This window comes from Astyanax mexicanus, chromosome 5 (assembly GCF_023375975.1).
Source record: "Astyanax mexicanus isolate ESR-SI-001 chromosome 5, AstMex3_surface, whole genome shotgun sequence".
Lineage (NCBI taxonomy): Eukaryota > Metazoa > Chordata > Actinopteri > Characiformes > Acestrorhamphidae > Astyanax > Astyanax mexicanus.
Window position 1 is genome coordinate 43,336,732 of NC_064412.1, and position 119,858 is coordinate 43,456,589.

Here is a 119,858-nt window from a genome sequence, read left to right on the forward strand (position 1 = left end):
TTGGTGTTGTTGGTCATACTGGTTATCTAAACAGATACAGGACTACAGTCTGTAACGAGTTGTCCCCCTGTCACAGGGGGACGTAGGGCCCTCGCATATCAGCGCAAATCGTACCGGGCCAAACCGAGAAACCGGTGAAAATTTGACCCATATGTGATTTCTCATGAAATGTACAGTTATATTGTAGCGGCCAATTTTTTTTTTGAGTTTTTGAGCATTCCCGTAATGTAAACTCTGTATTGAATGCTAGGTGGCGCTTTAGAGCCAATGAAATACGTATATATGAAATCTCAATTTCAGATCAAAGGAGAGCGTAAGTCAAGCAGTCCTGTAAAGTTTTGATCCATTGCAACCTCCCCAAACACTTACCAACACCAAGATGTGTTTACTTCCTGTTTTAATGGGGTATCTCAAGCAATTCACCTGTCCACCACTTCGTCCTCGTTTAAGATATCTACTATTCCTTCGCAATTTATCCTCAGGTATGTTAGTAGTTTATTGCTGATAAATATCAAGAGTATTCGACAAGTTCCCTAGGAGCAGTTTGACAAAGTATGCAAAAAAATTGTGTAAAATGCAATTATTTCAAAATGGCCGACTTCCTGTTGGGCGGAGTCAGTCCTACCAATACTAAAAACGTGTCTAATGATGTCTCTTGTGTTTTTGCCAAGTTTCAGAAATTTTCAATTATCTGTGTTCTGACCGTGTCATTGTTTCACTTTGGTTTAGTGTTGCGTCTCTAGTAAATCAATTGTCCGCCATTCCGACACCGTTTTAGCGATCAACTAATCCTTTGGCAGTTTTCATCAAATATGTCTGTTGTTCATTTACAGCGAAATAAGAGTTAATCTGATAAAGACTTTAGGAGCAGTTTAAATGAGTTTGTGAAAAATGTGTAAAAATATTACAAATTCCAATATGGCCGACTTCCTGTTGGGCGGAGCTATACAAGCCAATTGCAAATATGTGCAGGGTCACACTATCTACACTCCTAACAAAATTTGAGAAGATTAGACAAAATTTGACACATTCACAGCTAATTTATTTACCGAACAAATTAGGGGGCGCTGTAGAGTCTGCTAGCTACACATGAAAAAATTATTACAATATTTGTAAAGTGTTTCTAGGTCTTATGGAATCTGACCATTTTCAAGAGTTTTTGACCATCCTCGTAATGTCAAATATGCATTGAAACCTAGGTGGCGCTATAGAGCCAATGAAATATGTATATATGAAATTTCAATTTCAGATCAAAGGACCACGTAAATCAAGCAGGCCTGTAAAGTTTCGTAAGTTTTCATCCATTTTAACCTCCTCAAACACCTACCAGCACCAGAATGTATTCACTTCCTGTTTTAATGGGGCATCTGAAGCAATTCAACTGTCCGCCATTTAGTCCACGTTTAAGATATCGACTATTCCTTTGCAATTTATCATTAGGGGTGTTAGTAGTTTATTGCTGACAAATATCAAGCGTATTCGACAAGTTCCCTAGGAGGAGTTCGACAAAGTATGCAAAAAATGTGTGTAAAATGCACATTTTTCAAAATGGCCGACTTCCTGTTGGGCGGAGTCAATCATATCAACACTGAAAATGTGTGTAATGATGTCTTTTATGTTTTTGCCAAGTTTCATGAATTTCCAAGCAGCTGTGTTCTGACCATGCTAATGTTTCTATTTGGTTTAGTGTTGTGTCTCCATTAAATCAACTGCCCGCCATTACGTCATCGTTTCAGCTATCGACTATTCCTTCGCAATTTATCACCATGTATGTCTGGAGCCTATCCAAGCCCAATTTAGAGATAATCTGACAAAGAATCTAGGAGGAGTTTGAATGAGTTTGTGAAAAATGTGTAAAACTTCCACAAATTTCAATATGGCTGACTTCCTGTTGGGCGGAGCTAATACAAGCCAATAGGTAATATGTGCGGGATGATAATTTCTATGTTGTTGCCAAAAATCGAGAATATTGGAGAAATTTTGAGACAGCTACAGCTAATTTAATGGCCTAAACAAAATAGGGGGCGCTATAGAGTCCTCTAGCTACACATGAGAAAAACAACAGAATATTTCTAAATCATTTCAAAGACTAATTGAATCTGCCAATTATCAAGAGGCTGAGAGCTTTTCATTAATGTGATATAAAATAGGTGGCGCTAGAGAGCTGACGAAACACGAATTTACAAATTTCCAACTTACGGTCAAAGTTTGGCCTAAGCCAAATAGCTCTGTAAAATATTAGGAGTTTTCAAACATTTTAACCCCTCCGAAACCCAGCGGGAAACTTTTTATTTTGCAACTTCCTGTCAAAATGGCTGACTTCCTGTTGGGCGGAGTCAAATAAAACCAAGTGATCCTTGTTCTTTATGAGGAGGTCAATGAGCATACCAAAGTTGGTGCACATTGGACAAACTTCATCCCGGCTACTGCCGACGTTTGGTGGCGCTATGGAGCTCCTGAACTACGCCCATGCCCATGCTCTATGGAACTTTTAAATTTTCGCCTGCGCCTTCGGTGCTCGGGCCCTAATTACAGAACTACACAGTGTCCCAAGTGATCAGTGGAGCTGATAGCATGGCTAATGTAGAAGAGAAAGAGGTGATCATGTTCTGTCTGATTGGTGTATGTGCAGCAGTGTGATGGTACTCGGTGGGAAACAGCGGCATCTGGTGGAGAGAGGGTGCTGTGGGTGGGTGGGTACATTGGCAAAACTCATCTTCTACGTCACAGTCCTGCGACGGCAGGTCACGCTGCTCGTGTGAGTGAAGCCGGCTGGGTTAAAATGTCTGTTTATCACGACGAGGTGGAAATAGAGGATTTCGAGTTTGACGAGGAAACGGAGACCTACTACTTCCCGTGTCCGTGTGGAGACAGATTCGCCATCACCAAGGTAAGTGTTTACACAGGGGGCATGAGCAGTCTGGAGCTAGTTAAACTGCTTATTGGGCTACTGCCCGAGTTATTATCTATCATCCAGAGCAGCCTAGAAATACACACACCTATATATATAATAGAAAGCCCAGTTATTAGAGTAGTTACTATTATGGGTTGTTTTATCAGGTCAAAACTATAGCTGAGGTCCATTCAGAAAGCAGCTGCCCAGGTAACTTAATCATTGCCTTCAAATTCAGCTCTCTATTACGTCATCACGTCCATAGACATGTATGTGTGTGTGTATATATATATATATATATATATATATATATATATATATATATATATATATATATATATATATATATATATATAGGTAATTCTCCATTTGGAGTGGGAATTCAAGTGGATACATTTAAAAAAAAATCTATTTCATTTGTCCCAGAAAAACCTTAAAATGTCTGTTAACAACTCCATTTACCAAATATGCAAAAGGAGAGCTTAATTTCAAATAGATTTGAATATAAATATTAATATATAAATATAAATATTTAATTAATATTAAATAAATATATTTAACATAAAATGCAAATTCTTGGTCAATTTGTCACTGGTGTTATCCCATCTTGAAGAATTAATTTTGTCCTCATTTTATTTATTTTAATTGAAATTACAATGTGGCTAAATGTAACTTAACATGTTACCAAAGTATGTTTTTACACAAGCACTGAAAATAACAAAAATATACCTTTCTTTCCATATACTTAAATGCATCTTCCTTTACTATTAAAATAATAATAATAATAATAATACATTTTTGTCCAATAACCATGAAAATTTAACTACTGATATAAGAATGAATGATTTCAACATTTCATGCAGGATACTTTTAATATAAAAAAAAGTCGTGAAAAAGGCCAAACACCACAAGGTTACACATCTGTAACACCAGTGAAAATGGAGGATTTTGTGAAAAGCCTGCCTCATTGACAGTCAAGAGACCATGTGTAACTACTTAAATCAATGAAATAAAAGACATATGGCAATATATTTGATAAAAAAATATTTTTTCACCAATAATTAAAAATGAGCAAGTAAGGACTCACCTTCTCATGTCTTGAGATGCTTATTCTTTGATAACCCGTGACCCAGGGAAAGTTTAACAGAGCTAACAATATCTGATAACACCTGATAACACCAGTGGCCAAAATCTTTGTGACAAAAGTATTTTCAAAATAAAATGCATTTTTTATGTAGTATGATGTTAATCATGCATATAGTAAATCTGGATCTGTGTTGTGAAATCTCAAAAGTTAAAACTTTTTAAAATATTTCTTTACACTAAAAATGTTTGCTCAAGTATTGAAAATTGGTTATGTGATGAGCTATTGTACATATATAAAGCGCCTTTTGAAATGTGATTTAAAAAGCAAAATCAAAGAGATCATAAGGAAAATGTGGTTTTAATCTTAGGTTACCTGTAAAAATGTATATACTGACTCTTGAAATTATTCCTAATATTTTAGGCTTTTTTTTTTTTTTTTTTTTTTTTTACCCTCCAACCTTTGTGACATGGTTTCCCACTCCAAAGATTATGTGTGAGAGAGAGAGTATGTATGTATGTATGTACATGTAAATATAAAATAAATTAATCTAAACATTTAATTAATGTACCATACCATATGTCTGTCTTTTTTGTTAAAGAGCATAATACAAAGTATTTCAGCATGAAAGCACATATTTGTAATGTGTGACAGCCCTGTATCATTACTACATCTCTGCCGCTTGTAACAAACCAAACTGTGTAAAAATAGGTAGAGTTGTGATTACTATACACTGTTAAAAAAGGAAAAAGAGGGAACACTAAAATAACACATCCTAGATCTCAATGAATAATCTTTATTTATTGCATAGTGGAATGCATTGAGAATAAAATTACTTAAAAATGATCAATGTAAATCAAAATTATCCCATGGAGGTCTGGATGTGGAATCATACTCAAAATCAAAGTGAAAAATCAAATGATTGGCTGATCTAACTTCAGTGGAAATTCTTCAAGACAAGTTAAAATGAGGCTCAGTAGTGTGCTGGCTCCACGTGCCTGTATGACCTCCCTACAACACCTGGGCTGCTCCTGATGAGGCGGTGGATGTTCTCCTGAAGAATCTCCTCCCAGACCTGGATTAAAGCATCAGTCGACTCCTGGACAGTCTGTGGTGCAGTGTGATGTTGGTGAATGGAAAGAGACAGGATGTTCCAGATGTGCTGGATTAGATTCAGGTCTGGGGAACGGGTGGGTCAGTCCATAGCATCAATGCCTTCATCATGCAAGAACTGCTGACACACTTCAGCCACCTGCAGGATAATCAGGAGGAACCCAGGACCCACTGCACCAGCATATGGTCTCACAATGGGTCTAAGGATCTCATCACGGTACCTAACGGCAGTCAGGGTACCTCTGGCGAGCACATGGAGGTCTGTGCCTCCCCACACCATTACTGACCTACTGCCAAATCTGTCATGCTGGAGGATGTTGCAGGCAGCAGAATGTTCCCCACGGCATCTCCAGACACACTGCCTCATACTACCTCTATGGTGAGAGAACTGACAAAATGCAAAAGTGACCAAAACATCAGCCAAAAAGGATAAGAACAGAGAAAGGTCTGGGGTCACCACCTGCAGAACCACTCCTTTATATCTTTATATCCTTATTGTCTCTCATTTCTACCTGTTGTCTCTTCCATTTGCACAACAGCAGGTGAAACTGATTCACAATCAGTGTTGCTTCCTAACAGTACAGGTTGATTTCACAGAAGTGTGATTGACTGGGAGTTACATTGTGTTGTTTTTGAGCAGTGTAGGTGTGTGAAACACCTTCCTCAGTACATATAAATGCACTGGGGGCTAGGGATTGCGGCGGCAGGCTATTCGGCGTCTGTATAAATGTTTATTATCATGTCTAGCGTGTTGTGCTTGTGGGCTCTGTTTACAAATTTGAGTTATTAACCACTTACCTCAGGATAAATCTCAAATCAGCGGCGGCTAATGTGCAACAAGTTACTAATCTAAATATTACAAATCAACTTAAACATTCTTGATATATTTTAATTTATACACTTTACATCACTTTATACTCAGAGCATGGCCAGTTTTATTTATTTATTTATTTCTGATTAGTTGCTTTGTAGAAATGCATGAGTAATGTAACCATAATATAATAAATATTTTGTACGAAAAAACTAAATCATCAAACTAAGCTGTTTCACACAATAGTACATTCATACACAGTCAGCTAGTTTATTTTAATTTTAGTTGCATAAAACAAAAACATAACACGTTTAATAAATGTCTTATTTATTTGCAAATTAAAGTAAGAAATTTACCCATATCCACTAGTTCAGATGTGAAACTATAATAAACATAGTGACAATAAAAAGAAAACGAGCAAAATTAATAATGTTAAGAGAGAAAACTTTGTTACATTTAAAGGAAATCATGCCTCCAGCCGCTCCTGGCCTGGTAATCTCGTTAATACCTGTGGACAAAATAATCTGAATTAGTTACAGTGAGAACACAGTCATAACTCCACTATTCCACTATTTACACATTAAATCACTGAATTACAGGTTAATCTACAGTTATTCCATCTAACAGGGTTTAGCTTAGCTACAAGCAGGGTTTCTCCTTGCATGATAGCAGGGGTTAGCTTAGCATTTAGGAATACATGCTGCCTTCTAAATTGGGGTAAAATAAGGGTGCTGCCCACGAAGGATTATATGCTGCCTTCTAAATGGGACAGTCCTTTTCTCGGGAGCGCGGGCATGCTGCCTAAAAATGCTGCTCAGCTAGGCAGCTGCCTTCAGAATAGAACACACTTAAGTATGCACTCTGATTGGAATTCTACCTTTAGGCTTCTTTTGTTTTGACGTGTTTTGGTTTTTATGCACACATCCATTACTCTTTATATTTAGATACTTGAGTTTTAATTGTAGTGGAGTTACAGTTAGAAGGGACGTCCGAAGCACATACAAAAGTGACTTCATTTAATGACTATTTTACTGTCTGACACAGCTCCCTTTTCTGCAGCTCTAGCTCTGTACAGCTCACTGGGCTCTGCAGAAATAATGTCCCGTATTTACACAATTAAACTTTACAAAGATAAACTTTTAACCACAGTTCAACACACAAGCAGCTGCACATTACTCTCTCTCTATATCTCTCTCTCTCTCTCTCTCTCTCTCTCACTACTCTGGTTTTTGATTAGAAGGCAACTGAATCAATCACCTTACACCAACTAATAAGATATAGCAACAAAAATTTGTTAATTTAAAAAAAAAAAAAAAAACGAAATAACAGGCAAATATAACCAGGCTACAAAATATTTTATGTTAAACGTGGGGGGGTCCGAGTGAATAATTATATAATGTGAATGGGATTAAATGGTGGCAACACCTATTGTACACAGAAGAATATTTAAGTGCAGTAAAAAAAAAAAAAATTATTAGTTTTCTGTCCACCACTGGCTAAACAAAGTCTGCAAATGAAGCTGCTTTTCTGACATCTTGGTGTTAAAACTTTTCTCCCTTATTTAGGTTATATAGCTAACCTCACTCACGAGCTGCTGTAGTAGATATGTGAATAAACAAGCTGTACCTGTCAGTCTGTTTGTCTGTTTAACCTCCTCCTCATACTGTCTGTGTTCTTGCAGGAGGATTTGGAAAATGGTGAAGAGGTGGCCACCTGTCCGAGCTGCTCATTAATAGTTAAAGTAATTTACGACAAGGCAAGTTAACATTCAGTTGTTAGTAATATCAAACATAATCATTCAGGCTGTTGGCATCAAGAACATGTATTTATACAGTGAGTAATAGGCTTGTTCAGTATATTGTAAAAGTGGATATAGTTTAAGCTATATTCTAAAAGATATAAATAATGACTATATCTTTGTATTACACTTGACACTCAGGTTAGCTTGTGCTAATTATGACTTTGAAACATCGTATTTTAAAGGAGCACAGAACACAGATTCACTGTTCCACAGCCCAGTGCTGGAGTCTTTATAGCTAGTGCAATATTGTTTTATTACTCAGTACATCAGTATCCATGACTGGAAAAAATGGATTAAGCTGGAAAATATGATTGCTGTGTAATCTGAAGTAGGGGTGTGCCATATCGTAGCATGAAATGTTTGGACAAACTTTCTTTATTTGTATTATTTTCTAAAATGAGAATGTCCTCAAGAAGCCACTGAGAGAATGCATAGAGTCTGCAAAGTTAGCATTAAAGCAAAAGGTGCTACTTTGAAGAATCTAAATTATAGAAAATAAACTCCATATTGTGTGGAAATATCTATTTTGTTTTGCTATTTACTATATTTGCTTTATTTGCAGTTTATGTACATACACTAAATATGCTGCACTTCAGTTTTGTGGTAGATTTTTGTTGTTGCCTTATTTTGTTACCTTATTATATATTTTTTATACAAAATCTTGGTAAATTCTTGGTAAGTAACTATTCACCAAATAGACAAATAGATTATATTTGTTTGGTTGGTTGCAGTAGTAGTTTTGAAACTAATAAATAAAATAATATTGCATTTACAAAAATAGCCTGAAATATTGTGATCTTATTTTATATCAGTCAGCCCTAGTCTGAAGGCTTAAAAATAAAATAGTCAAAACAAATGAAGATCTTAATTCATCCTCTCAGGTTATGATAGTGAAGAGGCACAGTATTCTGATAATGACCTGCACCCTGTGTTTAAAATGTTTTTCTGCTTTACATTTACAGGAGCAGTTTATGTGCGGGGAAGTCATCGATGCTCCAACTGCATCAGAAACCAAACTGGAGGTGGCCTAGAGATGATGGATCAGCAGATATAAACTGGTCCAGGTGGTAGAGACTGTTTGGGTCTCTTGGACCTGATGCCCTCAGCTCCACTACAAAATGACGCTACTAACTAACTGTATTTGTAGAACTACAGTGTGGGGAGATACGACACTTCCAATCTCTCCGTTCTCTCGCTTTTCAAGACATTTACAATGGCAGTGTTTTTGCACATGGACAGTCAGTTAATGTTGCTAATGTTAAAAAGTTATTTATTTTAATGTAGATGCTCAGTGAAAATATATTTTATATAAATACGTTTCATTTTACAATAAATGCTGCAAAATTCGAAGCGGTGTTAGTTATGTCTTTGATGCAATTCCAGCACTTCCATCAGGGGGTGCTGCTGAATCATCAGAAGGGTAGCATATCTCTGCAGGCGCACACCACGCACACTGTTCACATACAAATTATTACACACAAACGGGTTTGGCGAGTAACAAACCACACCTCCCTGGTGGAGACGGTTATAAAAAGCTGAAATAACACACTGACATAATACACTGATATAAACTTCTGCTCCCAGTAGAAAGGATTTCTGTGACACCCAGTTAGTGACACTCACTCAGTTCAGCAAAGTTATTGGGACAACTAGTGTAGGTAAAAGACATGAAGGTTACTGCAGAGGTTATTAACAAAACCACTTTGTGAACGGACAATAAGTACAATAGACACTAAATGCACTATATACAAATGTGTACACACATAAACCTGTTACCATCAGAATGGATGTTAACCAGCCAGTCATACAGCAGCTTAGCCCTACCTACTGCATTGGGGGGACAAAAAAATCAGAAAACTGAAGTAAGACATGGGATCATTTGTTCAGCTCTCTTGTAAGTAGGGTGTTCTTTTCCCTACATGGGAAAAAATACAGGGGTTGGACAATGAAATGCAAAGGTTCAATTAGCAGGGTAAAAGCACAGTTTTGCACAAAAAATTGCAATGCACACAACATTATGGGGGACATACAAGAGTTCAAAAGAGGACACATTGTTGGTGCACGTCTTCCTGGTGCATCTGTGACCAGCAAGTCTTTGTGATTCATCAAGTGCCATGGTATCCAGGGTAATGTCAGCATACCACCAAGAAGGACCAACCACATCCAACAGGATTAACTGTGGATGCAAGAGGAAGCTGTCTGAAAGGGATGTTCGGGTGCTAACCCGGATTGTATCCAAAAAACATAAAACCACGGCTGCCCAAATCACGGCAGAACTCAACTGTCTGTCAGGACAATAAATTATTGTGGTCTAAAACCAGGTGTTTCAGTTTCATTGTCCAACCCCTGTAAGTATTTGATACACTGATTTTGCACATTTTCCCACCTACAAAGAATTAAGAGACAGAATATAAAATAAGTAAGTATTTGATCAAATTTAAGATTTGGTACACTCCTTATTTACACTGGCTGTGTGTTTCAGGTCATTGTCATGCTGGAAAACCCAGCCATGATCCATTTTCAGTGCTCTTACTGAAGGTAGGGACCTCTCCCCTTTGCAGAAAAGCACCCCAAAGTATGAAGTCCCCCCCCCCCATGCTTTACAGTTGGGATGGGGTTCATGGAGTTTTACTGATCGTTCTTCTGCCTCCAAGCAAATCCACAGAGTAAAAAATGTTGGTGTCATCTGACCCAATGACCTTCTTTTATACCTCCTCTGGATCATTCGGACGATCATTGGGAACTTCGAACAGGCCCTGCAGCAGTTGATTGTCTTGCTTGCGTAGCAGTACAATGAATTCAAAACGCTACAGAAATATTTTGTTAATTCATGTAAGAAAAATGCATCCGAACTGATTGAATGGTCCTTCATTAAGCAGCAAGAAAATGACCGAAGACACACTGCCAAAACTAAATTTTTTACAGTTGGAAAAAAATTGCCCGTGGTGGTCAAGAGGTTTGAATGGAAGACAATGATCCTGTGATGCAAGATAAAAAGTAATTTCTTAAAGTGGCATGGGCACATAACTAAATAACAGAATTCTTGCTGGTTGGTAGGGGGTCAAAAACGTATTTCACTTATTCAAATACAAATTAATTTTAACCTATATTTATGTTTTTTTATTTTTTTGTAAGACAGTTTATTTAACAAAACCAAAAAGACCAAATATTTTATCACCATAAATCCTGGGACAATTTATTTAAAACAGTTATCATAACAAGCCTACTTTGATAATATATGAAATATAAATGTTCATCAATTTTAAGAAAGATGCATAATTTATGATTTACAATTTTGGTTTAAAAGGGTTAGGATATTGATGTCTTACTCTACTGGACTTTTATTACAATTTATCTATTAGAAATTATTAGTTGGCCATAAAAACTATATTATAGATTGTTCGGTCTGAAAAAAAAAAAAAAAAAACGGTGTGAAACCCGATGCTAAAATACACCTTTTTCCCCAGTAAGAATACACTATCTACTGTACTTCTGCTTGACCAGTATACACTGTTCCTATAACCACTGGCAAACAATGATGGAATCCCCACTCTTACAGTTCTTTAGATTGTTTTATTTTGTAGATTGTTTTTAGACATGCCAGAAAACTATATTTCTTTAAAATTCAAATCTTCTGTATTTTGAGAGTAAAAAAAAAAGAAATAAATATATTTGTTGTAGGGTTGTAAAGGTTTTAAAAGGGACACATTATAGCATCAAGATAGAAAACTGTCTTAAAAACTGAAAATACGCAACAAAATAAGTCAAAAACAATTGGGGGGGTATGAGACTCAGTGTCTGTGACTGAACTGAAATAAAAGGGATTCACAAAAATGGGGTTGAAAATTATCTTCAGTAATGAATCACGAGTCTGCATTGGGCAAGATGCTGTAACTTTTGTTTGATGCCATTCCAATCAGATTTATAAAGGTGACTGCGAGAAGAAAACATTAATTTACATAATTATTGATTATTTGGGCTTGGATCTCAGTCATTACATTTTCAATACATTTAAATTTTGACTTTTTTGAGATGATAATAAGATGATGCATCTTGCCATAGGGCAAAGGACTTAAAAAACTTTCATTCAAAAAAGACTTATAATGTCAATGGCATGGCCTAAAAAGACCGGATCTTAATTCAGCTGAATAACTGATGGAAATTGAAGTAATTGACAAGGCTCCACCCTGCAAAGCTGATCTGATAACAACAACTGGAATTGGATTGATGAATACTGTTTGTCATTAGTTAAATCCAGGCTTCAGCTGTTACATAAGCCGTAAGTGGTGAAACAAACACTATCTCTGTGATTTATTTTTTCCTACAAATTTAAACAATTAAAATAACTTCATCCAAGTGTTGGGTTTTCATCCCCTTTTTGCTCCTATTCACTTCCTTTCATCTTTGTCCATATCCAAGGCCTTTATTCACAGCATTTTGGCATTTGATTATCACAGTACTTTTGTGCGATTAGATATTAATCTAAAGGTGATCATCTTTAGGAATCAATAAACAAAATTAATCTGGAGTTTGTGTGCCCAGAATTATTTCAAAGGAAAAAAAATGTATTCAAATATATGATTTTATATACACCATTATATCAGAATATTATGACCACCTCATTTCTCCACTTATTGTCCATCTTATCAGCTCCACTGTTTATACAGGACACTTTGTAGTTATATAATTACAGAATGTAGCATATTATCTGTTTATAATATCTGTTTACCTGCATATGTTATTTTCTTCCTTTCATCCTTTTCTTTAATAGTCAGAACTTCACAGGACTACCAGAGAACAGCTATTATTTGGATGGAGAGTCATGAGGTTTACAATGCTGGACTGTAAATAACCCACCAACCAGAAATAGTGCGCCCACTGATAAAGGACTAAGACTATGTTCACATTACCAGGCTGAAGTGACTTAAATCTGATTTTTTTGCTCATTGTGGCTCAGATCTGATTTTTTCATGGCTGTGTGGATGTGCCAAATCCAATTTTATCAAATGAGATTTGAGTTACTTTCATATATGGTCCTAAATCAGATAAGTATCCGATCCACAGACATGCAACATGAATGTGAACGGTCAAATCAGAATTCCAGCATCTTTTAACTTTTACGCTACCTGCTTCTCTCTTGTACCCACAACCAATCTCTTGGTGCAGCTGTGCAGCTATAGCTGCAAAAACAGCAAAAGCAAGCGGCCTGGCCTTTTTTCACCTCCTCGACCTGAGCATGTACTTCAGACCAGCTGTTCACTCTCCACTCCAGCAAAAGATGCTCCACATATGAGCTGCTAATGCATCCATTCCCCTTTATAAAGCTACGAGTCATCTCTCAAATATGACGTTTTTTGTTGTTGGTGGAGAATGTGATGTTTATACACATATCAATGTGCGCATGTGAGGCGTTTCAGAGACAGATTTGTTCACATTACACACAGATGCAGTTCACTTACATTTGTGAATGTGAACCATCAGAATAGCCAAATCCGATCTGAGCAAAAAATCGGATTTGAGAAATATGGATTGTAATGGGAAGGTATCTTAACAGAGCACTCAAACTGTGCAGCAACAGATGAGCTTCTGTCTCTGACACTGTGTTTAAAAACTCCAGCAGCACTGCTGCTGCATCTGATCCACTCATACCAGCACAACACAAACTAACACACCACCACCATACCAGAGTCACTGCAGGTCATCCAGGTCATGTTTGGCAATATGGAACATTTAGCATGGTTGGGTTGATTACAATTGTAAACTGAACCATCAAACTAAAAAATAAACCTGTTTAACCAGCTTGGTGGCCAATCAGATTGGTTACAGTGGTCAACCAACATGGTCAAGCTTGGTCATACTGGTAAATTACGATCTTCCTGTGTCAGGTTGACTCCAGCTAAACCTTTAAACTCAAAGAAAACACACACACACACACACTGGTCAAACTCTATACTAGTCTGCCGTGCTGAAGTGACCACACTGTTTATTCAGAATGGAAAACTAAATCCCAGTATTCCCACTAACTTGGACACTGGGCGTTAGTGGAGAGCAGTCGTGCTTAGCTGACGTCACTCCACAGCCCTCCGGCGCGCGGGGCTGAGCGGCCGTAGCGGCGGGAGGTAAAGCGGAGGCGAGCGGACTCCCACGGCCTGTGAGCGGCAGCAGGGGCGACTTCAGCCGGGGTTTCTAGTATAAACTTTGGTACCGGGATTCCCAAAAGGACCAGAACGTGTTTTCTACCTCCACCCGCTGTCCTGTCTGCTCCAGGCGACCTGCAGGGTGAGCGCCGCCGGTCCGGAATGAACGCTATCCGGCTGGGTTTGTGAAGTTCCCGGCGCGGAGCTCCGTGTGGCGGCTTGCCGGGTGGGAGTAGGCGCTGCTGGGAGGCTGCTGTTTGCGCGGCTCGCTCAAACTCACGGTCTCCAGAGAGAGAGAAAGAGAGAGAGGGTAATTCTATCTTAAAACTTCATTATAACTAAAATCGTAGTAAATTTGAAGTAATCTGTTTTTATTCTGCTTTTGGCTGGGTTTTGTTCGCTAGCTGTCCATGCGGTTGTATAGACGCTGGGCTCGCAGCGAGGCTTTGTGTGTGAGTGTGTGTGAGAGAGACACGGCGCGGGGAGGTTAGCTCCGCTAGCTAACCTCAGTACAACAATGATGTTCACTGTACAAGGGCTGACCGGTAAAATTCATAGGAAAAATACATCCTTTATGGTCCGAAACATCTTCTAACAATGTTTTTTCACCTTCAGAACAAACACTGACCCTACATTTCCTCTATTCTCACAGACTCTCCTGTTAAACAGGGTTTATCAGCGCTGCTAGCTGTCTCCCATTCCCCTCACAATAATAACAATAACATCAGTGCCGTAAGATTTACACAAGATTAATGCTGTCGGTACATCACACGACTCTGAAAAAATCCTTTTTTTACAGACCAAAGTCTGACTCCCTCTCACATCTAAAGACAAGTCACAGACTTTTTACTCACAGGCTAATATTTTACAAAGACTGAGGGTCACTAACTGCAAGACTGCAATTGGATTTTTTATGAGATTATTTTCCATCAAGCTTCTGGTGGAGTTTACATACAATACATATTACTTATTAAGTTACAAATAATGTGTATATCAATACTGTGATTTATCAGGGACAACTTTTGTCCCCATCAACAGTTTACCTTCTGTCACACTGTTAGTTCTTGACATTTTTTTATGGAATACATTGTGTTTAACTCTGCCTGTAAGCTTCTAAGCTTCTTTTCCCCCTTTTTTGCTACAACCTTGTAGGCCTATAGCAAAGAATCGCAGTTTCACTGATACACATTTGCCTTTGTTTTAGAAATAATTAATGCAATAAAGAACATCATTATTGCAAAATATTTTTTTATTAAACTTGTTTGTATTAAAACACTGCGCAATAAGACAAAGTAGTGCAAAATAAAAAAAACTTTAAATGTAATGACTTTAAAGTGCTACCTGTGTTTAAAAACTGAACATATTAAAGTAAGAACCATATAAGGCATATCTACTGCAAAATGTGTTCTTTTTTTTTAATTGTTTGTAAACAGTTAAGTAATATATTCTTGCCTTGCGGCTTCCTGTGGCTCTCCTAATGGTTGTTGACATTGTTTACGTCACTATTTGCATGAGCCAAGTCTCAAGACTTACGATAATATTAAATACAGTTAAATTGATCTGAACCTGGATGAGAAAAAGACTGTCTAAAACTTTCAATCCTAACCACCTTACACTGAACGATTGATATGATGCAACTACAACTCGACTCTAGCAAGACTTGTGATTTTATCCCAACTCTGGACATTTGTCTGTGACAATGAAATCGCTTGAAAATCAATAGGTGTAAGGTTGACATAAGAGACTTTACAGGTTGAGTAAGTGTAGCTAAAAAAGTGAGGCTGATGTTTAAGCCTAAAACGACACAAGCAATACAATACCTAACTCAGTTTTTACTGGTAAAAGTTACATTATAGATTCTTAAAAACTGCTAATCAAATACTTTTCCATACTTAGTTGCTGGAATGATTTTTTTATGTATAATGTCCTAGAAATTATGATAACCAATATTAGTCATTTTAAAACCACTTAAATGTAAATCCGCCATGCCATGATGCAAATCATTACCAATTTGTGTAATAATGCCCAATAATGGAGTAAAAATAATGATATGTTGTAGATATTTGATTAAAATTTGAACAAGTGAGAATTTGCTAAGGATTTACTGAAATATTGATTTGAATAATCTCTGTTGCAGATCATTCCATGCATCCTGAAAATGAACATTTTTGTATCAGCATGACATGTATGAAATAATTTGCATAATGTACCATTGCATGTCCTGCGATGTGACTAATGCGCTTGCACACATTGCAGTGGCGATTCTAAAACGGAATATTGTGCAGCCCTACTATCCTAGCCCTGTACAGCTTGTATCTTTCAGCTGTAGAGCAGTCAGTTTGTGAAGAGTTAGTTAACTGATAAGGAGGAACGTGATACGTAAAGTTGAAATGGGGAGTGTGGGACTTCTAATGTATAAAACAAATGCACTGCAATCATTCATTAATTTGTGTAAACTATTTAGTCTTTTTATTTATTCTGAACATGTTAAGTGTGTTTTAGTTGCCATGTATTCTGAACAACTGCATGCAGTAATTGGCAGTGCTGACTGGAGGTGGGCAATATGGTGCCAGTTTTCTTTTTTTAATTGTTAACTGTTGGATTCTTATTGTGTAATGTTTTATGAATGGAGCACTTTATTCCATACTTATTTTGCTGTGTGTATCCACATACACACACTCTTTGCCACTTTGAAGACGTCTACAGACCCTGTGATTCCATTAGCATCTCTAGGCTTAGCAAGCAGGATGGGCATGTAACCGGCTTAACATGTGTGGCTAATGCATATTTTATTAACTGTCTGGGAAAATGTAGCATCTCAATATTTCATTGGGGTTATATGCCTCATCAGTGCCAGGAAAAAAGAATGAAACCCCCTAAAAATAGTTGCTGCTAAAAGTTTCTGTGAGGGGTACAAATTGTTTTCTGTCACTGAATATCAAATGACTCCACTGTCTCTTCAAAGTATGCCCTTTTTACACCTAGTCAGATCGTGTGACTAGTACAGATTTGTATCCTGAGAAGACAAATATTGTTTACACTGCTATAAGATAACCCTTTATTAATCATACATACATTCATTCATACATACATACATTCATACAAGATACAATATAAAAAATAAAAAAATTGTATAAATATTGATGACTAAGTGATATTGCAGTGATATTGCACACTATTTACATTAGTAAATAAATACCAAATTAATAGTTAATAATTTGTAATATGCACATAGTGATGATGAACAGATTATGCTATACATGGTGAAGTGAGGTATTGCAAATAGTATAGGTCTAGAGCAGTAATTTTTTTACACATAGTCATAAATAGTAAACTACTGTCTACTGAGAGCACGCAGAAGGCAGATTACTTTTTTTTTTTCCATCAGTGAGTGATTTGTTGAATGTAGGGTGTAGATGATATATAGATCTCATGGGTAGGGCTGCGGGATTTATTCAGCCATTGGAGTGCTGTCATCAAGGATACCAGGAGGATGCCAGGAATATCAGGCATTACTCAGAAGCTACTCAGTATGTCTAACACTCAGCATGTTAAGATGCACATTAACAGCCTGTAGCTTTCAGATGGATGGGCCATAAATTTACCTACAGTATCAGCACATTTTCCGTAGATAGATGTATTTGTATCTATGTATAATGACACTTTCATTTGAAACTCTTTTTATTTATAAATTAAAGTCTCTAAATGCCTAACAGAGGTGGTAAGAATAGGGCGAGTAGTATGTATCTGGTTGAGCTTTTTCCCTTCTGGTTGTTTTTGTAAGTGTCAGCAAAGATTGCATTACATCTGCAGGACTGTGGGGTATATCAGGAACATGGCTCAAACTAAAATAATTTAAAAGCTGTGACAGTAACAATGTAAGCTAGATCCTTGACTTAACAAGTGAATATTGCTCTCTATATTAGATAGGGTTGTGCAATATGACTATTTTGCAGATATTATGAAAAATTTAGACTGCTAATGTAAACTACCTTGTTTGTTCCAAACCAGTAGTAAGTTTAGAAGGTCCAGCAAACCATGGTCCAGACCAAAGCACCAAATTTTGTTCCAACCACAGAGGTGGCCTCGTTCTGAATTAACTGGAATCATCATCCAGTATGTTTGAAGTGTGAAACAGTTTTTTAATTGGTTTGAACTTTTAGAGCAAATACAGGCAGTTGAGGCAGTCTATCGTTACCCATCAGTCCCCAAACAATCAACTCTCTTTGGTGTACTGGTGCGTCATGCAGCAGTATAATTACAAACGTTTACGCTGGGATTTCTGTATCTACTGTAACTGTACATTAATCCATATTTATAAACAGAAATAAAAGGAAACTGAAGGGAATTTATGCTGTTTTTGGTGCAGGATGTGCCTTAACGTCTGGTAGAGATAAAGTTCAGCACCTGGAAAGGCAACCCCCTAAACTAACAGCATCCTACAAACCAATCAGTGTTAAGTATTGCGGGACTCCACCCACATAGGTGGTGATTACAGGTGTTCTTAGTGCGCTCAATCATTAACTGCAATGCTAAAACTAGACTAACCAGACTAAATAGAGTATACAAAGTAACACATGAACATTTGGTTCAGACTTTTAGATGTGAAAACAGCCAAACAAATCATTGCATGTTGTTTGGCCATCAAAACCAATGACAAACCAATTATATTAAAATTAAATCAGAAATGTCCTTCATGTTGTCAAATTTGCTAACAGTTTTGGAAGATGTATTAAGGTGTCTTCCTAATTTGACTTTGTAACAAATGTTGTTTGAAAGGAAACTGGTTCTGTTGGTTCTGTTTTAGCCATTATTGAGATGTGATGTGAAGTTCAGAGCGAGTTAATAGAGAAGTTCGAAGATGAATGGATTTGGGGTGTAGTGAAACATAAGTACAAACTTTTGTTGAATATCCCTCCTCCATTCACTCCAAATGCAGCACAGTTAGCCGATGCTTCCAACAGGATTTCAATGCTAGCGATAGCAGCATAGTGTTGCTAATGCAAAGAAGTCAGTTTTGTTACACCTTTAAAGGGATAATTCGGTATTTTTGACATGAGTCTGTATGGCATCATCATAACCAGTGTCGTGCATCCACACTGACTTACCCCCCACAGCGTCCTGTGAGCCGAGTTCTTGTCCAGTTTAGGTCAAAGCGAAAGTAGTCCGGCATGTTTGCTGGGGTCAGGAAAATAACTCCTTTTTCTTCCCAAAGCAGTACGTGTTCAAAAGAGTGATTTATTTACATCACAAAAAACTAACCCTGCAAAAGTCACGCCTCGTAAATCACTTGGGTCCTACTTTCTCTCATTTCGTATCAGTGCGCGTCATTCTGACAGCGAGCTGCGCACGCGTCCACTTGTTCTGTGTTTTGGCAGTGCTTAGCAGCTGTGTTCAGACTAGCAACGCAAACGAGCTAACTTTAGGGAGAAGTCTATTGGCTTTTATAAGCTTTGTAAACACATATATGTGTACAAAGTGTGTGTTAAAATGGTGCGGACTTGTGACTATCCAGGCTGTAGCAACAAAGATGTGGCTGATTCTCCGCAGAGTTTTCATCGTTTTCCTGTGACTGATGTTGCTCTGAGGAAACTTTGGGTACTAGCGCTGGGCATCCATGTGGACACAAAAGTGGAAAAAATAAAAAAGCTTCGTGTTTGCAGTGCGCACTTCAGCGATGATGACTTTTTATCCACATGTCCTGGACAACGACAGATGAAGAAACGGATTCTGAAGAAATCTGCTGTCCCTGCACCCCAGGTAAATAAAACTGTAGCCTACCAATGTTCTCTACAGCATTCGCTCATAGCGTAAAAAAAGTTCTCAACACACCAGCATTCAGGAGTGCAGGGAAGTCACTGTTGTTTGTGATGCAAGCAGCTGCCCCGCTGACATCCTCATCAATGGATAGGTCTTGCATCTCGGGCATAACTAAGTCCCACTCGTGGCAACAGTAGCATTCCACCTCGGTCTGCATTATTTCGCACTTGAAACAAGTGCACCAGGATTTGTCGGCCACCCTGGGTATCGCAGCTCCAGCAGTGGCTCCAGTTTCATCTTCCACCACTTCTCTGTCCACCCTCTCTCTTTCTGCCCGATCTAATTCCATTTGGCGAAGTTCAACATCTGTATACTCTGGTTCATAAAGATATCCCCGTGGCTCTGAGCGGTGATCAATGTTTTCCTCGTCACTCTCGTAGTCAGATATGTTCTCGAGGCGAGAAGTAAACAAAGCGACCCAAACACGTAGGCTAGCTGTCAGGTTGCAGCGCTGCGCGCATTGATATGGAACGAGAGAAAGTAGGACCCAAGTGATTTACGAGGCGTGACTTTTGCAGGGTTAGTTTTTTGTGATGTAAATAAATCACTCTTTTGAACACGTACTGCTTTGGGAAGAAAAAGGAGTTATTTTCCTGACCCCAGCAAACATGCCGGACTACTTTCGCTTTGACCTAAACTGGACAAGAACTCGGCTCACAGGACGCTGTGGGGGGTAAGTCAGTGTGGATGCACGACACTGGTTATGATGATGCCATACAGACTCATGTCAAAAATACCGAACTATCCCTTTAACAAGCTCAAAGTATCTCCACACTTCACTTTGAGCTGGTAACAAACTTGTTTTTGCAAAACGGAACAGAGCTCATTCCACATTGATGGAAATTGGCTATGTAAGTGAATAAAGGACCTGTACACAGTAAAAGGCTTGCATCAGTACAACAGGCCTTCATAGTAAACTTCAACATGAGGGAGGACGAGTTCTGCTGCTGCTGTTGTTACAAATAGCTGACTTCTAGCTTGTGATGCTGCAGCTGTTGGGCCCCTCCAGGGTTGCAGTCTTCCAGTAATATTTCTTAAGGGTTCACTTACCTGGTTTCTGGCCCACTTTCTGTGCAAAAGAAGACCACTTACTTGTATCTTCTGCACATTATTGTCGTCTGAGACTGTCTAAGTGGGCATCTTATGAGAAGGAGGTCAGCAATTAGACTGTCTGGACCTGAAATGAGCTGTCACTCAAAGTGCTGTTTTTCTTGCCAGGCAGCAGAGCTTCTAATTCTAAACGAGGCAATTAATTTGAGTGCTCGGTCCCATGAGTCCCTGTTGTTCACTTTGGTTTTCTTTAGGCTAGAGAGTTGCTCGTTGTTTGGGAAGGCATTAGTGTAGGCAACAATCTGCATGTACACACATCGGCCATACAATTTTTAATGTACTAAAGCCACGTGAATTAAGACAAGTTTTTGCCATCTGTGCACTGTAATTGGGGGTCAACATTGAATAGCTCTAAAAGTTTCAGTTTATCTACCTGCTTTCTGCTCATTTTTCTGCTGTTTAATCTCCTCCTCCATGCAAGCACTCATCATCGAGAGAGTAGTTATAGCTTGGTTCTTTGTGGAGATAAACGTACCTAGACAAACTTTATAAACTGCTAGATAAAGGGATGTCAAAATGCGTATGCCATTCTCCAGCCGTTCAGATGGGATATTCATTCAGGTTTTCTACAACCTGCAGTTTAACCTTATCCACCTGTTTAATCGGTTGGTCTGTCTTCAAACAGCTAATCACATGTCACAGACAGAGTGCAGTAAAGATGCAGTACGCATTATGATGCATTATGCGTTTGTCATCTCCTTTCCTCATAATGGGGATTTTTGTTCCAATTTGATGTATTGGGCAATTGAACAAAGCTGTGAATCTCATCGCAGGATACTCATTAGATCTGAGTGTGCTCAGCACTGCGGCTCCCTTTTCAGCTCCTGTAATGAGGCAGCTGATGTCTTCATTAACTTACATTATGAATCACAATGACTAATGCCTAGTATGAGAATTTGCTGATTCCAGAGCTGCCATTTCCTCTGTTATTTTTGACATTCTGTTGTGCTACAGTAGAATTCACAGCCGCTGTGTGAATCACACAGTAGCAGCCAAGCTAAAGAAGTAAAGCTAAATGAGTATATTGCAGTGCTTTTCAGCACCTATAGAATGTGACTGATTATCAGGGGAAAGCACATGCTGAACCACATCTGTATGTTCTGTTCTGATTTTTGTTAGAAAGAGACACATATACATTCATCATCAAAAAATACTTCCAACCCAAAAGGAAGTGTGGGATTGCAGTGCTATTCAGAAGGAATAGTGGTGTAAGAAAATATCGATACACTTGAATATCGCGATATTACGTTTCGCGATACTGTATCGATTCTCAAAAATGCTGTATTGATTTTTTTATTAAGTGTGTTTTTATTATAACTCCCGGCAGCTAGATGTCAGACAGTAGTTACTTTTGTGTTGTTTATTCACCCGGCCACGAGGTAGCAGTGCTGTGATCTATCTTGATCCATTCGGTGCCTCCAGTACACTGCAAGTAAGTACAGCGCTGCATTAGCATTAGCACCCCGCTGGTGATGGCAGAATCTAAACGCGTTAGGCCGGCTCCTGGGGTGTACAGAGCTGAAGTGTGGGCTCATTTTGGCTTCCACAATAAAGAAGGCAGGGTGTTTAAAACTGTTGCAAAAGGTGGCATGATATTGGATGCTACAGGACCTGTTATTAAGTCTAATGGCGCTCCCACCGTTCTGATTGTTTAAAAATTAAACTTTTTCCACTTAGATTAAATTAGGTTGTATAAGGTTTTTTTAAAGGATTGTGATATATCGCATCGTGAGCCCTGTATCGTGATACGTATCGTATCGCCAGGTTGGTGCCAATACACAGCCCTAAGAAGGAATATATAAAGTTACCAGAAACAATAAATTATTATAAAAAAATTGTCTGTGTAAAGGCACCGTGGTCAACACCAAGATGAGGGTGGTGTCAAGATGTGGAGTGCTATTTCGTAGTATACCAGATTACCTTTGTTCTTCATTGCATACACTTTTACAGCCCAACCTTACGTTAAAATGCACTCACCTGCTATTCCAACAGGCCAATGCTTGTCCACATGCTGTTAATGTCTCAAGAGCTTACCTCCACCCCTACTGTAAAATCTGCAGGAGCTGTGTGAAAATATTCAAGCTGCATGGACTCTATTAGGATCCTCCACAACTCCATGCTGAGATGTCTGGCATGTTGCATTACACATGCATTATACACTACTTCTATATGTAATATTGTAAACATTTATTGTGCAGTTATTTTTTGCTGATGTAATTACCATTTATAAAGTCAAGTCAAGAAGTCAAGAGGCTTTTATTGTCATCACATCTGAGTTCAGGTACACAGTGTAATGAAATTAAGTTCCTTTGGAATCATGGTGCAACATGGAACAACAATACAATAGACAAACAAAGTGCAAAAGTGTAACCATAGTACAACATAAAACTATAACACTACAATAAATACAAAAGACGAGACCGTGTAACAGACAGGACAGTGCAGTATTGATACGGTACAATGAAATGTGCATAGTGAGAATAAGGTGCAGAGATATGTAACTAGGGATGCACCGATACCACTTTTTCCTTACCAATACCGATACCAGTTTTTCTGGTATCTGCTGATACCGATACCAACTGTCTTATCCTGAATAAGATATAATAACCTAATTGGCTGCTCCGCAGTTTCCTTTTTTTAAAGATCTGTGAAGATGATTGGCTGCAGTAGATAATGATTGACAAGGAGCTCCTGTTGTCGACTTAAAATTATTCAGTTAACCATGTAATGATCAAAATATGGTAAAAAAAAACAGGAAAATTTTTAGGTGCTTTTTAGATATATTTTTAGGTGCATACAGATATATGTGCAGTGTTCCTTTAAGAGCCCCCTCTTCAGATATTAATTATGATATCTGGCCCGCCGGCCAGGGCATGTTATGAGGTTAAGACTGTTACTCAGGCAAGTATTAATTATTTAGATGGTTATTTAGGTAGCTGTATTGTGTAAACTGAGTTGTAAACTTACTAACCAGGAGATGGTGGAAGGCAGTAATCTTGCTCCATAGCGCTAGCGTTCGGCTCGGTTAGCAGGTAAGTCAGGTTTACCCTGCTATTCTTTACTCCCGCCAACCAAACCCGGAAATGGGATCGGCCGATACCGATACTATATGTGAGTGCCAGTATCGGCGTTGATACCGATACAGTATCGGTGCCACCGTATATGTAACATACTGTAACATGTAGAACAAATATTGAGGTAGAGAGTTATAAAAAATTGCAAGTAAGAGTACCATGTCTCTGGAAGGCATCTACTATCATTCCTGTGTCCAAAAAAACACGCCCCTCTGAACTGAATCATTATCGACCAGTAACACTGACCTATGAACACTAACCAGTAATTGTGAAAAGGCTGGAAAATTTGGTGCTGAATTGTGTTCTTTCAGCTGTTGGCTGTATCCCCACCAGTTTGCCTATAGGGCTAAATGGCTAAGAGAGGATGCTGTGGCATTCCTCCTCCACTAGGTTTGTGCCGATGGATGATATCATCGTCCATCGTCATTTATGACCCAACATGGCGATGGATGGTAACCATCGCGATGCCACGCCCACTTTTTTGTTTTTCCAGAAACATGCACTGACGTTCTTTAGGTCTCCTTCACCTAAAACTTTAGCAGGGATTGTACGGAAAAAGATCAAATCAGGTATATAACGTATATACACTGCTCAAAAAAATAAAGGGAACACTCAAATAACACATCCTAGATCTGAATGAATGAAATATTCTCATTGAATACTTTGTTCTGTACAAAGTTGAATGTGCTGACAACAAAATCACACAAAAATCATCAATGGAAATCAAATTTATTAACCAATGGAGGCCTGGATTTGGAGCCACACACAAAATTAAAGTGAAAAAACACACTACAGGCTGATACAACTTTAATGTAATGTCCTTAAAACAAGTCAAAATGAGGCTCAGTATTGTGTGTGTATGACCTCCCTACAACGCCTGGGCATGCTCCTGATGAGGTGGCGGATGGTCTCCTGAGGGATCTCCTCCCAGACCTGGACTAAAGCATCCGCCAACTCCTGGACAGTCTGTGGTGCAATGTGACGTTGGTGGATGGAGCGAGACATGATGTCCCAGATGTGCTCAATCGGATTCAGGTCTGGGGAACGGGCGGGCCAGTCCATAGCTTCAATGCCTTCATCTTGCAGGAACTGCTGACACACTCCAGCCACATGAGGTCTAGCATTGTCCTGCATTAGGAGGAACCCAGGGCCAACCGCACCAGCATATGGTCTCACAAGGGGTCTGAGGATCTCATCTCGGTACCTAATGGCAGTCAGGCCACCTCTGGTGAGCACATGGAGGGCTGTGCGGCCCTCCAAAGAAATGCCACCCCACTGCCAAACCAGTCATGCTGAAGGATGTTGCAGGCAGCAGACAGCTCTCCACGGCGTCTCCAGACTCTGTCACGTCTGTCATGTGCTCAGTGTGAACCTGCTTTCATCTGTGAAGAGCACATGGCGCCAGTGGCGAATTTGCCAATCCTGGTGTTCTCTGGCAAATGCCAAGCGTACTGCACGGTGTTGGGCTGTGAGCACAACCCCCATCTGTGGACGTCGGGCCCTCATACCATCCTCATGGAGTCGGTTTCTAACCGTTTGTGCAGACACATGCACATTTGTGGCCTGCTGGAGGTCATTTTGCAGGGCTCTGGCAGTGCTCCTCCTGTTCCTTCTTGCACAAAGGCGGAGGTAGCGGTCCTGCTGCTGGGTTGTTGCCCTCCTACGGCCTCCTCCGCGTCTCCTGGTGTACTGGCCTGTCCCCTGGTAGCGCCTCCAGCCTCTGGACACTACGCTGACAGACACAGCAAACCTTCTTGCCACAGCTCGCATTGATGTGCCATCCTGGATGAGCTGCACTACCTGAGCCACTTGTGTGGGTTGTAGAGTCCGTCTCATGCTACCACGAGTGTGAAAGCACCACCAACATTCAAAACTGACCAAAACATCAGCCAGACAGCATAGGTTCTGAGAAGTGGTCTGTGGTCCCCACCTGCAGAACCACTCCTTTATTGAGTGTGTCTTGCTAATTGCCAATAATTTCCACCTGTTGTCTATTCCATTTGCACAACAGCAGGTGAAATTGATTGTCAATCAGTGTTGCTTCCTAAGTGGACAGTTTAATTTCACAGAAGTTTGATTTACTTGGAGTTATATTGTGTTATTTGAGTGTTCCCTTTATTTTTTTGAGCAGTGTAGTTAGGGATGTTATAGAGTTAGGGATGAAAATTAAAATAGCCTACTGCTACAAATATGCCTAATTGGCATATTATTATATTATTTATTATTATTCTATTATTATTCTATTATTATTTATATCTAGGTTACAGCTTGTCTTTGTTTTTTTCCACATGTCTGTATTAATTTTAAACATTTCATGTTATTCCCGCAAATAGAATAAGCCTCCTCGTTGTGCGTCAGGAAACTTACTCATTGTCAGCCAGTGTTGGGTATATTACTTTGAAAAAGTAATTAGTTATAGTTACTAGTTACTTCTCCAAGAGTTACTAACGAAGTTACCCCACTAAAAAAGTAACTAGTTACCAGTAAAAGTAACTATTGATTTACTTTTTTACTCGCCCCCTAAATAATGTACAAAAGAAAATAAATTATGTAATGTCTATTATTATTACAAAAATAACAAACGAAAATAAACCCAAAAAACGAATTTCAAAACATAGAAACTAAAAACGTTAAAATGGTATTAATATAACATAATATAAAATAACAGCTGGATCAAACAGTTTAGCGTCAGTCATAAGGAACTCGCACGTCAGTATAAGGAAAGCGCGTGAGGCATTGCGATAAAAAAAAAAAAAAAGTTTTAATAAATAAGGTCCTATCAAGTGTAGTTAAATGGTATTAAATTCACATATTGATTGATATTTAATCAAGAGAAATCAGGCAAAATGTGCTGCGCTGAACTCTCTCTCTCTCTTTCTTTCACTCTCTTTCGCAGCGCGGAGCTGAATTCAGCGCGAGGCTTTAATAATGTAACAACTCAGTTTAGTTAAATAAATTAAGATGAGTGAGGACCTGTAAATTTAATTAAATATTGTCAAATATAAAGGATAGGTTGAGGAGCTGTTTCAATTATTTGAAACTGAAACTAACTGAAAGTGATATTATTCTGCGCACTAATAGATAGCTTTTGATTGTGTTTTAAATGAGTTTTTATTTTATATTTATTATTTTTTATTCATTTTAATTATTTTTAGCATTTTATTGGCCAAACCCCTACTGCACTGTTCGCAGGACAGTTACAATTGAGGGAGATGTGGAGGTGTTCACTGTATTAAAGTACCTTGGAGTCAATCTGGACAATTAAATCAGTTTCATCCAGGATGTAATGGACCTTTACTAGCAATGCCAGCAAATACTTTGTCATCAGGAAACTAAGATCAATCCATGTTGCACTTTTATTGTTCTTTCTCTTCTACAGAAACATAATTGAGCCTATTATGCTGTAATGTTTAACATGTTTGGTTACAAAGTTAAAAATGTCATATTTTGTCTCCTCCTAAAGTACAAATCTCAGCTGTCGTTTCAGCTTTCATGCTGTCCGATATTCTGATCTGATGGCATACGCTATGACAGTTATAAATCATGGTCTGTGTCAGAAAGCACTGGCATTTTTCTTTAAGGCCAGAACATACCTTTTTGTTTTATTCCTGAGACAGGAAGCAGCTACTTCATTCTTTTAGCATTATATTTTTTCTTCATGCACAAAATCGTAGAGCAGCTGAACACATTTGGAGAGCGCTGACTGTTCCATGAACTGGCAGATGTCCATGATTGGCCCGCACCACTGTGGATCAGTGAGAGGAAGTAAGGCATCTTTCCCACCCAGAGTTCAGCAGAGCCAACTGTTCTCCCTGGGACTGCAGCCCGTGGATGATTATGGGACCAGCCAGCTGTGAGCTTGATCCCCAGCAATGAACAGCAAATTTCTGAGATTTTGAGTCTGAATGCTCAGAGGGGGGAACTATGAGTCTGTAGTATTGTGATAAAGCATCACAATATTCTCTTCTGAATATATATTATAATAAAACATTGTTTCACTACTTCTGCAGCATTATACACCTGCCTATATCAGTCAGTAAGATGATGATGTGTTTGCTCTACTTACTCTGCTTTTGTTGGTGGATAATCTGCAGTGTCCTGGTTTGCGTGGGTAGCTGTGTTTGAAAGTTCTGCTGTGTTGCTGTGCTAATAGCTGCTCACTCTGTTGGCTGAATAATGCACTCTGGAGAGGGTGATCCTGTTAGTATGTTAAAACTTTTATTTTTAAACATTTAATTTTTTCCTCTACAAGACACGCTAGTCTTACACATTCTACACACATTTAAATCAATTGAACAAGGACCCGCAGCTTCCTGTGACCAAGGAGTCTGTACAATGAGCCTTGCTCATAGCTGCTGAAATCTGCAGATACCAGTACATTGACAATTGATCTTTCCATCTCAAATCAAGTCCCATTTTTTTATTTCTATTTTCTAGAATAGACCCGAAGAAAACAAAATACCTAAAATGATCCCTGCCAACAATTTTTTTTTTTTTTTACTTTTCAAAACAGATATCTGGACCTTCATGGTGCATGAGGATGTTGTACAAAGTACTGGGTTGTTGCTCAGTATGGGAGAAGAACATTGTGCTTTGGACCCCTGGTCCGCTTCGTCCGGTTGTTAATGTAACCTTTCCCCCGCTTTGCTTCCTCTTCCTGTGCGAGATCCAGTGTCCAGTCCCGGTGGGTGCGCTCAGGCTCGGCTCTGTGTGAGAGCTTCACTCCGGCTGATGAATGTTTGATGCCGTCTCTGCTAAGAGCGACAGACTGCTGATAGATTGTTCTGAGCTCCAGCGGGAACCTGTGTAGCTGAGGAGCACAATGAATTGAAGTGATTTGTGTTAATTTCAGTGAGGTTAATGAGGTCAATGAGCATGTTTATACTTATTTATACTAATTTATATTTATACTTAAGGTTGGGTGGTGTCCTATTTTTAAACTGGCATTAAGTTTTAAAATATTATGTTCTGCTTTTGTATTTGCAAGAATTTAGTGATGCAATCGTACAATCACATAACTACAGGGTTTATCAATAGTTATTTAAAATGTACTGTACTGTACTGTATTTTACAGACTATAAGCTAGTTCTTAGTGCAGCTAGCAGCTAATGCTAAAACTGCTTTCAGTCTCGGTGCTGGAGAAACTGAAACTTCTGTACAACTTTCACCGGATTATAAGACGCACTGGCGATTTTTGGGAATATTAAAGGATTTAAAGTGTGCCTTATAGTCTGAGAAATACGGTACTCAGTATTGTAAAACAAAATAACATTACCCTTACCAACAGAATCCCTCCAAAAATAGTAGATAGACAAATAGTTTACCAGAGCTAAATCTTTGCTACTCTGTATCTAGCCTTGCAGTTTAGGGTACAAGCTTTCTATGGAGAAGGTGCAGCTGGCCAGTATCAAGCCAGAAACAGTGATGAAACCATCACTATCCAGTCGCAACTCTTGCAGTAGATGGTGAAATTCTCTGTACTGCCAACATGCTTGTAGAAGTGGATGATCCCACACCAAGTGGTGAAAACGATGGCATTTCCATTGCACACATACCTCTCTATAACCCACACCTGACATTAGCCCTCTCCCTCTCTGGCATTAGGTTGCTGAATGCTACATTCATTAAAAGAGGTGTCCACAAATGTTTGGACATGTAAGTTAAAGGGTTTTTTTTTCATATGTGATGTATATAGTCCATCAGAATGACCACATCCTTGTTTCTATTCCAATTTTTCGTCTTATCAGCTCTACTGAACATATAGAACACTTTATAGTTTGCTTGTAGATACAAATATTTTTAACATTCCATTTTTTTTAGGTTTTATATTTAATCCCACAGCACAGACCTTCTGCTGGCTTTAGTATCACAACCTCTAGTGATGTGCATGCTTATTCATTCTAAATGATATTAGTTATCTGATGCTTTGTGTAATTGCCAGTATCTGCACTGATACAGTATCACTATGTGAAATTTCACACTTTATTACCTTTTTAAATTTAAAAATTGTAAAATAAATTTCCAGATCCCCTGCAGTGTTCTGTAAATTGTGTTGTACTGGTAAAATCTGTAATTTAGCACTGGTATCACTTCTGTCATTTTGGCTAATATGGCTCACCACAGATGCTTCTAGAAGTTACTGATCAGCAGATATTTGTGGATGTGGTGCGCTGTGAATGCTCTGATCCAGTCAGTAGTGTCTCTGACCCTGTAATGCAGATGTCCAAACCAAGGCATCAGATTTTCCCCGAGGCGCCGGCTCAGCCCACTTCTGCCAACACTGCCCTCACTTGGCCCGTGCCCTCTGCCACCTGCCACAGCCAGCCAAGATAGAGACAGTACACACACACACACACACACACACAAACAAACACTATGCAGGGCTCACTGTCAGTCTGATATGTCCAGTGTCACAGTCTGAGTGGGGTGGTCTCTGAAGTCCCATAGTTAAAACCTCATGTTTTTCAACATTAACACTGATCATATATACCCCTCTCACATACTCCCATTCAGAACCTGTTTCTGCATTAGCTATAGCTCCACATTATCTATTATGTGCCCATCCCATTTTCACATTCATAACTCAGTACCTGTTCCTACATTAGCTATAGCTCCACATTAATTCTCTGTACTGTTTTGTTCTGTTAATTGTTTGTTGTTTGTTATTTGTTTGTACTGAGCGGGTCGACCCGAGTGGGATGGGTTCCTCTGACTGAGTCTTGGTTCCTTCCAAGGTTTCTTCCTCTTAAAGTAAGGGAGTTTTTCCTTGCCACTGTGTCACCCCAATAATTAGCACCACTGTGGTGCTGCTCATAAGAGGCGTGGACCTGTTTTCTCTGTAAAGCTGCTTTGTGATATTTGTTGTAAAAAGCGCTATATAAATAAATTTACATTTAATACTTTTGAGTGTTTGCCTTGCAGTGAGCAATTACAGGCGCTCTGCAGATTCATAAAGTCTTAAGAAGTCTTTCAAGAAAAAAAGCCACAGATGTGTCTTAAAATTTTTAAATCCATCTTATTTTTGTACATTAACTTTTGCAATTTCAGATTTGCTTGTGCAAAACTGTTATTTTGCACAAACAGAAATTACACTGTAATGTCTGAAAATGTATGGTATTGTGTGCTTTTTGTTGTGAAAGTGGTCGGAATTTTGTCTGAGTGGAAATGAATAGTCTTAGTCTTAAATTTCCCTTACCTGCAGATACCATTAATTAACATAATCTGTCAATAGTCATAGTCCTATTTGTCACATAAATTGTCATACAGAGAACATCAAGTTGCCAAATGCTTTAATGGCTGCTTTGCTTTTGAGCACAGACAGCCTGTGAGAAAATACTCATCCACAGAGAGATAAGACTATTGTTGGGATGGCCGAGGTTCTTTCCAGTAAGTGCTGTGCGATATGACGATAAATATCGTGGGGACGATCGAAAAGTGTCTATTGTGCTGCTTACCTTCTATGGTCCCTATCGTTTCTACAGTAATTTAATCTATTATTCATGCAAATATATAAAGATGAAATGTATTGGCGTGGTCACTTTGCATAAAACCAGTTTATATAAGTGGTAATAAAGTAATCTTCGCAAAAATGACGCTGCTTTACGTTATTTGACGGAAACGCGTGGGACATGCTGTTTTGTGACATGCTTTATGTTACTAAACTCATGAGAGCTGAACAGTGGAGACGCATTGCTCTTTTGAAAAAATTAGCTACTGCATCTACCTCATCAGTTTTTATTTGATACATATATATTGCTGCACTAAAAGGTAGTAATTCTCATTTGTGAAAGTTGGGTTTAATGTCACTTTGAAATAAAGTAGTATTATTTTATCATATTTTTTGAAGAATAACTGAAAACATACTTAAATGTGGTATATCAATATATATATATTTATCGTGATATAAAAAAAATTCCATATCGTGATATTTGATTTTTCCCATATCGCCCAGCACTATTTCCAATGTTTAAGATCTCATGTGTGCATATTTTCATGACCTCTTGTTCTAAATATCTGTAGGAGAGCACGGTGTAGAATGCAGCGGCTGTTTTTCTGTTTAACGGGTGGCTGATAGGATCCCTGTGTTTCTGAATAACGAGCTGCTCTCATGTAAAATGCTGCTGTGTTTATGATGCTGGGGCACTGACCGTCCTGTCGCTGTGCCAGCTCTCACAACAGACATCAAACAATTCTGGGCTGCTTTCATTCTGCAGCTTAGTTAGTATTAGAATAATTACAAATGAGGGATTGTTTTGATGCTTTTCTCCATTATGTCTGAGTGTTAGATCAGATTCTTACACTCTGTCAACAGTCTGTTTTCACGCCCGGCACATGCATTGGTAAAATAGCACTAGACTTCAGTAATATATTAACGACGATGGGCGTGGTGGTCTGGAAGTGACGTGTGTTCAGGTAAATTTCTGGCGTGTTTCTATCTCTGTGGCGTACAATAGAGCTGTGCGACTGAACGAGTTAAACCAGAACTGGATCACTGCTCCCCATAAACACAACACCACATACCATCACCTCTTTACCACAGCAAATAAATACCTCCCCCAGAGCCTTTAGCAATCAACTATAAAATCAAATATACTTTACAAATGTGCACAGGAACTATAACTTATTATTAGTTATATTTATTTCTGATATTTATAAGGATTTATATTTATGATCAGTACATAAATGGCAGCACGGTGGCTTAGTGGTTAGCACGTTTGCCTTTCAGCACTGGGGTCTTGGGTTCAAGTCCCTATTTGGGTGGAGTTCCCATGTTCTCCCCGTGTCTGCGTGGGTCTCCTCCAGGGACTCTGGATTCCTCCCACAATCAAAATCATGGAGATCTGGTAAATTGAATACTCTAAATTGATCTGGTAAATGAATTACTCTTAATTGATCTGATGTGTGTGTAAGTGTGCGTGTAAATGTATGTATGACTGTGCCCAGATATGGATTGGCACTCTATCCTGGGTAAATGCTGTAGTGCCCGATGCAGTCCCCCAGGTGGACGGTTGTTTCCGGTTGAGAGTACGCTGTGCGCTATTGGCTGCCGCTTCTCACCGGTGTGTGTATGAATGTTGATGTATAATGTGCTTGTGTGTAAAACCTGTAAATTGTAAAGCGTCCTTGGGTTTCTAGAAAGACGCTATATAAGTTGAACTTCATCATTCATCAGTACATGGACTTAATAACTCTAGCTTAATATAGCAGATATAGGCATTCTGCTGTTTGAAAATTTGAGAGATTCTCTCCCAAATCCTGCAATTTTGTAAATAATAAATGAAAAGAGAAAAACACTGACTGAACATAAATTTATTTTATTTCACCTCCCAATTATTTAACTGAAATTCACTTTTATATATATTTTTTATATTTATAAAACATTAAAGAAAAATATCTATATCAAACGATTTATAAAGCTATATGTTAGCATTGTTTTCTTATTGCGAGGGCACATTTATTAAATTATAAAATATAATAATTAATTAATTCCAATCTCGTCCAGCGCTCTAAAATGCCGCACGCACAGCATGGCGAATTTGGCAGGGCAAGGAACAGCACGTGGGATAATAATATCAGATCAAGTGTTGTTCAAACAGCAAAGCAATGGTATAAAACACACTATAACCAACATCTTTACTGTTATTTAACCAAGAGAATTAGGCAAAATGCACATCGCCTCTCTCTTTCGCAGTGCGCAGAGCTCAGAGCAAGGTTACATATATCATATAAAACTCAGTTCAGTTAAATAAACTTAAGATGAGTAAGGACCTGTAAAGTTAGTTAAATATTGTCAAGTATAAATAATAGGTTGAGGTTTTGGTGAACTGTTTCCAAGATTTTAAAGTAAGACTAATGTCAATTATTTTGCGCACCATTTACGTTTTTTTAAAATTTGATGTTTATTTATCCATCAAATTATTATTTTTTTTTTTTTATTCCCATGTTCTTAGTTGATTATTATTAATTTTATAATTTCTTATCATTTTACCTTAATTTTATTATTTTATTTTTCTTCATTTTTATATTTTTTAAATTCTTTACTTTTTATGTGTCAACTTTTCCTTTTAAACGGTAAATGCTCAGAGGCATTGTAAATGAGGGTCACCCTCATTGTACTCCCGGGTGAAAATAAAGGTTGATTGATTGATTGATTGATTGATTGATTGATACTCATTGTTGCAAACCCAGCTTTCATATAAACAATAAATAGAATAAAGAATAAAATAATAACATTGCTCTTCCCTTAAATGAGCTGCTGGCGTACCTTTACAGTGTGATGGTGCAGTCAGTATCATCTGCTGAGACACACAAAGACTGCTTTTAAGATACTAATGCACAAAAGTCAGCGCGCATCTGCGTCTTAAAGGGAATGACTACTGGCACACTGATTGGTTTATTTCATGTTTCGCTCAAACCACACTCATGATTTATTAGGAGAATACGTACACACCTTTCAAGCCATGCAAGGCATTTTTTTTTTCGCCCTCACAATACCAAAGATGCGGGACACGCCCCCAAAATTATGTGGAGATGGCTTAAGTGATGCATCCATCATGCCTAGTGCCTGCAGTAAAAGCCTTCGGGTCAGAGCTGTAATCTGATGAAGCTGCAGATTTTGTCTTCCCGATGACACAGGCATTTTCCAAGATGACCATGCCACGATTAATTAGGCTCACACATGGAATGGTCACCATTTACATTTATTTTTGCTCATCGTTGCTAACCTAAGTGTATTGCAACCTTGGGGCTCAAAAGTAGTTCTGATAGTACTTCTGATATCTTTTTTTACAGAAACATTTGTGAACCAGTGAACGATGAGTTTCTGCCTGTGGACAGTTGGTCTGTATGAAATAGCTAAAGAGACTTCATTTAATGGGACCTTTGGCTCCAATAGTGTGTGTGTGTGTGTGTGTGTGTGTGTGTTAGCAGGCTCGATTACCGTGTGCTGTGTGGTGTTTAATATGGAAGGTTGTGGCCGTTGTGATGAGGAGCTTCAGATCAAAGGAATGGAAATGAACAGACAGGGCATGCAAGGGACAGCAGCTCACCAGTTAATGACTCCACATCAGTAGCCACAGGCAATAATGTTTCAGAAACAATTCTGAAGCCTTCTAGGGATGGTATAATTACTGTATAAAACTCAATTTCTTGATTTTAAATGGACTAAATGGACTACCAATGATAAATAAAGATCATATTAAAAACATAGTGGGAACAGACAATAGATTTGGTAATAATATGGAATTGGACCCCTTTTATGCACATATTACCAAAAAAGCACATCAGGAACATGTAAGTTGGTAAAACAAAAATTCCCAGAGCTCATGGTTAAATTAACTTTTTCTTTTTTTTTTTTTAATGCTGCAGGCTGCAGTTATCTTTTTTTGATGTTGATGCTGTTCTTTTCTTATTGAAAGTGTGAAGCGCAGTAGTTGGAGTTTAGCCTCAGTAGCACTCTTCAGTATCTGTTTGGAGAGCAGCGTGGGCTGCTCTGTATAAATGACAGTGTTTGACAATGCAACCCAGTGTGGTTCTGCTCTTTGTCCGGGTGTTTGAGTGGGTGGGTTGTTCGTGTGTGGCAGTTTACTTTGGGCTCTGCATGAATGTGTGTAGCACAAACACTGTGTCCAACCTAATGGCCAGTTTATAAAGGGAAAAAAAAGGGAATAGGTAAATCATGTGACCTACCAGCTTTTCAAATGTTAAGCTTTTAATAATGGGTAGATTTAGCGTAGCTTGGTAAAATTAAATTATAGTTATATTAGTGGTGTCAGGCACAAATGAACTGTATTAATTACCACAATATTCGTTTTTAAATTCATTTTAAAATGTCTAGTTGTGGTCTCTAGTATGAATGAATGCCATGTGAGCCGTTTTTTGTGAATAAAACGTGGTCAGGTGTTTCTATTTAGCCCTGCTTTAGATCACTGAATTACTGGTCTCTGAAGAAAGACAGGATGTTGATGCATGGTTATTACACTGGTTGTTGTTTTAGAGGGAACAGCGTTGCTTGCTTTGGTCAGGGACTGTAAAGTCTTGTGTGTCGTAAAGTTATTAGATATATCAAAGGCAAGGCAAGGCAAGGCAAGTTTATTTATATAGCACCTTTCATACACAACGGTCATTCAAAGTGCTTTACAAATTAGAAAATACACAGAGAAATCAAATAAAAAAATAAAAATAAAGATAAGTCAAATTAAAAATATGTAAAAGAACAAAAAGAATTTGAAATAAAAATAAAATAAGAATAAAGCATGAATAAAACATACATGATTAAAACAAAGAGAAGTAAAATTAAAAACATGTAAAAGAACAACAAGGAATTGGAAATAAAATTAAAATAAGAAAAAACATAATATAAAAGTGCCGTTACAGAGTAAAAGTGGGCGGAGCTGCAGTGTTTTAAACTGAGCTGAAGGCCTGATCAAACATGTAGGTTTTCAGTCTGGATTTAAACATGTTTAGTGTTGGAGCTCTTCTAATACTCTCTGTTAACTGGTTCCATTTAAGAGCAGCGTAGTAACTAAACGCTGCCTCTCCGTGTTTAGTTTTTACTTTAGGCAGCTCTAGCTGACCAGTTCCTGATGATCTGAGAGTTCTGCTCGGCTCATACTGCTGGAGCTCATTAGATAAATATGCTGGTCCTGCACCATTAACACATTTATACACCAGTAACAGTACCTTAAAGTCTATTCTGTAACATACTGGTATCCAGTGTAGGGATTTAAGGATGGGGGTGATGTGCTCCCTTCTTTTACTTCTAGTCAGAACTCTGGCTGCTGAATTCTGAATCAGCTGAAGCTGTTTGATGGTCTTTTTTGGGAGTCCAGTTAGGAGTCCATTACAGTAATCAATCCTACTAGAAATAAAGGCGTGGATGAGTTTCTCCAGATCTGCTTTAGACAGAAAATCTCTGATCTTATTTATGTTCTTGAGGTGATAAAATGCTGATTTGGTGACGGCTTTGACGTGACTGTTAAAAGTGAGATCAGAGTCCATTTGTACACCAAGATTACGCACTAGTTCTTTAGATTTTAGACTTTTTGAATCCAGATAGGTAGCTAGTCTGTGCCTCTCATTACTATTCCCAAATAAAATAATCTCTGTTTTATCTTTATTTAACTGCAGAAAGTTCTGTCCCATCCATTTATTTATCTGCTCAAGGCATTTACACAGTGAGTCAATGGGACCATAGTTGTTTGGGCAGAGGGCCATGTAGATCTGAGTGTCATCTGCATAGCTGTGGTAAGATATCCCATAGTCACGCATGATTTCACCCAGAGGAATCATATATAAATTAAATAAGAGTGGCCCAAGAATTGAACCCTGGGGTACACCACAGGTCACTGGCACAGTCTCAGACACATTATTTTCCATTTCCACAAAGTATTTCCTTCCTTGAAGGTATGAACTAAACCATTTTAGGACAGTTCCAGAAAGTCCAACCCGGTTCTCAAGTCTATCTATGAGAATGTTGTGGTCAATGGTGTCAAAAGCAGCACTGAGATCAAGCAGTAGTAGAATAGATATTTTTCCTGAGTCTGTGTTTAAGCGAATGTCATTGATAACCTTAATAAGCGCAGTCTCAGTACTATGATTGGGCCGGAAACCTGACTGAAATTGGTCTAGACAGTTATTTATGGACAGAAAGTGCATAACTTGCTTGAAGACAATTTTTTCAATTATTTTTCCAATGAATGGTAGATTAGAAATTGGTCTGTAATTGTTTAATAAGTTTGTATCTAAATTTTTCTTTTTTAAGAGAGGCTTCACAACGGCTGTTTTTAATGAATTTGGAAAATCACCCGACATGAGTGAGGTATTTACTATTTGAAGAATGTCTGCTGATATTGAGTAAAACACATTCTTTAAAAACTTGGTTGGTAATGTATCAAGACTGCAGGTGGATGATTTGAGATGTCTCACTGTATCAATTAAAACTTCTTCATTAATAGTATTAAACTGGGACATGTTGACTATGATGCATGGTTTTGGAGAGCACATGGGCTCCTTGGTGGATAGAGATGTACTGATGTCTTGCCTGATATTGTGGATTTTAGTATTAAAAAATTTAGCAAACTCATTACATCTCTCAGTTGAAACTAGCTCAGAGGTCATATATGTAGGTGAGTTAGTTAGTCTGTCAACCACAGTGAAAAGAACTTTGCTATTGTTAATATTATTGTTAATAATGCTGGAGAAGTAGGTTTGTCTACATGTGCACATTATTTTATTGTAATCACGCAATCTATCTTTAAAAATTTCTTTGTGAATGTGAAGCTTGGTTTTACGCCATCTGCGCTCAGCCTTTCTGCATTCTCTCTTTTGGAGCTGAACTGCAGCATCATTTCTCCATGGAGCTTTCTGCTTGCATGGCATGGTTTTAACTCTAACTGGTGCAATCTCATCTAAAACTCTAGCAGTTTTTGATTTAAAACTATCCAGCAGAGTATCTACAGAGTCTGATGGTTTGCATGGTGCAGAGCACACTTTGCTCACAAAAAGTTCAGCTGTCATGTCATTTATCTGCCTTTTCTTGTACCTAATCTGTCTGGTTTCACTGTGTATTGAAGTCCACATTTCAAAGAATACACAGTAGTGATCTGATAGTGCAACATCCTTAATAGAGGCTGATATGTTGAGACCCTTTGAAATAACCAAATCCAGGGTGTGACCATGACAGTGTGTGCTTCCAGTCACATGCTGAGAGAGTTCAAAAGAGTCAAATACATCATAGAGTTCTCTGGCATAATTATCCTTGGAATTATCAATATGAATGTTAAAATCACCAGCAATAATAAAATGATCAAATTCAGTAGAAATAAAAGACAGCATATCTGTAAAATCATCAATAAAATCAGCATTGTACCTTGGAGGCCTGTAGACAATTACTAGTAATATTCTTGGTGTCCCTTTTAAAACTGCACCTAAATATTCAAAAGATGTGAAGTCACCAAGTGATAACTGCTTGCATTGGAAAGTATCATCAAACAGCATAGCTACACCTCCACCTTTCTTGCCGGTACGTGAGACATTTAAAAAGTTAAAGTTTGGTGGAGCCGACTCAATTAATACACTTTCAGCACTACATGAATTTAACCATGTCTCTGTTAAAAACAGAAAATCAAGCCCATAATTTGTAATAAAATCATTAATTAGATAGGACTTGTTTGTAAGAGATCTGATATTTAGCAGAGCTAACTTAATAACCTGTGTGTTTTGTTCCAAAGCCTGTGGGTTACAATTTACATACTGCAAGTTGGATATATTCACATTATGTGACCTATACTCTCTGTTCTTTCTGCTTCTGATAAGAACTGGAATGGGGGAGATAATTGGCACACAGGGTCCGTACTTGTTTTGAAAACATGTACTGCTGACTTCACCACTGTAGCAGCACGGACCCAAAAGATATCAGTTTGCTGGATTACTTGTGGCGGCCTCTTCCCTTATGGTGGAGGGAGGTGGGAGGGGCTCCTGCTGGTGAAGAAGTCGAGAGCGGAGCAGTCTGTCCGGTGGTTTAGGAGCTTGTCTCTTCTTTTTGGGTTGTGGGGGGAGTTTGTTTAATACTTCCTCATGTTCATGTTCACTGGGCTTCATTTTGGTCCCCTTTACTAACTCCTTGATTGGGGAGTGTAGTGGTGGTGAGGATGGGGGTTGCTGTGTCCGTGAGGCAGTAGGTGACTGTGGAGGAGAAGTTGAGCTGATTTTCCGCTGTACCTGAGGACTCGCTGACAGAGAAAGCGTCAGCCTTGTCCCTGCAGATACCAGCTTCTCCATGGTTGCTGGGAAGTTCAGGTGGGGTGATGATGGGGTGGAGATGGAGGATGATGATGATGAGGTAGAGATGGAGGATGGTGTGGAGTGTTCATGCAGTTGCGGTGTTTCCGGCAGCTGATACAGCAGATCATGGCTCCCGTCCGATAACTCCGCAGTCTCTGTGGGGGGAGGATGTTGTGTCTCTGTACTGCAGACAGTGTCCTTGGGTGTTAAAGCTGACGTGTCTTCACCAGTGGGAACAGAGAAGTTGCACAGAGAAAAAATGAAGTTCTCTGACAGGAATTTGACTCCTCTCTTGTTGGTGTGCAGTCCATCTCGCCTGAAAAACTCTCTCTTTCCAAAAAACAGATTGAAATTGTCAATGAAGTTCAGTCCGTTTGACCTGCAGGTTTTCTGAAGCCAAATGTTTAAAGCCAACAGCCTAGAGAACATATTGCAGCCTCTTGCAGGCAGAGGACCACTGATGAATGTCTGAATGTTGAATTTGTGCAGTGTGGTAAAAAGATCATTAAAGTCCCTTTTTAACACCTCAGACTCCTCTTTCCTTGTATCATTCTTTCCAACATGAACAATAATCCGTTTCACTGTTCTGTATTCAGCCAGTAGTGTTGGAAGCTTCTCATTCAGTTCAGAAACTGTGATGTTTGGCTCACATCGAACGATGAGTTTGTGATTATTTTTCATGCCATGAACAGAGTCATCCCCCAAAACAAGGGTGTCTGCTGTGGCCACAGCCTGGAGCCCTGTGGCTCTCCTGGGGTGTTTTGAATGGCTGAATCTTCTGGTTCTTTCTGTATCATACTGGCTGGTATTAGGAAAGTCATTGAGGTCTTGCAGTGGCTCAAATCTGTTTTGCAAACTAAGTGACTGGAACTGATTTCCTCTGGCTCTGTGCTCTGATCTCCGAGCAATAGCTTTAGCATTAGCATTAGCCAGATGTGCTATGTTAGCAGGAGTGGAGGATACTACAGAGCTGTATGTGGCATGCCGTTTGGGTTTAGCTCCAATGCGAACCCATTGCTGGTTTTGCCCATATCTTTCAGCTGTACTCACATTAGGGATGTCCACATGATCTGCTGGTCCAGTTCTGTTCGTCTCCACTGCTCGCTGCTCCGTTAAAATCCCTGCCCGTTGTCCGCTGGCAGCACTCCCACACTCCGATGGTCCTCGAACAGCGCAGAAATGCCAGTCCTTAAACTCCGATAACAAGGACCGAAAATTTGTTTCCAAAACAGTCATTCTTTGTAGAAGATTGTAGCAGTTCTGGCAGCACAGGTGCTCTGAACCCACACAAGGAGGCATCTTGTAGATTTCTTCTTTAGTACTCTACAGAAACTTGTCTGATTCCTGTGCCTATGGCTCTACTATAAAATGTCCAAAAGAAACTAGAAAACATAAAATAAGAAACAAAATATGGTAGTGCTAGTGCTAATCTAAATAATGAGCTCAGACACTGTAGCTCTAAAATGTCTAAAAATAAAGAAAAGTATGAAAGATAGCAGAGCTAAGCAGAGCTAAGCAGAGAAGCGTCTGAACGGCACAGAAGCAGGAAGCATTCAAACTGAAATGGCTGTTGCAAACACCCAAATATTTAGAACTAAAAATGATTAAGATTAATAGGGGTGCCCAAACTTTTTCATATGACTGTATACAATAACTTCACAGTACAATATAAACTCATAGCATTCAGGATAGAGTTACATAGAATGACCTCTAATATGATTGTCATTTAAAGCTTTGATGGACAGGGGAACAAAGGAGTTCTTAAAGTGGTTATGCCTACACAGAGACTCTAAAGCGTCTACCTGATGGAAGGAGCTGATACTTGGGGGAAAGAATATGTGATGGATCTGAAATATTTTTTGAGCCTGCCTAAGGACTGTTTCATCAAAGACAGACTGAAGTGAGATATTCTTCCTGATTCCTATGATTTTCATAGCTCTCTGTGTTAGCCGGGTAATTTGGGCTCTCAGCTGTACACTCAGGTTTCCAAACCAGGTTGAGATGCCATACCGTAGGATGCTTTTAATTGCGGAGCGATAGAAAAGAAGCAGCACTCTGATTAACTCCAAAAACCTTCAGCCTATGAAGAAGGTGCAATCTCTGCTGTATTTTAGTGCAAATGTTTTTTTTTTTACCTGAACACTTCCTGTCAGTCTATTGTCAACATGTATTCCCAAATATCTGTAAGAGTTAACTTGAGCTACATTTTGACCATGTATATTCACTGGTGCATGATCTCTGATAGATTTAGGGTCGAAAACCATCTCCTCTGTTTTTTTTTAGTATTTAGACTCCGACTGATGCTTCAAACGTTTTATTACAGGTATATTCTGTCTTACAACGCCCAAGACCACCGTGAACACTGAAATAAAATACACAATGGCAAATACACATCAGTAAAACATTCGTTACACTGCCACCAAAATTACAAAGATTTACTTCACTATATTGAAAGAAATAAACTTATAATTTTTCAATACCTTCAAACTCAACTTTTACACATAAGTCCTATCTATGGCTGTTGTATTAGGTGACTGGCTCTTTTCATTTATGTTAATGCCGAGCTATTGTGAATAATATTCAACTAACACAACTAATCTCTGGACTTGGACGCTCAAGAAATGAAGGCTGTGTTAAGTGTTCACCCATTGGTCCTAACTTACTTTGGCCTACTTGTATTTTCACCTTTCGCACAAGACCATCATCATCTTCCTGTGCCTCAACAACCTTAGCTAGTGGCCACTCACTTCTAGGAGTGTTTTTATCCTTAACAATGACTACATCTCCAACCTGCACGTTCCGTCTGGCTGATGTTGGTTAAGTATTCTCGGCGCCACCTGCTCGGATTGCTGTATCCTCTGAGAACTTAAACGTAGTTGTTAACAGTGCTACACGTACATTCATTGATGTACAGCAAAAACAGAATTGAAGAGCTAACACACCCTTGAGGAACACCTGTGTTAATGGTCAATGTTTCGGACAGAGTCCTGTTTACTCTGACATGCTGAGTATGATCAGTTAGAAAAGAATGGTACCAATTAATAATGAATGGGTTTACATTCATCCTCTGCAGAGTTGCCAGGAGAATGTGGGACTGCAGAGTATTAAATGCTGAACTAAAGTCAACAAAAATTAATCTAACGTAGGCATTCTGATTCTCTAGGTGTTTAGTCACTAAATGGACTACACTATTACATGCATCATCAGTGCCTCTTTGATGTTTATATGCAAACTGGTATGGATCCAGTTATGTACCTACTTCCACCTCTAGCTTACTCACTACAAGCCTCTCCATACACTTCATCTAAAGCACCACCAACTCTGCCCTTTTAACCAAAGTGCCCTTTTGAAACTGGAAGTGCCCTCAACAACGGAATAAGAAATGCGCGCACCAATCCATCCCCCCCCCCCCCCCCCCCCTGTCGAGAACTGATTAATACCTGTGCGCACCAACACCAACAACTCAACCCCTGTCGACAACTGTTTAAGACCTGTGCGCGCCAACACCATCCCCCCCACCCCCGAGCACTTGCCCTCCAAAATGTCTGTGCACGCCACTGGGTCGAAAGTCATTGTTACTCCGGATTAGAGCTAGTCAATATGGCCCAAAAAATTTACTTCGATTAAAAAAAAAAAAAAAAAAACAGATTTTCGATTTAAATCAAATTTTTGCCCCTACTAAAAGTCAAAAGAAGGAATAAAATGAAATGAACTAGTTTTTATTTATTTAGTTTTCACTTAAATGTCCCCTTTGTGGTTAAAGTGCAACCAGAAACAACAATTGTAAACAGTGAGAACATCTAGTAACTTTTAGAAAGCTTTCTCCAACATAGTTTAGGTACCGACACAATGCACCCTCAAACTTAAAAAATAAATTAATAAACACACTCTCAAAAAACAAATAGAAAGAAATAAAATGGTGCCTTTTTTGATAAAACTTAAAAAATAGAAAACAAGTACAATTTAATATGCTATTAAGTAAAGACTTTTCCCCATTGGGCTTAATTTGCAAAACAAAGCTTTTAAATAAGTGCCAGTGTTGTATAAAATAAGATGATCTTTTCTCATGAATATGAAACAAATCATAAACTGTAGTGCATACAGAACCTGCTTCATTCCTTTGGGAGCAGCACTTGTCCCACTCTGCTTCTGTTTAAGGTGTAGAGATAAATTTATCGTGCTGCTTCGTTTAGAAGCAATCGGTTTAAACACACCTTACAGCGAGGACCTGTTTGGACTACGTCCGACCCCGCAAAACCGAACCAACTCACGGATCTAGTTGCTCCGTTTGGGGCACAAGACCTGCCACCATGTTGTGTGTGTGTGTGTGGGGGGTGCGTTTGAGAGAGAGGGGCGGGGGGTGCGCGCGGGAGGGAGGGGAGTGGCTAAGCTCACTCTGAAGTACAGGAGCCTACAGGGGAGCGTCTGTGGTAAAAGTTAAAACTCAAAATCAATTTTCATAAAAACACATCATCCTTAAATGTTAATCCGAATTAATCAATAAAATCGATTAATCGCCAAGCTCTACTCCTGGGGCAAGATTTCTTTGGACAAGGTTTTAATATTGACTTTTTTCATAGTGCTGGTACAGTGTGCGCATGCATGGACCACTGAAATATAGGCCCCCAAACAGGTGTGAGTTCATCTGCACATGTTCTAAATAGAAAAGCAGAGATGCCATCTGGGCCAGTAGCCTTATTAGCATTAATTCGCCAAGTATCTTATTGACGGACTTAAAATGAATCTCTAGCCTATTGGCATCCCCAATAGCATTACATTACATTACATTTGGCAGACGCTTTTATCCAAAGCCACTTACAATAGTCAAGTACAAAAGTAATAGAAGTTAAGATAAAACATTTTTTAGATAGGGCTTAAAGGAGGTCGAAGGGAAATAAAGGGATAGAGAAGTGAAGGAGGGGAAGAAGGAATGAGGTTAGAAGGAGTTAGTGTGTTAGAGGTGTTAAGAGAGTAAGTGCTCTTTGAAGAGCTCTGTCTTCAGGAGTTTATTAAAGATAGCGAGAGATTCTGCTGATCTGGTAGTAGAAGGTAGTTAGTTAGAGGTGTTAGGAGAGTAAGTGCTCTTTGAAGAGCTCTGTCTTCAGGAGTTTATTAAAGATCGTGAGAGATTCTCCTGATCTGGTAGTAGAAGGTAGTTAGTTAGAGGTGTTAGGAGAGTAAGAGTAAGTAGCTGTTCTTATAAAGTCCCAGAGTTTCTTGGAATTCATAGTCTGGAGGTTTTTTTCCATACTCTCCAGATGATGTTCCCTTGCATCCTTAAGTCTCTGATTTAGTTCCTTTTGCACAATCTTTAACTATAAGTGGTCATTAGTCATGAATGCCTTCTTTTTCTTATTAATGCAGTCTTTCACCTCTTTCGTGATATAAGAGTTATTGTTGGGATAGATTTTTATTGTCCGTTTTGTGATAACAGTATTAATATTCTGACTCAATAACTTGACTGTAAGTGTGAGGCTATGAAACTGTCCCTGAAGTTTGAGTTCACACCAGTACTCACATCAAGAAATCTGCCAGACAGTGTTCAACTCAACTGAAGAAGCGTAGGTAAGATTCTAGATGCTTTAATCCACAAAAATCTTGTAAATACTTCGTACAGCAGGTGAAAAAAGATGATGATTTGCAGAGAGCTGAACAGACTCAAAATGGAGAATCAATTAAACTGAAGAAGAAGGGAGGTGCTAATAAGAAGAGGGGAGGAGCTACTAAGAAGGGGTACAGGGAGATAGAAAGGACAAACTACCAAAGGCAACACAGTAAAACAGTGTAACATGACACTCCCCATCTGAAATCTTTAGATTTCACAACAATCATCAAATATTAAATTGCAATGTTCTACAACTTGGAAAACAAGAAAATAAACATGCACAATAAACAACAATGTTAACAACTAAGTCAAAACTTGACTGAAAGTCTAGAGGTTATAGTCCACAACTTGAACTGGTAAACTATAGTTAAGTTACAATCAACCCATCTTTGTATTGGGGAAGCGGTGACATGCCATCTCGTTCTCCAATCCACCAATGACATGGTTGTAGTTTACGGAGGTAAGCTCCCCACCATGAGCTGAGAAGGGTGTCCATGTCTTACGTCATGTGGCTTCTTCTCTTTGAAGAAGAAGCACCAGCTCGTTGATTGGACGGAAGAAAACTCGCGTTGAGCCTCCTTTGGTCACTTTGACCTGCACTTTCCGAATCTTCCCATCATCACTAGGGACAACTGAAGTGATGAGACCCATAGGCCATTAATTCCGATGGGCTTCTTTATCCTTTAGAAAGACGAGGTCCCCAACCTGGAGATTAGGTTTTGGAGTCTGCCATTTGTGACGACTCTGAAGCATGTGGAGGTATTCTGTCTTCCAGCGGTGCCAGAACACATTGGACAGATGTTGAACCTGTTTCCATTGGTGTCTGTATATGGTACTGTGGTCAAAGGTACCTGGAGGGGTAGCAGCAGTTCCGATTTTTTGGGTAAGGAGAGTTGCTGGGGTTAGGATGACTGGAGAATCAGGGTCGGAAGATACTGGGACAATTGGCCTTGCATTAATTATAGCAGACACTTCAGTAAGAAAGGTGACCAATGTCTCATGGGTGAGCATTGGTGACTTGTGGTCCATCAACATAGAGTCCAGGATTCTGCGTGCAATCCCAATCATGCCTTCCCAGGAACCTCCCATGTGGGATGAATGTGGAGGGTTAAACACCCAAGTGCATCCATTGTTGGACAAGAACTTGTCAAGTTGCAGTTCCCTGCAGGCTCCGATGAAGTTGGTGCCGCAGTCGGACCTCAATTGCTTGGCAGGTCCACGAATGGAGAAGAATCGTCGGAGGGCGTTGATAAAGCATGATGAATCCATAGATTCAATAACTTCAATGTGTACTGCCCTGATGCTGAGACAGGTGAACAGCACAGCCCAACGTTTGCTGTTTGCAGCTCCACCACGGGTTTTACGAGTAACAACTGACCACGGGCCAAAGACATCCACCCCAACATAAGTAAAAGGTGGATCAGTACTTAGACGGTCTGAAGGAAGGTTTGCCATTTGCTGCTGTTGGTGTCTTCCTCTTAACTTGTGACACTTGACACATTTATGGAGCACAGAGGATATGCATCTCTTCATTCCAATGATCCATAAACCAGCTGACCTGATAGCACCTTCAGTAAACTGTCTGCCTTGGTGCTGTACTTTCTCGTGATGATGTCGGATCAGCAGAGTAGCAATATGATGTCTACCTGGAATGATGACAGGGTTCTGCTCCTTGTTGCACAAGTCAGATTTCTGTATGCGGCCACCCACTCTCAGTAATTTGTCCTGACCGATTACTGGGTTTAGTTTGTAAAGTGCACTGTTCTTGGACAGATTGGTGTCCTTTGAGATGCTGTCTAACTCCTGTAGATACACCTCTTCTTGGATGCAACGGATGATAAGTCGCTCAGCATGTTCAATATCCGCAGCTGTAGGGTGTTCCTTACACATATGCCAGCCTTGACACGCTGTCGATTTGTCCTTTGCAAAGCACTGCGCGATGTGGAAAAGTCGGGCAACTGCTCGTACAACAGAAGACCAAGAGGAAAAACGCTCAAAGCTATCGGACTTCAGCTTTGCCTTTGAGGTTGCAGAGGTGTAGAGTGTGGAAGTCTTCTGTCTGATTTCCTTGTCAGACTCGGGATCCACTAGATCATAGACAGCATCAGTAGAAGTCAAGGTGGGATCTTCATACAGGAACGCTGGAGGTGACAACCACATGTGGTCTAGAAGGTGTGCCGTTGGTGCAGGCCTTGTACCACAGTCTGCTGGGTTATGTTCACTAGAGATGTAATTCCACTGATTAGGAGTAGAGAAGCTTCGTATACATTCTACACGGTTGCTGACGTACACATAGAATTGTTTTGTCTGGTTATAAATATAACCAAGCACAACTCTGCTATCAGTGTAGAATGTAAATGAATCAATGGCAATGTCCATTTCATCCCTTAGTACTTCTGCAATTTCGACTGCTAGCACAGCTGCACAAAGTTCAAGCCTAGGAACGGAGTGTGCAGGTTTTGGGGTTAGTTTGGCCTTACCCAGAATAAATCCACAGTGTTGCTTATTGTTGGCTCCCAATATCTTCAGGTAGGCCACTGCAGCTATAGCTTCCACTGAAGCATCAGAGAAGATGTGTATTTCTTTCCTGACAGCAGCTGAAAGGGAGCTGGGGATGTAACAACGTGGAACCTGGAGTTGCTCTAATACTTCCAGAGACCTTCTCCATTTTTCCCCCCTTTGTTCCTTCTCAGCAGGCAGTGGGGTGTCCCAATCCATGTTCTCAGTGGTAAGCTGTCTTAGCAGTAGCTTGCCTTGAATGGTAATGGGGGCGATGAAACCAAGAGGATCATAAATGCTGTTGACAACAGATAAAACTCCTCGCTTGGTAAAGGGTTTGTCACAGCCTGACACCTGAAATGTAAATGTGTCTTCTTTGATGTTCCACAGCAATCCTAGGCTGCGTTGCATAGGAGGAACATCAGAACTGAGATCAAGATTCTTCAAGTTCACAGCATGATCATCAGATGGAAAGGCTTTCATTACCTCCTGACTATTGGAGATGATCTTGTGAAGTCTGAGGTTTGCTACAGACAACATTTCTTTTGTTCTGGTTAGGAGATCAATCACCTCTTCACTTGTAGGTAATGACTTAAGCGCATCATCTACGTAGAAATGCCTCTCAACAAATTGACAAGCATCAGACCCATACTCCATCTCTCCTTCATGAGCTGTCCTTCTCAGCCCATAGATCGCTACAGCGGGAGACGGGCTATTGCCAAAGACATGCACCTTCATCCGGTAATCTATGACCTGGTTGTTGACATCGTTGTCCTTGTGCCATAGAAACCTGAGATAGTTTCTGTCATCTTCCCTAACGATGAAGCAATGGAACATTTGCTCGATGTCGGCTATCACTGCAACAGGTTCTTGTCTGAAGCGAATTAAGACTCCTATGAGGCTGTTGTTTAGGTTAGGACCAGTGAGGAGCAGGTTGTTGAGAGATACTCCTTCGTACTGAGCGATAGAATCGAACACAACCCTGATTTGGTCAGGTTTGCGAGGGTGATACACGCCAAATGATGGAAGGTACCAGCACTCTTCTCCTTCCTTTAGTGGTGGTGCAGGTTCTGCATGATCTCTTTCAAATATCTTCTGCATGAAACCTACGAAGTGCTTCTCCATCTCCGGTTTCCTCTTCAGAGTACATGTTAGAGAGGAAAATCTACCAGTTGCTTGCTGCAGATTGTTTGGTAGTTTTGTTTTCGGTGAGCGGAAGGGTAAAGGCGCTACCCAGCTGTTGGAATCATCTTGAATGAATTCCTTGTCCATGAGTTTGAGAAACTCTTTATCTTCTCTTGCAGGTGCCAGCTTGTTGTCATCACTGGTTGTATTAAACACTGTTAATCCAAGAGTGTCATCACTGGGCAGGAAAGTGTTTGCGTTATCTTGGTGGTTAGGCAGCCACTTACTGTTGCTTAGCTTCTCTTTCACTCTGTAGTGATGTGGACATGGCTGAAAATAAGTGCTGCGACCATTTGGCAAGATGTGACTTAAATGATGAAACTTTGGTAGGCCTTTTCATCCTGTCTATACAGACGTTGCCTATGATAACCCATCCCAAATCAAGGCACTGCGCAAATGGTGCGTCATGCGGTCCATTAATTTGCTGGCGTATCTTGTGTACTCTGAGAATGTCTCTACCCAGCAGAAGAAGAATCTTTGCGTTTTTGTCAAGGGCTGGTATTTCATTGGCTATAGCCCTTAGATGAGGGTGATGGAAGGCTGCTTCTGGTGTGGGTATCTCGTCTCTGTTGGATGGTATCTGGTTGCACTCAACAAGTGTGGGCAAAGGTATCTCCAGATTGCCCTTGAGAGAAGCGACTATGAGTCCACTAGCTCTTCTTCCAGAAACCTCTGATATGCCACTACATGTGCCCAAGGTATATGGATAGGCATCCCCATTTAGGTTAAACAGATCAAAGAGTTCTGACCTTGCAAGTGATCGGTTGCTCTGGTCGTCCAAGATGGTGTATACCTTCACAGTCTTTTCTGGCTGACCCTTGGGGTATACATTGACTAGGCAAATTCTTGCACAGGACTTGTCACAAAGGTCTTCTCCGCAGACTTCTGTACATGAAGAAGATACTGCAGTAGTATTTGTGCTTTGATCTGTGTTCTCCCCGCCTTGCCTTGTTGGGGAAGAGGAACCCTTAGGTGGCATAGCACTAGGTTGGGATGGATGAAGAGCTTGTATGTGGTCCTCACTGTCACACTCTATGCACTTAGTAGTGATTTTACAGTCTTTAGCGACATGTTCTGTAGAAGCGCAACATTTGAAACACACCCCAAATCTCTTCAGAAGTTCCTTGCGTTCTTGGAGGGGTTTCTTCCTGAAGCCGATGCACTTCTTGAGAGGATGTGGCTTCTTGTGAATAGGACACATGCGATTAGGGTTTTCAATTTTTTCACCTTGGTTGTTCTTGCAGCTGCTTTCTCCTGGAACTGACATAGGTGGAGGATGAATGCCAGTCTTTTTTACTGACACTGGACCTCTGCGGTCTCTGTAGTTAGACTGTGGGCTGTCATACTTAGTAGAGAGCAAACCAGGACTGCTGTGTTCACCATAGGAGAAGCTTGGGTCATTCTTGGATTCTGCAATGTTCCTGATAAACTCACAGAAGTAAGAAAATGGAGGAAAAGAGACTTGATTCTCTCTTTTGTATTTTGATCCAACTGTAGTCCACTTTTCCTGAATATTGTATGGCAGCTTGGAAACTATTGGGTTAATCCCCCGAGAAGTGTCCAGGTAACTGAGGCCAGGTAGGTGAGTGTCGGATTTCGCCAGCTGGAGCTCCAAGAGCAGATCACTGAGTTCTTGGAATTTCTGATTGTCTTTAGCTGATATTTTCGGAAAACCTTGCAACCGTTTGAACAGAGCATTCTCTATAGCTTCAGGACTGCCATATGTTTTCTCCAGTCTATCCCAAGCAGCTGTGAGGCCTGCTGCTGGATTGTTGATGTGGACAGATCTAAGTCTTTTTGCCCATTCTGAAGACTGTGGGCCAAGCCACCGGATCAGCAAGTCTAGTTCTTCAGTTGCAGTAATGCCGAGGTCACTAGTTGTGGATCTGAAGGCACATTTCCAGCCTCTGTAGTTCTCAGGTTGGTCATCATATCTTGTTAGTCCAGTCTTAGTAAGCTCACGACGAATCATGAATCTTGCAAACTCTGACATGTCTGTTCTCTCTGATTTTATAAAGGGAATAGCTTGCTGAGTAGTGCTGATCACGTTGTTTGTGGGGTTCTGGCTAACATACATTGGTTGAAAAGGGGCTGCACAGGCATTCAACCTAGGAGCAGACTTAAAGTCCATAGTTCTAGCCATATCTGGGCTTGGAGCTGTGTGGTTGGAAGTCTGAAGGTTTGTTAGCATGGTTGCTTGCACGTGGGTATCTGTGTGTTGAACTTGCTGAGGTGCAGGGCCTTGAGGAACAATGCTGGATGAGACATCTTGATGATGGGCAGGCAGGGCATTGTACTGACCTTGGATGCAGGGTGCTGCTGAAGAATCTGTGCCCTGATGCTCTGGAGAAATGTCCTTGCTGTTAGGAACATTAGTAGCAGACCGAGATTCACAGTTTTGGCTTAGGACGTAGTCTCTGGTGCGCTTGAGTGGATCCTCTGTATCCATTTCACTCAAACTGAGGGCGTCTCTTTCACTCCCGCTAATAGCTTGTTCCAATACCTTTAACCTTGCCATGGCCGAAGCATGCTCACATTGCTTCTCTAGAGCTTCAACCTCTGCTTTCTGTTGTGCAGCACGTGCTGCTTCAGCTGCGGCTGCAGCTGCTGCATTTGCTTCCATTTCCACTTTCTTTTGTGCAAAGGCCGCCTGTATTTTGGTAACTTCTGCTTCTGCACGCACTTTTATAAGTTGCTCACTAAGTGTAGAAGATTTAGAGGATCGTGACTTAGATGTGCGTTTTGAACGTCTGGTAGACTCTGACATATGAGATGAAGTTTCCTGAAGTTGTGCAATTTTTGCCTCTGTCTTTGACTTAGTTTCATGTACTAAGCGCTCTCGTTCTGAATTTAGATGTTGGAAGCTTTGCAATTCCTCTAAAGAGTCCTCTGTGTTAAGTCTTTTCAGAGTATCTTCATACTGTTCACTTTTAGTTTGATAATGTCCATACAAAGCACAAAGCTGATCCAGAGCTCCCTCTAGTGGTGACACACTGTGTGCAAGCAGACCAATGGCAGACATATGACTGCAATTTTTGCCATGTTTTTAGGAGTTCAGAGGAAAGTTCATGCTTTAAACTTTCAAGATTCTCTCTAACCTTCCAAGTAGGCTTAGCAGAGCGTTTGTCCTTCTCACAGGGCTGCAGACTGGCATCCATGCTAGCTTGTGGTTCGGAGTACCCTTCAGCCATGATGCAACAACAGACAGGATAGGTGAATGCTGAAGTGAGGTGGCTGGCTTGCCAGAAGCTTCTATGGTGAGAGAGTCTGAGCTGTAGCTTCTAATAAACACACAGTAGATTCCCTCAGACACTGCAGTTAATCTCTGAAGCTGCTGAACTGTCTTTACAGCTGTATCTTGCAGTCTTTATGCATCTTTTTTCACTATTCTGACTCAATAACTTGACTGTAAGTGTGAGGCTATGAAACTGTCCCTGAAGTTTGAGTTCACACCAGTACTCACATCAAGAAATCTGCCAGACAGTGTTCAACTCAACTGAAGAAGCGTAGGTAAGATTCTAGATGCTTTAATCCACAAAAATCTTGTAAATACTTCGTACAGCAGGTGAAAAAAGATGATGATTTGCAGAGAGCTGAACAGACTCAAAATGGAGAATCAATTAAACTGAAGAAGAAGGGAGGTGCTAATAAGAAGAGGGGAGGAGCTACTAAGAAGGGGTACAGGGAGATAGAAAGGACAAACTACCAAAGGCAACACAGTAAAACAGTGTAACATGACAATTAACACAAAAATGTATGTAGTCCGTACTAACGTCTGTGGTATGATTTAAGTTAATCTTTCTACATCAAGTTCTAAGTAAGTTAAAGTATTTCATGGAATAGTAAAATGTTTTACTTTCAGCATCTGACAGATGTTCTATGTTTTATAGTGAATAAAATATGGGTATTTGAGATTTGCTAATCAAATTATATTAGTTTTTTTTACAACTTTTTTGGAATTGGGGGTGTACATAACAATTGTAATCAGTTTTATTGCTGCAGCTCTGGTTCAGTGGTCTTTTTTTATAATTTATTTTAATGCTGTTGTCCTGCACTCTGTCATGTACACTTGCTGTTTCTGAATAGAAACAAACACACACGCACACCGAGCAACAACAGCCAAGGTGTTGGCCGTTGGTTCTGAGTACAGATGGCACTTGAGGATTTGAAAGCGAATGAAATGTAGTGTGAAATTCAGCGAGCTGGCAAACTCTGGTCTCAGCAGGGAGAAAAACATTTCCTGCCTCACCGCCTCGCTATTACTACATCACCTGCCAGCAAGACTGCTAACGCTTAGCCTAGCGTCTCATTAATGCTGCAATCAAGACGGATTTCCACATTTCTCACAGCAGATTAGCTAAATGGCTAACAGAGGTGACAACATTACCCGCCGGATTTACTACGCTGATTTTATTGGGTCATTACTCATCTGGTTAAGGTTATCTATTGAGGGTGTCTATTGTGTCACAGTGGGACTATTTTATTTTGCTTTATTTTCTGTATAAAATCATTTACTTTACCTCTGAGGGGCTCAAGGGTTGACCTTTTGGACCATGGAAAAGAGATGGGGCAGTTTCTGAGGCAGTGGTGGATGGCTGTTTGCCTTTAGGGGTTGAGTCATGTGTTATGTTGAAAGCTGAATTTACAGGCTAGTGAATGCTTGCCCTTTATTCTGTTATAGAAGATACAGATACAGCAGATTGAAAGTGTATAGGTTTTTGTTTCTTTGTTTTTTTCTTCATAGAATTGGGTACTATGAAAATACAGTAGGAGACAATACAATAGATAAAATACAATAATATATTCTTATATGCAGCAGTAAATAATCTGCACTCTAGTATTATGTTTTTCCTTACATTACATTACTTTTACATGACATTTATTTTTATACATTACATTGTATTCAATTATTTTGTACAAAATCAGTGTGTATAAGCTACTATTGTTTACAATATAGACTAAAGTTTTAATACTTTGTTGAAAAGAGAACCTAAAATAATATATAATATGTAATGGAACTAGGGCTAGGTACTGTTTAAAAATTTTCTATAAGGTACTTTGCATATTAGTACCATAGTACCATACCAATCAATACTTTTCGATACATTTTTCTAAATTGTAAACAAAAATACAAAAAAATGACAATTATTCTCCCACAACGTATTTATTTAACAGATCTTTATTTAACAGATCTTGTTGGAAGAAAAAGTGAGCATGTTTGTGGCGCTTTATTAATAACAAAAATCATTGCTTAAACTACAGTGCTTAAATTACAATTCTATTCTTATGCAGATTGCTTTATGCATTTTAGTTTTAAGAGTTATTTTTTAAATATATCAGATTACATTGACAAAATAAAATGTAAGCATATTAGTGGTGTGTCAATCACTTTAATAATGAATTATAATATATAATTATTTTTTAATGCTGCTAGTTCCCTGTATTTTTGAGAATGTTGTTTAGGTCAGGCAGACTAGAGCTTTTTTTTACTGTATTATAATATCTCAGAAACAGTGAGACAGTGGCTGAGATTTTAGCACAGCGGCTGTGCTGCGCTCACAATTTGAAAGATCAATGCAAACATGCTCACCAGGTTTCTGTGCATGCGCTCTGCTTGTGTTCACCAGGGCACCGTCATGGTTGTTTTTATCTCACTGTGCGCACCCACTGCAATTCATGACATCGAAAACAGGCATGACTTTTCATGTATCTTCTAGACCTTGCTCTATCAAAACTCAGAACCAGTGCCATACTGAGAATAACCCACCACCCAAATAATGGCTGCTCTGTGGTGGCCCTGTGGGGTCCTGAGCATTTGAAGAACAGTCTAAAGAGACAATCTGTTTATATGCCACATCTGTATGGGGTTTTGAATTGTGTGTGTGTGTGTAGTGCGTGGGAGTGTGTGTGTGTGTGTGTGTGTGTGTGTGTGTGGTGCGTGGTGCGTGGGATTGTGTGTGTGTATACTAGCAGTGTCAGTTTTCAGCACTCTGTTGGCCCAGCGGAGCCATGTGACTGGAGCCTCTTGTGACCCAGTTGCTGGGAAAGGCTTGACCCGGAGGGGAAGAGGAGAAGAAGCGGGCAGGAACGAGGGAGTGAGAAAGAGAAGGAGAGAGAGAAAGAGAGATGGATGTGATACAGGAAGTCAGAGACGTGGCCTGTGTGATCCCAAGGGAGGGATGGAAAGGAAGAGGGGGGGTTGGGGTGAAAATACTGAACATTTAAATGATATTCGTCCTTCTTCATCCTAGTACTATTCCTTATGCACACTAAACACCAAAAACAAACAAAAACATTTAACAGTCACAGTCAGTTTTCTCATGGTCAGAAGAGAGTATTTTTCTCTTCTTGACATTTTAGGGGACAAAAAAAAAAAAAAAAAAAGAGTTTTAAAATGATCATCTTTTAGTTTTGTCTCAGGTGAACATTGTGAATAGCCAATGGGTGAGCTCTCTCCTGCTCCAAACAGGAAGCTGCTGTTGGTCACATCCAGGCTCCCGCACTGAGCATTGCCTTTCTACTGAAAAGGAGAAGGATACTTACTTGAGAATCTCTTGTGTGGTAGACCACAAGATGGGCCGAAATGAATGGTTTTATGAAGCAATTGATCAAAATCATATTTTATAAATAAATATTATTTAAAGCCGGGGTTTCCAACCTTTAACAAATCTTAGTCTACTTAACCCCTCGTAAAACATACCACAGCCCCCAGGAATATTTTATTTGCATGATTTATTTATTTAAAACCAAATACAGCGCAACCATCAACTTGACTGGATAATCCAACATCAAAACTAATTAACAATGTTCAGCATATTTTCTAATGAGTTCGCTGATGTTAGCTACCAAGTGCTGGGTGTCGAGCAGTGGCGCAAAAAGGGGGTATGCAGCGTATGCGACGCATAGGGGCGCTTCACTAGAGGGGGTGCCAAATCGATGCCGAATCGATGCTGTAAGAGCTGTTTGTTCATGTATGATAATACACAGGGGCATCACCTGGCCTGGGCTTTCAGTAGCCCCGAATCGTTTCGCTCAGCTCAGCTGTATTATTAGTGAGGAGACAGGACACTGTCCGCTTTGAATTTCAGTAGCCCCGAATCTAAAAGAAGTTGCACCCCTGGTCTTGAGTTCTACCACATTAACGTTAGCATTAACATTAGCAAATCTACTTTCACAGAGATACACTGTTATAAGTCCTAAAGCACTGACAGAAGATTAGTCAATAAGGCTGGCCTGCTTACAAGCTCTCAGACTTGCAGCCTGAAATGTACATCTACAGCTGGAAAGTAATTGGGTAACTAGATTTTCAAACTTTGCGGGTGCTCTACAATCAGTGTACCAACCGCATTTGGCAGAGAAGCATTTTCTTTCATCAGAAAATCGAATTGATTCTCAAATGAACTGTAATTTGCCACTTAAAATCAGCAAAGCTGTCTGAAAGTTTAACATTTGAGACCCTTAAAAAACGTAATTTGTCCTTTAATTTACAAAATTGGAGTTAGCACTATGAGAAAGCCACCTTAACTCTATATAAAAAAGAAGCTAAACATGAAATAAATGGCATTGGAGTGGTCGAGTCTTGTGTTTTCATGAAGTTTTTATAATTTTAATTTTAATTCTCTTGGCCACTAATGCTTCTCTGTGTAAACTGTAGTGAACAGAAGTTTCCAGTGGTTAAATGACCCCGTTGTGTTGTCCCGTCATTGCCCTTGCACTATCTGTATTAACTTGGACACATTTTAACCATTCCTAGAGAGAAAACCATTGTCCTAAAGGTTAGAGCACACCCACACACCTACCAGAGTGCAGTTGTGGGCTGGGTTGTAGCAAATAGAGCATGGCTAATTTTCTTTTTATGCTTAACACACAAATACACTCAGTTGAGACTAAGCAGCACTGGAGTTTCACTATTACCTCCAACAAAGCTCTTCTACAGTACAGCTGATCACACTTAGGATGAAGGGTGGCACTGTTTATTTGACAGCATTTTTATACCTGAAAGTCTGGACCTTTTCCACACACACATCCTTTTTGTGATTCAACTGCTTAGTCACATACAACATTAGTACTTAGTACAATTCTCTTTGGCAGTAATAACGTCCTTCAGACATGAAACATTGACACGAGCTTGACACAAGTCTTGCAGTGGTCAACAGGCATCTTAGCCCATTCTTCATGGGCAAAGGCCTCCAGTTCTTTGACATTCTTGGACTTGCGTGTTGCAACTGCAACTTCTTTAAGTCCCACCAGAGATTTTCTATGGGATTTACGTCGGGCGATTATGATGGCCACTCCAGAATCCTCCAGCCCTTCTTCTGCAACCAAGCCATGGTAGAATTGGAGGTATGCTTGGGATCGTTGTCCCCCTGGTTTGTCTACATTGTTTTTGACATACTGGAATCGACTATTACGCTTTTTTCAGTTCACTGAAGAAACTGAGTGAACACTAAAGATATATTGGTGCTCAATGTTGTAGAGCCTAACATTTGTACATTATGGAGGATGGAGGAGAGAAACATTTTGAAAGTAGAACATGAATATTTGTACAGTTGTACAGCCACCTGTGTCTGCCAGCATTTATTGCCCATTTTAATTTTTTTCTGTCTTTTATTCTTTCATTTCTTTCTAATTCGCCATCCTGCATTGTATGCACTGCTGTGTGTTCAGAAACGATGGTCGTCAGTGATCAGCGATTGTTGCAGCTCAACAGATGTGCATGCCTGTCTGAATGCGGAGTGTGTGTTGCGTAACAGAGCAGTATTGGAGCGCAGCCAGGAGTTATGATTGGACAACCTGATCATCACATAATGGCATGTTATGGGAATGGAGCGGTAGTTATCTGCTGTCAACAGGATGGTTTTTTTTTCTTTTTTTTTTCTCATTTAGCACTGCCTACTGTCTGACCCTGCAGATCAGTTCCAAATTACTGCATGCCCTTATCGGCAAACCGGTGGACAAAACTGATTATAGATAATGGCCCTACAACACTGATTTATACCCAGTCCAGTCAGAACATTCTGAACAGCTTGTAGTTTTATAATTAATTCTATAATTTGACTGTAGTCCTTCTGTTTCTCTGCATAGTTTGCGATAACGACATGGTGGTGGGTGTTTGTGTTGTGCTGGTATTAGTGGATCATATACAGCAGTGCTGCTGGAGCTTTTAAACACTGTGTGACTGTTTTTTTTTTTTTAACACTGACATTGAGTGACTGTAGACTATGTGCACGTAATGCAGAAGCAATTTCTTTTTACCTGCAACAATAAACAGTTATAACAAGAGGCATACACTGCACATTTCCCTAATGGGCATTAATGTGCACTAGGGCTGCACGATATTGGAAAAATTTGACCTCGCATTGTATTTTGTATTTTTCGGCGATGTTTATCACAATATTAGTGTATATTTATAAATAAAGCTAGCAAGATAAATTAGAGGAGTGTGATTTAGAAAATTCTCCCAGCAGAAATATAGGCATTTTTTTATTTTCATAAATTAGATATGTAGAGTTTTATAGCACTCAAACAATAATGTTAGACCTAGACTGTAAAACACACCCAAAGTATTGCAGAATTATTATTAAAAAAGCTTGCAACAAATTACTCACTGCGAAATTATAATCTCTATCATGTAGTCCAATATTTTAATGATCATTTTCTGCTTTACAAGCTTGTCATGCTACAGCAACTGTGACAGAAAGGAGTCTGTTCTGTGTGTGTGGGACTTGTGTGTGTGATGGGGCAGACTTCTCTTCTCCAAATGGCTTCGCTGGTTGTCCGTTACCAATCTTTACAGCCAAACTAAATAAATTAAAATTATTGGATATTAATAATAGGATATTAACATTTTCTTGTAACCCTGTTCTGTTGTGCTGGCACTGTTAACGCTATTGGCTGTGAGGAGGAAAAAGAATGGAGCTGTAAAGTGGGCAGTGTTTGTGTGCAGTATCATGACTGGCATGACGTATTCCCCTGAGGGAGCCAGCGGTGGCCACTGTAGCCAGTGCATTGCCATGAGATTGGTGTAAGAGCTGTGTCTACTGTTCCTGTCAGTGCAATTGGGCAGTGACTGGGGTGAAGGTCCCTGGAGCAGGAAATGAGCCGTCAGAGCACCATCATGCTTCGGTCTCTTTCTCCACCAACCAGCTCAATCCAGAGTGTTCAGTTCATTTCTGTTACACTAGACCCTCTGCTCTGAGCTCCCCAGGCCTGGCTTTTATTTCCATTTTTCAATTTTTATAATTATTCCTGTCCTGCTGTATCTAGGGCAGGGGTGTCCAAACTACGGCCCGCGGGCCATTTACGGCCCGTTTCCTTTTTTGGAGCGGCCCGAGAGGTATTTTAGAAATAGAATGAAAGTTGGCCCGGTGTTAAGCAGGTTTTTATAATGTGAGATTCAAAGTTTGAACGCTAGGTGTCAGAAACGGGCCAAAGAGTCGGAGAGGGTGCGCATTTCTAGCGCAGAAAAACGGGCCAAAGAGTCTAAAAGCGGAGAGATTGCGCATTTCTAGCGCAGAAAAACGGGCAAAAGAGTCTAAAAGCAGAGAGAGTGCGCATTTCTAGCGCAGTAAAACGGGCCAAAGAGTCTAAAAGCGCAGAGAGTGAGCATTTCTAGCGCAGAAAAACGGGCCAAAGAGTCTAAAAGCGCAGAGAGTGAGCATTTCTAGCGCAGAAAAACGGGGCGAAAGAGTCTAAAAGCGGAGAGGGTGCGCATTTCTAGTGCAGAAAAACGAGCCAAAAAGTCTACAAGTTGCCATAATTAAGGAGTTTTATATTAAGAGACATCATGAAATTAAACATCAATTTAAAAAAATCTTAGTTTACACAACACTCTCAAAGATAAAGACAGTTAGTCAAGTAAAATGGTAAATGAAATAATCAGGAAACTGTATTATTTAAAGTGTTATATATTTTATTATTTGTTTTATTACAGAGTGCGGCCCGTGACTTCAAATATATTTCTCCTTCTGGCCCCCAACAAAAAAAGTTTGGACACCCCTGATCTAGGGCTACACCCTGATCATATAGGACACTCTGTAGCTCTATAATTAAGGTTTCTCTGCATGCTGCTGGAGTTTTTAAACACTGTATTGTCACTCACTGTTTACTCTATTAGACATCGTATCTCTCACTTTTATGTTTTCTTGCACATGCACGCCCTCTCTCTCTCATATTTTTGCGTTCTTTATAGTTCTCTCTTGTTCTTGAACTCTTTCTCATGCTCTCTATCTCTTATTCAGTGTCTGTATAAACACCATGGCTGTTGAATAATTGACAGTATTTAAGATAAGTGGAAAACCAGTAGAGACGAATGGTGGTGGTGGGCGAGCGAAGCTGCATGGTCTTGGTGTGGAGTTCTGGCCTAAGCGCACTGTGATATGTGACTGTGGACGTATGTGGGATCTGTTGTTTCTCCGTCACAAACAGATTATCTCCAGCCTGGATGCTGTGTAGCTTAGATTTCACCCATTGACCAGTTATTAGCTGAGCTACTGGCAGTTCCAGATGCTGAGCAACATCTGTCTTCCACAAGACAGATGTTTTGTATTGAACTTAACAGCTGAACAATCTATGCAGGTTCTCTGGTTCTTCTCTTTCACTTTAGGTCCCGTCCACACATATCTGGGTTTTAGCAAGCCAATAAGTAGATAAGTAGTAGTGCTGTAACAATACATCGATCTGTATCGATGCCTCGATACAAACTATGAGCGATACGATGCATCGATTTGACGTAAAAACATAGATGCAAGTGCCCCCTAGCCGTTCTGACAATGTATATTAGAATGCTTAAACGCATCAAATATTCTAAACACACCGACCAACTAACCAACTCATATTCTTTAGTACTACTTTAACTACCTGCATGCAAATTTACAACCATCTACATGAAACCAGTTGCCAGAAATCTCCAACTGAAAACAGCCTGTTTTTTCACATTATTTACATGGGGAACACGCCTCCCCAACAAAATAGCCTTATAAAATATTATTAGTATGAAAAATAACATCAGATTATATTATAGAAAATTCACTTACTATCACAGCATCCACAATACAGCACTGAACCGCAGATAAAATATCCATAAAGTCCTTTATTCTCCTGCTCACTGCTCCTCACAAACTCGCTTAGTTTCAGCGCAACCACAACGTAATAATCTCAAGCTCCTAGCAACCACACAATGTAATGTTTTCACGTGAAGTTGTACGCGAATACAAAGATAAGGATGTCCTCTTTTCTGATTCTGTGGTTTTTATTGGTCCACAAACCACTATTTTTCTTGAGTGATCGTCTTTTGAACCAATAACGTGGGCGCTGGATCAATCTAATCCAATCAAATCAGGTCATAGCCTTTCTCCAGGGTCACAAAAGTGATTGACACCTATTTCAACTAGGGTTGCAACGGTATGAGATTTTCACGGTATGATAACCGTCTCAGAAAATACCGCGGTATCACGGTATCACAGTTTGTTAAAGAAATCACAACAAAGGTTTTTTTGTTCAATTAACTATTTATTGTAGAAACCTGGAACAATTATAATTTTAATGTCTCCTTAAAAAAAAAAAACAAGCTGGACACCATCAGGTGAAGGAAACCAGGTTTTCCACTACTCTTAAGGGCATTAAGAGTGTATATATATATATAAAAAATAAATAAATAAATAAATAAATATATATATACACACACACACACGTTACACACATTACATGTCCTCTGAGAAGTAAAGATCCTGTATTTAAAATATTCAGTACAATTATTTAAGTTTAAATGATTTAATATCTGATAAACTGAGCCTGGGTCAGTGTCTGATCAACAACTGTTGTAAACGTTCGTTTTACTGCCGAGTTGGTATATAACCAGATACTGCAGAAAGAGGGGATTTATTTCTGACATGATCCTCACAATAGAGATTTCTATTTTAAGGCTTTCACACAGAGTCTGGTGGGGGGTTGGGGGGTGGGGCATGCCTAACCGCTGTCAGCAAAATCCCTCTGCTGAACAAAGGTGCGCCTACAGCGCGCATACGGGTGATTTTGTGTGTTTGTCATTTCAAATATTAATATTACTCTGAAATAGACTTACATTCATTTATTTTATCACAAACAAACAAAAATATTACAAACTGTTGTATAGTGACAGATTTACTTGTGTATCTTTATATTAGATTAGGGGTGCTCTGGAGAGGTTTTGAATGCTTTGGAGAGGAATTATTTTTTACTGTTTATGATTATACATCATAAAGCTTGGTTTTCCTTTCCACAACTCTGACCAAAAAGGACTGACAACCCTGAGAACAGAGCTTTACAAATCTGTAACATGGAGAGTTTTTTCTGTGGATGAAAGCCCAAAAGGCTATATGCTAATATTAGAGTTAACCACCGCTCTTGCTCTTGTTTCAGAGTGACTCCATGAAAGATGTCAGAAGAGGTGATTGTCATCGCCAAGTGGGATTACACAGCACAGCAGGACCAGGAACTTGACATCAGGAAGAATGAGCGTCTGTGGCTGCTGGACGATTCCAAAACGTGGTGGAGGGTCCGGAATGCATCCAACAGAACCGGATACGTCCCCTCCAACTACGTAGAACGCAAGAACAGCCTGAAGAAAGGCTCTCTGGTGAAGAACCTTAAGGACACTCTGGGTAAGCTCTTTAAACTGGGTTGATCTTTTGTCAGGTCATGCTTTAATGATTCATGAAATTTCCCTGTAAAATAATTATTGTTCAGCATCTTGTTTACAAACAAGGAATACCTGTTGTTTGTAAATAGCTGAGCTTTGAAAAAGACTGCCCCCACTCCCCCGCTGGCCTGCACCCACACTGCGTTTAAACAATCCGTGCCTAGACATCCTTACGCCCTGCGTAAAGCTGTCCGATGGGTCAGGCGGTGTTCCAGGCTACAAAACATTAGGTTGGCTACATGGTTTAAGCCCGATTATTTTATCGACAGCATTATACCACAGGAATTTATTATTTTTATCTGATGAGCTGCCAAATTTACAGATTTACGAGCGCACCCCGCACCTTCAGATACTGCATGCGCAGTTATTTCAGCTTGTCACAACACTGTTCAATGGATCTTTAGTATCTACAAGCTACAGAGGTTGGACAATGAAACTGAAACACCTGGTTTTAGACCACAATAATTTATTGTCCTGATGGACAGTTCTGGTGGAAACAGGAGAGTTGAGGTGCACATTGAATTCTGACGTGATTTGGGCAGCCCTGGTTTTATGTTTTTTGGATACAATCCGGGTTAGCACCCGAACATCACTTTCAGACAGCTTCCTCTTGCGTCCACAGTTAATCCTGTTGGATGTGGTTGGTCCTTGTTGGTGGAATGCTGACATTACCCTGGATACCGTGGCTCTTGATGCATCACAAAGACTTGCTGTATTGATCACAGATGCGCCAGCAAGACATGCACCAGCAGTTTGTCTTATTTTGAACCATAAGTCCACCATATTGTTGTGTGCATTGCAATATTTTGAGCAAAACTGTGCTCTTACCCTGCTAATTGAACCTTCACACTCTGCTCTTACTGGTGCAATGTGCAATTAATGAAGATTGACCACCAGGCTGCTCCAATTTAGCCATTAAACCTCCCACACTAAAATGACGGGTGTTTCAGTTTCATTGTCCAACCCCTGTAGACATGGTATTCATGAATTTGACTAAATATATCAGTGATGTTGTGTGTTGTTTCCAGCTGTTGCTATATGCTCTTATCCTGTTCTGTGCTTGGGCACAGAAAGAGCTCACACTGCAAGCGTACCATGCTAGTGTGGGTACACATAAATAAAAGGATAATAGTAAAAGTAAAGTAAAATGTTAAGAACAATAAGAAATGATAAAATGAATAATAGAACTAAGAACATAAGAATGAAAATATAAACATTAGAATAAAAAAGGAATAATAATAAATTAAAATAAATAAAACATTTTTGTAATAAAAAGATAAACTAATAAACTCATTCAAAACACTCACAGGCTTTCTGATGGTGATTAGAAACTCAAAATTTTAAATGATTCTGTGATCCCCGCGAGCTGCGATAGATGGTAGCCTTGGGGGGACCTTGATCAAAGGCATGCAGTATGTTTGGCCTAATTTAATTTAATATGTAATGAAGCTGAATGAGTTTCTCAGCTTGTTTAATCATGCAGCTTATCGGCCGGCTGATCGATCAGCTGTGTCATTGGCTGTAGGTGAGAACATCTCTAGACAGGTAGGTCGGAGCTCTGGATTAACTGCATATTTTCCGTGATTTTAGTTTGTGTGCAGATTGAAAATAGCATCATTCTGCATCCTGTTTGAGTGGGTTTGTATGAAGGTCTCTGGCTAATGAATAATCAAATGCTATGCTTCTGTGGAGCTTAGAAGCTGACATACATATTTATATCAGAATGTTCCATGGTTAAAGTAATTATATACAGTATTTACTTACATAACCTTATGCAACTTGTGAGATGGTGAAATTTGCTGTTAAAAAAAAAATTGTAAAATTTTCATATAAAAAATCTGATCCATAAGGATTTTGGATTAAAAAAAAATGAGTTTATTGAATTAAAATGTGTTTCTGAGGCACCTGCTACAGTACATCTGGTATATATATATATATATATATTGGAATTTATGGATATGAATGGATCTAAATGTTCTTTTATAAAAAAAAAATAATAATTTTAAGTTTCACTATTATACCAAGTTCAAAATACAAATACAAAACTTGAATGAATTACACCATTAAATATTTTCAAAATATCACAATATCCAAATATTTATATTTTCTGACATTTCGTACATTTACTGTACATTTGACATTGAAGATGCCAATACAATACTGTTTCTCCTTGTGAGAACTGCTTGACCTGGGATGGCTGATCAATAAACCATGACCCTCTGTTGATGAGCATCTGTGGATCTGAGGTTTGTAGCTGTACCATGAAGGGTTTAATGAGTCTTGGACTGAACATATTAATGGAGGAATACCTGTATCCACATAGTCACAGGTGAAGTTCACACAGCGACTAAAGGTCTGATCTTTTTGGTCACATGATGCAAATGTGTGGCAGTGTGAACAACAAATAAACACACTGAATCTGATATTTTCTGTTTTTGATGTGTATATAGATCTGATATACATCTGATTTATGGCAACGCCTTTGAGATCAGTCACATCAAAATTTAATCAAAAATTAATTTAACTTAAATATCAAGACCTACTACAAAAGACTGAGGAGAGGGGTTCAGTGGTGGAATAGTAAATATTAGGACTGATGTATCTGTTCAGTGTTTCTAAAAAAAAAATGGCTATATGTGGCCACATGAGGGAGCTGCTGCACCATAAAATAAATCATGAACCCTGCCTAAATGAGTGGGTGTTGCTAAATAATGTGTTATTTTTACAGTGATCTGTAACACATAATCTATAATAAGCTGAAGACAATGGAACTGCATAATAGCTCCTGCGATGCTAGAAAAGATGAAACTGAAACTTCACGTGAAGCACTACCCTTTTAGAGCATAAGCTTCAGTTTAGGAGCAAGACCTGTTCAGATCAGTCCCTGATATAGATCACAAATGGGCAACTTGTTACCTGCTGTGTGAGCATAACTCTAGACTGCTTCTTCTGCTATTTTTTGTTCTGTGCTTTGGAAGAATAATGTGATGCTGAGTTCTAAACCAAGAATTTAGCCCCAAATGACTTTGCTATGGCTGGAACAGAGACATCTTTAGTAGCACCCACATTCTTCTTCTTCACTCTGCCAGCTCTCTACAGGATCCCATAATGCCTCGCCGGGGGTGGCATCCTATTCCCCATCGATCACTGTATTGATCCCCATTAAATGCGGTAAAATGTGGACCTGCTGCAAGATCCTCGCAAAGATCGTTCAGCCTTTTATAGCACTGTTATTTACTGTGTTAATCCTAAATAGCCTGTTTGCTTTTGAGACCAGAAACCATGTCTCTGCATCCTGTCCAGGCAAGTAAGAAAATATTTACATTATAGTATCACAATATTATATTTTGCAATACTGTTGATTTTAAAAGTTATTTAAAAATTATTCTTTTTTTTTATTATTAGTTTAGATGTAAAGATTTCAGAATTCAGAACTGGTTCCCACTAGATAGGAATGTAGTTAAATACCACTGTTCTGATTGGATAAAAAGTCATGTTTTCTTTTACTCAAATTGTATAAATGTGATTGTTTTTATGTGATAGTTTTGCTCAAATATGATTCAAGCAATTGCGATGTATAACCTCTGATATGTATCATTTAGCCAGTACACAGCACAATTCTTGATTTGCTCAAAAATCTATTTGAAAATGGCTAAAAAAACAATTAGTTGTTTGGACAGTTAAAAGGAAAAAGAGTAAATAATTTACATTTAGCATTTTTTAAAGAAATGGCAGTGGCCATTTTTTTACGATAAAAGATACAAGCTGTACAGGGCTAGGATTATAGAGTTAACTGAGCTGTCTTAGCATTTATTTACTCGCTGCCTTTCTCTGTGAATTTAGTGGCACCATTGAGGTAAGTTTATGACTAAAATTGCAGTGCTAAAGAAAATCTATGATTAGAATAGCAGTACTAAAGTAATGTGAGTAAACTCTTACTGTGTATCTAAGCAAGCACTACATTAGCTTTACTGGGGTAAATGTATTGTGCTTTTGTTTTTGGAAAAGCAAGTCAAAAATACATTTAGTATTTTATTTAAAGCTGGAATAAAGTTTACCTGAAATTGTATTCAGAATTCAACCTTTGGCCAACAACTATTTTCAGTTTTATTGCTGCAGCTCTCATACAAATGCATTTTGAAAAAAAATACATAAATATTTTCTAAACAACAGTTACTTACTGAGACTGATTATTTTATTATTTGTAATACTACTACTACTACTACTAATAATAATAATAATAATAATAACGTAGCAAAACATTCATCACATTTTTCATGATTTACTGCATCACGATATGTACTACACAATTTGGCACATTCCTAATCCAGATTATTAAATACTTGTCTAATGTGGCACATGGATCTGTAGAGCTGGATTGGTCTGATGTTTTGTAAACTGGTTTTGGTGCTGATCTTCTGGAGCTGCTGGAGAACAGGAAGATGACATTCTTGATGATGACTCATATTCAGCTGCAGTTTATCGTGAGAACAGTTTTTATGGAAAATACTGACCTCTCTGCCACCACACGGCTGGATCTTCGTTTTTTTTTTCTTCGACCGTTTTTTTTTTCATGTTGCTTTATGAGCACAGATCTATTGTTTTGAGATTTAAAAAAAAAGGTAGTGATTGGCTGACCTGCATTTTTTTTTTCAGTTTTGATCCAATAACGCTATGCAAGTGCCTATTTATTTATATATTTATTTATTTACTTACTTATGTATTTAACATAATTATTCTTATTATTATGATTATTGTTGGTGGCGCTTTGCTTAAGATCACAATGAGGCTGAAACTGATTAGGAGAGCAAAACCACAAATATACTGAATTTAAATATATTCCAAAGCATTTTATTTGAGAGCTTGTACCTGGTCTATAATTGCTCCAACAGGCTGCAAAATCTGTGGCTGATCTTTAAGTTTAATCCTAAATTAAGCAGCTTCTCTGTTATCCCTTAGACTTAAGGTTGTCTGCTGGAGTCTAGTGTGTTTCTGGAAAGCACGAGTGTGTAAGTCTGCTGCCTGATCTTCATGTCATGCTACTCTCGACTGAAAACAGTGCAGGTGCTTGATTAAAAGTTAATGTGATGGAAGTGTATTCCCACGCCTCAGCATGATTTACAGACTAAAACAAACCAGCGGCCATGTGTTACTACCTTACACAGTTACTGACTGCAGCAGTCCTGGTGCTTTTTGACGTGATTTCTCTGCATGTGCTTAAATAAAATGATTTATACATGGACTTCTACTCCTTAGCATACTGGCTTTACTTACATTCCTTTGTGGCTTTTCAGCATTTCTACTCTATAATATCTCAAAAGAAACAGCATTTCACTCATATCTACAGCTAGTGCTCTTTGGCTTGATCCATTTTCTTAAAAAAAAAATCCACAAATTTTGTACGTAAGAGTGTCCGCCTCAGGCCATGTGATATTGGGACACAGCTCCCCTGTTTCTGACTGTGTCATTACACCAAAAAAACTTTAAATGTAATCATTTATTAAATAAATGGGGAAAAAAAATGGGGCCTGCACATTATATCGTTTCAGTATTGCCATAATATCTGAAGGCCTGTTATCAAATACCAAACAGTTTTTCATTTATTTTGCCAATTATTCTTTTATTCCATTAATTCAAAAGTTTTTTTGACATTGATTTTTGTCTGTTGCTATATGTAGTTGTGTAAGTAGGTGAAATGCATTGTGTTATACAATAACATCAGTTATCATAAAATTCTTTTTTTTTTTTTATTCAAACAAAATGAGTTTTTGTAACTGAACCACGGAATTATCCTTAAATTAATAAACATTGAATACAATTAAAATTAAATAAATTCAGGAGATAAATGGTTACATCCAGACCCAGACAACGACAGAACATTTAACTGATTTGAGCCAGATTAATTCAGTTAGAGGGTCTAAAGGTTCATTTTGACAGTTTAAATACATTTTCAATCAGTTGTCCGATCCTTTTTTTTTTTTTTTTTTTTTATGATCAGTGTGCTGACTTTAACGCGCGATCATGCTGCTGCTCCATCAGCAGCCAGAGTCTGAGAGTGTACAGTAGGTCATGCTCTCTCTGGGTGATAGGTGGCGCTCTTTTCCCTCATCAAGCTCATTGTGATGCTGGCTGTTATATGCGTCTGTTAGCTGATGTATTAGAGCTGGGGTTTGTTGTTTTCTAATAAGGAAATATAGTAGCACACAGGTATGATCCGGATCGGATATAGTCAGGGTTTCTATAACAGGGATTCTTAACCTAAGGTTCACGAAAGTAAAGCTAATTAAGGCCGTTGTCTTGGGGAGGAAGGTCAAATAATCTGTCAATCATGGCAACATAAGAGATGGGAAGGTCTCTTGAAACTGAATCACTGATTGGTCTGGCCACTAACACAGTGCTGAAATAGAGGTCAACACTTTCTGACAGAATTTTGGATTGTACTGTTGGGTTCAAATGGCATTGGAAAATTCCTTTTGAAATAAACAATTCATTGTAAATCAGGACTTTACAGTTGTGTTCAAAATAATAGTGTGTTTAAAAACATTAGTTAAGCAGAAAATATTTATAGTAGTTTTTATTTCCATGCATTGGGAACATCGCATACTGTTTTCCAAATCAAAACATGAAGAAATGTATGTAATTTTAACTAATTTACAGAAAAAAAGAAAAAAAAATTGTGTTAAAAAAAAGAAAAATAGCAGTGTCTGTATGTGTCTTTACAAACTTTTTTTTTTTTTTTTTTTTTTTTAGGATTTACCATTCCTGTGAATCACTAACCTAATATGTAGTTGAATAACCACCGTTTTTTAAAACTGCTTTACATCTGTGTAGCATAGAGTCAACCAACTTTTGGCACCTGTCAACTGGTATTCCCCACAATTCATTTGCATTTCTTGGTTTTGCTTCAGAAAAGGCATCTTTGATGTCACCTCACAAGTTTTCTATCGGATTAAGGTCCGGGGATTGGGCTGGCCACTACATAACCTCAATTTTGTTGGACTGGAACCAAGATTTAGCTTTTTTACTGGTGTGTTTTAGGGTTGTTGTCTTGTTGAAACACCTATTTCGAGGGCATTTCCTCTTGAGCGTAAGGCAACATGACCTGTTTAAGTATTCAGATATAAGCAAACTGGTCCATGATCCCTGGTATGCGGTAAATAGGCCCAGCACCATACTAAGAGTGTCTTCAGAGTTTACTGTGGCTTGAATTCAGAGTTTGGGGGTCGTCTGACAAACTGTCTGCTGCCCTTGGACCCAAAAAGAACAATTTTAGTTTCATCAGTCAATATGTTTCTCCATTTCTTTTAAGTCCAGTGCTAATAAATTTGCTTCACACAGGCGTCTTCTAAGACCGTCTTTAATCATCCTGGATGGGACATTTTTCTCTTACCAACTGTGTATAAAGTCTTTATGAAATGTCTGCTTTGTAGAATTCTTTCCTGGCTTTGTTGATACAAGAACACTCTCAGACAAACAAGAGAGCCAAGTAATGATTGAGCATGTTTTCAGTTTGAAGACTGGAAATGATGATTTCAAACATTTCCCTTGGAATGCTATACATTTTATCCTTTCTGTTAATCACTGGCTTGTGTGGTTATGTATGTGTGCATCTTAGGTTTTATCACAATTCTGAGAAAGGCTATGCAGAGGATATGACATGGATAGATAAAAATGCAATTAAGAACATGATTTCATGTAAAAATTTAAGGATTCAGGATTAGAAGTAAAGCAAGTGTGAAGTACTTTATGAAGAGAAGTGGTGGAAAATCATTGGTATAGATCTAAGACAGGCAAGCTGCTGATCTTTAAATCAGAAAATCAGTTTGAGTTTGATGGATAAAAGTTGCAGCTATCTAGGCCAGAGCGTTAACATTGCAGGAGACTGGAGCCTCCAGGAACAGCAAAGGTTAAATCTGTAAATGTTTCTGAAATAGAAACATCAAATGAGGTTGAGTCAGCTTTACGATAAAACCGCTGCAATACTGATCTAATTTAGATCTTCAAGGTAAGCTAGCCAATCTGTCACTTGCTGATCATTCAATATTTCATATTATCAGAAATGCTGCAGAATCTGCTGCAGGAGATTCTTGTATTGTGTGTGTGAAAGCATGTTTTCCGATTTTTCTTAACTCTTCAGTTCTGATACAGGCAGTGCTTGTTTTCTCAGTAAAAAAATCTATGCAGATTGAAAGCAGGGCCTGAACTGCTTGCTGCACCAAGATCCTCACACTCTTATAGAAACTGGTCAAATACAGAGTCTCTCGTCTATTGATGCCGCTAATGGTGAAGCTGATGCTGGTGGCTCTCATTCATTGTTTTACTGCCAGTATCTGCCCCGTTTCCTTAGCCAAGAGGCATTCGAAGATGGTAGCAGCTGGAATCACATAACAGGTGGAAGAGGTGGATGAGCTTACTTGTCTGGCTCTTCCAATGACGCTAGAACAGCATTGTTTTTTTTGTTGTTTTTTTTTCAGTAAGCAACACTGGTTAGCCATCAGTGTCGTTGGGAGATCATGGTCTGCAATGTAAACAGAAAGGGCTCACTTCTGTTCTAGAAGGCTCTTAATCATGTTGTTCCACCTTGACCTAATATTTTGTTGAAGGCATTTAAATCCTGGATTTCACAAGTGGAGAATGTTTAAAATGTCCCATAATCTGCCTGCTGCTTACAATGTCATCATTAATTATCCATGAAAATCCTTTGCTTGGAGCATCACACTGTGAGGTGTAAATCTCGTGTCTAACCAATCAGTCACAAAAACACTTATCAGTCCATCTCTAGTAGAAAAACAGGCTGCAAAACATGATGGGCAACAGTCCAGTTCAGCAAATAAGATTGAGGTTGTGTCCATATATTATATGATAAATCACTAATATAGTTATTATGAGAGGTCTTCACAGCAGTTTATATCGAATCTTTTTTATTGACAGTATAATAATTGTCGTTGCAGGCCTCGGCAAGACTAAACGAAAGGCAAGCACGAGGGACACATCTCCAACGCCAAGCACAGATGCTGAGTACCCATCCAACGGCAGTGGAGGAGGAGCCGCCGAGCGAATCTACGACTTGAACACTCCAGCCATCGTCAAGTTCACCTACACTGCAGAACGGGACGACGAGTTGAGCCTGGTCAAGGGGGCACGCGTGCTGGTGATGGAGAAATGCAGCGATGGCTGGTGGCGTGGCAGCTCTGACGGGCAGATGGGCTGGTTCCCTTCCAACTACGTCCAAGAGGAGGAAGCCGGAGAAGACGGCAGCGACCCACCCGACTCGCTGGCCTCCCGGGCACCCCTTGTCAATGGCCAGGGCCCTCGCGTCCTACACACAGTGCAGACCCTTTATCCGTTTAGCTCGGCCACGGAGGAGGAGCTGAACTTTGAGAAGGGCGAGCTGATGGATGTAGTGGAGAAGCCCGAGAACGACCCTGAGTGGTGGAGGTGTAAAAACTGCCGTGGGCAGGTGGGCCTGGTGCCAAAAAACTATGTGGTGGTTGTAAACGATGGGCCGTCAGCCGACGACACAGGGTCCTGTTCCCAGGAGTACACTGGTCCTGCCCACACAGGGATGTTTGCGGGCAAGGACTGGTACTACGGCAATGTCACACGGCACCAGGCAGAGTGTGCTCTAAACGAGAGGGGCATGGAGGGAGACTTCCTTGTGCGAGACAGCGAGTCCTCTGTAAGTATGGAGTTTAGTATACAGTGTATCACAAAAGTAAGAAGTGTACTCACATTTCTGCAGATATATAAGTATATCTTTTCATGGGACAACTCTGACAAAATGACACATTGACACAATGAAAAGTAGTCTGAGTGCAGCTTTTATAACAGTGTAAATTTATTCTTCCCTCAAAATAACTCAATATACAGCCATTAATGTCTAAACTATCATTAATGTCTAAAATGGAGTATACCCCTAAGAGACTACACCCCTAAATGTCCAAATTGAGCACTGCTTGTCATTTACCATGGCACCTCATGGCAAAGCCAGCATTTCAAAAGAGTAGGGCCAACTCAGAACATTCCTCACGTCGTTCGTCCAAAGAAGCTGAGTGCACATGCTTTGAAAGATACGTGCAGGAGTGCTGTCAGCATTGCTGCATAGATTAAAGAGGTGGGTGATCGCCTGTCCGTGCTCAGACCATACGCCGCACGCTACATCAAATTGGTCTGCATGGCTGTTAAACAGTTTTCTGAAGACGCATCTACAAAGAACATGTATTATTGGAACCATGTCCTATGGTCTGATGAGTCTTGAATATCCTCCAGCTCCGTGATGTAGTCGTGAAGGAGTGGAAAAGCATTCCAGTGGCAACCTGTGAAGCTCTGGTAAACTTCATGCCCAGGAGAGTTAAGGCAGTTCTGGAAAACAATGGTGACCACACTTATTGACACTTCAAGAACTTTTACTAGGGGGTGTACTCACTTTTGTTGCCGGTGGTTTAGACATTAATGGCTGTATATTGAGTTATTTTGAGGGAAGAATAAATGTACACTGTTCTATAAGCAGCACACACACTACTTTTTCATTGTGTCAAAGTGTCATTTTGTCAGTGTAGTCCCAGGAAAATATATACACTGCTCAAAAAAATGAAGGGAATGCAAATGATAAAACTTGAAGTAAATCAAACTTCTGTGAAATTAAACTGTCCAGTTAGAAAGCAACACTGATTGACAATCAATTTCAACTGCTGTTGCGTAAATGGAACAGACAACAGGTAGAAATGAGAGGCAATTAACAAGACATACCCTATAAAGAAGTAGTTCTGCTGGTGGGGACCAAAGACCACTTCTCAGTACATATGCTTTCTGGATGATGGTTTGGTCACTTTAGAATGTTGGTGGTGCTTTCACACTCGTGTTAGCATGAGTTGGTGTCTACAACCCACACAAGTGGCTCAGGTAGTGCAGCTCATCCAGAAGGGACGTGACAGAGTCTGGAGACGCCGTGGAGAACGTTCCGCTGCTGCAACATCCTCCAGCATGACCGGTTTGGCAGTGGGTCAGTAATGGTGTGGGGTGGCATTTCTTTGGAGGGCAGCACAGACCTCCATGTGCTCACCAGAGGTACCCTGACTGCCGTTAGGTACCGTGATGAGATCCTCAGACCCATTGTGAGACCATATGCTGGTGCAGTGGGTCCTGGGTTCCTCCTGATGCTGGACAATGCTAGACTTCATGTGGCTGAAGTGTGTCAGCAGTTCCTGCATGATGATGGTATTGATGTTATGGACTGTCTTGCTTGTTCCCCAGACCAGAATCTGAGCACATTTAGAACCTCATGTCTAGCTTCATCCACCAACACCACACTGCACCACAGACTGTCCAGGAGTTGACTGATGCTTTAGTCCACATCTGGGAGGAGATTCCTCAGGAGAACATCCGCCGCCTCATCAGGAGCAGCCCAGGCATTGTAGGGAGATCATACAGGCACATGGAGGCCACACACAATACTGAGCCTCATTTTGACTTGTTTTAAGGACATTACATCAAAGTTGGATCAGCCTGTAGTGTGTTTTTCCACTTTAAATTTGTGTGTGACTCCAAATCCAGGCCTCAATTGGTTAATAAATTTGATTTCCATTGATGATTTTTGTGTGATTTTGTTGTCAGCTCATTCAACTTTGTACAAAAAGTATTCAATGAAAATATTTAATTTATTCAGATCTAGGATGTGTTATTTGAGTGTTCTCTTTATTTTTTGAGCAGTGTACTTAAATATCTGCAGAAATGTGAGTGGTGTACTCATTTTTTGTGAAACACTGTATAGCAGCAGTTCCTAGAGCCCTAGGTTTTTTGTCTGTGGTTTGGACTTTTGTCCACACAAAAATGCCATATTTGCTTACTGAAAAATAAGCTTAATGACCAAGAAATACATGTTTCTGTTTCTTTCCATTTTGTAGTGTGTAGATCTCTCCCTTTTTGAGGTACTCTTCACCTCGTACTGTATGAGCAAAAAATATTTTACATAAAGTCTGGCCCTGGAGTACACCTGGATTGCATATTTCAGTCTTTTTGTTATTGACTCAAACCCAAACACCTAGAATTGAATTGTTTGGTTTAGGTGATCTTAAATACTGTTTTTTCAGCTATTTTGGTGCTCTTTAAATTGTGGTAGTAGTTTTTATAAACCCATACATGGGCAATGTTATATTAAAGCTAAATTGCAATCAAACTTGTTTGTCTGATTCAGCTTTTTCTAAGTAAAGGTAAGATTCTATTACTAAACTGTCTGTCTGTCTCCACAGCCAAACGATTTCTCAATCTCTCTGAAGGCAGCAGGGAAGAACAAGCATTTTAAAGTGCAGTGCTGTGAGGGCATCTACTGCATAGGCCAGCGGCGCTTCAGCACCATGGACGAGCTGGTAGAGCACTACAAGAAAGCTCCCATCTTCACCAGTGAGCACGGGGACAAGCTCTATCTGGTCAAACCGCTCCAGTGACCTTCCAGCCACAGACAAGCCTTATTAGGACCTAACCGCACCTCATGCCAAGCCGACCCTACGGCACCTTCTTTATTCCCTCGTCAATGGTCTGTTCTCACCATGACTGGGTGTGATTGATCCGAAGCAAAGAGTGCCAAATCAGTACTATCAGCCAGATAGTAGTGTCCCGTGCTGACTGGGACTGACTGTGCAGGTTCCCCTTTTTTATTTAGGTTTCTTGCTTTTTAATTTACGGTTCTCTTATAATATTTACTTGTTCACACCTTTTATTATTTTTTGTATTTTTTTTTACGGAATTTTTTTGTTTGTGTGTCTGTTCTGACCTCTAGGAGATGGTAAACAATAAATATGTTGGAAAATAATATTGAACCAAGCAAGTGAAACAAATGCCTTTGTTTGTGTTACAGATTCATGTGAATGTTGTCTTGCTGCAAACTCTTTCTCTAGTCAGATTCTACTGTCAGAAACACAGTATATCAACATTGATCGAGTTTATCACGCAAGTAATGTTTTAACAATGTTTCTATTTGTAAAAGGTACTCTATTCTAATAGTTACGTACTGTAACAAAAAGTCCTCAAACCTCCAGGTACCACATAATGCGGAGATTCCAATAGGAGAGTAAACCAGAGGGAGTACAGGGACACTGCCCACTCCTGTTGCCAGAGAGACTATTGGTGACTGACAGGTACTGGCTGCCCTCTGCTGGAGATTTTCCCAACATGCTAATGGAAGACCTGTTTGAGATGAATGTCAGTAGATGCTCAACCAAATGTGCCACGTACACTCACGTTGTGTGTTACAGTGTATCACTCCACATTACACGTTTATAGGAGCCTGATCCTTTGAATATGTCATTGTGCATTTAATTTCTCAGATTTTTAAGTATTGGTTTGAATGTTATAGAGCATTGCTATTTAAATTGTTACAGTGTTATGTCTATTTAAACGAGAGAATAAGGTACGTATTCGAGAAATGTACTAAGCACTGTACCAATGACAGTTGTGTTGGGAGTTGAAATAGCTTTTGTTTAAATAAAACCTTTTGCAAAATAATGACTGTGTCCCAGTGTTAGAGTTGTTCAAGTGTCAGATATTTATTCATTAAGAAGCATAAACCGTTAATTGTAATAATCAGATGTTTCAGCATTTGTTTACCATTTTTCATTTACTATTATCTGCCAGAAGCACATTACACAGGACTCGTGTAAGAACACCCTTAAAGTTTCACCACCTAATACATTTTTTACATAAAGTCCAGCAACCCCTACCCATACTAACCTGCTCCCAGGAATAACTCCACCTAACCAATTTACACACTGTGGTACATTGCATATATGAATGTTTCTAAATGCACCATGTGTACATGCTGAATATTTCATGATTTATTTTACACACAGTTTAATAATGGATCGTAAAGATTTACAGTGAGGAAAATAAGTATTTTAACACCTTGCGACTTTGCAAATTCTCCCACTTAGAAATCATAGAGGGGTCTGACATGTTTAATTTATGTCCACTTTTTATAGGTAAATTATTTTATATATACAAATAATTTATTTGTGTGTTACTGCTGCAAATAAGTATTTAAAAAACACCAGCCAATCAGCAAACATTCTGGCCCTCAAAGACCTGTTAGTCCGCCTCTAAAAAGTTCACCTCCACTCCACTAATTCTGAATTAGAAGCAGCTGTTTGAGGTCGTTAGCTGTATAAAGACACCTGTCCGGTATGCCGTTCTGCTGAACGCTGGTCAGTTGTGGTTGCGTTGTGCTGACGCCTCTATGTATATGATGTCTGTGGTACCGCGGCAGAAAACGCATGACGTGAACTCTCGCGACCAGGGAAAAACTGTAGTTCAAACAACATTATACAACAGTTAGTTCCGACCTCACAATCTGATTGGTTGAGATAACATCACGGCCTTCTCACACTAAACCTGTATCACTCCGCCGACGCGTTGCCGAGTAACGGCGTATATACACAGGACACCCGCAGCAGCATTAGCTTAACACAGGCTAGCGCTCAGCCACGGCACGCTCGCCCGCAGCGCTGACTCGTCTTTCGTGGAAAAAAGGGAACGAAAATCGCTCAGTTACTGCAGTCTGACAGCCAGAACTATAACCAGCCAGGCTAGGCTAAGCTAAGTTAATGCTGAGCTAAAGCAAGCTACGCTAATCTAACCACAGTCCAGCCGGCTAGCTAAAACCAACACCACCCAGCAAAACAATCAGAAATGCTTAAAAAATGCGCAGCGTTCACCTGAAGACGGCTCCACAAAGCAGGAGAGGAGAGTATCAGCGTCATTTCACGCTCCTAACATTACCATCTTCACTATTCCCAATTTTGATTTCAAGCTAACTTTCGTGGTGTTAGTCTGTATAAACTATACACCGTTTTGTAGTTAAGTTTCAGTTTTGTTACAGTTGTGGTGGAACTACTTTTTGGCGGAAGGCTCAGTCCATATTAAAGCATATTCAAACTGAATTTCTTAAAGTTCTTTGATTTATTTTCTTTATTCATTTTGTAAAAAGAAACCGTTGTATAAAAGCAATAGATGTTATTCGTGATAACACACTCCCTCTCGTGTTCTATTGCTTAAATAAACACGGACGAGCGACTGATATTAACGATTATTGAATATCCTCAGCTGTACAGCACTTCCCTACAGTCATATAGAGACAACAGGAAGAAGAGCAGAGTCATAGCTTTATTCTGAGGCTGAGAGACAGACACAGATCTACAGAGGCTGTAGAGAATTAAAACTACAAAACACCGGTCGCGGAGGTGAAGAGTTTTAGAAAACCCCGCCTGGAGACGCTCAGTGTCAGCAGCAGCGCAACTGACCAGCCGAATGCAGCGCGGCATACCGCGTAAAGTGTGTAAGCACCTTAACACTAAAATTCGATTTCAAGTAGCGGGCCACAAAATATCGTTTTGCGAGCCGCAATTGTCCGTAAGACCCATGATCAAATCTATCTAATCGCTCTATCTATCTATCTATCTATCTATCTATTTAGAAAATAATGTCATGGAAATGTATAAAATCTGGCAGATTCTGACAACTAGTTTAAATAATTAAATATAAAGATTACTGCAGTGAAGTAATGTTTGGCGTGTAGGACAATTCAGCAGAGTAATGTATAATATTGTGATGAAGGTGGGGAGGAGGTGCTGTGATGAAGTGAAATCAGCTAATTAGGATCAGCTGGAGAGCATGGGGAGAGAGGGGACCGGTGGGTTGAAAAGGGGAGGGGCAGGGAGATGGCGGGGAGCTGGAGCTGGGGGTTAGGCTGTGTGTGTAGCAGTCTGCTGGGGGTGTTTGGAACACGTGAGTTAAACGCTGGGAGCTCACACGTTGGAATACCCTTTGTTTTATGAATTAACTGAGACGCTTTGTTGGCGCCTGGCCAAATAAGTGAGGAACTTTGTAGCGAAGTTGATGTGGGAATCCAAAGATTGGATCAGCGGACTTAAAACTTTACGGGGGTCTCGACGGACACCCGGCGAGGGAAGTCTGGACATTTTTATAACTTCTATAAGTGTGTGTGTGTGTGTGTGTGTGTGTTGATCGTTGGTGGTGGATGTTTGTAAATGTAGAAGTTTGTAGAAGAGTGGAAGGGGGTATTTGGACTTCTACAGCAAAATCGCACAGTGTTAATTTAACACTGGACAAGGCTCTATATGTGTCCACACTCGTCAGTGTTAAAACAACATTTACACTAGTGTTACCATTTTAACACTAAATCAGAGTAGATTTAACTATCTCCATAGTCAAAAAACAACACTACACTACACTGCCTGTAGTTGAATTAACTCTACACTGGTGTAGGTGTTAAAAATTAACATTTTAACTCTACTATTTTAACACTTTTGATTGTAGATGCAAAAATAACTCCACTAAAGCTAAATTTAACTCCTATTTTAACACTTTCAGGTGTTAAGAAAGAACACTACACTGGAGTACAATTTAAACTTGTATTTCTGGACTGTATCCATAAAAAAACAAAGTACATTAAGAATTCTTTTATTTAAAATGTACATTTATTTCATCACAACTTCAAACTTTTCAAATCTTTTATGAACTGCACTGATGTGCTGAACTCATTGCATTTCACATTAAATTGCAGTAAGGTACAATATACATACGGTCATCCATGCTGTAAGAAAACTGGCCATCATAAGGTCTGTAGTACTTCAAATCATCAATACAAATCACTGTAAACAAATCTGTTGTCTCTTGAATACAGAATGCATTTAAGTGGTCATCAAAATATACTGTAATGACATTATTTGTTTGAAGGAACGCTTGCTCATCTTTCACAATTATATTGACAATCTTTTTGAAAACAGGCATTTCATTTTTGACATCACTGCAAACAAACATGCCAATCTGATACTCTGTTCCATAATTTTTCACCCAGCAAGTAGTAGAGATGTAACCAGACACATTTAATACATCACTTAAAATGTCACTGCCCTCTAAAGAGTCAAGCAAAACACTTTTAATTGAAATCTTTTCAAACCAAATGTTTCCCAGTGAAATGCCAGCTGACTCTGATGTTTTTTAACAAGGGATTTTGTGATATTCTTGAAATTTTTAACAGATTTCTTGAAAAAATTGTTTCCCTTCAAATCTCATGCACCACATATGAATGAGTGGTCCAATTCTCTTGATACATCTTGGATAGTGAATCATTAGATGATGCTTTGAAATCAGGTTTTGATCTGGATACAGAGACTTAAACAATTTGTGATGGTCAGATATTAAGTGCTTCAAGTAGCATGTCATACCATCAGTTAAAATTGGTGAACATACACGATTCATAATCTGAATTAAATAGAGCAACAAAATCCAATATGAATTATTTCTGTCAATTATATCTCCAAATATTAAGGGAGTGTTACGCAAGAGACACCAAGTCTGAATTGCATTAAGCCCAAGATCTTTGCGACCATCATCCATTTTCAACACGCTTGGTCTGTTTTTTCTCTCCATGTACCCCTAATTGAAACTTTGAATTTTTTATCAAGTACTGAAACAAAAGCTTAAATTCGTATTGTGCAACTCCTTCTAGTAAATCATGCATTATATCCACAGCATAGTTATCAGACACATTAAAAACTGCAATGAATGGAGCAAACAAGTTCTTTTGACACCAAAGGTTGATGCTACAGATGGATTTTGTAGAAGGCTATTACAGTGTTCTGAGTGAAGTTCCTTCGTGCGAAAAACTAAACCTGTATGATCTTCAGAGAAGACTGACTGCAATTCTGTCTTATCAGTTAAACAAAACCGGCAGGAATAAGTTACACTGAAAGACTCAACAAAACCAAATATTCCATGTAATGCCAAATTATCCCCAGTAACTTGAATAACAGAACCTTTCAGTGGTGCAGTTGAAAAAGGCACCTGGACTCCTTCAGTCTCCAAAATTCTCAAAATCATCAAGTGGCTTTAGAATTGGGTCAAACCCATATTTCATCAAGTCTTCTGAGTGAAAGAGGGTAACAAGGTGAATATTCATCAGTACAGAATTAAGCGAAGGTGGCAAATTTCTTAAAATAAAATAAATGCAGCCAAGTTTGTGTATGCCCTTCTTTGAGCCTAATGGATTAGCCGTTTCGAAGTCATCGTAATACAGCTGGATCTGAAGAGCATGTTCTTGCTTTGAAAACAAACAAATGTTTTGTAAAGTATGAGCAGTCATTGATATCTTTATATACACCCTCTTCTTTGAGTTTTACTTAAGAGTTCCTAATATAGGTACATATGTGAATGTATCATTGACTGGAACCTGGCTGTAAGAACCAGTTTTGTTTTTACGTACATCAAAACGGACACCAAGAATATGCTGTACACTTTTGCTCAAAGTACCTCTGTCTCTTAGTTTCAGTGTCCATAAATGAAAATGGATTTTCAAGCTGATCAAAACAATCCTCAACTTTATCCAGTGCTTGTTTTGGTAAATCAACAGAAAGGCATTTTATCACTGCTTCCTTTGCCTGTGAATGGATGTCATTTACAAGCTCCTCCATTGAACCAACCAAACATTGTACAGTGCTTTCAGGAATTCCAGATGCCTGTACCTGAGCAACAACAGAGCTACACATAATCAACAACTGTTTCTTTTCAATAGCAGGCTGAACTGTCACAGGATGCACCTCATTTACCGTTTGTGAACCACAAGCTACAACATTCTTGTGAACCTCTAAATGGTCAACTTCTAAACGGTCAGAAACAGGCACTGTATGTACTCGCAACAAGTGCTTTTTAAAACCATAATATGTACAAAAAACACATGAGCACCCTGGTTCTCCACATTTTAAACGTAATGAACGTCCAGGATATAAACCATGCTCAAACTTCAAATGGCGAAATAACAAACAGTTTTTTTGGTGTACTCTGCAGACAAAACAGGTCCATATTGTTCAGCAAAATATAGGGCTTCAAAGGTCACGTCGAAGAAGCCTCACTCAAATTTCTTTGACCCTTGGACTCTCCTTAGCCTTACCCACATCAACGCCGTACACTGTGGTTTGGATGAATGTGAAGAAGTTGATCAAGGCTTCATCATAGGACACAGCAAACACAAGGGTGAATCCCATTTCTCCCCTTGGCCCTACCCCTTACCCCTACCCCTCTGTTTTGCGCGTGCACGTCAAGGGGTAGGGGTGTCCCGATTCCTGTTAGGATGAAGTGGTAGGGGTAAGGGGTAGGGCTAGTTAGCCCTTCAAACGGAGATTTTCCAGACCCACACTTCGTACCGAGGGGTATGAGAATGACTGGCAAGATGACGGAACAAGCGACCAAAGAAACCCACAAATGTAAGTATTTTCCGTGTTACCTGTATTCCGTGTTCACTGTATTACCTTAGTTTATTGTGTAGTTTTGAGGTTTTATGGCTGAATTCTTCATAACAAGCATAAAAAGTTCGCTAGTAGTTCGTTTCGGTAGCTAGCTAGCTAACTTTCCCGTTCCACCTTAAATGGTGCAACAGACGGCAGGCGCTACCACATTTAAGGCGGAATAAATAAATCAAATAAAAAATAATCAGAGCTAATTTCAGCTCCCCATCACAGAGGAATTAAGGAATGCCCCCTTTCTGAACACATACAATGCCCTAAAGTTAACTAGTTAACCAGCAGCTAGGCTACTGAACTTTAGCACTCTTTAACTTTCAGCCCAGCAGGGTCACCTACACACCACCGCTAGTAGCCTGGTCATAAATCAGTGCTATTTATTTATGTATTTATTGTTCATTGACAAACGTCATTGTGATATACCAGTGATTCCTCTGTCACTGAGGACCCATATTCTTGCACATTTTATTGTTTTTGTAACACATTACCTGCTCCAGGACCAGTGTTGGGAACCAGTGTGATATACAATTTCTAGTATATTATGGAGGCTATTTTCAATAAGATTCACCTTTCACCGGGTGCTTGAAGGGTTGTCCCAATTCCTAGGGGTAGGATTTTACCCCTTCCCCTTGTAACTCCGTTCCAAGGGGAAGGATTACACTCGAAAAGAAGGGGTAGGGGTAAGGGGTAGGGCCAAGGGGAGAAATGGGATTCACCCAAAGGCTGCGTCCAGAAACCCCAAAAGTGTCTCCTTTTTCCTACCGATCCTCCTCCTCTCCTCTGTGACCCGGAAACTGATTTCGTGACGCCATCGTGCCACCTGTCCGAATACCGTAGGAGACGAAAGAAGCCGCTTAAAATTCTCCTCTAGGAGGTTTCCAACGGAGGGAACATAAAAGCTTCCTATTCCGGAAGACTTTTAAGGATTTTTGAATGACATCACTGCATCCACGCCCACAAAGCATGTGGGAATGGAGAACGGAACGCACAAATTTACGTCATGAGCAAATTAATTAACTAGGTTCCTTATCTAACTAAACAGCCAGTCAAGCAGTAATATAATTTTTAGTTTATATAAGCTGTATGCTCAGTAAAAATGATCCCATATTTGTAACATGATTTTTATATATATATATATATATATAATCACTAGCCAGAGAAATGCGGCCAAAATGCCTGGGAGTAAGCAGGATTTTATTGGAATATCGGAATATTTAGCTGTGTGTGACAGTAATGTTCCATTGATGCTGTTTAATCTAATATTTTTTCACTTTAACATGTATGCAAAATATTATATATTTATTATTAAATTAATTATTTATTAATAGTTATTTGTTTTTTATTAAATTCGATGAAATCATATTTTACTATTAAAATAATTTAATATTTACATATGCAACCTTTATCAATAGCTAATCAGGCTGTACTTTGAAGCTTGATCTCTAAAATGTGGAATTGTGTTTATTGATTTCTCGTTTTTATTTTTGTATGCGGAGCTCTAGCCAGAAGCTGTGATTGGCTGGGAGTATCCGGCATGTGCTGAAAGTGAGCGTTGTGATTGGCTCAGTTAATCAGTAGTCAACATCCTATCTAAAAGGGATCAGCTGTCCCATTTCCCCAATTACAGCTCCTTCCCTCCATTCCTCCTCCTCCTCCTCCTCTCCTCTCCTCTATTCCTCCACCTTCTTCCGGGGTAGGAGAGGAGGAGTAGGAGAGGAGGAGTAGCAAAAGTTTCTGGACGCAGCCAAAGTGTGCTTTGAAGAGCTCGTCAAAAGCTGCAACAGCGGTGTTGGCCTCACAAGGAACTGCTTTGTGGTCCGGGATGATGTAGTTGTGGATGCTGTTCTTCTTTTCCCCAAAACACAGAAGATAGGGCTGTGCTGATCCACTTTTCTCAAGAAAGGTCACCATGCTCGTTCCTACCTAAAAGAAGAGATGACACACACGAAGACAGGACTTTCATTTATCACAAATATCTTCCGATTCAGTCATTCAAATTACCCAGTCAACTCAAAAGGGACTCTTCCATCACATACAATTTAAACAGAAATGAAGAAAAGCACATGCTGACACCAATATATTGAAGAACGAACTAAGATGGCGGCGCGTGCACACGCTGCGGCTTCTCGCTCTCCCGAGGATACAGCGCTTTCGTGTTTTTTGTCCTGTTTTTGTACGTCTTTGTCGTGCGTTCACGTCCTGAAACGCACCTACAGCCGTGAGTTTCTGCTGGAAGCCGGTAGAAACTCACTTTTGGATTTAAACCGCGATCTCCGAGAAGAGCTGCGAGCCTGCGGCGTGCTCCGGACACCCGCACCCCCACCGACCCCCACCGCTGCAGCTCGCCCACAATGGAAGCGCCACAGGCGGCGGGAGAGACGGCAGAAGCGCGGTAAGCGGGGAGGTATCCGAGCGAGGCTAGCAGCTAGCCCACACAAGCCAGCGATCCCCACCATGCTTTTGGCGAATGTAAGATTGTTGGACAATAAACTGGACTACATCCGCTTACTTCAGTCAACTCAGAAGACCGTGAGAGACTGTTGTGTTTATATTTTCACGGAAATTTGGCTCAACAACAGCGTCCCGGACCATGCCGTTCAGCTGGAGAGGCTAACATGCTATCGGGCGGACCGCGCGCTAGCTGACGGAGGTAAGAGCCGCGGCGGCGGGCTCTGTGTTTACATCAGCGATGCTTGGTGTCGAAACGTTGTTGTGGTCTGTAAACACTGCTCACCGGTAGTGGAACTGATGATTATCAAATGCCGTCCGTTCTATCTACCGAGAGATTTCTCCGCCGTGCTGATCGCTGCTGTTTACATCCCTCCGACCTCCAACAACAGCGTGAGGAGTGAAGCACTGAATGAACTGTACCAGTACATCAGTGAGCAGCAGACAGCACACCCAGATGCTTTTCTCATTCTGGCTGGAGATTTCAACCATGCAGACCCAAAGAGTGTGTTTTCTGGACTTTTTAAACACATAGACTTTCCAACCAGGGGAAACAACACTTTGGACCAGGTCTTTACTACAAAAAGAGGGGCTTACAGAGCCTCCCCCCTCCCCCACCTCGGAGCGTCTGACCACCTCACCATTATGCTAATGCCAGCTTACAGACCACTGGTTAAAGTCTCCAAACCAGTTCTGAAGCAGGTACGAGTGTGGCCAGAGGGTTCCTCAGAGGCACTTCAGGACTGTTTCAGCACAACAGACTGGAACATGTTTAGAGAGGCTGCCACCCACAACAACTCCACGGACATTCAGGAGTACACAGAAACTGTCTCTGCCTACATCACCAAGTGCATGGATGATGTAACCGACCTCAAGACCATCACTGTTCGGGCTAATCAGAAGCCATGGCTGACAGGAGAGGTCCACAAGCTCCTGAAGGCTACAAATGCAGCCTTCACAGCTGGAGACCAGGCAGGCCTGAGGACAGCCAGGACCAACCTGTCCCGCGGCATCAGGAAAGCTAAGAGGCAGTACTCCAAGAAGATATCCCAACGCTTCAGCGACAGCAGAGACACACGGAACCTGTGGCAAGGGATTCAGTCTATCACAGGCTACAAACCCCATCCACAGACCTGCAACAGCGACACATCTCTGCTGAACGACCTGAATGGATTCTTCGCAAGGTTCGAGCCACTCAACAACACACCCGCCCAGAAATCCATCCCTCCTCCTGGTGACCAGGTGCTAACGCTCTCCCAAGACAGTGTGAGGAGAGCATTCAGCAGGATCAATGCTCGAAAATCTCCTGGACCTGACAACATTCCTGGTCGTGTGCTGAAGGACTGTGCCTGGGAACTCGCAGAGGTTTATACGGACATCTACAACACCTCTCTGAGTCAGGCGGTGGTTCCCACATGCTTCAAAGCCACCACCATCATCCCTGTCCCTAAGAAGGCATCGCCATCCTGTCTCAACGACTATCGTCCGGTTGCACTCACCCTCATGAAGTGCTTCGAACGACTAGTCATGCACCATATCAAGTCTTCACTCCCCTCCTCCCTGGACCCCTACCAGTTTGCATATCGGTCAAATCGCTCGACCGATGATGCCATCTCCACTGTTCTCCACTCAGCCCTCACACACCTGGACAAGAAAGACACCTACGTCAGAATGCTGTTTGTTGACTTCAGTTCAGCATTCAACACAATCATCCCCCAACAGCTCATACACAAACTGGACAGTCTGGGGCTGAGCACTTCCCTGTGCAACTGGCTGTTGGACTTCCTGACTGGTAGACCACAGGCAGTGCGGGTTGGCAGCAACACATCCAGCATCACCACACTGAACACAGGGGCTCCCCAAGGATGTGTACTGAGCCCCCTCCTGTTCACTCTGCTGACCCACGACTGCACACCAGAACACACCTCCAACCTCTTCGTCAAGTTTGCGGATGACACGACGGTGGTGGGTCTCATCAGCAACAACGATGAGTCACACTACAGGAGCGAGGTGAGCCGCCTGGCCTCCTGGTGCAAACACAACAATCTCTCTCTGAACACAGAGAAGACTAAGGAGATTGTTGTGGACTTCAGGAGAACTCACACACTGCACACTCCTCTGTCCATCAACGGAACTGCTGTGGAGAGGGTGAGCAGCACCAAGTTCCTGGGTGTGCACGTCACAGAGGACCTCTCCTGGAGCACCAACTCAGCATCACTGGCCAGGAAGGCAAACCAGCGTCTCTACTTTCTCCGCAAGCTGAGAAGAGCTGGAGCCCCCACCCCCATCATGACCACTTTCTACAGAGCATCCTGACCAGCTGTTTCACCATGTGGTACGGGGCCTGCACAGCATCCTGCCGCAGGACCCTCCAGCGCATCGTGAGAGCAGCTGAGAAGATCGTTGGCACCTCTCTCCCCTCCCTTCAGGACCTGTACAGCTCCCGCCTCACGCGGAAAGCCCTCCGTCTGGCAGGAGATCCCTCCCACCCACTACACAGCTTCTTCAGCCTGCTGCCATCAGGGAGAAGACTGCGGAGTCTCGGGTCTAGGACCAGCAGACTGCGAGACAGCCCCATGCATCAGGCTGTGAGGATGCTGAACTCTCTTCCCGCACTACCCCCCATCCCAATCCTGCCCACAGCACACACACTCTCATCATCCTGACCCCACATCCTCCCACCAACACAGTACTGAAACTCTGCACTAGAACACACACAGTACTGTAACTTCTGTAAAAGGACCTTCACTACACACCCAATACCTGCACTACTGTTACGCTGCACTGTCATACACACTTTAATTCCCCAAGAACTGGGAACTTTAAGAACTTTACCAGCCTTAAGCTAGATACAACATTGCACTACTGTTATACGGGTTCTATTTATATTGTCACTTGATCTTAATCACCATTAATATTGCACTATTATCTTCTGTCTCACAAATGTCTATTGTGTTTTTGTTGTATTGTACATATAGTGTCTCCCACTCATTTAGATTTAGATTATATATTTATTTCTTTTTATTTCTATTTATATATCTATTTCACCCCCACCACTACTGCACCTTGTTCTGTCTCATGTATGTCTGTGTCCCTGCTGCTGTATTGTACACATAGTGTCTCCCCTTTTTCTTTATTTTTCTTTATTATCCATTATCTGTACTTGCTGTAAAATTGGGAAGGAGAGTAACGTAATTTCAATTCTATGTATGTCCTGTACATATGCAGCATTGACAATAAAACTACTTGACTTGACTTGACTTGTTTTTTCCCCGCATAGAAGATGAGTCTGTTGTTTATGCATCACCACCAAGAAGCTTAACACAATTAAGAAAGCATCAATTGATCAGCTCTGATGCATCATCAAATAGACATCAGTACTAACAAGCAGCACACTGGTTGTGATGTTTGAAGGGTGCAACAACTACCCGCCTAAAGTAAGCAAGAACAATTGAGCTTCTCTCAGGCTTTGGCTGCTTAGATGACGAAAAGCAGCACGATTCAGACTGCTGATCCTCAAATCATATGGTCAGCACCTTAGCTTGCTGAGCCACTACTTCTTTTATTTATCACAAATGTATATCAAATTCAGTCTCTACAGTTTTAATTAGCACCTAAAGATGGCCTAATTCAATGAGTTTTATACATTTAAGAAATGAATTTCCAGACATTGGGCAATGCAAATGCTGACATTTCTATAAAAATACATAATAATATTATTAATAATAATAATAATAATAATAAATTCATAAAAGCTTACTCTCAAAAACTTCACCAAGCGGTCCTCGGCCTCGGATGCACCGATTTTTCCCATTTGTTTGCCCTTTGATGTTGGAGGTAGGAGGAACAGGATAGCAGCAACAGGATAGATGCCAGGTCACTGTGCCATCCTAGTGGGGTTCATCAAACATTTTTCATTTTAATTTCAACCATTTCTTTTCAGCAAACATTACCACAAAATTTCAATGCTCATGAAGGTTAACATTACCATGATCAGATTCTTGAAGTGCTAATGCAAGAAGATCATCCACGTGCAAGTTAGAGGGTATGGTTTTGCAGTCTGCAATTATCTTGGGCTTGAATTTTGTTGTCCACTTCGCAAGGAATCTGCCTGAAACTTCCTCTCCAAACAGCAAAGTAAAATCCTGGGCAACCTAAAGTCAACAAGATTTTAAGACCATTTTCTGACTTTTCTGACATGTGATGGAAATTACAAATTAGTCTTACCAAGTCAGTTGTATCGAGAAATCGAGGGAAGAGGTCAAGGATGACTGAAGTCTTCTCTGGATCATGAACAAGTTTCTGCCTGTGCTTGAATGTTGCTTTCATTTTCTCCTTAACCAGTGTTTTGTCAGCTGAGTGGTTCATCAGGGACATGGCCTCTTTGCATTCATTACCAGATAACTGCTCTCCACACACAGGTATCTCACTATTGGTCTTCGGGCCTCCTTTGTAACTGGATGTACTTCCACTCTTCCCCTCACTTGCTGAGTTGCGCTGAACTGTTTTCAGTCTCCAGGCCAGGTAACCAGACCCACTTTGAGGATCATAGAAGTGCTCCTGTTAAATAAAGTTTTTTTTTTTTTTAAAGCTTGAAAGGACTTCACCATGTACTAACCACACGTGCATATTTGTTCACTAATATACTTACGTAGCCATTTACTGAATCTGAATCCTTCAAATGAGGGAAAAGTGTTATTATCCCAAGGGCATATGAAATGCAGACATTTAAAGGTGGGATCCTCCTTAATTGAAAAAAAAATATATAATTAATTAAATAAAATTAATAAAAGTGTTGACCAATGAGGTAAAATGAAGTAAAAATCTTTTGTTGGCCTGCCACCATATCTGCTACAAGTATGTTGACAATCTTTCTTCTAGTGCCATCAGAAAGGCAACTTGTTTTGTGATACTCCTGAAATATCTGGTCACCTCCTGGCTTTGAGTGAAGTGCTACTTTGACCATCTGAAACACCAACAAATACACATGCTTTTAAATTGTGATTCACATTGTTTTCAAAAGGACAGCCCCATAAAAGAGTCACATAAAAAATACTTTTTTTTTGCATACTGACACTGGTCAAAAAAAAAAGAAAGATGACATTTGCCACAGATAAACCACAAATAAAAGAAAAACCCTGAACCCAAAAATAAAAACTGAATATCTACCCTACTAACTAAGATCAGTGTTATATTTACATGTGCATATCCAAAAAAATGAATATAATTGAAGAGTTACTTTAAGTAATTTAAAATGTGTAACTCTTTAATTTTTATATTATACACTTTTGGCACTGTGGGCAGTGTGCCAAGTCCTGCTAAAAATGAAATCTACATCTCCATTAAAGTTGTCAGCAGAGGGAAGCATTAAGTGCTGTAAGATTTTGTGGGAAAACAAAACTGCACTGAGTTTAGACTTGATAATAAAACACAGTGGATCAACACCAACAGATGACATGTCTCTCCAAACCATCACTGATTGTGGAAACTTCACACTAGACCTCAAGCAGCAGAAATTCTTACAGCACTTTATGTTTCCTCTGCTGAAACTTTGAAAAAGATGCAGATTTCATTTTCCAGCAGGACTTGGCACACCGCCCACACTGCCAAAAGTACCAACTGGTCTTATATAATATTCTAATTTTCTGAGACTATGATTTTTGTGTTTTCATTGGATGTAAGCTATAAAATAAACAACAAAATAAACGCTTAAAATAGATCACTGTGTTTAATACATCTATATAATATGAGTTTCACATTTTCAACTGCATTATTGAAATAAAGTAACTTTTCAATGATATTCTATTTTTCTGAGAGGCACCTATATATGAACCAATTCAGGATAACACAAAAGAAAATCAATCTGAATTGGGAAAAATTAAACCCACCCCCATTAAATACCACACTGTGATGTTGAACTTGATGATGAACTCACATCTCTAGCTGTAGCGGGATCAACTGGTCCATCAATCAATTTCCGTCTTCCTGCCTTTGTAGATTCCAGAATTATAGTTGAGCCTGATGAAGCTGAATCTTCTGAGCAGAATGAGGTTTCAGAAGAGGACTGTCTCTCATCTGAGGACATGCACAAAACTGTATTGAAAAAGTTAAGAGAAAGAGAGAAAACTTTAGAGAAATACTTAAGACACTGGTGACACTGATTTTTTTTTTTTTAAGTGATCATTGAACATAGAAAAGATGTGGTGCAGTACATTGACTCTCTCCATGTGTTGCAAAACCTTTTCTTCCCAATTTAGGAGGCTAATTACCCCACCCACTTATTAGGACTACCCCAATCACTAGTAATGGCCCACAGAGTAAGAGGGTGAGGACTAGCGCATGCTTCCTTTAACACGTGAAGCCAGACTTCATCCCTTTTTTTTTTTTAATGCTGCAGCAATGCTCCTCAGCTCACAGACATCACCTTAGAAATGATGTGGAAAAATATACACAATGCTTTAATCTATTTAAGCTACTATACTGTGATGTGGCAAGGTAGCCCATCACCATTTATTAAAGGTATTTACCTCTTAGTCCTGCTGTGTGGAGGGTCTGAGGGGCAAAATGGAGGCAAGGGGACCGGGGCTTCTTCTTCTGGTAGGACGGATCCACCTGCAGGGAGGGAGAGGGTCCGGGGGTTCCTGTTTCCCTGTAAAAAGAAAATAATTAATGTTTGTGTAAAAAAATAGTGATCACTTACCTGTTTTGTCATAATGTGGGAAAATGTTAAATAGCGCTATTTGTGTAATTGTTTTTGTTTGTTTTATGTTTTATGATTAATGGGTAGTAGAGGTTAGATCGGGCCCAAAAAATCCGACCCGACCCAGCCCGAGCCCGTGCACGTTCTGCCCGAGCCCGACCCGACCCGAACCATAAACTGTCATTATGAGCCCGAGCCCGACCCGAACCGCCCCATTAACTGGCTGTTTGAGCTGTTTGAATGAGCGAAATATGATCTGAATTATGTTAAATAACACTAAAATAGAAGCATAGAACTATTATTTAATTAAAATGATTTTTAAGAACAGCTAAACACAGTGCTGCAGGTCAAACGCGGAGGAGTTCACGTGCGAGAGAGAGAGAGAGAGAGAGAGAGAGAGAGAGAGATTTGCTTGTTCTGGTGTGAGCTACTCACAGGTAAAGTTTCTCTTTTATCTCCTCTTGCTCATATTCTAGTCCCATACATAAGTCTGCAGCTCCCTCAGTGTTTTTTCGTATTTTGCGGCTAGCGCGAGCGTTTACAACTAACACTGCGGAACGCGAGGTGCCGCCGTGCTTGTGCCGAATCCGCTAATGAATCTGACTCCCGCTTCGCGGACAGAATCGGCACAACACCCCCCGCTGTACAACTGCGGAAGTGAAAACAGCGCTTATAAATAAAATAGTTTAGTTTCACTTTAAGTTTTTATTATTTTATTTAAAAATAAAAATATAATTAAAAAACAGATGCCTACATCTCAGACTATTTTCTGGAGCCCGAACCCAACCCGGCCCGAGGAATGTGGTGGGAAATCTCGGCCCGAACCTCGGGTTAGGTCGGGTTCGGGCAGAGAATCTAAGCTCTAATGGGTAGCCTCCCCTTAAGGGCTTTGTTGGTATGATCGGGGCAGGGCTTAACGTGTAAATGACGGCTGGGGTGCTCAGTTGGAGAAAAACTCTCTTGGGGTACGGACGCTCTGTCTGGTGTAATTATACAGCGTCTGCTAGCTGCTTGTAGCAGCGCATAGTTTAAGCAGAGTGAGTGAGAGAGTGAAAGTAAGGAGGACTGGCCTCGCGGCTACCCTCATGTAAATATTTGTGTTACCGTTTTCTTTCGTTTGTACCAGTTTTTGTTTGTGTTTTTTTGGTGTACTTATTCGCTAATAAATCACTGTGCACTTGCAATCTGACTCTCATCTCCTCTTCCACACCACACTTGGTTATTCAATTACACGTAAACCCTAAAGAAACCCTTTTAAGTGGGTGAACATCTTTACATATACTGACAGTTCTTACCAGAGCTCTCTTCAGTGAAGACCACAAAGGACACCTGAGATGACTTCACAAGTTCATCAAAGATGTCTGAATCAACATCAATGCCAGATGAGTCCTTCAAATCCACATTGGTTTTCTCTGGTAACCCAAATTTGGTTAAAACTGAAAAATACAGTGACGAAAGTTAAACACAAATAATGAGAATATAAAACTAAAAACAACAGAAAAAATGTGCAATTGTGACACTTGGCATCAACTCAAAAGACTGTGTTATGACTGCCTTTCTGTGATAAACTCTGAGTAATCGTAGACATCTTTTTTTTGACACTCTAACCCATTTGCGGACTTCCTTATACTCCACGGGAACCAGCATCTTCACACTAAAAATAAAGTACATATAACTGTATTTCAGTCTACAGTTGCTCTCAACACTGGACAGAGATAGATTAAATTTTTTTAAGTGTTTAATATTAAAGAAGTGACAAAAAAATAGGGAGACAGACTACAAATGTAATCAATTCAAAATCCCCCAAAAACTAAACAACCCAGGTGTAATCCGTATTACAGTCTTTAATGTTCAAGCCATGGGCGCGCACAAAAGTTACCCGCCTAACCTACCTGAGGTCGAGCTCTGTGTGTGCTCATACAGCGGTTCAACTCCCTAATAATACCTGCATAGTAAAATAAGGCTCCTGTTTATATGTAATAAATTGTATAAAATTGTACAAAGACTGCAAGATGATTACAAATACTTGCCTGGGGACTAATTATTTCAAGAGAGCAGCACTAAATGACGACCAGTAGTGTGCAGCAGCGCCATTTGGCGCCAGAATGGCTAAATCCCAAATAGATCCCTCTTCCCTACATAGGGCATTACCTAATTATTTAATAAATATTTTGGACAATAAAACAGTGACTTAATATTAAACAAGTAAGTTTTGCATGACTAAAATAATCAATATAAAACATGTTCAGTTCAGTATTTGGTTGTAAAAGCCCTCAGTACAAGATTTAGGCTACATAGTATAGTACACTACAAAGAGAACATAGCATTTGAGATTTATCCAGATCGCTAACGTCAATTTAAGGTGGACTTGATTTAAGTTATTTATTTAATTTATTTTAGTGTAGACAGCACCGGTATAACTTTATAAAATGCTTTTTTTGCTGGCCGTGCATGGTTCAAGCTGAACTATTCTTACAATTAACTTATATCCCGACAATTGACGAGAGAGTTAGATAGCAAACTAGTTAGTTTTAAGGTGGAACTGTGGCGAGCAGTAACAATTCACACACGCACACTTAAACACAGAACTATTGCACATTAACAAGTGCTTATAGTAATTTAAGGGTGTTTCTACTGCAAAACGTGCATTTATTGTACTCTTACCTTGGATATATGGAGAGAATCTTACTCCAGAAGCCTTGCCAGAGAGAACTCTCCTCCTCACAAGCGTGGGGGAAAAAATTGCGCTGATGCAGTTTGAAGAAAATGAAAACGAGGCTTGGGGGCGTGGCTCCGTTCTACACTGTAGAGAGTTAATTGGTTCTAACACCTGAATTTTTCACCAACTCTGAATTAAAGTAACAACGGACAGTGTGATATTGTGTCTGTACAGAGTTAAAACAACACCAACACAAGCGATTTAACACCAACACCAATAATTTAACACTCCTGTGAACTAAACATCTGATCTCAAAAACACAAAAACAGTAAAACTATTAGAACATGATGTCAAATTAAAAAGCAGTTACTGCAAATAGAAGTAAACCACTGTTTCATTCCTCCATGTAACCCTTTTTTAGAAATTATATGGTAATGAAATGTAAAAGGCTGATTCAAAAGGCAGAAGGTTGAGGACATTGTTGATTCAACGTTAAAATTTCAACGTTAGCACAACCATTGAACATTAAATGTTGATTCACATTTTAAGGATGTGCAGATACTCTAGTGCAGGGGTGGGCAATTAATTTTCCCAAAGGGTCACATGAGAAATTTGAACTGTTTTAGAGGACCAGACTAATATACTTAGCTCAGTTCTGCCCAATACATATATAGGCCTATACCGCATTTCTAATTTTACATATATAATTTTATTAGGGTTGTGCCGATGGATGATATCATCGTCCATCGTCATTTATGACCCAACATCACGATGGATGGTAACCATCGCGATGCCACGCCCACTTTTTTGTTTTTCCAGAAACATGCACTGACCTTCTTTAGGTCTCCTTCACCTAAAACTTTAGCAGGGATTGTACGGAAAAAGATCAAATCAGGTATATAACTTAAATTAATTAGAGTTAGGGATGAAAATTAAAATACCCTACTGCTACAAATATGCCTAATTGGCATATTATTCTATTATTTATTATTATTCTATTATTATTTCATTATTATTATTATTATATTATTAGGATATTATTATTTATTTATTATCTAGGTTACAGATTGTCTTCATTTTTTCCTACATGTCTGTATTAATTTTAAACATTTCATATTATTCACACAAATAGAATAAGCCTGCTTGTTGTGCGTTGGGAAGTACCTCTAACTCCCCACCTGCGCCCGGCTGCTCTCGCTGACCAGCATAGCGAGGCTCAGCTGTAGCTCAAACACGCTTATTTTTGCCGAGCCCCGCCCACCTGTCGCATGATGCAACATTTACGTATACAATTTTCAGCACTAGGTGGCGGTATTTACCTATAAATGGAAGCAAGTCTCATTTGAGTCTGTGCACAACTGGGAAATACGGCGTAGTATATGAGCAACATTATTAAGGCGACTTTACATTACAGTGAAACTGTTGTGACATTGTGAAAAAGTTGTGATAAATTTAAATAATTAAAAATGCATTTCAGCAGTAAGTTATTTTAATTATTTATTTATTTTGTTTAGATTTTACTGTGTATTTTCCCCAATCTTGCGCAGCCAAGTACTACATCTCTTACTTTGATTATGATGTCTGGCATTATAGAAAAATTAGATAATACATTAGTAGCATTTTTCTATTTAAAAAACAGTGAAAAGAACCAATTTTCTCAAATAACCATGAAAAGAAAATACATTTTATTGCACTTCAGAATGGTTTATAAAATAAATGAATGCAGTGAAATTTCCCCAAATGTGTACTTTTGTTAGCGAAGGCCTAGCTTCTGTTAATCAACACTGGAGCCGCAGGTTCGAACCCCAGCTCATGCAGCTTTACCATCAAGCTTCTGGCGCTCAGAGGGAGCAAAATTGGCCCTGCTCCCTCCGGGTGGGTAGATGGCGCTCTCTACCAACATCACTCCTAGGGTGATGTCCACAACACAGGGCGTCTGTGAGCTGATGTACCGGAACCAAGTCACTGTGCTTTCCTCTGAGTGCGCTGTGATGCTGCTCGGAAATGCTGCATTAGCAGCAGCTCGAAAAGAGGTGGCTGCTTCACCTCCTGGTGTGTTGGGGCATTACTAGTGATAGGGGGAGTCCCAATGAGTGGGTTGGGTAATTGGCCGTGTAAATTGGGGAGAAAATAAGAAAAAATTGGGGGGAAAAAAGCAAAACCATTAAATCATTACATTTTCAGTGTTGATAGCAAAGGATTACCTTTCTAACAAAATGGTGTACCTGTTGTTGCATAATGAGAAAAGCTATGAGAAACTAAAATAAGTTATAATGCATATTGCAAATGTAAAAATAATAACAGAATGAATTGCAGAAATAAAGCTAAGCACTGCCTCCCTCACATCATGATGGAATTGTTCTAGCATCAAAAATAATGAAAAATAAATTAGCTGCAATTCAGTATGAAATTTTTAAAAACACAGTGAAAGTTGAATTAATTATAGCTAAAGAATGCCAATTTCGAAGGTCAAACAAATAAGGTGTTTGTTCTACTACATATTGTAGGGTAATTTACCACAGCATGACTTAGAGAAAACTCGGATGTGAGAAATCTCAGAACATGAAATGATGACCAATGAGTCAGAGCTTAGAATTTAAAATATATTAAAGTTTACTTGAAAAATAGTTTCAGCATTACAGATATATAAAAGGAACAAAAATTAAAAGATATATATTAGAAAAGAGTAAAAGTACATCAACGAATACAATCTCGATAGATCAACACATTCGCAACCCAGAGAGAGAGAGAAAGAAAGAGAGAGAGAGAAAGAGAGAGAGAGAAAAAGAAAGAGAAAGAAACTAAAGCCAGTCGAGGGACAGAGAGAGCTCCTCAGACTTCATCCAAGCAGTTATACATTTTGCAAATGACATGTGATTGGACAGAACTTATCATATGATTACGTCAGCAGAGTCCAGTAAACAGTTTGTTGTCCAGTTTTAATGACGTGATCCGCTCCAGCCTGTCTGAGCAACAGGTTCTTATCATGATGTTGTTCAGCTCTGTGTCCTTCATGAACACAGCATACAGTCCTTAAGTGTCCTAAAGTCTGTGAGAAGAGGAAACAGAGAGGAAAAAGAGTGGATGGAAAGATCTTCTGGCCTGTGTGCGACTTTACGGCGTGTAGAACAGGCAAGCGCTGGCTATCTGAGGAGAGGTTCCCAGCACTTCACTCAGAGAGCTTGTTGTCTCCTAGTTCATATGCACTGGTCCCAGAACAGCAGAAAAGCAGTGAAGCTTCTCTGCCACTCAGGGTCACGTTCTCCTCACAGCTCTCACTGTTGATGAAAACACTCTGACCTTCCTGATTCCTGAAAAAGTAAAAACAACCTCCAAAGCCTTGTGTCATTGTGACACAGTTAAAAAGAGAGCAGAGATCATAAGGTTATTAAGTGAATTATAATGTGAACAGTAAAAATAATAACTGTATATATAAATGTATAAAACATTTAAGAATAAGAGTGTGAAGGTGTGGTTATCTCCAAATATTTTCTGTGACTTTTATCTGCTTTAAAGATGCTGAGCCCTGTTGTTTATTGTATATATTATTAGTATTTAAGACATTCACATGCCTGCTACGCTCTGTCAGGGAAACTAGTGACGAGTATGCTGGTAGTTCCGACATTACATTACAGTGCATGCTGGGAATAAAAAACTTTTTTTCTTTTTTTTTTTTTTTTTTTTTTTAGCACGGGCACCGGATTTCTAAAAACCTCAGTACAGCTTGTAGATTCAAGGAAATTTCTTGTATAAATTTCAAAGTAAGCTAAATGTTAAACATTTATTTTTTGGTTAATATGCATTTAACCCTTTGAAAGGCTTGTTAGATCTTTGCAGATTCCTAGACACCAAGGTATATTTACTCATGATGTTCTTTGATTAGAAAATTGGCATTATCGTTAGAAGGTGGATAACCAAATGCATAAGTAAAACTAATCATAAAAACACGGCATGTAATTAAAAATGGGCACAATAATCACATGAGAAACAACGAATGAAAAATAACACTTACATCTTCCCAGCCAACCTGAGTACAGAATACAAAAACCCGTAAATAAAGAAAAAAATAAACCAAAATCAATACAATATTCAATCACTCATATTAAAGTGTATAATATGTATAATCATTTTAGAGCAAATGTCAATCAGGCAGCGCTCATGTCACACTGAATAGTATGCTGAGCCTTCCTGCTTAAGGGACAGTGATGTGGAGCTTTGCATTTCCTAATATGGCTGTGAAGTAATCTGCAAACGGCAGATTTTTTTTTAATTTAGTTGACAACCTCTCCCAGCTTTGTCAATTTATGTAACTCCCTTTTGAAATAACATCAATCATAACTAATGTTTAACCAAGTGTCCTCCTATTCACCAAATCTTATGACTGGAGGTATACAATACTGGCTGACATTTAGCATATTTTGAAATTGACATTTAGCATACAAAACTATATTCCGTTTTATTAATAAGGGTTTTCTCATTATAAGCAGTTTACACTGGATTCTGTACTAAAACCTGAAATGACTTCATTGTGTCAATCTCCATTTCTGGTCATAATGCACTTGTGTCTCTTTAAAGTTTTTGAATTCCCGAAGCTCTTTCCACAATCTGAGCAGTGATGCGTTTTTTCTTCTTCTGTATGAACAAGCTGGTGTTTTTTGAGATGGCTCTGATGGTTAAAACTTTTTCCACAGTCTGAGCAGTCATACGGTTTCTCTCCAGTGTGAATGCGTTTGTGTTGTCGAAGCGTACTCCGATGGTTAAAACTTTTTTTGCAGTCTGTGCACTGATATGGCTTCTCTCCGATGTGAATGCGCTGGTGTTGCTGGAGATTATTCTGTGTAGTAAAACTTTTCTCACATTCTGAGCAGTGATACGGTTTCTCTCCTGTGTGAACATGTTGGTGTCGAAGTAGAGAAATCTGATGACTGAAACTCTTCCCACAGTCTGAGCAGTGATGCGGTTTCTCTCCAGTGTGAATGAGCTGGTGTCTAAGAAGATGACTCTGACGATTAAAACTCCTCCCACACTCCGAGCAGGAATATGGTTTCTCTCCGGTGTGAATAAGCTTGTGTGCTTTGAGATGAGTCAAATGATTAAAACTCTTCCCACAGTCCGTGCAGGAATACGGTTTCTCCCCAGTGTGAATACGCTGGTGTAGTTGGAGAGTACTCTGATGACTAAAACTCTTACCACACTCTGAGCATCGGAAAGGTTTCTCTCCTGTGTGAACGCGCAGGTGTCGATTAAGCTGACACTGCTGACTGAAACTCTTACCACATTCTGAACAGTCATGATTTTTCTTCTTGCCTGTACTTTTCTGCATTTCTCTGCAAGGTGTAGGTGAGGACATTTGCTGAGTATTGGACATGTTTGTGGATGGCACCTTCTATCCTGTTTCAGCAATTTAAGATCTTTGTAAAATCTTCTGATTGTATCTGTAAAGATAAATTTAAACCATGTAAGAAAGTAAACACTACAAGCTAGACAAGGCATGGAACAGGACTGCACTCATTTTTGAAAGTAAAAAAGAAAATAATAAAAACATTATTTATAGGAAAATCCTATTTTGGGGTGGGAAACATTAAAGATTTAATTAAGAAACAACAACATATACAGAGGAAATTTAACAAATCATTTGATTCAAACCTTAAACATGTTTTCCAACAGATTAGCAATGTAAGGAAAAAGGTTGTCTCTTCGAATGTGAAAATGGTCAACCTTTATTACAAAAAGCAGTAACAATATATGTATATATTTGAAAATACCGCCTTCCATCTAAGCTATTCCTGTTAAGGATGTGATCTCAAATATTTATTACTAAGAGGAGAGCAGCTGAAACAATACTACTGACTGATAGAATTCTGACACCTTCATGTCTAGGTCTATCAACCTGTGATGTATATGAATACACTTTTTCACAGAGATAACTGTTGTAGCCCTTCCTGGTTTGCCTTATTTGTATGTTAATTACGTCAAATGGTTTACCCTTCACACATTTGGGGAGATACATCCTAGTTTGTAATTTACTTATGACAATCATGCCATTGCAAGTGATGTAAGCCAGTCACCTTTTGATCAGTACTGTAATTTTACAGCAAATTATCAGATGCATAATTTACTTATAAAATTAACAGATTAGAATGTTTCTGTATACACATTACCTCATTCAGCTACTACAATGAGTTACATTATATTAAAGATTATTGGGATCATACCAGGAGTAGCCATGCAAGCCTAGAAAGCTATTAGCACTATATATATATAAAACTGGTATTACTGGCAAATAAAATAATCAGTCAGGGATTTCCAGTACAGAATAATGCCTGTTTTAAATGTCATCCGAGGGCCCGAAGATCACCAGCATCCATTTCTGACCATCAGCCTTTCCCTTTACATATAGGGACTACTCCAGATTCTCTGAAACTTTTGATTAAATTATGGGCTGCAAATGGTAGGATATGATGCGTTCTCCTTTTAAAGCGGATAAATCCGCCTCCAGGTTATGTTTAATCAGAGAGAGAGAGAGAGAGAGAGAGAGAGAGAGAGAGCACGCTCATTCAGAAACATATAAACTAGTGTGGTTATTTTAATCTTGATAAATGAGCGTATGCTACACTTGAAATTTCTTTGTTAGTTTAGAGTTAGTTACTTTAGGTTCGATCTTACCTGCTTGTTGGAAAAACGCACTAACAGAGCCTATTTGCTTTGGAATAAATGATAACTAGCTCGATATGGTTTACAGATTTCAGATTATTAAACCTGTTTAATCACTCACTCCACATTACCCTGTTCAAACACTCTCTACATCTACCTGCTAATTTAACACATCGATAAACACACATATATGAATATGACCCTGGTTCTGTGGGATATTTCTGCATTAACTTACCGGTCTAACAAATCCGTAGAGCTCTGCACTGAAAAGTCCGGCAACAAACTTTCACACATACCCCGGAACCACCCACCTCCAAGCTAGCACAATAAAGCTGCCAAAATAAAAGTCTCGCAGCGCTATTCTATTGAACTGCTCACATATATAGTGTCCTGTTTATCAAATGTTATTAGAACGTTACTTATTTAAATATTTAACTTTCATCAAACCTAGATAACCGTTAGCCCTTTAGCATGGCAGGATCAGAATTAGAAAAATTAGAAGATAAATATTTGTTTTTATGTATTTTTTTATTATTATTTATTTGGTATATTTAAATAGGTGTGTTCGAGATACAGCTGGGCCTCGCTATGGATATCTATTAGGAGAATTATAAGCACTGACCACTGTGTATTATTTATATAAGAGGAAAAAATATCAAAACGAGTCAATATTCTTTTTTCAAACCTACCTGACCTTCCTAATATTTAAATGGTAGTATTTATTAATATAAATAAACACACACACACACACACACACACACACACACACACATATATATATATATATATATATATATATATATATATATATATATATATATATATACCAGTCTGCGGTAGACACTGGACTACTGGAGACTAAAGACTCTCTGACACCTTTTCATTCACCTTTAACTCTGGCCACACCATGGACACACCTCCATGTATGGACACACTCTCAGTCTTGCTGTTGCCTATAACACTATTTTTATAGTTCTACCCTATTGTGTAGTAGTAGTTTATTCACTATCTATGTTCATATCTTTTGCACTGCTAAATTAAAATTATTATATAACTGTATTTGCACTTTCTGTATGGCTGACATCAGTTATTCTCACTACATGCACATCAACTGGTGTTCACTGTCTATTGTGTTCAACTGCACTACCTCCACTCTCCATTACACACACACTAAAGACTGTAATTGTATACTTTACATTTTATTTTATTGTATTTTTATATGTATCATTATATTTTATCCTTTTGTAACTTTGTGTATTACACATACCTGCTGCTGGATGTCTAGAATTTCCCCTCGGGGATCAATAAAGTATCTATTTATCCATCTATATAGCTATCTATCTATCTATCTATCTATCTATCTATCTATCTATCTATCTATCTATCTTAATTTAAGTCTGTATTTTCCTCTTTTATAACAGCGTCACAGGTGTGTGAGCGGAGTTTCTAGACAACTTCTAGCCTTTGTCGTCATCATGCACCTCTGCTTGCGCACAAAAAAAACAACTGCAGAAACTAGGCGCCTTCAACTTAATGCAGCGCTGCGCAGTCCGATCGCCGCCTAGTTCAGAACGATGCTTGCCGGTTAGTTTTTTGTCCGACTTGCCTCTGAGCCTTTACCACGTGAAGATGACATCTTTTCAGACCCTCTAGCGACTTTTTTTTTGGGAAAAAGCGACTAGCGACAAATCTAGCGACTTTTTGTGGTGTTATTGGAGTTTTTGGCGACTCTGAGATGAACTTCATGCTTCATTACTGTCCTCAGCGAGCAGCGGGTGCTGCCGTGAGCCCCGCCCCACATCAGTCACAGTCCACAGAGCACACCCACACCGCGCCACCAACACACTGTAAATGAACTGCGCATGCCCAAAGCCGCAGCTGACTGACCCCGCTTAGTATTTACAGAGCAGGATGTAAATATGAATGTCTTCAGTGGGACACGATAAGAAATCACTGAATTTAACTCACACAGTCTCAGTCAGTCACTCCTCATTCACCACGTAACCTGTCACTCACCTCTACAGTGTCTGCCTCTTTATAAAAAGCTAAATATCTAGCTAGCAAGCTCATCATTGAACAATTTGTCTATAAAAGAGTTAGAAAATAAAGAAAACTTAAAAAAAATAATAACATTTAACAACACGTCAAAAAAATGATTTATGTAAAAATGAAGTTATTTTAAGAAAGTGACTGCCTATTTAAAAAGCAACAGAAGTTTTGTTAAAATGAACCCAGAATGCACCTTGCAGCAGTATCAGTGTAATGGCAGAGGAGACGATACATAACTGTAAGCACCTGTACGTTTCAATATAGTACTGTTTTGTGCTAAATTAATGTTTTAAGTTATTTTTAGGTGGGAATGTAGTGGTTTAGACTCCAGATATGTGGTTTATTTTTTAAGAAAGGGGCTAGGGGAAAATGTGCTCCTACGTTTTCGAAGTAACTTTCCGCTCCTCTAAGAGGGTGACGTCATCAAGTACACAGTTGTTCCAATTACAGAACAACCGTCCTGCGTCTTTCCGTCCTCGGTAGTACGCACTCGCAAGTCGAACTTGCCAAGTCCGTACTTGGCAAGTACGGGTGTTCAGACTTGTGTACTTGAGCTTTGAGAAACAGCTATATATTTTTTTGATAACCCAGAACAGCACCTTAACAAAACACATTAAAACAGATTAACATATTTAACTATTATTATTACTACCAATACTCTGTGATCAGCACAATTACTTGTAAATGTAAAGTAAAAAATGCCAAAGAAACCTCTCATTTACTGAGCATGTGGCTCTGTGAAACCATGCTAGCTAAGCTAAGTAGCCTACTTAACTTAAAAACACTCTAATGGCCATAGCTAATTACATGTAGACTAAAATCAGTAAATTTACAGTCAAATCACAATTAAACAGCATCTCATACAAAATATACCCTTAAACTGAGCATGTGACTATACAGCCTTAAACAATAGGCAGCCTACTGTTAGCACTCTGCTAACGGGCAGAGCTAACTCCATGTGCTTCAGAAATACCAACAAGTCAATAAATTCACTAGTAAGCAACAAAAACACAACATTTTATAAACACAGATATTCCTTTAAATAATAACCGTTTCAATTGATTCATACCTGAGAGAGGGGATAGTAGAAAATACCAAATTTAAGGAACACAGGAAACACTGAGCATGTGCTCTCTGTTCTGCTCACTCAGTCTGAACTAAACACGCCCCTAGCACAGGCTCAACCAACTGATACCACAGTAATAACTCAATAACTCGAAATACAGTAGTTATAATATCAAAACAACACATACATTCTCTATACATTTTGTTTTTCTCTTTACACACATATATGCACAATATTTACACTGTCATAGTTTTTTTTGTCCGACTTTGGTCTGTGCCTTCAGCACGTGATGATGACATCCGGCTTTATAATCTCACAAGTGTAATGCACCTATCACGTTTGACCCTTTTCATTGTAAAATATACATCTCCTCTAAAACCCCTTGAAAAAACAATAATCACACTGTCATATCTATTGACAGTGCTAAATTAATGTTTTAAGTTATTTTTAGGCGGGAATGTAGTGGTTTAGACTCCAGATATGTGGTTTATTTTTTAAGAAAGGGGCTAGGGGAAAATGTGCTCCTACGTTTTCAAAGTAACTTTCCGCTCCTCTAAGAGGGTGGCGTCATCAAGTACAAAGTTGTTCCAATTACAGAACAACCGTCCTGCGTCTTTCCGTCCTCGGTAGTACGCACTCGCAAGTCGAACTTGCCAAGTCCGTACTTGGCAAGTACGGGTGTCCAGACTTGTGTACTTGTGCTTTGAGAAACAGCTATATATTTTTTTGATAACCCAGAACAGCACCTTAACAAAACACATTAAAACAGATTAACATATTTAACTATTATTATTACTACCAATACTCTGTGATCAGCACAATTACTTGTAAATGTAAAGTAAAAAATGCCAAATAAACCTCTCATTTACTGAGCATGTGGCTCTGTGAAACCATGCTAGCTAAGCTAAGTAGCCTACTTAACTTAAAAACACTCTAATGGCCATAGCTAATTACATGTAGACTAAAATCAGTAAATTTACAGTCAAATCACAATTAAACAGCATCTCATACAAAATATACCCTTAAACTGAGCATGTGACTGTACAGCCTTAAACAATAGGCAGCCTACTGTTAGCACTCTGCTAACGGGCAGAGCTAACTCCATGTGCTTCAGAAATACCAACAAGTCAATAAATTCACTAGTAAGCAACAAAAACACAACATTTTACAAACACAGATATTCCTTTAAATAATAACCGTTTCAATTGATTCATACCTGAGAGAGGGGATAGTAGAAAATACCAAATTTAAGGAACACAGGAAACACTGAGCATGTGCTCTCTGTTCTGCTCACTCAGTCTGAACTAAACACGCCCCTAGCACAGGCTCAACCAACTGATACCACAGTAATAACTCAATAACTCGAAATACAGTAGTTATAATATCAAAACAACACATACATTCTCTATAACGTTACATTTTGTTTTTCTCTTTACACACATATATGCACAATATTTACACTGTCATAGTTTTTTTTGTCCGACTTTGGTCTGTGCCTTCAGCACGTGATGATGACATCCGGCTTTATAATCTCACAAGTGTGATGCACCTATCACGTTTGACCCTTTTCATTGTAAAATATACATCTCCTCTAAAACCCCTTGAAAAAACAATAATCACACTGTCATATCTATTAGCAAAACAGTTCATTTTCATGCAGTATTCAGCATATTTATTTGTTCATAATCAGCATTTTTATCTTAATAAAGCTCAACTGCTATACATGTTTTACTGTTTTATAAAGCGTTCTGAACTGCTCTTATTAATTATTTTTAAAACACTACATAACTATTACACTATTAGATCTTCTTTTCTTTCCTTCTGTTGTTGTGAAATGCGCTAAATAATTACAGCTGTATAAATGAGCATCATGATGTATTTATTTCCAAGAACAAAGAACAGAAAAGCTGGTCTGCAATAAAAAAAAATCAATGTTCTAAAGCTGATTGTGTTAAATGTGTGATTCATCTATAGTGTCTGAAAATAGATGTAGCCCAGGGTTAAATCCATAACTCTAGTCTAACTCTTGTAATTTAAACATTTATTGAAATATGTTTTATTGGAAATGTGTTCTAACACAAGTGGGACTTTTAAGCAAGCGGGGCGTAGCTGGCTATCTCATTTGTTATGTTAAGGTAGAGTGAAGTGTAGGGGAATCCCATGTGCTCGCAGTATCTAACTTTACTGCCAGAGCTCTGAAATGTAATTGGTAAAGAAACCCTCTATCAACCCTTTCCTCCTATCAGCGTAGTCCTGTGGTCAGAAATTAGTAAAAAGTGATCAAACATCTTTCCTGGTCCTTTTGATAAGGATTTAAGAGGGAAGTTTTTTCCTCTGATTTAAAACGCTTGCCAGAGGTGACCTACCCAGATATTTTCACTACATTGTTGAAACGGAGTGTGTTTACACCAGAGAGGCAGTGAAAGCGTACAGCAGTTTGGGGGCATATAATTAGTTTCTCAGTGGAAAAGTTGGAAATACTTGTTCTTATAGTAGAGAAGCATCACTATAGTGTATGGTGAGGTTGGAGCAAGTCAAACGCTATCCAACACGTACTCTGCATGGTTTATAGATAAGAAGGAGTGAGCGGACACTGTAACTGCATGGCAGGTTAGCAGTGTGAAAAACGAAAGCAGGCGTGTTAACTATGGAGGACCAAAAATGACATAAGTATAAAAAAATATATGTTGAAATAAATAAATGAATAAATAAATAAATGTTGACATAAATAAATGCACGAATAAATAAATATATAAATAAGAAATGTATTTATTAATTTATTTAATTACCTATACAATTATTTGTGCATTTATTTATTTATTTATTCATTAATTTATTCATTTATATGTGCATTTATTTATATATTTATTAATTTCAACATTAATTTATTTATTTATTTATATATTTATACATTTTTATGTGTATTTATTTATACTTGTGTAATTTTTGGTCCTCCATAGTTTGCTTGTTTAAAGAACAATTTGACCTGATTTTCAATGTTTTTGACACTCAGATTAGGTGAAGTTTGCATTCATGTTAAATTAAAAAGTTACGTCCACTGTTTTGAACGCTGTTTACCGCTAAACAGAAGTGTCCTAGGAACAGCTACGTCACTTCCTACGCTCATGAATATTCCTCTGAAACGGTCTATAAGAGTGAGTCTTCAGTGAAGTTTCCCCCAGCACCAAGGCTGGGTGTATTAGCATTAGCATTAGCGGCTAACCAAAGCATGAGCTGTATCACAGTTTATAAGCCAGTGTATTGGACTGTAGTTGAGGCGTTTGCCGTGTAGAACAAGCTACGCGGGAAGAACCGCTAGCTGATAGCGCCCTGGGTTACCGGAACACTCAGGGTTCCTCAGTCTAGCCTCCGAGGGACGTGAATGCTGCCCGATAGCGCTCCGAGTTACCGGAATGCTCGGAGTTCCTCGGGTAGGCCACCATAACACGCTGCACTGTACTCCAAAAGTCCCTGATGGACAAGTTTGCAAGCACACCATATCAAAGTACTGACTGAAGTATTTCTTCAGTAAAAGATAAGGGATTCACACGCGCACAGGCCTGCACCTTTTATTATTTTATTCTTTTTTTTTTTTGCCGGCTTAAAAAGTGTATATAAGGGTATATAGAAAGTGACCGGTCACAGTAGCACTGTACAGACAGAGCCAGATACTCTTAAGTTGTATTTTTCAATAACAGATTTGAGTTTATATTTAAGTTAACATTTAAGTGAGTTTACACTGGGTTTTAGAAACTGGGTTTATACAAAGCATAAATCAGTATATTTACTGTTGGTTAAGGGAAAACGTCCCATCTGTTTAACATTGTTCTTTTTTCAAGTGTATCTGGTTTATTGGTATTGATTGATCATTAAGTGCTGTTTATATACGTTACTAAGGAGATCTACTAAACAGTAGTTATTTAATAAGAGTTTCTAAACTAAACTACAATCTTAGAGCTTTTCCATTTATTTAGATATCTAAATTTAATAATTATAGTACTTGATTATCTGCTGAGTATTTCACAATCTGAAAGATATATTTATTTTATTTTTTGACATTTTGTGTAATATTGTATTTTCATCTGCTTAGAGTTTTATAATTTTATAATACAATCCATTTCTAAAACTGTTTCTGTGTCCACTCTCTGTGTATATGGTTGGTACGGTTGATAAAGTTACAACGGGTAAGGTTAAGCTAACTATTAACAATTGGAGCTTAACAGGTGTGAACCACACCCACGAACTCAGAATAAAAAACACCACCCCCTCTGTGGTAAAAGAGGGCTACATAAACCTTTCTGTGTCTGAAGAATAGACTTTTGAATAATGCACAATTTAATCCCATTATTCATTTAGTGCTACACACTACATCTGTAACATGAGAGTATGTTTTGTGAATACTTATAACAAGTTTTTTTATCTCAATTTTATAACACCTAATTTCATCCACCTTTTTTCAGATAAAACATATTTGGCCAGTATAGTGGGTCAAATAAAAACTGCAGGGAATACAAAAAACTCTACAGGAAATCTCTGTATTTTATATAATAGACAGCCAAGCTTTGTAATGTTTTTTTTTTGTGTGTAGCATTTGTTTAAAGTAGACATGTTGACTTCTTTTTTAGCCTCTACTATAGAATCAACCTTCACCCAAGGATCCATTCCTGCAACCAGACCCCATCATTTCTTTACACCCAAAGTAACATTCACATAGCCCTCTATTCCTGCAACCAGGCCCCCTCAGTCCTTTAATCCCACAGTAACATTCACACAGTCCTCCATTCCTGCAACCAGGCCCCTCAGTCCTTTAATCCCACAGTAACATTCACATAGTCCTCCATTCCTGCAACCAGGCCCCCTCAGTCCTTTAATCCCACAGTAACATTCACATAGCCCTCTATTCCTGCAACCAGGCCCCCTCAGTCCTTTAATCCCACAGTAACATTCACACAGTCCTCCATTCCTGCAACCAGGCCCCTCAGTCCTTTAATCCCACAGTAACATTCACATAGTCCTCCATTCCTGCAACCAGGCCCTCTCAGTCCTTTAATCCCACAGTAACATTCACATAGCCCTCTATTCCTGCAACCAGGCCCCCTCAGTCCTTTAATCCCACAGTAACATTCACACAGTCCTCCATTCCTGCAACCAGGCCCCTCAGTCCTTTAATCCCACAGTAACATTCACATAGCCCTCTATTCCTGCAACCAGGCCCCCTCAGTCCTTTAATCCCACAGTAACATTCACATAGTCCTCCATTCCTGCAACCAGGCCCCCTCAGTCCTTTAATCCCACAGTAACATTCACATAGCCCTCTATTCCTGCAACCAGGCCCCCTCAGTCCTTTAATCCCACAGTAACATTCACACAGTCCTCCATTCCTGCAACCAGGCCCCTCAGTCCTTTAATCCCACAGTAACATTCACATAGTCCTCCATTCCTGCAACCAGGCCCTCTCAGTCCTTTAATCCCACAGTAACATTCACATAGTCCTCTATTCTTGCAACCAGGCCCCCTCAGTCCTTTAATCCCACAGTAAAATTCACACAGTCCTCCATTCCTGCAACCAGGCCCCCTCAGTCCTTTAATCACACAGTAACATTCACATAGTTCTCTATTCCTGCAACCAGGCCCCCTCAGTCCTTTAATCCCACAGTAAAATTCACACAGTCCTCTATTCCTGCAACCAGGCCCCCTCAGTCCTTTAATCCCACAGTAACATTCACATAGTCCTCCATTCCTGCAACCAGGCCCCCTCAGTCCTTTAATCCCACAGTAACATTCACATAGTCCTCTATTCCTGCAACCAGGCCCCCTCAGTCCTTTAATCCCACAGTAACATTCACATAGTCCTCCATTCCTGCAACCAGGCCCCCTCAGTCCCTTAGACCGTCAGCAACCTTTTCCCAGCCCAGCACTTCAGTGGGGGACACGTTACAGCTATTCCCTCCAGCCAGACTAGGCCCAGAGCAGTTTATCTCTCCATCTACCTTGTTGACAAGCCAAGAGTCACAACAAGGTACAGTATCTGATTATAATGATATTTGTAAGATACCAAAATAATCATTACAATGTTTGTTCCATAGAAATGGCACACAACACCACACTTCTACTACTGGACCTTACAAGGACTCATCAATCGCTATTTTTCCACCAAAAAAAACTGCATTTTACCAATAAGTACAGCAAGAATTCAGAAAGAAAGGTTATATATTGTCTGCGGATAAAATATGAAAAAAGCTGGGAAACATGCTCACCACATACAAGAGGGCCAAAGACCGGCAGAGAACAACTAGAGTGGCAAAAGTCACCTGGGTGTCAGGTGCGGGTGCAGGGAGGACGCGGAGGCGGACGCAAATGCAAACAAAAGGGGATTTATTAACAAAAACAGATACAAAATACACAGGGATTTACTGATAACAGGACTAAGGAAACTGGGGAAACCATGGAGCACTGACAGGCGATAAACGTACAAGGATCGACACCGGGGAAATGGAACACGGACCTTAAATAGAGGTGCACACACACAGGGAACAGGAAACACCTGGGACGAAGGGGCGGAGCTACAAAGGAACACAGGTGAGTGGAAAAACACTGGGAATGAAACACAGACCTGAGAATAACACAGACATGAGAAGTTGACAGACAAAAGACCTGACAGAACCCCCCCTTTAACGCGCAACTCCCGGGGCGCGTAAAAACAGATCCCCAGGAGCCGGGCAAGAGGGGGTGGAAAACACAACAGGACACCAAACAAGACTAAGACCGAGCACAGACGAGAGGAGACTGGCCAAAGGACGGGACAGGAAACTGAAACACAGACTGGACACTAGACAACAAAGGGGACTGGACTGGAGATCGAACAGGGGACTGGACTAAGGATGTGAATGGAGACTGGACATTGGGCTGGACAGGGGATACAGACTGGGACGGAAACGGAGACTGGGGAGGTGGGAAAAGCAGAGACCGGACAGGGGACAAGAACTGAGACTGGACGGAGGGCTGAGACTGGACAGGGGACAAGGACTGGACAAAAGACTGGACATGGGGCTGAGACTGGACAGGGGACAAGGACTGGACAAAAGACTGGACACGGGGCTTAGACTGGACAGGGGACACAGACTGGACAAAGGGCTGAGACTGGGCAGAGGACAAGGACTGGACACTACACAGGGACGGAGACCGGGCAGGGAACTTGACATGGGACGGAGACTGGAATGCAGACTGGGATGAGAGAACCGGGACAAATACACTTACAGGGACAGAAACTAGCACAGTGACGGGGACAGGAACAGAAAAACCTAAGGGGACAGGAACATGAACGAACACAGATACGGGGACCAGGACAGGGAGAGACAGGGGGACCAAAAACATAGGAGGGTGCCCAGGACCAGCAAAAGTCTGTGGGGACAGCCTGGGCACAGTACTGGGGGTAAAGTCAGGAGGCCTTGCTGGCCTAGGGACACGGGGCCTAGGGCCAAACATTGTTCTTGGAGCAGGTACAGGAACAGGAGCGGCGGGCACCGCTGGCACTGGAGCTGAAGCAGTGGGTACCACGTGGGTGGCAGGCACTGCAGACACAGGAGCGGCGGGCACCGCTGGCACTGCAGCTTGGGCAGGCGCGGCGGGTGCAGCTTGGGCAGGCGCGGCGGGTGCCGCGGGCACAGAGTCAGAGGCGGCCGGAGCCGCGGGCACAGAGTCAGAGGCGGCCGGAGCCGCGGGAACAGGGTCAGAGACGGCCGGAGCCGCGGGCACAGAGTCAGAGGCGGCCGGAGCCGCGGGAACAGGGTCAGAGGCGGCCGGAGCCGCGGGCAGCGCTGATACAGAGGCGGCCGGAGCCGCGGGCAGCGCTGATACAGCTGGCGAAGACGCCGATTCAGCGGGAGCTGAGAGTGCGGCTGCCGCCAAGATCCGGCCTGGAACCGCAGATTCAGCAGTGGGCGAGGCTGTAGAAACCAGACCGGAGCTTGCTTCTGGAGCAGGAGTCGCAGACCTGGAATCCGGCCGGGCTGGAGAGCTGGAAGCAGGTGGGGCTTGAGAGCTGGAAGCAGGTGGGGCTTGAGAGCTGGAAGCAGGTGGGGCTTGAGAGCGCGGTGGAGCTAGCAGGCTAGCTAGCTTAGCCGGAGCTTCAGAGAGCAGCGCTGCCGCCGGCGCTTTCTCGGGGGGCGGCGCGTCCACCGCTGAAGTCTCGTGGAGAGGATGAGCCGTGGGGGTCTCGGAGCGCGGAGCCTCAGCCGCGAGCTTCTCGGAGCGCGGATGAGCCGTGGGGGTCTCGGAGCGCGGAGCCTCAGCCGCGAGCTTCTCGGAGCGCGGATGAGCCGCTGGGGTCTCGGAGCGCGGAGCCTTAGCCGCGAGCTTCTCGGAGCGCGGATGAGCCGCGGGGGTCTCGGAGCGCGGAGCCTCAGCCGCGAGATACTCGGAGTGCGGCGTCTCGGCCGCGGGATTCTCGGAGCGCGGCGTCTCGGCCGCGGGATTCTCGGAGCGCGGATGAGCCACGGGAGTCACAGAGCGTGGCGTCCCATCCGCTGGCTTCACGGAGCGTGGCGTCTCGGTCGCGGGATTCTCGGAGCGCGGATGAGCCACGGGAGTCACAGAGCGTGGCGTCCCATCCGCTGGCTTCACGGAGCGCGGCATCTCGGCCGCGAAAGTCACCGAGCGCGGGTAGAGTACAGCCCCTGGGGGAAACGGCAATGGAGTACGGGCTGGTGCGGGGTAGAGCTCCTCCTCCTCCTCGGAGCTACTGGGCGCACATCCCAGGTAGTCCCACGGGCTGCACGCCACTTGCCTCGGGTACTCATGGCTACTGCCAAACACGGGATGAGACCCGAGGCTCAACGCACCAACCCTTAGCGCCCCCCCAAGAAAATCCTCCCCCGTAAAGGGATCCTCTTCATGCTGGCGGGACCCCTTAGAACGTCTACCCCGAGGCCTGTGGCGTCCTTTAGGCCTCGGGGATTCCAACGCCGGGGTCCCGCATGGTGCATGGCGGATCGCCAACCTGGAGCCGGTCCACTTGTTTGCTGCGTCCATGTTTGGTCGATCCTTCTGTCAGGTGCGGGTGCAGGGAGGACGCGGAGGCGGACGCAAATGCAAACAAAAGGGGATTTATTAACAAAAACAGATACAAAATACACAGGGATTTACTGATAACAGGACTAAGGAAACTGGGGAAACCATGGAGCACTGACAGACGATAAACGTACAAGGATCGACACCGGGGAAATGGAACACGGACCTTAAATAGAGGTGCACACACACAGGGAACAGGAAACACCTGGGACGACGGGGCGGAGCTACAAAGGAACACAGGTGAGTGGAAAAACACTGGGAATGAAACACAGACCTGAGAATAACACAGACATGAGAAGTTGACAGACAAAAGACCTGACACTGGGAATATTACACAGTAAGTGTATCAGTGATTTTTGCAAGGACCCACAGACTGTTTTCTTAATTCCTGAAGTTCTTAAACCACACATGTATAATAATAATGTATCAAAGCACAGCAAGAACTGAAAACTATTTTTTTCTTTTCCAGCAAATGGATGACACTTTTGGGACATCAGGGGTGGGTAGTGCACCACCAGGAACACTCTACTCAACTCAGAGAACACCTGTCAGGTGCCTTTATCCACTGAAAAGGAGCAGTCTTGCATATCCCATACAAAGCCAAACTGTCCTGTGAGCGAGGAGCAGCCTGGTCCCTCGCCAAGCACTGAAAATACTACAACAGACAGAAGATGGTCAACCAGCCAAACTTCTTTTTATGAGACCTATGAGGCCCATGTCGAAAGAGTCCCTGGTGCGACCAGACCTGGAAAAGTGGACAAGGGCATTTGAAAAAAAAATGTTAATGTGTCTTGGACAGATTAATGAACAACTAAAGGAAATTTCAAAACAACAAGAAACTATTATCAAGCTGCTTGAAAACAATGCTTACACAAAATAAAGTTTATTGGTGACTAACTGTGCATTAATCTCAAATATAGTGTTGAACATTTAGATATTTGAACAAATAATGTCTCTATAATGAACTGCATCTAGATTGTGACAGTGTGGTGGATGTGGGTCATCATCATCTTCATTCTGCACTTCATTACCTTGATCTCCTGGGTCTAAGAAAATGTTGAACAGAATGCAACATGCTGACACTGCTGAGCTGATGTTTTGGACATTCCTCATGTGCAGACATTGAAGTCTCCTAAATTTTGTTTTCAGAATGCCAAAGGCATGCTCAATGACTACATAGGCACTGTTCAGTTTTCTGTAAAGTTCCTTTGCCTAGCTCTCTCTTTGCCCATTGTCTCTGAAAGGCCTCATCAGTTAAGGCAGTAGAGGATAGGCGGAATCCCCAATCATATACATTCCTTGAGGGACCAGGGACAGGGGATCTTCTTCCAAGAGTCGATCAACCTCTGTGAGGCGAAAAGCTCTGGCATCATGCCAGCTACCAGGGTGACCTACGCAGATATGGGTAAACCGTTGTTGACTGTCACAGAATCCAGAGAGAATGACTGAATAGAATTGTTCCCTGTTATAGTATGCAAGGGGATTATCATAGTGTGGTTTTTGTATACGAATGTGGCATCCATCTACTGCGCAAACAGTGTTAGGAAATACAGCTGCTTCAAATCCTAACGCAGAATTATGCAGGGTTTGTCCTACAAGAGTGGATTTAATCACATTGAATCGGTCTGCTACACCCCTATATGACTCCTGCTTTGACAGTGTCCATAGACAGGCAAGGACACTCTTTGCCAGTGGCAGTTTTGTTTGCTGTGGATTCATATACACAGGGCCAAGGGCGTTTAACAGATCCTAAATAGTAAGAGAGAGAAAACAAGTAAATTAATAACAATAAAACCATTTGGATGGTAGTGTGGCTTCCACTTACACACCTCTACTTTTCCTTTGGAGAGTCTGAAATGACCTCTGACTTTTGATGGACTATAGAGAGGGACGACATCCTCTATGAAACATTGTATTTTAGAACACGCCTAAAAAATATAAATTGTGAGTAAGTAGACATATCCTAAAGGAGACAGTTTTGATTTAAAACCAAAATGATAATATAATCTATTTACATAATATAATTTATTTGCAGTCTATTTACAATACACCCACTATTAATGATTAAGGTGTAATTGAGTGCACTTCATATCAGGTAAAATCATTTCAGGTAAATAATTTTTATACACACTATCATATTCACTCATCCTATTTTGAATAAACTAAACATATTTGCAATTATTTATTCACACATTTTAATGATATAATTTAACAGTCTTGAAAACCAGATTACTTAGTTTAGGTCTATTAATGTTATTTGATATTTAGAAGTATTAAGGCTATTAATTAACAGGGATAGCCGTTTTGTTGTTGTTGTATTTTTGATCAGTCTACAATCTATGAATGATGCACAAAACCACTTATGTTACAAATCAAACTGGAAATAGATTGACACGTGTGGTCACATACTGTATATTAACCACTGTGAATAAGAAAATGCTGGGCTAAAACTGCAACAATGATCACTAATATTTTAATAAAAAATAACTGAATTAATTACCTCTGTAACTGCCCTCATTGCAGTTACAGAGAAGCTTCATGCAGCAAAAGCTAATCCAACCTGTCATCTGTCCTGATTCTTCTTGATCTCTCTGCTGCTTTCGACACGGTCAACCACAACATTCTCCTTTCCATCCTCACCAGCCTTGGAATCACTGGCTCAGCGTAGCAGTGGTTTGCATCGTACCTGGAGGACCGTTCCTACCAGGTAACGTGGCAAGGGGCAACATCTGCTCCATGCAGACTCTCCAATGGGGTTCCACAAGGCTCGGTGCTTGGTCCTCTTCTTTTCTCACTCTATACTCTCGCTCTCTGGGTGAAATAATATCTTCTCATGGATTCTCATACCACTGCTATGCTGATGACACTCAACTAATCCTTTCTTTTCCTCCTTCCGATACTCAGGTTTCATCCTGCATTTCAGCATGTCGTGGATAAGTTCTCATCATCTAAAACTCAACCCCAGCAAGACTGACCTTCTGTTTATCCCAGGAACTACGAGCCTTCATCACAATCTCTCCATCTCTTTCGAGAACTCACTGGTTACTCCATCAGCAGAAGCACGAAGCCTTGGTGTAGTAATGGATGACCAGTTATCGTTCTCGAGTCAAATTGCAAATCTGACTCGGTCATGCAGATTTCTCCTATACAACATTCGAAGAATTCAACTGTTTCTGTCTCAGGAAGCCACTCAGCTGCTTGTACAGTCTCTTGTCATCTCAAGACTTGACTACTACTGCAACTCTCTACTGGCTGGTCTTCCACTGCGAGCCACCAAACCACTACAACTAATTCAGAACGCGGCAGCACGACTCGTCTTCAATCTTCCGAAGTTCAGTCATGTGACTCCTTTGCTGCGTTCCCTCCACTGGCTTCCTGTTGCCGCCCGCATCCGATTCAAAACCCTGACGCTGGCCTACAAGGCAAAAAACGGACCAGCTCCTTCATACTTGATGGCAATGGTCAAATCCAGATCTGCACCAAGAGCTCTTAGAGCTTCCAATACGGCTCGGCTCGAACCTCCATCACTCAAAACACACAGAAAACAGACATCCAGACTCTTCTCCATGCTGGAGCACCAAGGTGGTGGAATGAACTTCCACTGGTTGTCAGAACAGCTCTGAGAGTCACTCGCGGTCTTCAAACGTCGACTGAAGACACATCTTTTCAAAGAGTTCCTAAACTAAAAAAAAAAAAGGGTTCCTAGGGTTCTAAACATGATCAAGCTCTGTGTATCTCTTGATCCTATTCTACAAACTAGCTTTGGATTTTTTTTGAGTAATCATCGAAGCACTGTTGTAAGTCGCTCTGGATAAGGGCGTCTGCTAAATACCTTAAATGTAAATGTAAATGTAATTATTCAACTTGACCTTGAATAATTATTATTGTTCTTTATACTCGATTTCATCCAGTATCAGAGGGGATTCTACTGCGTCTATTTCATTAGCTGTAAACAGCGCAACCATCGCGAGATGACTTCTGTTCATTCCTATCATAAGAGCACAGAGGAGACTGAGTGGCGTCACACTGTGAAGCCACACCAGCAGCTCATATAAGGGAAGAGTAATGTTATTTCATTCTTTATTTTGTTTACTGTTTATGTAAAAACTGGGTTTCCAACACTGAATATTGATCAAGCAATCAACCATCATTTACACTGGAGGGGGAGCCTCATTTACAATGCCGCTGAGCATTTACAGTTTAAAAGCGATTAAAAATATTTTTTAAAAATTAGAAATAAAAACTGACATTTACTATAGACGAATAAAATGTATACGTGAAAAAGGAAAAAAAAAATTCTATCAATAAACTAAGAACATGGGAATCATGAAAAAATATATATTTATATATATATTTAAATATATTTATTAATAAAATAATAAAAATTAATAAATAAATAATATAAAATATAAACTCATAAAAAACTCATTTAAAACAATCACAGGCTTTCTGAATAATAAAGGTTTTAGTTTCAGTTTCAAATCATGAAAATAGTTCATCCAAACCTCAACCCAGTGTTGCCAACTTTGCCGACTTTGTCGCAATATTTAGCGACTTTTCAGACCCTCTAGCGCCATTTTTTTTATATAAAAAAAAAGTGACTAGCGACAAATCTAGCAACTTTTTGTGTTGTTATTGTAGTTTTTTGGCGACTCTGAGATGCACTTCATGCTCTTCAGTTACTGTCCTCAGCGAGCAGCAGGTGCTGCTGTGAGCCCCACCCCGACCATGTGCTTTATTTTTCAGATATAAAAAAACAAATAAAAGTAAATTTCAGTTAAATAATAGCGAAGTGAAATAAAATAAATTTATGTTCAGTCAAAGTGCTTTTCTCTTTTAATTTTTTATTTAAAAAACTCCAGCATTTGAGTGAGAATAAGCAATTTGACAAAAGGGCTCTTTGGGCAGTAAGAGCCAAATGGGCAGGTGCTCCAGCACCCTCCGCCCCCCCTCTGCATGCGTGTCTGTAACTATTGAGACATTTCTCCCATAGAGATAGCTCTGAAACTATCTTACTCCAAAGATCACAGTTAGACCTTCTTTGTCCAACTGGGAGTAATTCTTTTCAGTGGCATTGATTGTCCTTTAAACAAACCCAAACAAACCCAACGGGTCTCTCTGAGCAATCTGCCATGCGGCGCGACAGCACTGCTCCCACGCCGTATGGAGAGGCATCAGAAGCCAGCAGCAACATCATAATGCACCAGCACTGCTGAAGTCTTCAACAGGGCCGTGGCATTTTTGAAAGCTGCTTCCTGTTCTTACCCCCATTTCCATTCTGTGTCTTTCCTCAATAGTTTGCGCAAAGGAGCCAAACTGGTGAAACAAATGGGTAAGAATATGTGGTAATAATTCAGCAATCCAAGAAAAGCCTTCAACTCTGTCAATGTCTTTAATGTGGGTGCCTCTTGGATAGCTTGAACTTTTTCAGCTACAGGGTGCAGTCCTGTGGCATCTATCCTATGACCTTAGAAAACCACTTCCTTGTCAAAGAAACTGCACTTATTTCTCTGAGACCACTATCTCCCAGCCTGAGGTGTTCCTCTTCTGTGGTCCCAGTCACCAAAATGTCATCCAAATTAACCACCACTTGTGGAATACCTTGTAGGATGTTTTTCATGGTACACCAAAATATGGCAGGACTTGAAGGCATTCTGTTGTGGAAATTCCCTATGGAATGATATCAGAACAACACTTGTCTTTGAGAGAGCTTTATTATATTTAAAAGTAAAATGAAAGCATAAAGAAAAGATGAGAGCGGAACCAAACCAGACAGGATCTTAAATGGCCAAGTCCCCCCCCCCCCCCCCCCCTCCTTCAGCGCAGCAGAAAGATACACTGTTATTTCAAACTTTAAGAAACTCCTCATAGGACACGGAAGCCCACACGGAAGAGTTTTGCTGCTTAAATCTCTTTATTCTAAGGCGGACATGTTTCGGCTCATGCCGTCCTTAACACCCTATCATTACCCTAACATTAAGAAATAATCAGATATAGCATGATTATAATGATTAAATAATTTATTAGCTAAATATTAGTGCCTGATTAATTATTAACCCAAAGCTTTGATTAGAAAATACATCAACTTTTACATTAATATGCATTTTATACAAGAAAACAAAAACGTTGCCGAACTTCAACGCCACTTAATGACAGGAAAACAGTCCGTCGGCCAGTCCTTTAACTTGTCACGCCTCTAGGCTCTCCTCTCACACACCCGAACTCCATTTCCCAAAATCCCACTGGCGATGAAGTCACCGCCAGCCACTCACCCAATCGCATTACGCTCCCCCGTTCAGAGTCACCTGTATTCTAGGAAGTTCCGGTTCATAGTAATTCTAGGTTTTGTATATATATAGGGTTTTGTTAATAACTAAAACTAAACTAAAATAACCATAACTAAAACAAGTTGTACAGAATCACTTTAATATTGCACTTACAAAAACACAGAATTATTAAAGGATAAATATTAGAATAATATGCTTTTCTTGATTACCAGGGTCGGCAATTTTAAATTTGTCACCACACACTCCAAAGGGCAAATGGCAGTAGTTATACAAACTATTGTGGGTGTTCACAGTCACATATTCCTTAGCATTCTCATCCAACACAATTTGCTGGTATGCATGGCTCATATCCAACTTGGAGAACCTTTCCCCACCTGATAGATTTGCAAACAAATCTTCAACCTTTGGTATTGGGTATTGTCCTAGTTTAGAGACCAGATTAACAGTGAGTTTTAAATCTCCTCAAATTGCTTTCTCCACCAATGGTTTCATAACATATGGCACTGGCCTTGGTTTGTAGAACTTGGGTACAGCTTCCTTATCGACATGCATTTGTGCTTTAGTGCCTCTGAGTTGACTAATCTCTTCTTTAAAGAGACCTCTGTGTGCTTTTCCAACTTTTCACTTTCCTTGTAGAGCCTACTTTCTTTACTGACTGGATCACTGTTACCTCTTTTCCACCAACAAAGTGCTGGTGCCTCAGCCGGAGCCAGTTCCTGTGAACCTGCGAATCTTTTAAGAACCAGCCCGTGTTTCCACTGCTCTAAGGAGTCACTCATTACGTATGTGAATGTGGGTGTCAATAGAAGTCGGTGGGCGATTTGAAAACAACATAGCGGAACCAGAGCTCCTCTTGAAACTTGTGCTGCTGTCCTCGATGGACCACTGTTGATTATTTTCATTCACTTAGCTGCTCTTGCTGCTCCTAGCTGTGAATGGAGGTGAGGTTTGTAAACAATTTTGCCCCGGAGACGCTTCAACGTCCCGCCCTTTGGCCGCTCATATCACAGGTTCGCTGGTTCCAGA

At 40.0% G+C, this 119,858-nt stretch overlaps 2 protein-coding genes and 1 long non-coding RNA gene across 6 annotated transcripts; 2 read left to right on the forward strand and 1 right to left on the reverse strand.

Moving 5' to 3' along the window:
* Positions 1-2,723: 2,723 nt before the first annotated feature.
* On the forward strand, positions 2,724-9,052 carry dph3 (diphthamide biosynthesis 3). Its single transcript, XM_022675507.2, has 3 exons — positions 2,724-2,890; positions 7,583-7,657; positions 8,665-9,052. The coding sequence occupies exons 1-3, from the start codon at positions 2,783-2,785 to the stop codon at positions 8,731-8,733; spliced, it is 252 nt and encodes an 83-aa protein (XP_022531228.1). The 5' UTR covers positions 2,724-2,782; the 3' UTR covers positions 8,734-9,052.
* A 4,770-nt stretch (positions 9,053-13,822) lies between these two features.
* On the forward strand, positions 13,823-76,093 carry nck2b (NCK adaptor protein 2b). 2 transcript variants are annotated; one of them, XM_007238011.4, is made up of 4 exons: positions 13,823-14,149; positions 62,314-62,555; positions 71,545-72,272; positions 74,842-76,093. In XM_007238011.4, the coding sequence occupies exons 2-4, from the start codon at positions 62,330-62,332 to the stop codon at positions 75,034-75,036; spliced, it is 1,149 nt and encodes a 382-aa protein (XP_007238073.3). In that variant the 5' UTR covers positions 13,823-14,149; positions 62,314-62,329; the 3' UTR covers positions 75,037-76,093. The 2 variants fall into 2 exon arrangements, with proteins under 2 accessions (XP_007238073.3, XP_049335376.1); XM_049479419.1 differs by having other exon boundaries at positions 13,823-13,981.
* A 20,203-nt stretch (positions 76,094-96,296) lies between these two features.
* LOC111189982 (uncharacterized) lies at positions 96,297-104,774 on the reverse strand. Of its 3 annotated transcripts, none has more exons than XR_007439194.1 (2): positions 104,693-104,774; positions 96,297-99,142 (listed from the first exon to the last, which is right to left on the reverse strand). It is a non-coding gene; the product is annotated as an uncharacterized LOC111189982 (long non-coding RNA). The 3 variants fall into 3 exon arrangements; XR_007439193.1 differs by lacking the exon at positions 104,693-104,774 and adding an exon at positions 103,480-103,561; XR_007439192.1 differs by lacking the exon at positions 104,693-104,774 and adding an exon at positions 100,597-100,952.
* Between the last annotated feature and the right edge of the window lie 15,084 nt (positions 104,775-119,858).

What these genes read in the sequence shown, in the direction of transcription:
- dph3 (XM_022675507.2), top strand. Translation starts at nt 2,783, where the DNA reads ATGTCTGTTTATCACGACGAGGTGGAAATAGAGGATTTCGAGTTTGAC. An exon ending in ACAGATTCGCCATCACCAAG is followed by an intron (nt 2,891 to 7,582) that starts GTAAGTGTTTAC and finishes GTGTTCTTGCAG; the next exon opens with GAGGATTTGGAAAATGGTGA. An exon ending in TTAAAGTAATTTACGACAAG is followed by an intron (nt 7,658 to 8,664) that starts GCAAGTTAACAT and finishes TTACATTTACAG; the next exon opens with GAGCAGTTTATGTGCGGGGA.
- nck2b (XM_007238011.4), top strand. Translation starts at nt 62,330, where the DNA reads ATGTCAGAAGAGGTGATTGTCATCGCCAAGTGGGATTACACAGCACAG. An exon ending in GAACCTTAAGGACACTCTGG is followed by an intron (nt 62,556 to 71,544) that starts GTAAGCTCTTTA and finishes TTGTCGTTGCAG; the next exon opens with GCCTCGGCAAGACTAAACGA. An exon ending in TGCGAGACAGCGAGTCCTCT is followed by an intron (nt 72,273 to 74,841) that starts GTAAGTATGGAG and finishes CTGTCTCCACAG; the next exon opens with CCAAACGATTTCTCAATCTC.